The sequence below is a fragment of the Hirundo rustica genome, chromosome 3 (assembly GCF_015227805.2).
Source record: "Hirundo rustica isolate bHirRus1 chromosome 3, bHirRus1.pri.v3, whole genome shotgun sequence".
Lineage (NCBI taxonomy): Eukaryota > Metazoa > Chordata > Aves > Passeriformes > Hirundinidae > Hirundo > Hirundo rustica.
Genome location: NC_053452.1, coordinates 96,864,212 through 97,008,390, shown reverse-complemented (window position 1 = coordinate 97,008,390; position 144,179 = coordinate 96,864,212). Strand labels below are relative to the sequence as shown.

The 144,179-nt window shown below is 39.0% G+C and overlaps 3 protein-coding genes across 9 annotated transcripts; 2 read left to right on the top strand and 1 right to left on the bottom strand.

Annotated features, from left to right (window-relative positions):
• Positions 1 to 38,876: 38,876 nt before the first annotated feature.
• On the top strand, positions 38,877 to 50,940 carry ALKAL2 (ALK and LTK ligand 2). Its single transcript, XM_040057720.2, has 6 exons — positions 38,877 to 38,937; positions 39,774 to 40,105; positions 42,480 to 42,533; positions 42,646 to 42,726; positions 45,103 to 45,169; positions 49,955 to 50,940. Exons 2-5 carry the CDS (start codon positions 39,823 to 39,825, stop codon positions 45,165 to 45,167), a joined length of 483 nt encoding a protein of 160 aa, XP_039913654.1. The 5' UTR covers positions 38,877 to 38,937; positions 39,774 to 39,822; the 3' UTR covers positions 45,168 to 45,169; positions 49,955 to 50,940.
• Positions 50,941 to 54,068: 3,128 nt separating this feature from the next.
• On the bottom strand, positions 54,069 to 73,598 carry ACP1 (acid phosphatase 1). 6 transcript variants are annotated; one of them, XM_040057715.2, is made up of 6 exons: positions 73,461 to 73,598; positions 63,260 to 63,333; positions 63,043 to 63,156; positions 58,384 to 58,445; positions 56,060 to 56,165; positions 54,069 to 55,175 (listed from the first exon to the last, which is right to left on the bottom strand). In XM_040057715.2, exons 1-6 carry the CDS (start codon positions 73,501 to 73,503, stop codon positions 55,098 to 55,100), a joined length of 477 nt encoding a protein of 158 aa, XP_039913649.1. In that variant the 5' UTR covers positions 73,504 to 73,598; the 3' UTR covers positions 54,069 to 55,097. The 6 variants fall into 6 exon arrangements, with proteins under 6 accessions (XP_039913649.1, XP_039913650.1, XP_039913648.1 ...); XM_040057716.2 differs by lacking the exon at positions 63,043 to 63,156 and adding an exon at positions 62,886 to 62,999; XM_040057714.2 differs by lacking the exons at positions 63,043 to 63,156; positions 73,461 to 73,598 and adding exons at positions 62,886 to 62,999; positions 72,444 to 72,518.
• A 185-nt stretch (positions 73,599 to 73,783) lies between these two features.
• On the top strand, positions 73,784 to 127,554 carry SH3YL1 (SH3 and SYLF domain containing 1). 2 transcript variants are annotated; one of them, XM_040057711.1, is made up of 10 exons: positions 73,784 to 73,868; positions 88,059 to 88,169; positions 89,165 to 89,278; positions 89,783 to 89,847; positions 92,427 to 92,539; positions 95,685 to 95,813; positions 96,527 to 96,671; positions 97,275 to 97,347; positions 98,059 to 98,115; positions 127,070 to 127,554. In XM_040057711.1, coding segments are annotated over exons 1-10 (1,008 nt in total). In that variant the 5' UTR covers positions 73,784 to 73,867; the 3' UTR covers positions 127,270 to 127,554. The 2 variants fall into 2 exon arrangements, with proteins under 2 accessions (XP_039913645.1, XP_039913646.1); XM_040057712.2 differs by lacking the exon at positions 127,070 to 127,554 and adding an exon at positions 99,048 to 99,210.
• Positions 127,555 to 144,179: the final 16,625 nt, after the last annotated feature.

Genomic DNA, 144,179 nt, shown 5'->3' with positions numbered 1-144,179 from the left:
AAATTTCTCTGTTACATTGTGAGTAAACTGCTAATATTGCTAGCAGTGACTGAAAAATAAAATGGGGACATTCACTGATTGTTTTAATTTCTTTTCTCAATTTTCTGTAGACCATTTTCAAAAGGAAAGAGGTAATAGGTGTTGGCTTCTCAATTGAAAAATAATCTGATGAAGTGCTGCTTTCCTAACATGTATTTTTGGTTGCTCAGAACAGTCAGACTAGGGGGGGAAAAGTCTTTGAAAGCAAAATGACTTATAATGATGAATCACAGCTAAGAAAGGGGATATACCAAATCAACTTCTTGGCTGTATTGATTTCAGTGTACAGACAGCTCAATCTCTGATGTAATGGGAAGTGCTGTCCATGGCTCTTCCCTAAGGACTAAGAGGCTTTATGCTATTACATGAATGTCTCCTAAATGAGGATGAGGATTAATTTTCAGAACTCTGAAACAAAAACTTTAAGTAAGTTTTGCTCTCTCACACTCAGTTGGATCTGTTACAGTAACTCCCACTGCTTCATTCTCCAAATTGCAGTAAATTGGCCCTGACTTTTTGAGAGTTGGCCTTATCTCATGCAACCCACGGATAAACTGTTTTATTTTGTATTGTTTTTCTAAATTAAAAGAACAAATTATATAAATTAAAGTCCCCCCAAAGTGTTCTGTTGAAATATGCACCTAGACATGCTGAGTTGGGAAAAATATGAACTCTTGATCCTTTTCTCAAAATCTGACATAGAGACCTGAAGTCAACAAATGTTGTTTTTAAGATATATAGGGTTTCGGACTGTGTCTTTACTGTTGGAAAGTCATTGACTAAATTAAATACAACAGAAATTGAGGTCTAGTCAAATCAAGCACAATGCTTTTCCACAAAAAAATTCTGAGTCCACTATTTCCTTAATGATGTTCGTGTTCAAATATATACATACCATGAATAGCACCTTCATGCTGAAATTCACAATACCTACTTCCTGACTTTGTCTTTCTTCTTATTCGTATATAGTTCAGGAAGTGGAATATAATAATATGATCTCTTGAGAGCACCGAATCTCCAAATAAAATATTTCAAGCAGTATGGTTCTTATTGTCTCAGCACTACTAAACTCTGACTTGGATACCCATACAAATGCAGGCTTTTAAATTATAGGTTCATGTTTGATATTACTAATGGAAATATATTTTTATGTACACACATGGAACAATGGCACACGGAACAAAAGCCATATTCTACTTAGATTAAGACTTTACCTGAGTTAAAATCACGTTATCCTGAAACTTGATAATTTTTCTTTTGACTGAAATATGGAATTTTTTCTCATTGTTGAATGTTTTTGGTAGGTGTCTTGTTAGAGAAACTGACAAGGCATACTCACACAGAGTAAATTAAAAACAAAGAGCAGTTTTCATTTTACAAACACAGATATTTTTAAAATGAGATACCAACACTGAGTACTCTGAGTCTTTCATTAATAGCATGTGAGTTGTCTTTCAGTATTACAGCAAATACAGCTGAAATTAATTCAATGTGCAACAACAGCCTGATGCTTCTACCACTCCACAGGAACCATGGTACAGTTTCAGAATTGCATACAGCTTCATATAATTATGTTGCTGAATAATTCTTTTAAGACAGAAGTTTAATCTTCATAGCTATCTTTGTGTTTAATCAGGCTGGTAAACAAAAATGAATGTTCTTTGGAGTACAGCTGAAGAATGCACTCAGAAATCCCAGGTGAGTTTCTGATCATGCATGAGATACTGCATGACTGACAGGCTTGTTCTTCCTTCATGTATGATGCATATAAAAGATCATATTGGGTGACTTCAAACAGTAGGCAAAACTTAGGAGACAGATCTGTAAGAGTTTCTGTATTTATGGCACTATAATAAGACCACAATTAGCCATGCTTGGTATAGGCATGGAATTTATATTCTGATTAAAAATATATCAGAAAGAAACCATTTAGAAAATATATCTTAGTAAAGTTATGGACTGGTAAACACCTGACAGTTACCATTTAAACCTTAAATTATATCTGCCCGCAACTGTCTCCTTGCATTCATATCACACATGATGGAGACATAGTGACATTCCTGTCTACTACTGTTTCAAAATTGTCTAACAAAATTCATCTTGAAATATGGCATGGAAGGCCAGATATTTACAGTTGCATGAGACCTTTTCTCTCCACATGCAGTGCGTTATGCACTCGTACTCAGAGACAGTCAAAAGTGCTTGCAAGGAAGTTGCCTCTTACATAAATTTTCTTAGAAAATTTAGGATGGTTAAAAAAAGAAAGGGATTCTATAGTGATTTTACATTAGTTTCACCTTCATTTGAAGGCCACAGGAATCCAGTATTACTACTTAGATTGCTTAGTCTTTTAGGAATTTTTTCTTCTGCACCATCACAAAGACTCAGACTGAATAAGAAAACTTATTAAGACTGAATGAGAAAACTTTGGGAGAAAAGACCTTGTTAAGTATCTTTATCCAGATACAATTAATAGTACTACTACAATATTTTGGCCTTGCCTATTCACTCACTTGGGTTCTTCAACATTTTAACTGTCTTTTTTGTAACTCAGATCCCTGAAACCGTGATTTCCAGTCCTTGCAGTAAAAAGCAGGTAATAATTATAATACTTTCTCTAAGATGCTGTTAAATATTCAGCTTTTCCATCTCAGAAAACCTCCAGTTTCTAAAGGAAGAAACCAGTGTTTTAAAATTCCCAAGAAATAACTTCCACATGGACTGTGTTGAACTTTTAAATATCTGCCTTTTATTTCATGATATTAATGATGAATTTGGAATACTTCAGCTTCCAAAACTGGCTTGACCTGAACATAGGACTTTGCGAGTGGATAAGATTGTGGTAGAGAAAAAGAACAGGGTAGGGTGAAAGAACAAGTGTGGAAAGATGGTTAGGGGTTAATTAGAGGACACTGAGAAGTTATATTTGCATCCTAACAGAAGTTATAATGGTACAGAAATTTTAGGGTGTAATACAGTTGCTGCTCGCTGTCTGGAATGCTATTGGCCTGCTCAAAACCTATTCCACAGTGATTCCCTGAACACACACACACCTGCTAAGGGAATGGAACAGAGGGTGGAGCAGAGTGGAGACACTGTGGCCAGGCTCTGTTGAAATCCTTGAAGGGAAAGGAACCTGATAGTACTCTGCAGCTGATAAAGCACGTAACACCCGCCAGCCAGGACAGATAGGGGAGGAAGTCTCCTGCTGCTGAGCCTAAAATTGTGGTGAAATCTCTCTCCTCAGATGAACTTGGTTCATTTTACCCCAACTGTAATATTAACACACACCTCCATCCCAGAGTGACTCATCTCTGATGAGGTTGCCAGAGAAATTCCCTGAGCTAGCCCTCACTCCCCAGTCCGTGCCAGGAGTGGCTGCCCTCAGGTCCAGCTTTGACCCGAGTGGCGGTGTGTTGGAGTCCAGGGCATTCCTTTGGTTGTCCTGGAGGGTCAGGGACCTGGGCAGGGGGGTCTGGGACCCCAGCCCAGAGCTCAGAGAGACACTGGCTTTGATTTCAGTCCATGGGAGAGGCTTCTTGCACTGCAAGAGGGTTTACAGGCCACAAAAGTGTGAAAAATAGTAGTTTAGAATGTCACAGGGTGAAAAAACAGTGGGTTTGGGATTTTTGGCATTGAAGTGAATGGGGCAAGATGGAGAATTTAGGGCGTTGTCTCTTTCTTCTTCCTTCTTGTTCCCTCACTCCATTTCTGCAGTGACGTTGGCACAAAGTAGTTAGTGAGGATTGGGTCAGAGTAAAGATGACCTTTTTAGTAATAGTGATAGACATTGGTAAGAAATAGTAAATAAAGAATACGTAGCAATTAGTATAAAAGATAAGGACAGCCCTAAGATGAGAGGAGTCGTCAGATGTCCGAGCCACAGCAAACATCTTGCTGGACACTGAGAAAATTGTAAGATAAGAAACAATAAACACGAAGCATGCAACCTTGAAGACTCCGTCTCTTTCATCCGTTTGGCTCAGAGCTTTGCAGAGGGCAAAAAAGACTCTAAAACCACCTAAATGCCGGGGAAAGCCCCGACAGTGGTGCAGAGCAGGGCTGTCTCTGCTCTCAGTGGCAGCCGGTGGGACAGAGTCTGGGATCAGGGGGAAGAACAGGGAGGAGCCTTTCATGTGCTTCTCAAGGGAGCTTATCACCTGATGGGGGCAGAGACAAAAAACCCACGAAAATCAGCATTGGGCACAGTCTTTTAAACAGGGGAGGTACGGGGGGGGGGGTACAATTCTTCAACAAATCAGGGATACAACAGGGAGGAGATTAAGGAGGGGCTCAAAATATGACAACCTACAGGAGAGGCAATGGGAGTGGAAAGGGTCACATGGACCAACGGGGCTCGGTGGAATAGGAGAATTCCCAGGAGGAGTTTAGGCAGGGAGCTGGGACAACGAGGACTGACAGGGAACTTTCTAGAACAAAGAGTAGGGATTAGGGAGGATTGACATTTATGTAGATGGGGTAAAAGGTGGGTCTAGGGAGTGAATGACAACTGGGCGAGGGAGGAGAAAACTTTGGGTAAAACCATCCACCTGAGGGGAGAAATAGGAACAAACCATTCAAAAGAGTTTACAAAAATATTTTTAAAAACACACCGCCACACATCTCTATGGTACAGCCTCCCCTTACTGGGCATGCACTCTTTTTGACTATCTTTAAAAGCACAGCAAGAAAATTTTACACCAATCAGTAACAAAAACATGTATGACTAGAGTCATTCAAGCTCCACCTAAACATAGATAAATAGTGTAAAATCAAGCTGAGAATGGGGGAATATTAGGGAAGACTCCATTTTAACTGCTGGGTTCAGTTGGTCCCTGTACCTGTGTTCTCTGTAGGGGTGCCTATTGGGTAAGAATCACACTCTGTGTGCACTGAACATATTATTGGGGATTAGAGCTTGTCCATGTATTGCTTTGAATACATTTTTGCAGTCAGATACTATCACCAGCAATCCTTGCACTTTAAGCTGTCACAATTTTCTATTAATTAAGAGTGATATTCCATAAACTGTTGGTATGAGAACTTCACATGGGCTGGCAGCCCCCAGCAGCAGAGTGTAAAGAGGAACACCAGCTGAGGGTGTTCCTTTTGCTGCTGGTGCATTTCCCTGTAAAAGTCAGTCCTGCCCTCCCATCCAGCAGGACTGCTCACTGGAGGGTCCCCATAACAGGACACTGACAGACTGGTCAGGCACAAGGGTCTCAGCTTTCCTGGGGTGCTGGCAGACAAACACTAAGGGTCGAGGAAATTTCCCCTTTTTACATCCATGACCAGGGATTTCTTTTTGGAACTCCAGATTTAGATATGATGCTTTTGTTGCCTTTTACCCAACTTGAATCATAAAAGTAAATGTCAAACAGAAGTGGGACCAGTATCAATCTGTGGGGTATACTCCTAGTAACTGGTGTCCAGCCCAGCTTTGCATTGCTGAGCCCTTTGAGTCCAGCAATGCAGTTTTCAGTCCTCCTCACTGTCTATATCTTTAGCCTATGTCTCATCAATTTTTCTGTTAGGATGTGACAGATATAGTGTCAACATCCTCATAAAGTCAAGATAGGCAACAGTCACTGCCCTGATCTACTGAGACAGACATTTCACTGTGGAAGACTATGAGGTTGTAAAGGTATTATTTCCCCCTACTACTCCAAATTATTTATGCTTCACATATTTGGGAATGGTTTCCAGGAGGGTTAACTCTATCACCTTCTGAGACACTGAAGAGAAACTGCCTGTCCTGTAATTCTGTGGATACTCACTCTTGCCCTTCTTGAAGATAGGAGTGTTATTTGCTGACCTTCAGTTTTCATGAGCCTCCCCCATTTATCATGACCCTTTAAAGATAATTAATATTGGCATACACGGGCATTTGACAGCTCTTTTGACACTTGCAGGAATATGCCATCAGATTGTGTGGACTTGTGCATTTCCCATTTTTTGGAAAGCTGGGAGTAGACACAGCCTGGAGAGCTGACCCCAACTGACCAAAGGGATATCCCACAACCATATGGCATCATGCTCAATATATAAAGCTGGGAGAACAAGGAAGAAGGGGGGTACATTTGGAATTATGTTGTTTCCCGAGTCACCACTATGCATGAAGTCTGGCTTTCCGGGGGATTGCTGAACACCCACTGGCTGATGGGAAGTGGTAAATTAGTTCTTCATTTTGCTTAACCTGTGTGTGCAGCTTTTGCTTTCTCTATTAAACTCTTTGTCTCAACCCATGAGTTTTCTAGCTTTTACTCTTCCAGTTCTCTTCCGATTCCACTGGTGCAGGACTGAGTGATCAGCTGTGTGGTGCCTGTTCGCCAGCTGGGGTTAAACCAAGATAGTGCTACTGCAATTATGTATCTTTTCCTTTGACCATTTGGAGGTAGAATTTCTAGTGACTTCTTCCCACAAAGGCTATAAATATTACATCTCAAGCCCCCTGAAGAAAACTGAGGAAGTAAAAAACACTGTGTGGGTACTGAGTAATTAATATTTCCTCATTTGTAAAAATGTGTTCTTGTGTTTGAATGAGCAAAATAACTAATCTCTCTGTATAACTGCTAGAATATTTCCTAATTCTGTTTTGTAGTCTATGATGGAAAAGTCCAGCTGCTGGAAAGTTTTATCTCTTGCCCCAGTCATGGTGTTACCACCACCATCACCACTTTACTGCTGTACTTACTTACACCTCTGCCCATTTTTTTCCAGCAAAATGCAGCAGGGTTTCCTTGTAGAGGAACCTGAGGGGCTTGAGTAAATTCTTAACATGACAGGGAAAAGAATTTGGGGTTTCTTTCACATTTTCTCAACTTTAGTCTTTTAAAACTTGATCCTGTCACAGGCTGCAGCATTTATGGGCTACAAAAACAACTGGAAGAACTTCTAAAAAAAGGCAGAAACTAATAAACCCAACTCAGAAACTGTCCTGAAATCAGCTCCAACTGGGTAAAAGGAAATTCTGGCAAGGGGAGATCTGCAACCACTGACTCAGGGGCCACTGACACAAGAAACCCACTGACCCAAAAGAAGAGAAACACTGAGCATGGGAACTAATTAGCATGAGAGGCGAGAGAATCATTAACCAACAGAAGACAGAATACTAATTAATAAGAGAACTATGTAACTTGTAGCCAATGAACACTAATTCCTTTGTTTGATAAAATGTATAAATAGTAAAAAGTGTTGATAATTGGTGTACTTGATTTGAGGAATTCCACAAGCACCCAGGCTTGCACCACTCTGAAATGAATAATCAATGTCTCACATAAGTGTGAATTATTGGCTTGTTTCTCACCAGGTAACAAATCCAGTTCTTGCAGACAGCACATGAACTGAGATCTCTTGCCACAGGTTTACAATCTGAATAAAAACTGAAAACTTATTGGAATTTTAAAAATGCCTCAAATACTTACATAACTTGCTTGCAGCTGGGGATTAGCAGTTACCTTTTCTTGCCAGCAGATGCTGGCAGAACACTTTTTCCCTGGCGAGGTTTCTCTCCATCTGCAATTTTAAATAACTTTGGATTCCTCTTTTGATCCATTTATCAACAAAGGTCAAACCCAAACTTTTTGTTTAATGTTTCAAACCAGCATTCTAGTAGGCAAAAGCGACATTACACCGGGCAGTAAATATGTGTGCTTACATATCCTTACTGGGTTTTTTTATACTATTATTTGTTGCTTTTGTCCAGTCATTGGCACAACTACTGGAAGAATGGATAATGTTCTTACACCTGCTCAGTCTTATGGCTGGTCAAATAGGATATTCTACATGGAAACCGAAGTAAGATATTAAAAATGCTGGGAAGAACAGCAAGTAAGTTATTCAAATTCTGAAAGTGTGCACATACCTCTAAATCCTCAAGTAACCTTTAGCCTAGGAAGTCTTGTGCCATGCTCATAAGTAACACATGAATGTATCTCTTCTCCTCATTGAGCATCTTCCTGAAAGTCAAATGCTAGCACTGTGAGTTCTGTGTTGGACTCTGGGCTGGGGATACTAAATGTGTATTTTTTTACTCTTGTGGAGCTAAAGACAGCCAGCCCTAGAGGATGGTTCAGTTTTGTCAAGATAGGACAAGCAAGAACACTACTGTAAAATTGTTCTTCATTATACCTTTTACCTGCCCACTACTCCCTCATCTAGAGGCATTGCAAATTTCTGATAAACCTCAAGGTAAAGTTAGAGCTCTGGCATCTGCTAAATCATTTACATATATACACTACAAGGTCAGCTATGTGTGTGCTTGTGATGATTGATTCTGTGCTTATAACATTCCAGCTGACAGATAATACAGTTGAATATTGGAAAGATATTGTGCCCTTAACTGTCTGGCTTCTGTGATACATTAGATAAATGACATATTATGTTTTGCATCGATGTCTCAGCACAGTTTTATATTTTCAGTATTACCATTAGGAAAGCAGCCTTCACAGTATGCCATTATTTACACTCATGCAGTATCTTTGAGGGCAGCATCCAAGAGCAGTTGTCAGACATTCTAGCCCTGCAAAAAAAGCCTCCAGCATATAATAAACATATAAAAGGAAATGTTCTTAAGAAGGCTGTCAGGTCCCTGCCTATCTGAAGCCTATGAGCCACATAGCACCCAGTGGAGTCAATGGAAATCTTTCCATTAACTTCAGTGAACTTTGGATTGGTACTTTCTGTTTCTGTAGTAGTTCTGATCAGCCACTATACAAATGTTAATGAGATAAACTGAACAATGCCCTTAGAAGCTGCAAAGTCAGAAGATACTGCTTCTGCTCTCTGTTTCTGACAAGGGTGAACTGCCATGATGGAGGAATATAAAGAGATACCATACAGTGTCTCAACACAGGAAATTAAATTGCTCATTATACTCTTTAAAAATCCCAAGGAATTTACATGGATGAGTTTCTATTGGCTCCCCAATAATTCCTCTTAAGGATAAATCCATAAGAGGAATTAGAATGGTGATAATGACTGAGGTTGATATACATTTGCTGAAATTTCTTTCCTATTAGGAGCATGCCTATATGCTTTTGAACATTTTAGTACCACTCCTGAAGTGGAAAATCACAAATGAATACTTGGAAGTAAGTAAAGTGATCACAGATGATCACTTTGAATTCTAAAAATCCCTTATTTTCTCACAATGCTAACTCAATGTTACAGGAAATTCTGGATAATAAAGAAATAAAAATTAGTTCAAATTTCTGGTGTATTTTTGGAAGAAATGTTCTTCTAACAGTTGCCTTCTGAAATTTCTATGAAAAATGTTCATGTCAGGTCATACTTAGGAATACTATTTCCTAAGCACCCACTCTTGGCCTCTGTCACAGAGTGGCTTACAAAAAGTGGATGTTTTGATTTTCAGTGCAAACCCTGAACTATCTCCTACTGGGTCAAACAGCACGTCTTAAATGTAGTGATTTTTCAGGCAGAAAGAGAGAGAATAAGGAAGATAGTGCAAAGACATTCAAAGACATATACAGAACAGTTCTGCATTAGGTGGAAGTGTCTCACTGACATACACAGTTCATGTCACTCTTTTGCAACAGAAAACACCATGAAAACATAGCAAAAAACCAGCATACTTAAAGCAATAAAACTTGACTAGAATTAACATTAAGCTTGAGGTAAACAGTCCCATATGTCTATACTTGGTAAGGTTTTGTCCATTAGGTTGTCATTTGCCAAGATCATATGTCTTGAAATATAGATATTGTTTATATCTTGGAAAGCTTACAAATTGCTACGTCCCTCCTTCAAGCAGGAAAGCCTCAGTGGAAGAATTTCTCACTGTTCTCATGTTAAAACTTCCTTTGTAAAAATAGAATGATACCTATTTTGTGAGCCCTCAAATCATTTCCTAACATGAAAAGAGAGGATATTTCTCTGACTATTATAACATGAAGTTTTGGTGATATCATGTTTATTTATTTATTGATTTAATGTTTATCTGTACACTTCTGAACTGATTTTCTTCCAATATGTAGTATATTTTTTAATATAAAAACAATTAATCTATCTTTGTCAAAATTGTGAAAAAGTGAAAAAATACATTTCATTTGAGAGCAATATATGATTAAAAAACCTTTAACACAAGAATGACTGGATGCAATTCTGATATAATTCCACTGAATACCAGACTGAATTAATTCTGTAATTTTGTTGGAATATGATAATTTGGAAATTTTAAATATACAGAGATTGACATGCCCTGTTGAAAGAATTAATAAAGTCACATGAAAAGATTAAAAGAATTGTTTGAGTATCAACTACTCCCTTCATTCCTTGACAACCAGAAAGAAAAGAAATTCCTACTAAATGGAAAACTGCTAGCTGTGATGTAGCCAGAATCACACTGTATCCACATTGCAAGCCCATAAGTGAAATTTTTTCACAAGAAGTTAGTATCAGCACTGAAATACATATTTTTCAAATAAATTTAATTAATAAACATATTTTTCTCCATAATAATTTATTGCCCATCTTAATAAGCTTATGACCATAATTAAAAACATAAGAGCTTGATAATGATGTCAGCATTTCATTTGATCTTTTATCTCTTTATGTATTAATCTTGCCTTGCTCTGTGACTTAGAGCATCAAGGGTTTTGCCATAATTTCAAATGGAATAATTTTTAGAGCCATATAATTTGCTATTGGTCTTCTAGTGAGCTTCAGAATAAATCATCCTTTATGTTACTGATACCAAGTCTGACATCTCTTTGGAATGCTGTCTTTAAGCATCTAATCAGAGTTTCTGGTGGTGATTTGTTTACTTATTTCACTCAGAACAGCAAGAGGAAATTTATTTTAATACTGAAGTGCTGCGACCTGTTGGTCATCTGTCCATGGATGATAGCTAAGTCAGCATAATCATATCACAGGACTGTGTCTTCTCTATTCCACAACCTTCTGTTCATCTACCTATGACAGACAGCAAAGCCTGAAAAGAAACCCTGTCTTAACTCAAGACAGGAATTCTTCCTTAGGAATGATCTTCCTTTTAAAAACTGGAAACAACAGCAACATATCAATGCAATCAGTGCAACAGTAAAATAAAAATGGTATTTTTCTTATATATAACACATACGGTTATTTTGGAATTTTATAGGAAGCTAAGTTTTGGAAATAAGTAATTTGTCCTATGTGGGCATCCCTGCTGTGACTGCTATGTGGACAACTTTGTTTCTATGTATATCTTGCAGGAAGACAAGACTGTGGCATTTTGACTTTGGCCAGCAGAGAGATCCCCCCCAGCTGCCCACTCATTCTCCCTCCTCAACAGCATGAGAGGAAAACATAAAGTGGAAAACTCATGGATCAAAGGAAGGAGATTGAAATCATTTAACAATTAACATCACAGGCAAAAGAGACCCAGCGTTGGCATAATTAATTTAATTTACTGCAAATTCAAAATATAGTGGGAAGGTGAAAAACAAAGACCTCACCACACTCTCCCTTTTGCCTGGCTCAGTTTCACTGCTTCATTCCTGACTCCTTTATGTCCTTCTTCCAACCCCAAGTGACACAGGGGAATGGAGAATGGGCACTGTAATCTGCCCATATGAGCTCCTTTCTGTTGCTCCTTCCCTCTCCCATTTTTTCTCTTCGCCAGTCTTTCAGGGTAAACATGCTCCATCATGGTGTCCCAACTGGCTGCAGCTCCAGCGTGGAGCAGCATTTATCCATGGCTACAGCTTCCTTCAGAACACATGCACCTGTTCCCTGTGGTGTCCTCCATGGACAGACAGCATGGTCCCTCCATGGGCTGCAGGGGTACCACCTGTGTCACAGCAGGCTCCTCCATGGGCTGCGGGGGAATCTCTGCTCCAGGGCCTGGAGCAGCTCCTCCACCTCCCTCAGTTCTCAGCTTGGTGTTCACAAGGTTGTCTGTCTCATCTGTTTTTTCCTCACCACCTTTTGTGCGGCATTTTTGCCCTTCCTTACGCACGCAGTCCCCGCAGTGCCCCCGCCCCAGCCGTGGCCCAGCCGCACCCTGCGGTGGGCAGTTGGATCCAGCTGGAACTGACTGTGTCCGGCTGGAACTTGCTGTGTCCGGATGGAACCGGCTGTGTCCAGTTGGGGCAGCCCTGGCCTCCTCTCCCAGAGCCACTGCAGCTCCCACTGCTGCCAAGGCCTCGGTGTGGGAACTCTGGAGAGCACCTCTGGAGAACATGGAACCAGCAGCTCTGAGCACAGACACCTTCTTCAAACTGGCAAAAGCCATTTCCTTGACTAGTGGAGATTCTTTAAGGTATGCCTTTGAGGCTTACATATCTTCTAGACACCTTAATGAATTTCTGTCACTATGGACACAGCCTGCCTACAACTCAGTGTGGATACAGTGTGCCCGGAGAAGTGAGGCTCTGTAGTATAAATAAGGACAATTATTTTTAACTGCACTGCCCACTGTATGATGGGGCCTGGAACCCAGGAAAGATGTTGTCAGGAAACTGTCATGGCTTGTCCAGACCTCCGACTGTCGCTAGACGGACACTAAAAGGACAACACTCACGCAGTGGGGTTGTCAGAGCAAAAAAGCGTGTTTATTTCCCAACCTCGATTTATATAGATTCTGGACAATGACCAGGGATTGGAGAATTAGGTTGCCACCTCTCCAACACCACTGGTCAAACTAGAAGTCCATCAATTGTCCCGCCTCAGAGGGGAATGCAAAAACAATCACTTTGTTTATGTTACAATCCGTGAGAAACTCCACTACAAAAATGCAAACATCAGAAGGCTGAAAATATCAGAGAAACACTCAGACTGTTCCCCTGATTGCTCCATTGGTATGGACATGCTGGTCAGTAATGACATTACGTGAGAACGCCTGGAGTGTACCAAGCTTGACTACAAGACTTTTGTGTCAATGGTCAAGGGCATGATGGCCCAGAGTTCTTTCTCTGTAATCCTCCTGGGTGAGAGGGAAGAGCTTAAAGATGATTGGAAGGTTCCTGTGGGTAAACAACTGTTTGCAGACCTGGTATCATCATCAGGGATTAAGCTTTCATGACTATTTTTGAGGATTTGAGGACTCCTAGGAAGACAGAGGACCACCTGAGCAAGTGGGGCAAAACTGTCTTTGCCAGCTGGCTGGCCAACCTGCTGAGGAGAGCTTCCAGCTAGTAAAGATGGAGAAAGGAGGTGATGATCAACTATCAGATGAGGGAATCAGAGATGGGTGGCAAGCAAAGGATGCAGGGTGATGTGGTCAGGAGAGATATGGTAATCAAATCAAAATCATCAGGGTCATCATGATGGTTATCATTGAAACAGGGCTGAAGACACTATTTATGATGCCAAAAATAAGGAAATGATGAGAGGGCTGCATTACGGGAGAAGATGTCACACTTCTAGGAAATCAGCACAGCTATAGGCTGTACACTAATTCATGTGGCATGGGGAACAAGCAGGAGGAATTTGAGGACCTTGTGCAGTCTCTAGGCCTCTACAATGCCCATTAAAAGAAAGCACTCATTCAGATGATTCATATGTACTCTATAACTTTGTCTCATCCACAATACTGTTGTTTTGAAGATACATCAATGAAGTAGTGCTAAACTGAACTGTTGCAACTTCTTAGACTCTGATGTAGTTTCTTTTGTTCTCTGATGTTTTGAATGAGACTTCTCTGTGGCTACAGCTAAGGTTGAGTTGTATGAGTGTTGTTGAGTTGGGTGGGAAAAAGAGATAGTGGAAAGAACAGATGTCCTTAGAGACAACACCCCTTTAAAGTTAGGAAGACAATAACTGACACAGTAGAAAAGGTTTAAGTCAAGAACCTCAGATTTAAACTAGAATCCTTAATCAAAATGACCTCATCCCATTTACACTGTCAAATATTACTAAAGATACACAAAGTTCAGTTTTAAAGACAGAGATCACATCTATAATAAATAGGACTTTTGCATATTAGTCCAGATTTTGAGGCAGCTCCTTTTAAATTAAGTTCATTCTTTACCAGTGTGTTGGATGTGACTGAGGTGGAGCTCATTTTCACCAACCTCACAGTGCTGTGCTTTGTATTGGTATCTAGAAAGGTTTTGATTACACACCAGTGTTTTGGCTACTGAGCAATGCTGGCACAGAATCAGTACTACGTCTCCAGGTGGGCAAGATCTTGGGAGAGGAAACAACCAGGACAGCAGGACTAAACTGTCCAAAGGGACATTTCATACCATATGATGTCTATTCAGAAGCAAAAGCATTCATCATTACAATGCTTGTCTTCCAGAGCAACTGCTACGTGTATTCAAGGCCTGCTTCCCAGGAAGTGATTGGGGGAAGCAGAGAATAAAGCTTTTTGTTTTACTTTGCTTCTGTGCCCAGCCATTGCTTCTACTAAACTGCCTTTATCTTTATCCGTGAGGTTTTTCCACCTTAATGCTTGGCACCATGGATAAGAGCCTGGATCCATCCTCTGACACCTCCTTTCAGATACCAACAGACATTGACAAGGTGCCCTCTCAGCTGTCTTGTCTCAAATTTGAGCAGGCCCAGCCATTCTTTGTAAGAGAGATGCTCTGGTCCTTCAGTTCTCTTTGCAGGCCTCCACTGGACCTGCTCCAGGGGCTTCTGGACCTTCTTGTACTGAGGAGCCCAGAACTGGATACTCCAGATGCAGCCTTACTAAGGCTGGGTAGAGGGGCAGGATCACCTCCTTTGAGCTGAGAGAAAAACTATGAGGAAAATGTTTTTATGAACATCTCTATAGCCTAAATTGTCCCTGATGGGCTTATTTCCATTCCAACAAAGAGCTAAGAGGGATTTAATGTCTTATTCTGGAGAAATACTAAGAATGCAATCTGTCTTTTCCTGATTACTGCAGACATGTGCATACACATCTCTTGTGAAGTGTGGACTTTGTTCCTCAGTTTAAATGGGCCTCATAAGGCACACACACACATACCTTAGAGTGACTCAGGCAGTTCTCTAAGAGTTGTCATTTTGCAAGAGGAGAGGTCACTCTTCATATCTCCTGCAGATGTTTTCTACCTTGAAGGATTTAAGAATCATCCATGATTTCAAATTTCTGAAAAAAGAAAGATTTCACCCAAGAAATAAACACATAATATTGACACCAGACGGCTAGGACAATCTTCTGGAAATGAGGAGGATTGTTTATCAAACTGATAACTATCTAATATAAAATGTAGATGGTGAACAAGGAGCAGAATTGCAATGGATTTGCCTTCTCAGCAGTGATGCCTGGTCACTAAACTATGAAAGCCCAGTCCATCCTCTGGTCTTCCTCTCTTAATCTTGAACCATTTCTATAATGGAAAAACAGCTTCTGTAATGATACAGAATACCTGGTCAACACCACCCAAAGCAGCCTTAAAATAATATTGTCATGGGAATGTAATCTCCTGGACCACAAAATTCCCTTGAATAGCACATGGCATACAATTCAGGTTCTCTCTTTCTTGATGGGAGCTGTAACTATACAGAGGGGAAGAGGGATTGGACTGAGCTTGGTTAAGCTTGGCACAAAATCGTGCTCATCTTTGCAAAGGCTTCTGTTTATGCAGGGCACTTTGCACAAGCTCAGCATCCACCTAAATTACACAACGGAACACAAGTAAAAGTTCATGCTCAGAGTTCTCTAAATTAATCTAAATGTTTTAAGCATGTACAAAATGGGAAAAGTGCAGGTAAAGGAAGACTGCATGTTAATTAAGCATTTAAGCTGGTAAATTTTGTATTCCTAAATGAAGAAATATATGAATGCATGAAAATATTTGAAAAAAACGTAAAAAACAAAAATGGCACCAGACTACTGAATGTGAAAATAGGGGCAGATGTGACTTTAAATACAAAACAGTTGACAGGGTCAATCTGAGAAGTAAAATTGTCTACATAGAGGTTGGGCAGTTGGTAGAGCTAATACAAGTATTTTACATGTAAGGACTAATTATGATAGTTGTTACTGCTAGTAGAGAGCTCTGCACATATAGACTGTGATGATTTTAATTACTTCAACTCATCTGCATTAAAAAAGCACACGTATTTACTGAAACAAGTATGGAAGAAATAAAAATAAGCATTTTTATGCTTATATTTTTAAAGAAAACTCTCAGGTCTAGTGGGATTTTGAAGGTTACAGGGAATTTTTTAATAATCTTTGAAAGGAAAAGGGCATTTTTATCTTGTGAGGTCTACAGCTCTTACTAAATGCGCTCAAATCCAGAGTTTGTAGGTAAGGGACAATTTAAAAGACCTCGACTATTATTAAATTTCATCATGCTCAGAGGCTATTAAATTTCATCATGCTCAGAGGCAAAAAGACATAAAGAAACACTCACTGTGCTTCAGGGGCATAAAGTAAATATTAAAACAGAACTCAGATCTCCCCAAGATGAATCCTTATGTTTTTATTGAAATATTCAGAAAGACCTAATACAAATTAATGACTTATTTTCAGATACCTAAAAAGAGCAACAGAAAAAATAACTCTACTTTGGTTTCAAAGTCACACAATCAAAAACTTGGAAATATCTACATTAAGGTTTCCTGAGCTCTCTCAATTTATTCTTTATGTTCATTATATGGTATTTTTTTTTCCTAAATTTATTCAGTTGTAAGCAAAGCACACAATGATACATGCAGCTATTTTTAAGTACATATATTTGTACTAATATTTATTTGTTTATTGACAATGAAATTGTGGGTGGAATAGCAGTCTTAAGAAGACTTTCTTTTCAGCACCTAATAGTATGCTAGGACTGAGCTCATATATTAAATAGGTCATTCTTAGAACTGGGTACTTTGTAGGGAAGGCAGGTGGAGAAACACTAAAAATGAAATCATAATAAATAAAAACAAAAAAGACAAAGAAAATTAAATGTTAATAAAGTCTTGTAATATTTCATAAGATATACAAGCAGCTTTGTATTTAGTTCAACACACCAGTAATTTTATTATATATAAATGGTGATAAACATACATTGGTAACATAAATTAAGATCTTAGGATCTAAAGCTCTAGTTCTCAATTATTTAAAAAACAATGAGCTTTTTGGACTGTCAGATAATAAATCCAAAATTGGTTAAGTTACATGATCTAGGGTAATGAAGGAAGTATTTTAAAACTTATTATTTTGTCATAGCACATTATGTATTTATATTTACCATAGTGAAGTGAAAGGTAACATTTCGTCTTGACATTTTATCTAGTAAGCATTTTCACAATGTTCACCCTGAAAAAAAAAAAAAAAGGAAAAAAACCTCATACCCACACCTTTATTTTGTCCTGTAATTCTGAGATTAAGTGGGGGTTTTTTTGTTTTGTTTTTAATAAGCAAGCAAAAGAATGTCAGTATTTTTAGTAATCATCAGTTCTATATTCTGAAGTCTCTTGGGCATGTTATGTTATTTAATAACTCATGAACAGGAAATACAAAAAAGCATCCCTGAAAAAAAACAACTCTGATATAGAAAACATAACACAGTTTTAATTAAGTTTGGCAACTGAGTACTGAATTTTTATTTTAAAGGTGAGCAGCAACCTTGTTTAAACAGTGAATTGGGCAGGCAAAGTCCATTATTTAATGCACGTGAGAAGTTTTGACTTCAGAACATGGAATATTTTAAAACAATCTTATTACTAGGAAAAGGAGATTTGTGTATTTTGTAATGAGGATATATACACATCTATGATAAGGATGTAAATATAAGATAACCCCTGCTTCACACATTTTTTTTTTAAATCGACTCCAACTGGGAGGGAACCTCATGATGCACGTCAGAAGTAAACTTACCATAGATCACAAATCAGGCAAGTCCTGTGGCTGAGAACAGAAATGAGGCTTAGCTCATACTCCAAGGTCCCTGGAGTAGGACTGGAGTAGCACTGGCAAACTCCTGACACTGATGCCAGGTTTTCTACCAGCAGAGATTTATGCTATCACCAAAAATGCTTAAAGTACATTCAAAATAAATTTTTCATTAGACATTAAAAATCTTTAGTATTACACATTTCCAGATTCTAGAGAGAAGAATTTGAAAAGCTAATTTATTTGTATTTGCAAGGCCTATAACGTTGGTATGACAGTGAAGGCCAACAATAATTCTAGCTAGTTCCTTATCTTTTTGAGATATTTGCCTAAATTTACAGTTACAGTTATAGTTGGACTCAAGATCTACTTTTATTTTTGGATTCTGAATGCAGATACCAGAGAACATGAGAAAATAGCATTAAATGAATTAGGGAAGGGAATTCAGCCTCTTGGTAAGGCTAAGGCTGGATTAGAAATAGATTTAGCACCTCAGAAGAGAAGGCTGAAGATCTAGGTTGATTTCTGGATTCTTCAGTGCCTAGAGAGCTAATCCAGGGGTATATAAACAGACAATGGCTTCTGTTAACTTTGGAGGCAGATGTGAACTACTTTAAGAAAAGCTGTAAGATCACCCCAGGAGGGATGAAGGAGCAAAGTGTTATTGGCAGCACTTGAAAAGCACAAAGGGCTGTGAAAGACTGGGTGCTGGAGCAGCAAATTGGTTTTAGTGAATTGTCTAGATGTTATTGGGTTCTGGGTTCAGTTATCAAGAGGATAAAATTTAGCTCTGATAATATGAGAATTCACCAGCACGTGAAGGGTTTACCAGCAATGCTATGTACGACAAGTATGAATTAAGTATATCTGAAGAAAGTTTTGATTTAACATTGAGAACATGAAGAAGTAAAAAAGATCCTTTTTTTCAGGTTCCTGCAGCTCTGCACTCTGGAATGCACAATATCAGAGGCTTGAAGTGAATCAAATTCACAATATAGTATAATACACAACTGCAGACTACAAATAAAATTTATATTTTGTGTGGCAGTTTAACTTTGAAAGCAGGAACTAATTTTTTCTTTTTGTTATGTGTGATTTACAGGTCTAGGATGATATGTTTAGCAGAGTCAAATAGGTCCAAATGAGATGGACCTGGCTAACAAGTCTATTGTTTGGTTTATATTTCATTTCAGTTCTGAGATTCAGACCAAGATATACTGAAAATGGGGGCTATGTGTAATCCCTAATACTCACAGAGCTAAGGGACAGAAAGGGTTAAATTGGCAAGACTATTTTTGGAGGAAGCACAAAGACAGAGAACAAGATCTGAAAATTTCTTTTAGTTGACCTCCTGTCTTAAAAAATCCTAACTGAAATAAATAACCTCCATTTACCAACAATCAGTTCCCACATCAGTATTAGACAGGCTTTCCAAGGCCATTCCTCATCTTGTTTTAGAAGATCCTGAGCTATATTGTTACCAGTTTAGCTCTAGAGCTCTTGCTTTTTAGCACCACAGAACAAGCAGAAATATAGCTTTAAATAAGATATACAACCTAAATATGCTTCAAGCCTAAAGAAAACTCACTCACACCTATTGCTAAACATTTACTCCAGATCCGTTAGACTTGTAGTTCCAGTATAAACATATTTTGGGGGATCATATCTTCTAGTTCCTGAGACATTCACCCTTAGTCTAGCCTTAAACACAGTTTCCTTTAAACACCAGATGTTTTAGTCTATACAGACTGGGCTAATTAACATTTTTCAGCTATTGATGAACTCTTTTACACCCATCCTAAATTTATGTGAAGCATATTTGAACAAGAAATAAAGCCATTTATCCAGTCCACTTGTGGGATCAGCCTAGAATTAAACACACAAATTCCCAAAAATTTTCAGCACCTATTGCACAGAATCTACATTTCCTCAGCTATGCTTTAAGGACCCATAAACGTCTTTACAGAACCTCTTGCTCCTGTGTGCTCTGCGCAATCTCACAAGAGACTTAATTTCTTTCTCTGATCCCCTCGCCTCTTCCTAAACCTTAGAACAGTAAATTCTCCAACACAATCATCATAAAGACTCAAAAGAAGTAATCCACAACATTCACCCTCGTTCTGCCTCTTCAATTTGCATCTTAAAAAACTTCAGTCCCTACTGTTCTTAGTACTACCCCATACCATAAAACTAGCCCTAGACTTTACCTTTTACAGGGAACTTCCCTTGCAGAACTAAACTTCTCGTTCAGACCAAACTCAGCTATAATTCGTCTGGTCCTACAAATTTCTCAGAAAAGATAAAGCCATTATTCCAACTCTGTAGTCATTGTTACTATAATCCTTCTTCTTATTTTTAAACTTGTTAATAGCAGTGTTCCACAGAAAGGAGTCTCTAAAGAGTACCTTCTGGTAGATAGCTCTATGGCTATCCCAGCCGGCTACTATGCAGTTAAGACAAAGGAAAAGATTGTGGTTATACCAAAATCCATTATATTGTCAAGGAACGCTACTTGTCAAACTGGGACTTGGGCTGGAACTGGCAAGGTCTTGTATCTTACATTTAATTCCTAGGTTATTGTAGGCTGATGGTAAGTCTAAGATTTGACTTTGGTGTCGGTAGTACTACTGGGGAGAGGAGATCATAGGAATTTCAGGATATAGACACAGTGCTTTTACCTGCTCTCCTGGTACTTCCGTGTGTCCCGTCCCCCCACTCCCCCTCCCAGTTTTGAGATTATATTTAAGAATAGGGGTGATTGATTTCTTGAGGTTATTGTTGGATCTTGATAAACATACAAAAATTTGATGAAGGCTAGGTCTGGAATTACTGTATTCTTTTTCTTCCTAACCTGATTATCAAGGCATATTTAACCAAAAACAAAAAATAAAGTGCTTCAACTCATCTTAGGTCTGCATGGCTTGCAAGATGTCTTCAGTATCAAGTTCTTCAGTATCTCTGCCGCCCGCATTAATTGCATCACTGTTCCTAATCTTTAGTCTCACTTTGCATCTATTAGTCATAACTCTCAGAGAATGAGCCATGACACCCCCACTCCACCAAGACTATAAGCCTTTTTTCCAATACTGTGTTATTAACTATTTGGTCCCACTTTATAACACTTCATAATGTGGTGGGCACTATTATCATTCCTCCCTAAGGTTTTAGGGAGGAACAAAATCTCCTTGCTAAGTGTCTATGCTTTTGGGAAAGGTGTGAGATTCTCAAATAAGACACAGTAAAAACTTAACTTTTCCTGAGCTCTCAAGGGCCAAAAAAGCAAAATTTGAAATTACAGAGGTGGGTAGGTTCCATTTAGTAATTTCCAGTCTGTAATTCCCACCTATTGAATTCTCAGTGTTATTGATTTATTGAAAAAACTGTTTATGGTTTTAGTAAAGGTTCTAGTTAAAAGCATAATGGATATAAATTCAAAATGAGATGTTCTCGATGTGATACACATAAATGTTTTAGAGCTGTTTATCTACCTACTAGAAGTATCCTTTGGTGCAGTAAAGAGATAAGGGTCTGATAAAGACCAGGGACAAGGGCCTGAACTGGAATTCAGCTCCTAAGCCAGCTGAGGCCTCCAACACAGCTTCTCGCAGCTCTTTCACAAACCCTTTCACAGCAATCTGATCCCAGGTTCCACAGCTGCACTGTATCAAAGCTGGTCTTGACCACAGGTGATCAAACGTCTCGCAGAGGGGAAAGGAATGAAGGGACTGCTGTTGGCACTCAAGGCCCTGTCAATAAGAGTGGGTGGGGAACACCTATTCAATTTTTTAGCAATAAACTCTTACTTTAAGAGCTGAATGAATGAAATGAATGCTAACAGAAAATAGGCACCTGAGAAAGCAGATCAGCCTCACAACTCATTTCTCAGTTGTTATTTGCTGTCAGCATTGTCAAAGTCCATGCAAAAGAGGAACTCCCAGGTTAGCCTGCTGATACTTCATCTAAGATAAAGACATCAAAAAGTTCCAACATACACAAAAGAAAATTCTGGCACAGTCAATACACAGTCAGATGTCCTGACACATTTTGTAAGTAATATGGTTGATCTGATCTATTCCAGATCTCTTTCATGTTCTTAACACCCATCTTTTGCTATTCTTTTACTCTATGCTGCAGGCTATCTAAATTCATAAGTTCTGCAACACCTGTATAGAAGTGTCCAAAAACATGCATATCCTTAATCACGAAACAAATGTCTCTGAAAACTTCCGAGGCAGCTGCTTATTTTTTCTCTTTCCCAAGGACAGAATCTTCATGTCTGTTGCTGTGCCTTATTCCTGAAAATCAGGTGCCAGTTAAAGCATCAACAACTTCCTAACCGTAACAGATCCAGGCCCTATATATTATAGTCATCCTTTACAATATGCCACAGAATTCCATGAAGGTCAACAACTTAATCTCTCTTAAAGAAGTAAAATACAGTGCTGATCCATGGATATTCTAATATCTCCTGAGAATGCTTTTCATGTTCAGATCAAGTAACTAGTAAGATCTAGCCTTCACTTTTAGTCAATGCCAGACCACATTTGACATGTGACCTTACATTGCCTGCATGAATTTCTGCAGCAGATCTGGAATTTTCCAAACTGTCTTCCCCAAACTGGATAGTGTGACAACCTGAAGGTGTCTGGATCACATTAAGCCACTTGAAAGCCCTACAAATATTTCCAAGTTACCTCAGGCTGATGTTACAGGGAGACATCCATTCCCTGTGAGTTTCAACATCATTGTACTTACCCTGTGTGCTGGTTTCCTTTTTATTGTGGTCTACTGATCAGAGCAACAGCTTTTAATCCTTTTCCTTAGTTCTGGAGCCTCTTTTTTTAATGTTCCTCCTGTAGCAACTGCTCTTACTGTGCTGTAAGTTCTTGCAAGTGTTCACAGGTTCTCAAAGCTTCTACCAGGTCTGCTGCTGCCACCTTTAACTGCACCTGTAGGTACATTTGCTGCAACTGTCACTAGTGGTGTGCTGCTGCCTCCTGGTTTTCTTACCGAGGAACTCTGAATCTGCATTTTCTACTGGCAACAGTCTTGCTGCAGACATTCTTCCTCTGCCATGGTCTGCCTTTGCCTATGGTCATCACAGGATCACTGGTATCACTCCACTGAACAACTCTTGATCAGTATTTCAACACAAAGCAAATGCAGCAAGGCTACTCAGGGAACAACAACAACAACAAAGTCCTTCTTCCTTGAGCAGACATTGTTTTTTCACTTATTACAGAAGAATCAGGACACACACAATGGAAGTCCCACATTTTAAAATCCACGAATACTTGAAAAATTGGTATGCAAGCTCTTCGTCTCCTTCACTGGAGTAGGAATTGACAGGCATGTGTGTATCATTTTATTATCGAATACAGTCAATTTGCTAGATTCAAAAAAAAAAAACCTCTCATGAACTCCATTTCAGGGAACTAACAAAATTAGTTCTTGTGAGTCATCACTTTATTGCTGGTAAAGTGAAAGTATTCAGAACAGGAAGAATGGATTGATTGAACTTGAACTCTGCAAAGCTCGCATAGCTAAGATAAAACCAGGAACCAGTAGGCATAATATGGGTTTTATTTTATTTTCTATTAAGTATTGGTAGGTGGTTTATAAGGCTGCCAGAGCTGAAGAGCAAAGCATAGTCATCTACAAGAATATAATGAAGGTCAGAGACCATAATTGTTATGGGACTTCAATCTAGAGTAGAGCTAGTTATGCTTCCAGTTAAGGTTTCTCAAGAGAAAAAGATGAATGTGGCTGTGCCCCTCCACGCCGGGCAGGCACGGGCCCCTGGCTGGCTCAGATCTGCACAGTGGCCAAAGCGTTTCGGTCCGGGTATGCAAGCAGGCTTCCTTTACCTGCTGGACTCGGCTTCTCACCAGCGGCTGGCACAAATTGTGTTGTGACTGCGGCGGCAGATAAAAGGTCGGCTCTCAGCTGAGCAGGTTTAAAGACGGTTTATTCAGGCCCGAGCGGCAGGAGCTCCGCAGCTTGTCCAAACTGCCAGCCAGAGAGACCCTTTGAATTTCCCACCCTGAACTTATAAGCGGGGGAGGATTTTGGGGAGGTAACAACTGGACAGCAAATCAGGGAATTCGGGGGGTAACAGGGGGTGTCCACTTCTAAGCCTCTGACCACTGACAAAGGGGGAAAAGGGGATTTCCCCGGGCACCAGCCTATCACTCGACGACCCTCTGGGAATTTCCCAAGCCTGGGGAGAGGTCCCGAAGTGACAGACAGGATGCCCCAGAGCGGGGGGGAGAGGGGATTGACAATGATAGGTGGGGGGTGGGATGATTGACATGAAACACCTTGCTATACAGAAAACACAAAGGGGAGGAACCGTTACAGAACTTGGGGCACAGTGGAATGAACCATAACATAAAACTTCATATAAAAACTTGATAAAACAATTCTTGCACCACCACAGATGAATGTTTTTTAAGAGGGATTTTCAAAATCTCCAGGGAAGCCTGTAGGTGTGGAGCTATGATGCCTATTTCTGAAGCAAGTATGATCATATAAGAAATATAGTTTGTTTTCAACAACTCAAAGTAGATTATAGTGCATGTGATGGCATCCTGGATTACTATTAAGCAAATGGTTTTGTATGGAAATGGGCTTGGGTTCATGACTGTAAAGATCTGGGACAAGTGCTGTACAATTCAAATATTTGGTTGAGCAGGGTGAAAGCTGGATTTAACAAGCATGGGGTTTTGGTCTTTTTTGGTGACCACTGTGAGGCAGCAGCCACCGGTTTAAGGATTTCCACATGGAAAAATTGCCCTTGTCTATTGATTGTCCTTTCCAATGAAGGACCCACCACCTGTAATCACCTCATGGTGAAAATAGATCTCCATCACCTGTCAGAAGTCCCTGGGTCCCCCAGGAAAGACAGAGACCAGAAGAGAGCAGAGACCAAGGAACTACCTGGTGCAAGGAAGCAGGAGTTGAAAAGGAAATACACAGACACTCCTGAGGAGTCCCTTTGAAAGAGGGAGAGAGAAGGAGAAAATAATAGAAAATTAAACCAGAAAAAGAATCAAAATCATTACAGTCTTCAGCTAACAGACTCCAATAAAATGAAATCATCTAAAACTTCATTTGAAACCCAGAAAAAAAAACCTAATGCTCCTGCCACTGTCACATATGTCTACTGCAGTCTGCACCAAAATCAGCCAAGATGGCCCAAAAAGAGACACATAACTGAGACTGACAAGCTTCCTCCCATGGATAACACTGCCAGGAACAAGAACAACCACAAGGATCCTTTGTTCACCACGCAGAGGAAAATGAAAAGAAATCACACAGAACTGTCAAAGGGTGTCAAAGGATCTCCAGGAGGTATCACAAATAATTTCCCAGTGCTTTCTCTACCAAATGGAACCTTCAAGTCAAGGAAGCCTCTAATCAATTCTGAAAGACAGAATTCAAAAAAATACTACTTAGAAAAGACCAAGAGGCTGAAGCACAAAGCTGATGCAATGATGGACAAGGCTGGAAATACCTTTCTGTACCTGGCAGAGGCGGCCCTTTTATTCCCCAAATATGGCATTGCCTTGAAACTGGATGCGCTAGAGCCAAAATCAGTTTACAGCATATTTAGCAACACCATAGTTCTCATCAAATTCATTATGACATTGAAACCATTTGCAGACTCCTCAGTATCTTCACATGGAAAAATCTTTGCCATGTTATGAATGTGCTGCCAGTCCATTTTGCAAATGGCTATGTTTGGTTACATTATTCCAAGCTCCTGGATGACCACTTCAAGAGTCAATAATTCCACAGTCAAACCTTCACGAGATACTGCAAGAACAGACTTGCCTTCTCCTCGTTATTCAATACTCTGTCCTGCTGGTTTTGTGAGTTCTGAGCAAATATCAGCAACAGCGTTGGCAAGAATGGTATTGTCTAGAACATCTTCACTTCTGAATATATTTAAACTCTTACTATTTGGATTATTTTGTGTCAAGGTGTTTTGCAGATGACCACAGGTTAAGAAACAGTTCTTATCACCTGTTTTGAATCTAAGGCCCCCAAATCTTTCATTGAAAGGCACAAGCATTCCCTATTTACTACTCTACCAATAGCACTCTTGATTTCATATGCCTTTACCACATGCCATCAATCATAATTTCCATGTTGAAAGTCCTAATGCACTTTAGCTGCTCCCTGTATAGAAGCTATTTCAAGTATCTAATCACCTCTGTCAAACTTTTCAGAACCTCATCCAGTGCTAATATATCTCTGCAGTGGGTAGGGAGGTGGAAACACAGCTGCAGACAGATCACCATGGTCTGTGGAGAAGGAAGGAGTGTTTTCACCACGTTTGTCTGTTCTTTTTTTAAATACTTCTTAATATTGACTTGATTTTGAGCAACAGGATGGCATTTTTAACAGAACAATCGATTTTACTTCAGACAACATTCAGAATAGTAATAAATTCAATCTCCTTCCCCTGTAAAATCTGTATTATTTTCCCCATATATTTTGCTGAACATCAGTTCTATCTGTACTGAGTTTCACCTGCCATTGCAGTGACCATGCAGTCTTATATGGCTCTTTCCTACTTTCTCCATGGTCAGGCTTTCCTGAATACCTTAATATCAGTAAACACTGTCACATAACCCAAGAAATGGCTCGTTTATGAATATGCTGGAAATTATCTATCTTAGCACAGATTCCTGAAGGGCTTTACTGGTAATTTTACAGAATCACAGAAGTAACTAGGTTGGAAAAGACCTCGGAGATCATCAAGTCCAGTGTATGATCCTAACACCATCTTATCAACTAAACCATGGCACTAAGTGCCATATCCCATTTTTTAAACACCTCCAGGGATGGAGACTCCACCACCTTCCTGGGCAGTCCGTTTCAATGCCCAACCACTCCTTCTGTAAAGAATTTTTTTCTAATGTCTAGTGTAAACTTCCCCTGGCACAGCTTAAGACTCTGTCCTCTCATCCTGTTGCTGGTCATCTGGGAGAAGAGATCAACTCCCACCTGGCTACAACCCCCTTTCAGAGAGTGAAAATTTACTGCTTACTCCAGTTTCCATTTTCTGTTGTCTACACATCTACATGTGTCACAACTTTTCTTCTTATTCAGTGGATGCTTTATTTATGTAGGAGGCTTTTGGGATGGCTTGTTGACGATATCAGTCAGAATTCCCTGCTGTGTGCTTATTTCTCAAACAAAAGCATGGCAGGTATTATGTAATTGTAAGGTATGACTTTCCTTTGCAATTTTTGTGTTAATAATATTGCAACACAAACCCCACCTGAACTAAAACCACCTGGACCACAGGAAAGCTAACAACAATGGAAAAAAAAATCCATCTGCAGCACAGCTAAGAGTGAAGAATTCTAATGCACTGAAAAAGAAATGAATCACAGCAATGAAACGGCCTTTTAACTAGACATGGATTGTTAAATTATTAATAGTGTAGAAAAGGAACATTTCAATTAATACTTTTGTTTTGTCTTTAAAAGAAAGCCAGATAAGATGCATGGGTCACGTAGGAATAAAGGAAAGATTCTTAATTCACTTACAACTGAGAAAGATATTAGACAACATTACAACCAAATAAGCATCTTACAGGTGCACAAGATGCTTCCAGTAACACTTAATTGTTTGCTGAGGAAATATCTGCCCTCCTAATTTTAATTTTATTTATTTATTACAGTGACCATAAAACTGCCGAAGACTGAAAACACTGATTTTTTTTTTTTTTTTTTGTCACCATTCCAGATGAGGAAATGGAGTGTTAATTGATTAGTCTGATTCCAGTCAGAAGTAAATTAATCAAAAATTATTTCAGAATCAATAAATAATTAAAAGACAGAATTCTAGTTAATGTCAGTCAACAATTTTTTTTAAAAAAATACATTATTTCAAACAAGATGGGATGAATTTTTAAAATAATGTAGATCTATAGATAATATTTATAATTTAAAGAATATATATATTTTAGATAATATTTTAGATAGTATATTTTTGTTTACAAAAGTCTGTTAACCAGACACTGTATCATTAAGGAATTAAATATGTGCTATTAACATAATAACTCAATGTCATCCTGTAGCAAAATGACTGAATGAATTCCCACTTCAGTTTACTAACAAGAGATACACAACTGGAAACCCAGCAGTGGTGAGACTGTTTACTGTCATACTATGACCTCTTGATGTTTCCTTTTACAAAAGATTGTAGGGGAAAACATGGAAGACCCACAAAAGAGGGGACATAAAAATAATTAAAGGGTTGTAGAAAGTGTGAGAAGAAACATTCTACATAAATTGGAACATGAGTCAGGTGTCTTGCCTCAAATAAAATGAAAATCTGTGAAAATATGCAAATTTATCTCTGTAATCTTCCATCAATCCAGGATTAAATCACTGATGTTTGAATAGTTTATTGGGCTGGCTTCATTAGGAGCTTTTCTGGAGTCATAAAGTATATGGATGTTTCATCAACTCAGAGAATTAGTATCCAGGTTAATGTGGTTTTATTGAATTAAATATCACCTGAATTTGATTTTCTCTATGCATTCCTTTGGGTAAGATAAGAAGGAATCACTCAACTTCACTCTCATGGAAACAAAAATGTACCTGTTTTCTGTATTAACTGGAGCAACTAATCAAAGCATCCATCTGTTCCAGACACATATATTATCAATATTGGGGTAATGTTTCTTTTCCAAAGTATGCTATATAAAACTGCTTGCCATTCTTGTGGGATATACTGGGGTGACAGGGTGACAGGGTCACCTCACCTTGAATATAGATTAATTAAGTTTATTATTAATTAAGAATAATAAAATGAAAATACTGATTTTTTTTTTTTTAATGAATGTAAGACCCCAGAACTTTTTCTGATTTTTCTTCATACCTTTGTGTTCAATACGTATCTGCTTGCCTACACAAGGACTTGCTTGTTCAATACAGTGAGTTTTATCTTGTCTGCAGAACAACAAAAAATGCCCAAACAAGTAAACAGTGGCAATATTTAGTGTTCTGCTACTAAGAAATACCCTAAATGCATCATGCTCATTTAATTTTTTCCCTTTACCCAGTTTCTCAGACTGAGAATTTCCTAGTACCTGAAGAGAGATCGTAAGAAATTTTCAAATGTGTCAATATTTCATTCGAGGAACACTTCTTTGTTAAAGTGCTGAAGAAATATTTTGCTTTCTATCAACCTCTGACGAATCACAAATGCTGCTTCCTAGTAGGCTGCACTACAGATTGCTTCAGAGTCCGGCAGCTGGGCACTTAACAGATGGAAGAGCCAATCTCAAGTTTCCTGGCACAGTCAGGAGTTGCAGAACATTATGCAGTCAAGAACACAGCAGCCTTGGAAAATCTATATTAAAGCTTTAAAGAACCTGGAAACATCTTCAAGGCATCCTGTTCCACATGTTCGTTGTGCTAGTCCTAATTCTGAGGAATTCCCAAGAATGCTCCCATCTTCTGAATGAAATGTGTGCACTGTTTAGTTTTGGAAAAATCATAAGATATTCTGACTTCCTGAAATTATTTTAATATTTCTTTTCCACTGTAAATATCGTTGAAGGTTTTTTACTTGTTTGTGAGATTGTCTCATATCAAAACTAAAATATTTTGAAATGTTGGACTTTTTCATACAATGGAAGTTCCATGTTTTATCTAATGTCTAATCATTATTATTGTGGTCATGATCCTTTTCCATTGAGAATTGCCCTCTTGCTCCTCTAATGTGTGAGGAATGAACAAAGAAAAGGTGATAAATAGCTCCATCTGAAACAAGTTTTATTTTCTTTATTGTGAATCTCATGTTTTCAAATAGAATAATTGCAGAGCTCACAGCTGCATTGGGCAACACTGCCCAGGGAACATTCTCATTCTATGAGCCTCCAACAGAAACATCTGCTTGCAATTTGTTACTTAACTGACACTACCTAAGTGGTATTTCTACTAAACTAGCACTGCAGAGTAAGAAGATGGGCATAACTCTTGATATCTAGGTGCAGTACCTGATGGCTGTGACTGAAGTCCATCTGCATTGCTTTAATCACAGAGACAAATTCTTTTGTATATCGGAAGAACATTTTACAAAATTTGCATATAAAAGAATTAATATCTTAACCAGAAATTAACATTTTAAGACAGAAACCCTTCTCTTGTGGTATTTGCCACTAAATCTTTTTTAAAAATGGTGAAGACTTCCCCAGATGAGTGTGCCAACCGGAAAAGGGGAAAACTATTGTGCTGCTTCTGTTATTCAGGCTGAGCTCAATGTAAAATTTAAATCAATGACATAAAACAGTGAATCATCAATTCAATTTTTATCTTCTGTGTTAACTATATAGGTAATAATTCAGCAATACAAGATCTCATATCTCTGTATGGTTGTTGTTCTTTGCTAAATAGACTGAACATTTTGGAAAATACTTTTATAATGTGATTTTTTGAATATGACACTGCAATACCAACTATAAAATAATCCATAAAGATTGGTCCCATTTTGATATGAATGTTTGATCCAAGTACATTCCCAGTTTCAGAACCATTTGGCATTAATGTTCTGAGACAAACTGGAACACACCTGACCTTTCAGCTTAGAATAAGACAAAACCAGAAGTGAATACTACTACTACTATTACTATTACTACTACTACTACTATTACTATTACTATTACTACTACTACTACTACTGCTACTAAATGACCACTCAAATGAATCAAATGTTTTGACTGGCCTCAAAATGGTATTATTCTTTTATGTGTGAAAATTTCTCCATTAAAGAATATATGACTAATTTTGGTGGGGACTGGGGAAGGGAAGAGGTCAGGAGAGAGGCTGAAAGATCAGTCATCATAGCAAAACATTCAGCAAGTATGTGTCATGGTTTGACACTGGCCCAACACCAGGCACCCAGGAAAGCTGCTCACTTACCCTCCCCTGCCACAGCTGAGCAGAGTGAAAAAAAAATTAATGAAGGGTTCACGAGCTAAGGACTGGGAGAAAACTCTTCAAGGGAAAAACAGGCTCAACTAAAAGTTGCAAAGTGAATTTATTACTAACAGAATCAGAGGGGGATAATGAAAAGTAAAATAAGCCCTAACAAATAACTTTTTCCCCCCATGCCCTCTCTCATCCCACTGACAGCACAGGGAGACAGGGCGTGGGGGTTTGGTCAGTTCATCACCGAGGTTTTCTTCCACTGCTCCGGTAAAGGAGTCCTTGCTGCACCGTGGGGTCCCTCCCACAGGTGACAGCTCTCCTTGAACTTCTCCAGTGTGGCTCCACTCTCATGAGCAGCAGTCCTGCCAAAACTGTTGCAACGTGAATTCTCCCCTCAGGTGCACAATCCCAAAACTGCTGTGACGTGGGTCACTTTTCCATGAGGTCAGTCCTCCAAGGACAGGCTGCTCCAGCCTGGGAGCAGGGGCCCCCTCTCTCCACCAGGTCTTCCACTGGATCACAGCCTCCTCCAGGCATCCACCCGGACCAGCAGGGGCACCTCCCCACGGGCTGTGGGTGAATCTCTGCATCCCCCATGGATCCCCACGGGCTGTGATGAATCTCTGTATCCCCTGTGGATCCCCAAGGGCTGTGGGTGGATCTCTGCATCCCTGTGGATCCTCCTGGGCTGTGGGTGGATCTCTGCATCCCCTGTGGATCCCCACAGACTGTGGGACGATCTCTGCACTCCCCATGGGCTGCAGAGGCACAGCTGCTTCACCATGGTCTCACCACGGCCTGCAGAGGAATCTCGGCTCCAGCACATGGAGCACTTCCTCCCCCTCTTCTCTACTGACCTCAGTGTCTCCATGTTGTTTTCCCTCACATGTTGTCATCTTCTTCTCCTCTTGGGGTAGAAAAAACTGTGTAACTTTGTTTTGATTTTTTTTACTATGGCATCACAGAGGCATTACCAGCCTCTCTCATTGGCCCAGTTTTGTCCAGCAGCACGTCCATCTTCAGAGACAGCAGGGATTGGCTCTGCTGGACATGGTGGAAGCTTCCAGCAGCTTCTCACAAAAGCTACCTCCATGGCCCCCCAAATATGAAGAACTAGACCGTGCAAAACCTATACAGTACGTTATAGCTGTTTAAAAACAATGTAATGTGAGACAAAGTAATTTTCTGTCTTAGGCGGAAGACTAGATTGTAATAGTCACATAATTTTTTAATTATTATTCTTTTCCTTTGGACTAAAACTAAAGATATTGATAATTCTGGCCCACTACCATACAAGATCTAAAAGATCTTGCATTTATAAACATTATGGACTTGAGGGGAAAAGAAAAAAGGGACCTTTTTATTAAGTTCTGCAACTAAGTTGATTTCACTGTGGTTCTGCCCAACTTGCATTGATTCTTTGCTGCCTTCAGTGAAAGCTGTGTACAGCTGCTTCCACAAAGGCATGGAACTGTTGTTTTGTTTTTTTTTTTAAAGTGATTTCGAGTCTTGAGGCTGCTTTTTGAAGCTGCTGCAGTTCCCAGATTCTGATGTTTATTTTATTCCCATTTAGGACATGATGCAAAAAAGCTCATGTCAGTTCTACCAACTGGTAAGAGTCCCCAAAGTTTCTGCCTCTACCCCTTGCAACACAGGTGGGACCTACAGGTTGTGACTATACCAGAAGACAAATGTGAAAACTGCCAGGGAGGTTTCCTGGCACTGGAACACAGCCGTCAATACTCTTAAATAGGGCAGTCCCTGGAATGTGGTTAGTCTGACAACTCTCCTGATCGATCCCTGTGTACTGTTGGGAAGCAAGGCTGCCCAGGAAGTGTTCCTAATGAGTAGTTTGCGTAAGGCTGTCCTATTGCTGGCAGTAAGAAGGATGGACAGAATGGATGGGGTCTATCCTGTGCCAGCTGGCTTAAGTGCCACAGACTTTATCAGTGCTCTTGAGCGCATTATATTTATTCCTGCAGATGTATCCTGTGTATTCCAGGTCCTTGGCTTCCCGCAGTTGAGCTGAACCAGGATGTTTTCTCTCCTCTAAAGGACAGCAAATTTCCATACAAGAAGAGACAACATTCCCAACCCTCGGCCTGTGGATGTACAATAAAGTATAATGAAAATATAGTCTGCACTTTAATATCTTTGCATCACTTCAAGTGCAGAATCAAGAAAAGCTACAAGTTGGACTCTGAAATCTAGAGAAAGCTCTTCATAGTCTTCTGCTGCTGTTGAATATACTTTCTGCCTTTACTGTGGAGCCAGCTTAATCCCATTATGAAGCTGGTCACAAGGAGGCTGGCTGGGTACAGGTTTGGGACTGCAGTGCTGGTTTCTGGAAGATAAAAACCTCTGGTCACCAGTGAATATATGTAGGGGGCTCAGTGCTGCACAGGAGTTGTAGATGTTTACGGACTGAAAAATAGCTGCCTAGAAGGGGATTAACCCTGCTTCCTTCCTCAGCAGCTTTTGTAGGCACATGATCTTCCAAAGGCTGTGCTTGCCTACAAGAAGTCTCTGGAATACAGTCCAGCTAACGAGCCTGCTCGACATCTGATCTGTAAAAATTCATCCAGCTCTCCGCTGGATAGTCATGAGGCCTGCTCACTAAACCAGCAGTGTGCCTGCCTACTGATGACCTGCAGAAGGAAACAAGTACCTCAGCTTTTTATAGTTCTCAATGTTTGTGCTTAGCATTCATATGCTGATGGTGAGTCATATGGGATATCCTTATGTTGCCTGAGATGGCATTGTTTTCCAGCATAATTTTTTTAAGAAGTGGCGCAAAGACAATGTAAGATAAAATTCTCAGATTTAGAGTACACTATCAAAACATGTCATCATTTATCCGCCATGGCTCTAAAAAACACATGTGATCCACTTGTCTCTTCGAGCTAAGAACCATGGCTGTGATAAAAGATGAAGCTACTCTGCTTCTAAAATTACTAAGTTCTTATGTACATGGAAGTGATCCTCTTTCCTTTGGCACAGAAAGACCAGAGTAGGCCAGAAAATGTAATGCACTCTATCAGTTATGAGACATCGGGGCTTTTACGTGTAATCTTAATTTGATGCAGAAAGAGTTTCTGTGGCTGCAGCTACATAACTCTAAGTGAACAGACAGGAGTCCACAGTGAAGTGAACCCACATGCAGCAGGCTCAGAGCTGCACAGTAGCTACAGAAAGTAGTTTCATAGAATGGCATTAGCCCCTACTCTCACTTACCTGCTTAGAAGTTTGGGATATGGTCTATGTCAGTGTATTCCTGTAGGCAATAGTCTACAGTTGGAGAGGTTTGCTCCTTGCTTCACTGGGGCATTTATCTTTACTGTGTAAAACAAAGTATCTCTGAAAACCTAAATACAGAATAATTCAGAAGGATGGTCTCTGGTAATTTCAGGGGGTACCCTGAAGACCACAAAAAATCATCTAAAAAAGTGAGACTATCCTTTCAAGACTTAAATTTCCTCCTGCTGGTTCAGTAGGATTCCTAAAGGATCTTTGTGTTGGTGCAGCACTGTTGCCCTGCTGCCGCACTGCAAAGCTGATTGAACATAACTTTAAAACTGGCTCAATAACTGATGCATTTGCCAACTCAGAGCTGTCTTCAGCCTTGAATTTACAGGCAGCAAAAAGTTCTAGCCAAAAAACTGGTTGGGATTTTTTTGTTGTGGTTCCTTTTTTTAACTTACCGCCAAACATCAAGCCGGCTCTGGCTGCAGTTCTGATGAAACATTTGGGAACTGTATTGAAGTTCTTCAGTTTTGGTTGCAGTGATGATTAATGGGATTTTAAACTTATTGGCATTTGCATCAGGTAGGAAGTGGGGAAAGCCCTTAAAATGCTCAATTGGCTTTAATACCCCTAACATCTGTTCCAGTTTTTGTTCTAGTTATATATGTTCTCTGGCTGATTTCAGTGCTATAGGAGTTCTTACTGCCTCATCTTTAGTCTCCCCAGCAGCTGTCATTGGGCATTGCTTCTGAGAGTTGGAGGCTCACAGAGATGACTGAGCCAGGTGCATAAATATTATTTTATACTTACATACAATACATTATATTGAAAACATTCTGCATTTTCCTTAACTTGGAACAGAGATTTTGGAAAGTATCATCTGTTGGATGCAGCGTATGCATTTTTCTCTACAGATTTTAAAAGTAACTATCACACATTCAGATTCCATGCGTGTGGTCAACATTTTCTGAGTTCAATTGCCGTGTCAACTCAACCCAGCAGAACTACCAGCCCCATCTCATTCCATAATACTAACCTCTAGGGGGATTGGTGCATAACCTGAAGATTGAATACTGCTTTTCTTTTGTGAGAAGTGAAAAGTCTGTTTTTTAAACCAAGAGTTCTATAAGTTGATGTGATGTTTAAGAGAAAAAATATATTTCAAAATATTTTTTGAGGTCCTGAGGTCGATAAAGAGCAATGCAAGAAGCATTTCTTTAACCTAGTCATATGAATGTCCATTGGAATTTTCTTCTAAGCATACACTCAGTTCATGTATTGGTTGTGAGCCTGATTTAGACAATCAGCTCTGCTCTGCAATCACTTCAGAAAATGTTGCACTTGCTTGTATTAAATATAGATAGGAGCCCTTATGTCTGTTATAATCAGCTGAAAAAAGAGCATGCTTAAAACTGTAGAGCTCTTAGCATGAAAATTTCACCAGTCTTAGACAACAGAACCAAAGAGAACACATTTTTCTTCTTTTCATGTACACCACGTAAGTAAAGGAAACCAAGATATCTCTCCTTTTCTGTCAAAACATGGCATACTAGAATGGAATACTAGAATGGAATGCTAGAATGGAATTGGTGAAAACAGTGACTAATGTGTGTTATTTAACAAAACTAGAAATTCTGCCTGGCATATGTTCCGAATCCCAAATGTAGTGCCTTTGTTTCATGACCAAGGGGACAGGGAAGAACACACTGCCTAAAACTATCCACCAAATGCTGCATTTGATCTCATTTGTGTATGCTTACCTCATGAGGTCCTTATCCTGAGGATCACAGTGTTTAGTTTAAAGATAGTGCATTTTTAATAACATTGTAGATCAATCAATCAATGCATAGATTTTGACTGTGGAATAGTTAACTAACTTGATGTGTTAGTTAACTCCACACCATCACTTTTAAATTAAAACCACTCCTCCAGGACAAGCCAAAAAAACTAATTGCATAACATCAACTCTAGGGATCTGCTCTCCTAGGTACATGTTGCTTTTTAAGACTGAGTTTCATATGTCCCTCTCCACCTTCTTTCAAGGAAAGCAAGCAGGTTTTTGTTCTGGCAGGGAAGGTGTGTTCATCTTTCATCTCTGCCTGATGGGATTAAAACTTACATCTTGTAATTCCTGGAAGAATCCTTTCTTCACCATCCCAGATGTTTAGTGTTGACAAGAGTCAGGCGCTTCCTGGCATCCAGGGAAGAAATCCAAGAACCTGTGAACAGCCATGGCAAACAGTGCACCTACTCACTTTAGAAGCCTCAGGAGTCACACTGATGGTGGATGGAAGGCTTGGGGATAGTAGTTTTGACAATACATATGCCGAGTGAGAGCTTGGTAGCATATAAGCAGTTATCATCTAGATGACTAGCTTAGATGGAGCCCTAAGAAAATACACTTGAGAAAATATAACCCGTTGGAATATTAAACTACTATCCTAAACCTATCAGTGGGAATTTGAATTTAATTCTATTGAAGTCATGGAAGCTATTATATATCTTTGGCTAATTCAATGTAAACAATTAGAATAGCCCCTTGCCTCAGAGTCTGCATGCACAGAAAGACAACAAACTCTTCATCTGCCTCATATCTCAACTAATACCTTCATTGTACTTTGAGTCTATGTTTATATTAGTAAATTTAAAAGGCCTATTCCTGAGCATTGGAATTCAATTGTGTATGACATTAACTTGTCCTTGGTGCGTCTTAGCGCAGTTCCAGCTATCCCATTCTCAGAGTCATGGTAGAGTCATAAGAAGGATTAATGCAGTTTCTGCTTATGTCCACTGTCTTTTCAAAAGGAAAACAACTACATAAACCATATTATTCAACAATTTGCTGGTTGCTCCTTGACAGCTGGCCTCCATACCAGACATAACAGGCATGTCTGGGTACATCTAAGATGCTAGAAAAGATGCAGTCTAGCATTCCTGACTTGGTGTGTACTCAAAACACAGGCTGCTCCTTCCTTATACAATGGTGACCAAAAGCAACATGGAAATTGTAGCTGTAAGGAAGGAGAGAATCCATCCAGGTGTTTAGCTGAAATCCTCCTTCCGTTTTGCAATTGTATCTACCTTTTCCCAAAGAGATTATTCTGGTGAAGGAATACTTGAAGTGTAATCTTAGGAACAGGATACCAGGCTGTATTCTGCCTGCCTCGTTTTCCATCTTCCCTGTCTCCAATTGGTGACCTCAATGTGTCAATATTTGGAATGACTAACATGTAAATACAGCCATACCAAGTTATGTCATGCAAAGGGACATTCTTCTCACTGTTGAACTGATTGTTCAATTTCTTTTTTTTCCCCAGAGTCTTAAGGTGACTGGAAACAAACCATGAAGCCAAGAGGAGGAAGGATTCTGGAAACCTGACAAAGCAGTCTTGCTTGGTCTTGCCTCTGGGTTTCTTTCTTCATGTAGTGGGTTGGGTTTTTTTCAATGTTTTTGTACCTTCGCTGTGACAGCACAGGCCGAGATTTTTGTAGTTAGAGACACGTGCCATTCACATACTGGTTTCGAAGACAAATCGATTAAGATGATAAAGCAGTTGTGGAACCCGACTGCAGACACCACGGAGGAAGCCGGAGGCCAGCTCGCGGCCGCCGCGCCCGCGGTGTCGGTGCAGGCCCGGCCGGCCCACGGCGCTCGGGGGCGCGGGGCGCTCAGCGCCGCCTGGCGGCGGCAGTGCCGGGCGCACGCGGGGCGGCGGCCGCTGGGGGTCGCTGTTCCCGCGGCGCGCGGCCCCCGGGGAGGCGCCCCCGGCACGCGGGGCGGCTTCGTCCACACAGGACGGGCAACACCGAGAGCTCCGCCGGATCGGGTTTCAGCCTCCCCCCGCCGCGCCCCGAGGGGCTACGCGGAGGGCGGCAGCCTGTGTGCGCTCTGGGGAAGGGCTCTCGTGGGAGGGGGCTCGGCGCTCTCCGTAGACCGCCCCGAGATTCCAGTGCTCTTCGCTCAGGCTGTCATATCTGCTGTGGGGCCGGCAGCTGCGGGAGCGGACAGGGTGCTCCCGGCGATGGCACTGCCTTCGTCGTCGTCGTCCTCTTCCTCCTCCTCCTCTCCCGGCCCCGCTGGGAGCGCTTCCAGGCAGCGCCGCGCCGGGAACCCAGGAAGCCGCCTCGCCACCCGGGACCGCCGGTGCCAAGAATCGGCGAAAGAGGCGGCACGCCTGCTCCCTCCCTCTACCCAGACCCGCTCCAGCCCCTTCTTCGCGAGCTTCCCGGCCGGCGGGAGCAGAAATAGCCTTTCCCTTCCCCGGCAGCTCGCCCCCGCCCCAACACCTCCCCTTCCCCGCCGCAGCCGGGCCCGGAGTTCCCGGTAAACAGGCGGCTTCCCCGCCCGCCCCCCACGGGGCTGCGGCCGCGGGCCGGGGACCCGCCTGACGAGAGCTGCGCCAGGGACATCAATATTTCAGTGGCTCCTCAGCGCGGTTCTAATTAAAGGTTCGGGCGATGCGCTCCCCGCCTCGTCCCCATCTTCCCGCCGCCGCCCCCTCCCACTCCAAACACACACACTTGGGACCGTCTCCTTACGTCGGAGAGCAGCGAAGGAGTGACTGAGCTCTGCCCGGGAGAACCGAGCAGGGGGAGGGACGGGGGAGACCGGGGCGGGAGGGGAGAGAGGGCGGGAAGGGGGGGGCTTGTGCAAGCAGCGACGCTCCCGAGGTTGCCAAGTGGACTTTTATTGTTTTCCACCCACTTCTAAGTCGATACTATCTGCCGTCTCATGTCCATCCTATAGCCTATATAAGCGGCTGCGCTGGGGCTGGCGGCGATGGAGTAGTTTGTGGATGCGGGAGGGGAGCGGGCGGGCCAGCCGCGGAATACTCGGACTCCCTTCGCGGGCTGCTGCCGTCCGGGGAGCGGCTCCCGGGGGAAGAGACCTCGGCTTCTGGGACGGAGATACAGGTAAAGCGGCCGGCGAGCGCCAGCAACCTCCTTCCTCTCTGCGTCCCTCCCCACGCCTCCGACCCTCCCGCCCCGCCGGCCGAAGCGCTGCGTGCGGCGGGACGGGTGACAGCCCGCGGGCGGGAGCGGCCGCCGCCGGACCCCGCCGGAGTTGGCAGGGCAGAGCGGCCGTGCGTGACGGGCGGTCAGTCGTCCGAAGGCGAGCGGCTCCGGGCACGATGCTGGCCGCCGCTCCGGGCTGCTCCTGCGGGGGAGCGGGGAGAGGGACAGAAAAAGGGGAGACTGGCGGTGCCGTTCCCTGCCCCGGCCGGTTGCCCCCCAGCCGCGCACCTCCCGTCCCGCCGCTCCTGCCCGCAGCCCGGGCGCGGAGCCCCGCGGCGAGGGTGGGGGACGGCTGCCGCGGCTCTCCGGCAGAAACTTCGGGGAAAGTTGTCGCCTCTCGCCCGTGCTTCTCCGCTCCGCGGCGGGGCGGGGAGAGGCGGGGCGGAACGCCCGTCCCGGCTGGGGATCTGCTCCGCCGGCGCACCCCCAGCCCGGCCTCGCTCCGGGGCTGCGCGCCCGCCCTCCCGCGGGGCCCGGCGCCGGCTGCGGGGAGGCCGTGCGGGCGCTGCCCCGGCGCTGGGGCGGCTCTGCCCGCGGGGCGGGCGCTGTGGAGCGCGGGGGCAGCGGCGGAACTCCGCGGACCCCCCGCTCCGTCAGCCCCGCAGCCCGGAGCGGTCTGTGCCCCCGCCTTGTGTAACCTGCCAAGCGGTCGCCGCTGTTTCCTCCGCTAATGTTTCCGATTTCACCTCTACGAGACTCCCCACCTTCGACCCACCCCTAATTTTCTCTTCCAGTGAAACAGGAGAGCGCACATAGCAGCGGATCCTTCCTCTTTATCCTCTCATGCGCTGTTCAGGTCGGACTGCAATGAGTGGACTGAAGTCTTCTGGGCTGCTGGGGCTGGTACTCTTAATGCTTTCAGCAGGATACTGCAAAGAAAAAACGGACTCCACAGATTTGAAGGACAAGCAAAGTCTCTTAAATCTCATCATGGAGATCATTCAAGAACTGAAAAGGTATCACCTGGAGAAGGACAATGGGATGCAGTACTTCTCCAAGCATGACTATAACTTGGATCGAAGGGAAGTGGCTGACTACGGGGGCTACCAGGACGAGCAGAGAGTTGGTAAGTCACAGTCCGTTTTTTGTTTTGGTTTTTTGGGGTTTTTTTTTGTGTTTTTTTTTGTTGTTGTTGTTGTTGTTGTTGTTGTTGTTTTCCCCCTGGGGTGCCTCGGTGAAGGAGATAGTGCATCAGGTTACTAATTTTGTATTAAGAATTCACCACTCAAAATACCTGCAGATTCCCTTTGGTATCAGAAATAGACACAGATGGCAAATTTGGAATAGAAAACCTCCATTCACAGAGTGTTTTACTCTCTGGATAATGTACTCAACTGAAAGTCCAACTTCCTGTGGCTTTGAACAAAACCTAATAATAAGGGGAAAGAGTGAAATGGGCCGAGATCAAAGAAACAAGGGATGAAAATGCCTTTTCCTGGAAGGTTACCACTTACTATCATGTGCTTGGTTTAAGTGTTTCTTGGAAATGACCCTAGCAAGAATTCTCCAGCAGGACTACAGTATGTCCTTAAAGACCTTACCTATAGAAGTCTTCCCTTCAGCTCAGCTTCACTGAACTGTTCACTGCTTGTTAGTTCCTTTTATACTCCAGAGGTAGCACCTTTGAAATACTGGGGAACTGAGACACTACTCTGTCACTGTGCAGGCTGTGACCAGTTTGGGACACTCCTGTGGTCACCCTTCTGCTCATTTGGCTTTTCTCCAACCTGCTTAGTTTGGGGATGTACTTCTGTGCAGTCAGTTGAAAACTGATTTTGTTTCTCCTGCTGCCATATCTAACTTCATGTTCCCTGTCACTCCCAAGCCCCTGCATGCTGCTCATCTGACCCCTCCAACTAAAAGTGACTCTCTGAATATTTTCTAGCAAATATTTACCCACCTTTTCCCAAACTGGCTTTCATTTTCATAGTACGCTATTTATTTTGTCTTTATTGATCCCATAAAGCGTCATTGTACCTTTTTGTCATTCTCCTTCATACTCAAATATCCTCATAATTTGCATTTATTGGTTGTTGTCATGAAGATGTTGTTCACCATTTGGATGATTAATGAATGCACAGAGGAAGACAGTTTTGTTCTACTTAAGGTCAACACAGGAGAGACATTTTGTTTTACAAATGATCAAGAGTCAAAGAGGCCAGACTAAGCAGGGAACCATGATCGGCACAACTCTAAATCTCATCTTGGAACGTGGGCATGGTTTTTGGTCACTCTGTTGGTACGAAACATTTGCCGTGTGTGGAAGTTATGTACAAAAGTCACAATCCTGCTTCAGAGCAAATTAGTTGGTAGTGGTGTTACTGATTCCAAAGCAGGATTTTTCATTCTGTTACTATAATGGAGTTTTCCCCAGCAACTCTGAAAAGGAACTACTAGTTAGAGTCTTTCATTTCAGTTTTGGCATCACTTTCCTAGTGAGCTTGTCCCATGGGAAATTTCTGAGTGAAGCATGTGCGTTTTTAATGCTCTTCATGACATAATTAGGTCAAATAAGATAAGGTCAATTTTACTTACACTGACTAAAGTTAGAAGTAAATGAAGAATGACTTTCGAGAAGTGTCTAAATTCACAAGTGAATGAGATCTGGATGGAAATGCTCTTTGCTTTATATCTGATAAGAGGTGCCAGGGGAATGAAAAAGGCTGCTCAGGCATTCATGGTCAAGTAAATAAAGCACCATACAGTGTATCATACACAATCAGCACTAAGCTATCAGCATAGAGTTTGTAACGGAAAGCAATCAAAGATAGCTGTAAATCAGGAAGTCACAAGCAGGGGTTAGGGCTAAAATGGATTTCAGTAAACCAGTTTCATTTTGCCATCTGCTGAACACAAAACACAAGGCGGTAAACCACAAACATAGGGAGCCAGAAGAGAGCAATTTGCTTGGAATCATTTCCTGTGAATTTTATTTACTGCTGAGGGGAGGGAGGGAAGATTCCTGTAAGTAGATCAATCCAGTTTCATGATTACAGTAGAGCAGTGCTTCTACAGACATACCTGGGACAGAATAGTGGTTATATTTGCATAAGAGAATTAGAAGACACAACCCCAAACTCAAATATAATTTTGGGTCCTTACTACTCATGCAATATGAAAGAATTTAAATCTAGGTAAACTTGATAATGTAGTTCATAGCTAAAATCCGATTCTTAGTTAATAACCATCGTCATTAATGATTTCTCACCTAAAAAACATTGTTCCGTCAGTACTGTGTTTCACAGAGCCTTTTACAAGTCTCCCTGTGTAAAGTGAATGCTTGCAATTTGGCCTACTGTATGCAAAGGACTTTTGCCCTCCGTGCACCTGTCAAGACAGAGTGGTGATGTTGCTGGACAGAGTATTCCCTGTCCTTGTACTATGCTTGGCAAGCATAGGTCCAGTGCAGCAGAGTAACTATTCTTTTTTCTGTCCAACAGAAATAGTTCCCAGGGATCTGAGGATGAAAGATAAGTTCTTGAAGCATTTAACAGGTATATGTTTTAATTGTGCATTGGCATCCATATTTCACATACATACTCTAAGCTACACTGCTCTACCTGTGAATTGTGCTGATTCATAACTTATTTTTTCTTTACATTTCAGGTCCACTCTACTTTAGCCCAAAATGTAGCAAACACTTTCATCGGCTTTATCACAATACAAGGGACTGCACCATCCCAGCATGTAAGTAACAAAAGCAGACACTCCTCTAAAGCAAGAGGAAACTCTAAAATTAATTAGCTCTATCAGGTATCAGTAGTAACACAATGTCAGAATGCATCCCTGAAAATAAAAATTTGGACTGCTGTAAAATGTACTAAGTATCCTCTACATCATTGCTAGAACAGCATCAGCATTATAGAGAAGAAAGTGGAAATAAAACTTTCTCATTGCAAATACACTATGTAGAATGTAAACACTGCATCCTTAGGTACTGATATATTTGCCTCATGAGTTCCGAACCAAGTGTGTGCTTTTCATAGGAACATGACTCCTCTCACAAATATCTCATATTTAATTTCTAGTGCCGTAAATTCAAGATAGGATCACAAATCCAGGTGGTGTTATTTACTTTTCATTGATTATTTATGTAAGACACATTTTATAGATATTGGCAGTGATGTTGACAATGAATCTTTGCAACACTTGATTTTATAATTCAGTGAATTATGAAAGTGTAACTTCTTAGCTTAGAAAAAAAATAAAAGTGCTGATGGACACAACTAAGCCAGCTTATGATACTTCATCACTTGGCAGCACAGAGAATTAGATAAAAATCAAACACTGACATTTATCAGTCAGTAGATGTGACTCCAGATTCATACTGAGGTGGACCTATTGGGTAAGCAGATGCTATTTTAGTACAGCCTTTTCAGAATGGAAGCACACTTTATTTTACTTGTCTGAGGTCAATCACTTGGGTCAGTAGCAGAGCTGGGAATAGAAACAAGAGTTACAGATTCCAAGTTTCAAGTATTAATAAATATTTCAGCCCAGTCCATTTTAAAGGCATATTTGGTAAGAATTGTGGACATTTTCTCTATTTGTGAGGCTTCAGATTAGGAATTCCTTGGAAAGACAAGGATTTCTAGATGACAGGTAACCAGATCATACTCTGTTTACATGGGTGGAGATGTAAGTTGTTCATAACTTGTCTGTTCTGAACAAGCAACGGTCAGATTACATTTTCCATAAGAATCACAGCACAAATGTCATTTGGCTCAGCATTAATGAGTACTCCAAGCTGTGAAGCTAAAAACTAGTTGGCCTTAAAAGCTCTAAATTAGCCTTTTCCTCCTGACAGGTGACATATCCACCAACATAATGTCTGGATAACAGAGGATAATTTGTATGAGTGGCAATTATACCACAGCTATGCTGTGAGTTGGGAATTGTTAACATTTCATCTCCAGAAAACATTAGATGTAGTTACTCATTAATGAAATAATGCTTAACAAAGGTGAACATCACTTACTGGGCTGGATTGACTAGCATCCCTTTAAAGTACCTTTCTTCTAGGAAAATGAAATGAACAGCCTGCTTTAATTCTTCATGCACAGAAAGATGTTACTTTTTGATAATATCCTAACTTCAGCTTATACTCTTCCTTTCTGTGTAGAAATCTGAAGGCCAAACAGCAAAGAAACTAAGTGTCTCTGATGCTGCAGTGTGATGGTAGCCAGTACAAAAGCATTTTGTTGACATACTCTCTAGTGCTTTGCATTGTGTAGTAGCATTGGTACCTGAAAATTAATTTACTTTTCTGTCTGTCCATAACCAATTTTCACAATATTTGCTTTCAGCTTCTCATGTAAATGAAAAAAAAAAAACCCTTTTGAATAATTTCTTTAGTTTTGCACTGGTTCCATGTCTTACTATGAATGCATCAAAAAGTTAAAGATACCTAAAATACGAACAACTAACAATGGAACTACTGTGGAAAAAAACAATTTTACTAGTTTTAAGATTAAAGTCCATACTCTTATGAATGTTTATGATGTGGTCATCTACTTGGGCTGGACTTAAGATTTGTATGACTAGAAGATGTTATTTGTCAAATTTAACAGCTTTCCCAGGAAGAAAATCTATTGGAGAGTGGCTTTACTTAATATTAAGTTGACAGACTTAGTCATTGAGGGCTGGATTTCAAAGGTGGATAAGCACTACTTATTCTTTCTCTAATATGGAAATACTACAGTCACATGTTTAGATCCCACACGGAAGCACAGGCACAGATGTATAAATTTTTATACATACATACACACACTTGGAGAGCCTCCAAGCACATTCATGCTGTTTGTTTACAGCTAGAACATGTGCAGAAGTCAGTTGCATAGTTGCACGTGCCATTAGACATGGCTTTTAGTTATTGCCCAAGTTTTACACATTGCTTTTTTAAGTCAAATGAGTTGTTTTTTATTCTGTGGCAAACTAAGGTATTCACTGAACTTCACTATGACACTGATTTACACACTGAAAACAATTTCGATTTTTTAAGACAAATTTGATTACTTTGGTAATCTAGTCACGCTTTTTTTTTTATTTTTTTTTAATATACAGATTATAAAAGATGCGCCAGGCTTCTTACTCGATTGGCAGTAAGCCCTATGTGCATGGAAGGATAAAGGTAAGCTTTTTCTTAGCAGAAATCCACTGCATAGCAAAGTAATGGATGTTGTGCTTTATACATGAAAATTCATGGGAGTATAATAACAACTGTCCTTTTGATAAGGTATTCCCCTCCCAGAGGATTTGAAGTAACTGGCTTAATCTGGCAAATTTTGGCATTAAGGAAAGGGTACCCCCTACTGGAAGTCATTACATAAATGTCCATGTGCATCATCTGTGAATTATTTATAGCAGCATACAGTTAGCAGATAGTGAATTTGTTGTTACAGAACAAAACACAACAGCTGTGGCTTATTTTCCAAGAGTTTACTCAGTACACAATTGCCTGTATTGGCAGCAGCAGCCACCCTTTTATGTGTGCAGCTGTAGATCTGTGCTGTACTCAGTAGTATGAGTTAATATATACATAGCTATCCACATCGAAGCTTTATAAATGCAGCTAAGTTGCAGGTGCCATTATAGTAATTCAGTTAAAATGTATTGATAGTAGCATTGATAAACTAACTTCAAGCTATTTGGATTTTTTAGGATTTCCTTCTGTGTATCTCTCATGTCTAGAGGTTAATTCCCTCTTTCTTTGCCTAGATGGGCCTCTATTTCTCACAAATACTTGGGGAATTTCATCATGCATCAAAATAAAAACAAAATCCAATCAATCAAACAAACAACTACTCCCAAACTATCTGTATTTTAGAGAACTGTAACATAAGAATACAGGACTAATTTACATTCTGTCCTCAAACTTCACCTGAGACAAAATGTGATCTTGAATAAAGGGATAAATAATAACCATGTTGATTTGTCAATAACAAATGCTTTCAAGCCAAGATGCTTTAAATCTGTGACAAAATACACATCTTGTGGAAGGAATCAGCGAAAAAAGTAATAAATATTAAGCATTTTATTTTATTTTAAGCATTGACACTGCTTTGCACTTCACTCTCACAAGCAAGCTGGGGAAATAGGATCAAGATAAATGTAAAAATGACTGGAAAAATATACATAAGTAGGTTGTTAGTGCTTCATTGTCAAAACTGGAAAAATGTACTGACCAGTGTCACACAGCTTCATTATGGGTTTGATATTGTTCATAATTTTCAATAACTTGGGTGATAGAATACTGTATTTATATATTTCAGTATTATAGGACAAGCAACCATGATATAGTACAATCTTGAAATTAAAAATAATCTTGGAAAATAAAATAAACCAAATAGTCTAAAACCAGGATAACAGATAAAGAGCAGAATTATGAAGGAAATTATTGTAGGATTATTCAACTGCAGAAATATATGGAATTTGGTGGATAGTTAGTGCTGTCAAAAACAGAGGTTGTCATGGACTGCAAACTAAGTAAGTCAGCAGTTACACTTGAAGAAAGTCAAACAGTACTGGAATTTATAAATAGAAACATTGTTAATGAAACTCCTGACATAATTACTGTTACTGGAATACCATATTTAATTAAGGGCACCACACTTGAAGACATATGGGTTTTTCTTGTTAAGAGTCTAAAGAAGAGCAGTGTGGATGACCATAGGCCTAGAAAATTCAGTACACAAGAACAGTTACTGGAATTAGAATTATTTAATCTAAAGAAAACGTGACTGCAGGAAAACATGATGGAGCTATGCAGTTTCAGGAAAGGTTTCTACAAATCATTCTCTCTATCCCCTCTGGATAAATGAGACATAATTTGTTTAACTTTGCAAATAGGTAAATAATATTATAACCAATACCAATAACCAGATACATCATAGCGTGAAATTCTTTCCTCCCTTTCTTTAGAAAATTTTATCTGTATCTTAACAACCTGTAATGTAAACATGAACTTGTAATATGCAGAAATAGCAACTAAAGTAGTTCGTACCTCAAGCTGGGAGTCTATTCAAAAATGTCCATCTCTCAAACAACCTTTGCTCAACATGTTTCAACGTCAGCAACTGCTGTCCACTTCTTTTATTCACACAGACACAAATCAGTAGTGGTAGACTCCTTAAGCAGCCTCAATAATCACAAAGGAAGACTGTCCTCTACCACATACCTCTGGAGATGCACAGGTGTCTGTAAGATGTAGCCTCTTTTCTCCTCAAGGCTTTTCCACTGCATCAGTTCAATTAGTGTGAAACAAATTAAGTTTCCTGTTTTGTTCAGTATCTGATTTTTGTTTCATTGCAGGTTTATAAGTGGGCTGGGCTATAGATGGACTATTACTTTGGTAAACTGGTAGTTTTGTTGGATTTTTCAGGTCTGTGGACTTCTATCCATGTTTAGAGATCAATTTGGAGAGAAGAAAAAACATATTTTTATTTGTACTTAAAGTGCATTTTGGATTAGCACAACTTTAAAGCTCACAAGATGTTGAAACTCAGAGCTAAGGTCAAAGAAAATAATATGTGAAAACAGGAGTTAACTGCGTTACTGTCACAACACATACCTATGTGGGCACGTGTGTCAATGGTACAACATGTCTGTGGCTAGCACCAGATGGAACAATAAAAACTTCATAATCTTCAATGCATGGATCTCTGTGATCACATTACAGCAGAATTCCACCTGGGTGTGCACACTTGGGAAAATAATTTTTTTATGTAAGCAGGGGGAGATTCTGCTACAAAATCCTACTGGCACAGTATTTCAATATTTAAACCACTAAATTCTTTTCATACACATTAGCTTTTCCTTACAGAGTTTATCATGATGCATAGGTAGTAACCAGAATCACATTTGGAAAGCTGTAATATGCCTTTACAATAGCTTTTATTTGTGTTTTTAAAAGTTAGCACAATTGGCTGGAAGGCTGTATAGTTACTTATGTTCTCAACAGAAGCTGTAGTCAAATTGCATTCAGGATCTCCACTAAGATACCATCCTTCAGCAAAGCTTCAGTCGAATATATCCTAGACTGATGCATATAACAGACTATATGAAATTTAAAAAAAAATCAAAAAAGTAGAACAGATTTATCAATGCTAAAAAATCTGGGGTCTATTAATGGGTTTCTGAAAACGCCAGGACTTTAGAAAACTGTGAGTTAGCTGATACAAAATTATTGCTACCCATACAAAAGCAGGTGTAGATGAGATGACAAATAAGCCTCCTAAACCACTGTTTTTCACCCCTAGTGAGCTGCATATTCCCATTAATAATGAAAAAAGGTTTTATTAAATTTTCAGTGTTTAACTTGTAGACTATACCACACAACTGATCAAACCAAAAGCATGTTAATTTCTTCTAAACATCACTTTTTAACATCATAGCTTAAATAGGGTACAGTAGGAGCATACATACAGAAAATAAGCTGGATGAAAATGCAAGACAAAGAAAATTTACATCCGTTTCCCCCTCTAAGAAAGGATACTAAAAAAAAAAAAAGTAATTGTCCTATCTGCAAAGCCAGAAAAAAACCCTAGATTACATTAAGATTTTCTGTAACGTTATTACATTTCCTAACAGCTTTCAAAAATTGCAAGCTAAATGTCTAAATACTACTAACAAGTATTTCTGTATGCACCAATAGCTTGATTTTCAATGGATTATGTCAGGTCCAACTGACTTTGCATACAGATCATTCCATTACAAATTATACTTCAGTAGAAAATGTAGAGAAGCTCAGAACATCAGAGAAGTCACACTGATCATGGGGAAGACAGTTACCTGTGTTCAGACAAACAATATGAAAGTTTTAACTGTGAAAAATATCATCAGCAGAATTCTAGTATTAGATTACCAGTGGTTTTTATCTCCTCCATGAATTTTTGATGGCTGCAAGACAACAAAGCTTCATCTGGGTCTGTCTGCATTAAGAGTCTTTCAGCTGTGTAGTTCCTGCTGACTGAAGAGATATTGTACATTTTTTACTTCCACATAACGAGGCATAGAAACACATGAAACTGGGTGGACAGACTTGCAGCATTCAGCACTCACCTGTCTAGAAGAGGACAGACTTCTAGATATGTGTATATGCAGTTACACTACATTTTCTTACAAGCTTTAAAGGTGTGGGGGAATGGGGTTGTGAAAACCATCACTGCTCAACCTTTGAATCAGCAATTCTAGAATAGAGACAAAATACACAGGCAATGTGGAAACCTGTAATTTTGTATTGGTGATTTTGGTATCAGTGTCATAGGCATGGTTGTGATTTTACTCCAAGAAACTCTTCTGGAAGACTTACAGGCAGCAAATTAAACCACTGCAGCTCCTGCTTAGTTTGTGTGGGCTCAGTATTGGCATGTTCCAGGCTATGGTTATACAAACAACTCTAAAAAAGCTACTTCTATTTGTTTCTTGTTTATATGAATCCATGTTTCTTAACAAATGGGCACAATGAATCATCAAATCCTTCCTAGACCCTTCAAACTGGACACCCCATCAACAGCTCCTGACACCAAGGCATTTAGACAGCATTTTGCAATCTGTTAATGCTATTCCTGAGGTTTATTCACTTTCTGACTTCACAGATGCAGTCACTGGAACAGATTAACTATGAGCACATTTTTGACAGGTAGAACTGGTTTCCCCTAGAGTGTCTACCAAAAATGAACCATCAAAAAAAGCAATGCTTTCCAGAATTGTAACCTTTATTAACAAAGAAAGCATTAATGTAAGTCAGTGATATGAACTGAGCTAAATCTGAAATTCACTACTGATCTTTCCAAAGTTATTACTGAATTCACCGGTTTTATTTGCTATTTTCACTATGATAAACACATTCTCAGAAACATGTATGTGAGTATAAAAATGATGAAAGACAATTTTCTTCTTTATTTTAATCCACCAGATGTTATTATCATGACAAGAAACACCAAGAACCAAGAGAAGTGCCTTGGAAACCAACAGGGAAATAGAACTTACTACCTTTTAGCTAATTCCATTGTGAACAAGAGATTTATTTTTGCAGATTGACAGACTACTTCCCATAATTCTTTTAACATGCATTTTGTATGTCATCAACAGTTTGCAGATTGACATTCTCTACAGTAGTGTAACTGCCAGTAGTACTTGATGCTCCCTACTTAAAAACACTACAATTGATGTGTAATGCTGCCAAAAATTACTTAAACACAAATATTTCACCAAGAAAATTCATGTTCTATTGCTTAATTATACAATTTTAAGGAATGTTTGTTTGTATATCTAGAACTACTAAAGATCTGCTCCACAGTAGTTGTGGTCACTTGGTATCCTTGATGCTTATACAATTTTTTAAAAGTTTGGTTAAAACAGACTTGCATTGGGGTCACATTGTACCCTGGAGTACAAACTGCATGACAAACAGGAACGTAATTCTAAGTAGAGATACTTTTTGGGACAGTGGAGCATGGATTTTGTACACAAACACAAGCTGCCATTAATTTACTTTATATAATAAATGTGTAAAACATTCCAGCAACGTGCAATATGTAAATACTGTAAATAACAAGCATAAGTAATAAAGTGTTTGGTATTAAGTTGTTCTCAGTTTGCTTTCTGTTCACTGAATCTGGGTAAACAAACTACCTTCTGGTAGCTACTATAATGTATCCACCCTTACACTTCTTTCCACAAAGAGTAAGAAGGAAAGGTGTACTCACTTCAGAGTTCAGTAACCTAGACACCCTAGATTTATGAGGATGGACAGATCTGTGTGCTTCAAACCTACCGAATGCCCAGACTACAAGGCTGCACAAATTCTCTACAGCATAACAAAATGGAGTATTTTTTAAGACTAACAGATATTCTGAGGTTTTTGTTTGGGGTTTGGGGAGGAGCTTTTTGTTTGTTTTTTAATAACGTGCAGTCTGTTCACGATACTGCAAGGCAATCTAATCAGAAAATATCCTGTAAATCATTTTATTATTGTAGAATTTTTAAGGAGTTAGTGTCACTCCAAAAAACTTGACACACATTTCCTTTTTTTCCTTAAATCAGATATTAAATCCACTTGTCACAGTAAAATTATTCAAACAGGAAGAAAATTTTTATGTGCAATCTATAAATCCATGTATTGAGTTTGCACGACCAGGTTTTGGTAGTTGAGGGGCCGCAGGAGTGGCTTCTGGAGCAGCTGCCAGCAGGATGGATGTGCTGGGCCAATCAGAAATGGTGGTAACACCTATGGGATAACGCAGTTGAGAAGGGAAAAGTTATTGCACAGTTGTAATTGCAGCCAGAGAAGAGCAGGATGAGAACATGAGAGGAACAGCCCTGCAGACACCAAGGTCAGGGCAGAAGGAGGGGCAGGAGGTGCTCCAGGCACCAGAGATGAGACTCCCCTGCAGCCCATGGAGGAGACCCACACTGGAGCAGGTGGATGGCTGAGAGGAGGCTGTGACCCTGTGGGAGGCCTGTGCTGGAGCAGGGTCCTGGCAGACACCTGCAGACCCACGGACAGAGGAGCCCACGCTGGAGCAGGTTTGCTGGTGGGACTTGTGACCCCATGGGGGAGCCAGGCTGGAACAGGCTGTGCCTGAGGGACTGCACCCCGTGGCAGAGTGACCCACCTTGCAGCAGTTTGGGCAGGAGTGATGCTGTGGGATGGACTCACGTTGGAGAAGTTCATCAACAGCCATTTCTGGTAGGAGTGACCCCAAGCCAGAGCAGGGGAAGGACTCCTCTCCCTGAGCAGCAGCAGAAACCACCTGTGATGAAGTGACCATAACCCCCATTCCCATCTCCCTGTACTGCCAGGGGAGGAGGTAGAGCTGGGAAGGAGGGAGTGGGGGAAAGGTGTTTTTAAGGTCTTATTTTACTTTTCATCATCCTGCTCTGAATTTGTTAGTAATTAAATAATTAATAATTTCAGTTAAAATCCCCAGATTGAGTCTGTTTTGCCCATGACACTAATTTGGTGAGTAACCTCTCCCAGTTCTTCTCTCAACCAATGAACCCTTCTTTTTTTTTTTTTGTCTCCCCTGTCCAGTTGTAGAGGGCAGCAAGAGAGAAGCTCCGGTGGGCACCTGGCATCCAGCCAGGGCCAACCTACTACAGTGAACCACAGGTGCTTTTATCTTAATACTGGCATTTAGTATTTCCATTCTATCCTCACTCTGAACCACAAAATGTAAAAGCAAAAACCAAACACAACCCTCCCCACCCTGAGAACAGTAGGATCTGAGATTCTGGAAACTGGCACTTCAGAGCTTTCACCATCCAAGTCTTAAAAAGAAAAAAATAGCAGAAGTACAAAATCTCATCCTGGAATATGGCTGTATTTAGCAGGGGAGAAGTACATATTTTTATTTGCTTTCAGTGATGACTAAATGCTAAGTTTCATGTCTCAATGTAATACAAGCTTGCAGAAAATCTGGTTGTTAAAGTAGTCAACTTATACAGGATTCACTAAAGCTGCTCATCTACAGTAAACGTGGTGGAACTATGCTTCATTGAGGTTCCACTTACTTCCACAGGCTAATACTTCAGATGGGAGTTTAAAATATTATTAACCTTTCTTCTTCTAGTAGGACACCCAAAATCTAAACAAAAACCTTCTAGTAAATATCCTTGTAAAAGGGAAATAGTGACTTATTTCATTATTTAATCAATTAATATAAATGAATTAATCCTGTAGAAATTTTCTCAAGGTTTAGCAGAAATCAAAGTGCTCTGACAGAAAACACACCTGTATTATAGCAGACTTTTTTTTTAGTCTTAACATTACCACTTAAAATACAGCAAGCTGTGTGGGAGGGGAGGGAGAAATAGGAGTCAGTTCTGTATTTTTGCATTCACAATTACATTTTTCAGGAGTGGTATTTCGGATGTGTGAGTGCTTAGTCATCTGTATGATACTTGATTTGTGTCTTAATCCTGTGTTCAGTTTCTCTTTGACCCCAAATAATGCTGCTGTGCAACTGTCCTTCCTGAAGGCAATCCCTGTTCTGTATTCTGGGCTTCTACAAATTTATATAAAATTTATGCTCCTTCCCCTCTGCTATAAAAAAACCTACTAATTATAAAAATAAATCAACCAGCTTATTCCTCCTAGTAGCAGCAGTCAATCATTAAGTCACTTGATTGCTGGATGAAAATCTGTCTCAAGGCTGAGACTTCTAAAATGTGAATTTAAGATGGGTTTTGACTTATTATCACTTTACAGGAAGATTCCTAAGCCTAGTGAAGGTAAACAACCATATCCTATTTCCTTCGTTACCCCAGCAACTCAGAGATAAAGATTTAAGACTTTTCAGTCTTAGCCTTAATATGCAGGAAACTATAGGCTGAACTCCTACATAGCCACGAATGGGAAAGCACAAACCATCATGTTCTCAATCTTATGAGTTATATTACTTTCACTGGAATATTTGAAATGGTCATTCAGGCACGGAATAACATTAGATTATGCCTAAATGCTTCCACCTTTGAGGTTAGTGCATCAAACTACATTGGGATGTTTTGTCCTAAACTGTCCATCATTTTCCCCCATTTACTTTGGCAAAAGATTAATAAAAGAAATCAAAAATAATTTTTCCAGAGTCAGTACTTAATTGGATCTGAAATAGCATATTACTCTTTGTCCCTGAAAAGTGAAACAGCTATTAGCTTGCAATTCCCAGCTTGTTTTTAAGAAGTCAAAACTGATGGTAATGCAATAATGCACAAAGATTCTGATTTCTGTATTTAAATATTCCTTCTACTGTCTGCCTTTTCTAAGCAGGTTCTGAAGCTGTATGTCTGATTGAAATTTTAGCACAAAACAGAAACCTCATTAACACAAACACATCTATCCTACAGCAAAAGCCCCAAGAAAATCCCCACTGTGAAATCTACAACACACAAAGAGTGACACCAGCATTCCAACATCCCCAAAAATAACAGGATCTTCTGATGAAATCCATCTCTCTCCCAGAAGGTTGAGCAGGTGACAAGTACAGAGACTACAAGTTCTGAAAGGCAGCAAGAGACAAAACCAAGACTACATAAGAAAAAAAAATTTATAGATCCAGTTTTACAGATAATGTGGTAATGCTAATTCATACCAATGCTGAGAATATTCAAAACAAGAAAATCATTATGGTATCACTTATATTACTGATCTCAGTACATTTATGTCTAAGGCAGACAGGAAGGGTAATGTTAAGAAAAGTAGGCATAGACTTTTGCAGAGCATTCAAATTCTGTCCAAGAGCAGAACTGTCTACTTACTGGCCTTCTGCTAACCTAGTACTGTTTTACAGATGGACTGTCTTTACACTGAACTATACTCTCAAATATGTTTGACAGGCTGTACGTTCTCCTGAGTAAATCTGGAAATACTGTCTGATCCTCATGTAGGAACTGAGATTATAGCAAATTTCTCATCCATTGTATTGCATGGACTTCAGTATTTTACTACTGTGAGATCCAAAATGTGATTTCACATTTCAGCTTTTAAGCTGGGATGTTTTCTCCTTAAGGTAAATGCTGTGTTATGTGTGCTTGTGTCACTGTCCACTAGGAACTGACCAGATGACCAAAGGATGACTTAGCCAGTTCTATCAGGCAGCACATCTTTTACAGCTTCCATCCAAAGGCTGCCTAATGATACTGGGATGACACACCTAAGTGACACATCATTTATTATCTCACAGACTACCACTGAAATTGACTGAAATCATCTCACCGAGGACAGAATGACAAGACCTCAGTTCAGTTAGCATTACATATAAGGAAGCAAGGTGTTACTTTTGCAGTGCTTGTGAGAAAGCACTGGAAAACTTTACAGAAAATTTTATCCTGAATTATATACTTTATAACTACATTGATGTGTGACAAAATGGTTGATCATGTAATCCAATTAAAACTTTTCTGTATTTTCATTAGATGACAGAACAGCTAAAATACAAAATTAAACCAAGTATTGAATGTAGAGGCATAATTTTACAATTTAAATACATCAGTCAAGTAAACTTTACATATTTCAGGAGATGCTAATTATTTTCTTTTAGAAATTATATGATAAAGCATTAATGATACTTCTCCAAAAATGCTTTACAGCATCTAAGACACTGCTCGTAAACAGTTTCAAAGTCCTTTTCGTTCCCCTAGAAAAGAAGAGAGGAAAACAACTGTAAGAATAACAGTAAAGATCAAATGCAAATTGCAGACTGGTTTCTCCACTAACAATAATGGGAAACAGAAATTAGGAAAAAATAAAAGCAGTGCAAATAATTGATGAGAGCTTTAGCAAATTTCTCTCTAATCTGAACTCACGAATTTCCACAGACAAACTCTGTGACTTCGTATTCAACAGTCTTGCATGACTTTCCTTCAGGTATTTCTTCCATTTCTTCCACGTTTGAGCCTTTTAAGTCTTTTTTGGTTTTATATTCACACTAACCTGTCATATTGAGCTTCACAGTTTAATGAAGCACTGTGTGGAAACAAAAAACCCGAAACAAACCCCTTTTTTGTTATGAACCTGCTTCTCACTAATACCATTTGATATTCTCTACTTCCTGGGTAATGAATAGCAATTCCTTATTCAGCTTTCTCCATGATATCAAGATTTTATAGAACTCTACTGCATTTTCATCCCTTCTGTTTCCTAAACTGAAGAGTATTAGTCTAATATTTTTGCTCTTGGCTGATATTATCCAACATTTTTGACCATCTGTGTCAATGACTTTGTCTCAAACTTCCCTGAATCACATCCTCTTTGCAAGGAGGCTGATCAAACAGGGTTCCACCCAATATTAAAATCATAGGTGCACTAGATTATTTAAATTCAAATAACTGTTAAAGCATAATAACATTTTCCTTTCCTGTCCAGTAATATATAGTTTTCTTAAGTCATTAAAAAAAATTTACACTTCACTTTGTGTAACATCAGGTTATGTATCACATGCCAACTGTGACATCTGGGAAGATTATATACTACACACACACAATTTTTAATTAAGCCACCCAAAGAATTTCTTATACATACATAGTATGGATCTTCAATGATAAGCTGTTTCTGTGGATCATAAGTTCCAAGTAGCTCAATTTTGGCCTTGCAGTCTTTAACTTGGTTGCTTTTCCTGTTCAGATCTCTGCAAAAGAAAAAATAAAATTTTCCCCTGAATTTTCCTTCAGAATTTTGGCATCAGTACGAGATGTTCATGACTATTTCTAGATAACGCAGGCAAATAACATGTCTGGACTCCGTCAATCTTATGTTCCTTGTTTTTGTTTTTCTTGTTATGTGGGGTCTTTTTTAATTGAATATGGAAGACAAACTGAATTCAGAGCATAAACAAGCAGTCAGGCAATTGACTCATAGATTAAAAAAACTTTGCAATAGTAAATTCATCAAGTTCTTCCTCAAATCAATCATTTGTACTTTCAACACTCACCCTTTCCTTGTATTGAATGAAAAACTATGGAAATTATCCAGGTATTTTTCCAGAAGTATGAGTAAGATTCTCTTATCTGCTCAAACCCACTGTTTCAGATTGGTATGCTCTAGTTCATGTGAAATTCTACCACATTCAGTTAACAGAAAATGGTAAATCAGTGAGCTACACCTGTTTTCCTTTTGATATACTGTAGCATTTCACCAGTTGCCACATCCTCTTCATTCTATATTGCCTCTCATTGATAAACATTCTGGTTTTGAGATGGCATTTTCCCTATTTGCTTAAAAATAGTCATCTATTATCCCAAAGCCACTTAAAATGCACCTCTCATCATCTTCAGATTAAAGGCAGCTCAGTACTATCATCTTCACAATGTACTCCTGGAGCATACTGAATTATTTTAATATTACACATCTCCATAGAAAATCATCATTTTACTTACTCACCATTAAAAAAGGCAAAGAAACCCTTTGTGAATACTTAGTCAAAACCATATCAGTTTTAAGAAATTAAATTCTAATTACGAATTCTGATTAAGAAATTAATTTCAGATATGTTAGAAATAGCAATGAGACCACAGTACTGGTTTTGCTTGAAGAAAAATCAGAGATCCTTTATCAAGTTATTGCTTGAATTTATAGATTTTTTCAATGAATTCTCTAGTCTTTTATTATTAAAAAAAAAAAAAAAAAAGTCAGACCATCTTCTTAAAGGCTTTTGGCATACTACTTAATGAACAGGACAGGGTCAGATAGCTCTGGTACTAAAAAAAAGACACATCCCAAATCTTCCTTTTCTGAAATGATAGGCATTCCATCAATACCTGGAGTCAGCTTGCCCTCCTAGAGCTACAGATAAGCATTCCAAGGCAAACTGACGGAACTCGGTGCAAGATAAAGGCAAAACTTAAGCACAGCAGCAGCAATATCCCTGTTATAGTTCCGACATTTCTTCTGCTCTAGAGCTTGTATCATATAAATTGTTAATTCAAATTTCTGTTTAAGAATTCAAGTGAAAATAGAAGGAAGCCTTGTCACGTCATTGCCTGAGACACTGCAATCAAGCCAAGTGTTACATATCCTTCATTCATAAAGGCTGTGGAAGAGAGGTTATTCAAGACATTTGAGAAAATTCAACAAAATCATACTTATTTCAGTTAAGTGGTGCTGCTTCTAGAAGATTTTACGTGTTACTAACAGGGTCTTTATTGAGGTTTTGTTGTTGGTTGTGGTGATTTGGCTTGGGCCCTTTTAAACTAACTTGACAATAGCCCTTTTACAAGCACTTTGACACTTGCAGTTTATTAAATTCAGCTGCTTAATCCTCAGTAGGTATGGAACTGAGTAGGAATTTTGCTAGTAATATCCCAATTTTTACTCTAGGCAGCTACTTAACCAGATCTTTCTAAAGTGCGCTTAACTAGAGCACAGCTAACCATAAAACAAGACTTCCCCAAGCTAACACCTTTGCTTGTTTCCAAGTTCCCTCTCTTTCTATAAAAAATTTAAAAAACCTGGACCATATTTAATACCTTCTAAGTTCCCAGTTTGTCTTTAAACTGTCATGCAATTACAAAAATTGATCACTTCAATCAAGACAGTAAGTATATCCTCATTCTTAATTATACAGGCATCAGCTGTATATAGCACAAAGTAACTAAATCACCATGTCCTTAATCTTTGAGAGGCACGTTTCACACAAATAAACCATTGAGTTCTGGCTCATTAAACTTATTAGAAGTGAAGAATCCATCCATTAGCACATCATTCACATACATGTAAAAAAAAAAAACCCAAACAAAGAAACCTCAACACAAGCTAAGCAGTAAAATGTGACATCTGTCTTCAAAGTGACTTATGAGACACCATCACAAGTAATCCATATAAATTTGTTCCATTTCTTTATACATTACCTTAGATTGCTCTCATCCATACAAAGTATATGATCAAAGGTCTGGAAATCCTCTTTAGTAATCTAGAAGTAAAAATATGTGCTTTAACCTACAAACTGCATTTGATTAATAAAAAGCGTTTTCATATTCTGTAGCTCTGATTTATTAAAAAAGACACAGGTGGAAAGAATAGAACTGCACCTTCATCAAATTTTACAGTAACTTACAACATTTTAAATATACTCTATCATGATTATTTATCAATTTCTGCAAATATTCCACCAAAAAAAAATACAAAAAACCCACCACCCAAGACAGCTATTTAATCAACCTTTTCTATTTTTTTTTCTTTTATATTTATGCATCAACTTAGAACATTAATAAAAGCAACATTTCTAATACTTTTCAACGACTGAAACTAAAGCAATTTCCAATCTTGGGAACCATGCAATAAAAATGGTTAAGAATAAAATAGAAAAATTACTTTCTTGATAGGACAATAAAAATATACATAACCTGGAATCAGTTGCAGTACTTACAATCTAGAAATCTGTCACTGCACAATAAAAGACACCATGTGAAACTTAAAGCTGAAGAATGATGGTATGAGTTACAATCTCTTAAAAACAAATGCATCCACAGTATTTTAGATCATGTAAATTCACAAAATTTGTAGTATGACGTGAAAAAATCTGGGATCTACTGTATGTCTTCCTACCATCATTTCATCAGTTCTTTTTCTTTCTTGTAATTTATTGACTCCTACACATGAATATCAATTAAACTCAGAGATCTGAGTTCACAGTCATGTAGGCAAACACAGCAGATAAACCACTGACTTAAATACTTATGTCATCTTGTTGTTATAAGGATGACTGCAGATGTTTGCCAGTTGTCATTTTATTTCAGTTTACATATAGTTTAGGGAAAATCTTATACATATATTTTATACGTATATTTTATTACATATATACATATAGTTTAGGGTAAAATCTTCCCAGACCATGCCCACAATGCTGGTATAAGACATCTGAACCAGGTGTCCATAATGAGGATGAAGACATGGAATAAAATCTTTAATATTAGAGTTCACTTTAAGACTGCCTTCCATGCATGGTCCTGTGTGAAGCATCACAACCAATAAACTTGGAAAGGTCATTCAGAACAGGTTTTTCTGGCAGACATCCCTACAAAGGATGGGCTAGAGAAGTGAGTAAGCAAGTAAACAGCCAACAGTAAACACATTATCCTACAAGCCAGAGTTTTAACTTGTAAAAAATATTCATGTATTAAAAAAAAGGTTTAGATGGCAAAACAGCCACTATTTTTTCTTTTGCGCAAACAGCAAATAGATACTGATGAAGCTCCCATAACAGGGAGTAAGAAAATACAGACAGAAATTATCAGTGGAATAAAGCCATAAATGAAACATTACACACCAAGAGAATTGAAGAGGTAACGTATGTCAGGAGTGCAAGTGAAAAGAAAGGATTAATGATTAAAACTAATGCAGACATTTATTTTCACTGTAAAAATATTTGCTGTATTCATACAGTGCCTCTGACCTATGAAAACATTTTTGCAGTGGAAACAACTCTGTTTTCCTGGCAAATCTAATCAGGACTTCTACAAGCTGCTTCTGATGGCTCGACACAGCCGAACACCTGCCCCTGTGAAAACATGAGGGCACAGATTTCTTTGTTGTACAGACAAATGGAAGAATTAACTAGGAACACTTGACAATGTGACAGCTATTACACTATGACCAGCACTAATACAGTGCAAATGCAACCCTAAAACCAAGGCTACAATTTGGCTTGTGCTTTTAAGCCCTAACACAGAGTCAGATTAAAAAAAAAAAAAAAAAAAGTGCCTGAATTGAGCAAACTCCAGTGAACTGAAGGTACTCCTCAAAACTACTAAAACTAGTACTTTGGGGGATGAAATTGAGGATTCAAAAGTTTAGGAACATTCTGAGAAATGTAGTGGAGAGTTCAAGTAGTCAACTTTGGAAGAAACTACACAGATAATAACTTCACATTTAAAATTGCATATAACAATTATTAGTGAAACATTTCCCTTGATTTACAGAAGGGAAATCTCATTTTCTCTGTCTGAAACCAACAGAGAGGGAGTAATCCTTACATTTTTCCAGTTGTGAAACAGTATTTAATACAACCTTCTTCTAATCTCAATTTCATATTTAAGGCAAATGCATGGTATGAGTCATACCAAAATCAATTTTTGCCTCAGCATGAATAAAAGTGAAAATAATTAAAACCTCTCTGGTTTGTGCATGAAGAATAAGAGCTTAGAGAATTTCATACAGCAAGCTACCATTAACTAAAATTATAACAACTATATTTTATATATAAATCTATACATTTATTTTTATACTTCACTTTTAACTTAGAATATCACTGTATATGATGGTAGGACTTTTAATTTAATATTTTCTTTTACATAAACCATTACTGTAGTACTGAATTAAAAAAAAAAAAAAGCTAAAATCCATTATTATCATAATTATGCAAAAAATTACATGAGGGAATGTGCTTTTCACTGGGTGGGTAACAGTTTTCCACAGGACCGAAGAGGATAATTGTACAAGGTACTTATGACAGTACTTTGAAGGCAACAGAAGATAAATCCCTACTCTCTATTTCTGCAGTTTCTGTATTAAATCTTCCTTAATCTGTTCTGAAACAAGTGTCACACAAATTTCTATCCTTAAGTTTGTCTCTAATAGTGAAACAAATACACTTCCACTTGTACTAACCTGACCACTCTGAAAAGTCCTATTCTACACTGTCAAGTACCTCTTTTTTCAGAAGTACCACAAGACCGCCGTCTATCCTCCACGACAGGTCTGCAGTTCAGAGAATCAACAGAATCAGCAGAGACCATGTGACAGAAGTTTAGGAAAAAAATAAATTTGGAGTTACATTATTAACATCAGTGTGAAATAAACAGCTATAGAAGTTCAGGGAGCTGAAGATTTTCTTTACAAAAGAAACTGTGTGCACTGGAATTATTTAGACAAATTTTCATCCTGTTAGTCTTTTATTTTATTAACCCATTTTTTAATTTTCTCTCCCTGTATATGTAACATTTTAAGGTCTTCTGATTGAAAAATCTCTTCAATTGCCAGAATGTATAAGTAATGTCTGCACTGAAGTCTTTTCATTCCTTCTCCGCCAAAGGAGGATACAAAGATTTGCTTCAAGACAGAGGATCAATTTGGTTTGGGTCTTTTGCTTCAATTTAACTGCTCATAAGCCACTCTAGGAATACGTAGAAGAACAGTTCTCAAGTTTCCAAGGCGTATCTTCTAAGACAAACATGGCACACTACTGTTATGACTGAACCACTGACTGAAAAACTGCAGTACCATTTAGCTTGTATATTGACAAACAATTATGTTTGTAAGCACTGATAAACAGTAGATCCAGATGTTGTAACAGGAAAAGATCATAATGGACTTTTTTAGTAATTATTCTAATAGTAAATTATTGGAAAATCTGAAACTGTGCTGTGCTTAATTCTGTTTCATATAAACAGAGATTAACATCAGGAGAGGTCAGCAGAGGGCAACTGACTAATTGAGAGAATTTATTTTTGAAAGTCAAAAAACTAAACATATAGTCTTTGAAAAGTGAATAAAGTAAATATGACCTCAGTGAGGTCTAGAAAAATTCTGAAGGGAACAGAAATGTAAGATAATGACAAGACTACTTGATCTTTTTGTCAATACAAAAACCAGTGGCGTAAACTCAAACTAAGTAAAGGTCAAGCCCTAAAGGAATATCTTATATCCAGAGAACAGTTAACTGAGGTAAATCATGTGCATTTATATGAGTGTCTGAATGATTTAAACAGATGCAGACACGTTTACTTCCAATCTCTTTGGAATGCAGTATGGAAATACAGGTTCTTTTGTTAATGAAAACAGATACGAGTTTAGGTAAAACTTAGAGGATTTCACTAAGTGGCAAACCTGCCTTTGACTTAAGAATGCTTCAAGGGTATGTTTTCCTCTGAAGTTGCCACCAACTGTGCTACTAATCTTGGATTTGAGTGCTTTCGTTCTAATTTAGCACTCCAGATATTTTTAGAAGATCTACATGCAAGCGCAGAAGCTTTTTGTGATGAAGAGGTATTCTACTTCTTTTTGGACCTGCTAAATAAATATCCAATTCCTTGCTTAAGGATGCATCACCAATTACTAGAATAAGTCCATTTTTAAAAAGTATTTAAAAAATGCTCAAAGTACTAAACATTTGGAGGCAGTTTTCTGTAACGCAGAAACTGGTTCAATGCTTTCCAGTTATTCTTCCAATGAACCTTAATAACAAAAAACTCATTAAGCTCAACTAGAAGAGTTAAGCCACTTTGGAGTCCTTTAAAAAACTGCTCAGAGTATTTACTACTTAACACTCAACCATGCATTGGTCAAATTACTTCTGTGATTGCAATGGTTAGGGCATGGGTATGAGTAAGGAAGAAAATATACTCTCTTCTACCTGTCGTGCTTTATGTGCTGTCTCAATGCCATGATGTCTTAGACAACCTAAAGCCCTTGAGTCTGGGAAGCGCCCCACGTTCCAGTCTGAAACAGCGGCACTGTCTGTCCTCCACTGTAACAACAAAACAGATTTTAAGAAAATTAAGATACAGTACCTGCCTGGCTATATGATTCATGGTAATGCCATGCTTCTTCATGCAATTCTGTCCTCGATAGTCAGGAGGGCTTCCTATTTCATAGGCAGATGTCGCTGCACTGTCTATCCTCCACTACAGAAAAACAGATTAATATTTTTATGTTTCTTTCCTCACTGTTTATATATATTACTGGCTATGAGACAGTTATTTCTTGGAACAGAAATCAGTAGCTTACCTTATGTTCAAGCTTTTCATCAGTTACAAGTTTTCTGAAAACTGCTTCAGCTATTGGAGAACGACAGATGTTTCCTATAGAAACAAGAGATTCAAGTGAATTTTCAGACTACTGAAAACAAAATCCAGTTAATTGTGTGGATTTTTCAGCCCAGGTAAGATGAAAGATTTTTATTTACTCATATAGAATGCAAATTGTGCATGTGAGAAGCCAGAGTCCTGTACCTGCACTGGGGCAATCTCCAGTATCAGTACAGACTGTGGCATGAAGGGATTGAGAGGAGCCCGGTGGAGGACTCGGGGACACTGGTGGGTGAAAAGTTGAGTATGAGCCATCAGAGTGCACCTGCAGCCCAGAAAGCCAGTCATATCCTTGGCTGTATCACAAGCAGCGTGGCCAGCAGGTTGAGGGAAGGGATTCTGCCCCTCTACTCTCATGAGACCCCTTCTGGACTAAGGCATCCAGTTCTGGGGCACCCAGCACAAGAAGACATGGAGCTGTTGGAGTGGGTCCAAAGGAGAGCCACAAAGATATCAAAGGACTGAGCACCTCTGAGTGAGAACTGAAGTCTGAAGAAAAGGACTGGAGAGATCAGATCTTACTGCAACCTTTCTATATTTAAAGGGGGGTGCAGTGACAATGGTTTTAAACAGAAATGGAAAACACCTGTATTGGACATAAACAAGAATTTTTTTTTACAGCGAGGGTTCTGAGACATTGGAACAGGTTGCCCAGAGAAATTGTGGTGTTCCATCCCTGGAAATGTTCAAGACCAGGCTGGATGGGGCTTTGAGCAACCTGGTCTAGTGGAAGGCATCTCTTCTTATGGCAGGACATTGCAACTAGATGAGATGATCTAGCTGATGGTCCCCTCCCACCCACATTCTACTAGGACTCTACACTATCCACCAGTCTCTTGAGTAAGTCCAATACACAGCTACCACCATTATGAAAATATAGCGAAATGCCCGAACAACCTGTAGTAAAAATGCTCTTGGTCACTGCAGTCAAGTCACTACAGGTCATCAAGAGCAGCATCCAGAAACCAATTCTAACCCCCCCCAACTGAATTCAATTGCACAAGCTCTGAAAACATCACAGGAAAAAAAAAAAAAAAATCTGAACTTTTTTTGCCCAAAATAAGGAGGTTCAGGAACAAAACCTAACACATAGCAAAGCTTAAGGGCTGTCAATCAGCCAACAAACAATTATTTATACAAATACATAAACAATCTTCCCTTCTAATGGCCTCCAATTGCCCTAGCCATTTGATCTGACCTTATTTTCAAAAAGAACCTATTTCAACAATGCATTACAGCCCCTTTAAAAACTAAAAATAATGGATCTACAGCATATTTGTTCTGAAACTGTACCTACAACTGCAATAATCTATGACAGACCTCTTAAAAATGCATGCAGAAATTCGTATTTGAAAAGAATGAAGAGTCTCAACAAAAAGTCTATTCAATTATTACTTTAGCTCTTTCTACCTTTTCATCCATCCGAAGTTTTCAGTAACTAGATGGATATTCATAATACTTGATACACCATGCAGATGGCAGTAACTCAAACACACAAATCTCCAGATCCCATCAAACAAATGTGTAACTTTGCTCATCTCTGATAAGTGAGCAGATAAGTATAAAATACCAAAAATGGCAAAACTCACCTCGTACCCTTAAATAAATCACTCGGCTTTCCAAATCTTAAACCATAAAAAGAAAAAAATGCCAATGAAGAAAGCTATATTTCCATCAGCAAAAAGGAATTTTCACATGAAGCACTTAATCTCTTTTTCAAACAAAACACCAAGGTAGATACTTCACTGCTAAAGAGAGAAGATTCTGTGACCTGGGCATTTAATAATGTGCTGTCACACATCAACTATAAAAATCACAAAGGGAGACGTGAAGGTCTGAAGCAACATACATTGATTGTCAAAGATTTTGGGAACATCAAATCAACTAAATGGCAGAAGGAACAGGCTAACCATTGAAAAACTGATCTTGCCAAAACATTAAGTGAGTTCTGATATTAGTAGATCTTCTTCTGGGAGAAAACATCCTAATTCCTAAAAATCTTAATTGTTTGAATCAGTTCATTTTATGCACAGAAATTAAATCAGTCTTGGAAGAAAAACAAAGCAGGAAAATTTTGAGGCTCCCTATGTGGTTAAGCAAGAAAAGAAGTTAGGAAAAGTTTGTTCTGGTTTGTTTTTTAAATAAAAAAGTGTGTAACAGGTACTCAGTGTTTTTGAAAATAACCTGAGAACTTCTACAATCACCTTTGACTCATTCACAAGTATCAAATTTATGATTATAACCCCCTATTCCTAATTTATCCATTCCCTCTTTCTTTGTTACTTCAGATAGGTGATCTTTAAGTATTCTTTTCTAAACTATTATTCTGTTTCCTTTACACCAGCTGTTGAGGCCATCCATTTCTTCCTGAACAAAATTTTTTCTCTGTATGAATGATCCCACACAACTCTGCATGAACAGTAACTTTCATTACTACACTCAACGTTTCAGTAATAAACAATGATTAATATTCTTGGACCTAGTAACTCATTAACTAGCCCCCAGAATTTCAAAATGGTGGTTTTGAAACAGATCCCTCATGGCTTTTTCCATTTGTTTAGCCTTCTGCTTTACATGGATTGAATTTGTTCCAAATTTTCACTCTTCTACAGCTTGCCCACTTCTTAAAATAAATGCCATAAATATAATCTTTAATGATATCATATAAAATACCATAATGAACAGCACCATGACCACCCTTGATTAAACATATTAACTACCACTTCTAGCAGTAACTAGAACCTTCAGTTGTATAATTTTTGAAACCCACACTTAACCCAGTTTGTGACTTAAAAATTAATGTCTTCCCTGATTACACGTTCCAGATATTAGCAGAGGTATTAACACTGTTAGGGAACTTCAATCAGCATTCAAATCTGTTCTTGGGAACTACAGACAGGATCACAGAACTGACTTAAAAGAAGGTCTTTTCCCCACATACTCTGCAATATTATTTTCATCCTAAACAACTTTTACCCATGCTACTCCTTGCAACTGTTATCATTAATCTCAAGATTGATGTAAAGGCCTATCTTATCCCACTAACATATGCAAACTTAATCCTTGTTTTCCAATCACTTTTCTCACTAATTTCTACCCATTTCAGATACAGTTTTACATCCCACATTGGTCTTTCCAAGCTTTGCTGAGGTTCCTCACACATATACAGTATTTCCTAAGTTATGGACTGACAGACGTGTTTGGAGAGTGAATGGGAAAATTCTACAAACAGAATCTTAGGGCAACTACCTTCCTCCTTGGACTAGAACCATTCTTTTCCTTAAATGTTATCTACACTTTATCTTCACTACCTATTATCTTCTGGTGTTCCTTTCTTTGTTGTATTTCCAACTGATCTGATCATGCTGGCTTTATGTAGAAGGTAGCAGTATTCAAGTTCTCAAAATCTCCATCCTTTTTCTTCATTTTTTTGCATATCAAGTTCTTTAAGTTGTAATGACATTTTCAATCACAGAAAACTAGTGCCCCAGGCACCTAGAGTCCACCTACTGAAATTAATCCTATAAACATCTCCAAATATGATGATTCAAGAGATTTTAATCACAGAATTAGTACTGGAACAATTTGTCAATCACTTTTAAGAAGTCATGTTTTCTCATTAATTTTCTAAGCACAAGGCCTCCAGTGACAGAGACCTAAGCCAACACCTAATTCTCTGAGCTCTTACTCTGGTCTCTGCACTAAGCTTTGGCCCACTCCCAGACAGAAATGGAAGCTCTGCTTCTATTGGCAGGAGATATAACTTGAATCTATTTCCTGCTGAGCTCCACTGCCCATCTCTGAGTATGCTGACCCAACCATTTATTCTCTCAATTGGTTTTGTATCTTAATTGCTCCTTATTCAGCTCCCTACTTCTTTCAGAGCTTCCCCAAACACAAACAGTGCTTTTCTCTTGTTCCTTTCTGTCTGTTAGTAATGAAAGTTTTACCAGTTTTCATTCTCTCACATGCAAAATCCTGATTTTTATTTTACTTATGTTTCCATGAATGGTCACTTCATCTGAGTGACTGGAATAATGCTTCCCAGCATCCCTTGCATCATTCATCAGGTCCCCTTCACAAGTATTTAAAACTGACCAGTGATTATTTTCCATTCTGTCCTCAAATTTCTGTGAGAACTTCATCACAAGTCCTAGTTCATTCCATCTTGTCACACTCAGCATTCAATTACTTTTGTGAGGAACCATTCAAGGCACAGATTTTAGTTCAGATTCCCTGGTGCATTTGTGTGTGTCTCAAAAAACTTTCCCTGCAGCAAGAATAATTATCCTGAATTATTCAACTGCTGGTATATCATGCTTTTCTAATAAACCTAGAGGTTCATCAGGAAAACGTAAGTTTTCAACATATAAAGACCTAACCACAACAATCAGACCCTTAATATGCTTTAAGCATAGATCTTCTTTTTCAATTCCAAGATTACTTTTACAACCATGCTTTCAACTCTCTACTACTTCTGCATCATTTTGAAACAGATTAAATAATACACTGTACTCTTACAGCTATATTACCAATACTGCATAAAAGAAAGGTAATTTTCCTAACATTTATCTAACATTCTCTTTTTATTAAAAAAAAAGAGATAATTTTTTTTTTTTCTCAACTTGACAAGAATCCTCATTACAGCAACTGTTTTTCATTACTTCCTCAATGCCTTACCCAACCTGGTGCTTTCCCATTATGCTATGCATAGCATTATAAATAACTATAAACAGCATTTTGTCCCATGAAACATAGTATTTGGCTATATCTAAATGTGCACAATTTATTGTGACAACTGAACAAGGAAACTCAAATCTCCCTGTAACAGTCATCTAATGTCCTCATACCCACTAAGTTAGATGCCATTTCAGAAATTATTTTATGCTGTCTAGATCCCTGAGGACAATACTCGTACTCAGTGATTCACAACAAGCATTAAACTTCTGAAGACTTAGTCAAACCCACTTTGCTCAACAGTACACCCATCTTACAACTGCTCCTCCATCTCTGAGATCAGAAAGTCAGTGCCTGGTCTAAGATGCCCCATCAGCTTGTGTTACAGTGGAGAAGTCATCAGAGAAAGAGGCAGACTTATATAATGCAGCATCATACTAAGCCCGTTTCTGGAGCTTAACTATTAATTACATGAGCTACGCAAGAGTAAAATGAGAAAAATGCATTTCGATTCACCTCCACTTTTAATTATTTCTTTGCTTGTATGAAAAAAAATGTTTTCTGGTGCCTTTTCATATGCTGTAATTACATATGTTGCTGGGTATTTCAATTATTTCTCAGTGATGAGGAACCCTTATCATTAATGCAATTATGCACATTAACTAGATTGTATTTTGTTGTGTAATGACTATCTGCTTATTTCATTACAAACAACACAATCAATAGATATTTCAGTAATAGTTTTCTTTCCAAAACAATGCAGAAAGAAAATGTAATTTTTTCATGAAGAAGTGTCCTTTCTGGAACCTGCTCTAACCAGATGTGGCAAACTTTAGAATTAATGTACTATATTAACCAGCAAAGAACACTACAGTTAAATGCAGTTCTAGAAATCTGCTTAGTACTCTTTTCAGAAATAATTTCAGCTATTGTTCCTAGTAAAATTTACGAGGAGAAAGGTATCACTCTTGAAAAATAACAAAAAAAAAAAAAAAAAAAAAAAAAAAAAAAAAGCAGCAAACTTAAAGCAGGAACAAGAAACAAGTTGCCTCCAAAATTTACCTGAGAAGAATGTCTATTTCACTGGGAAAAAAAAAAGTGCTTATCATGTCAACTAGCTTTTCACACTGCATATCACTGAGGGGTTTTTTTTCATAACCCAGTAACACAGAAAAGGAAATTTAAAAGCTATTTACAACAGTTGATTAAAACAATCCATCCTATTAACACTGGTATTGATTGGTACTTGTCCACCCTTTCTTCAGGCCTAATAATTAATTAATATAAAGGATTATATTATGTTACACTAAAAAGAGCTCCTGCATTAGTCTCGTTATAGTGCAAATCACCATTGTGGGCTTACAAACCCACACATATGAGCTGTTTCACAAAATCACAGAACAGTTTAGACTGGAAAAGACCCTGAAGATAACATCCAACTATTAAGCCAGAACTGCCAACTCCACCACTAACCTATGTCCTTGAGCACCATGTCTACACGTCTGTTAAATACCTATGGAGCCTCAACTATTTCTCTGGGAAGCCCCTTCCAATGCTTGACAACCCCTTTGTGATGAAATTTTTCCTAATACCCAATTTAAACTTTCCCTGGTGCAACTTAGAGCCGTTTCCTCTCATCTTGTCTCTGTTAACTTATTTCAGGTGTTGTGGTAAGGTTCTTCCTGAACCTCCTCTCCAGGCTAAACAACCTCAGCTCCCATAGCCACCCCTCATCAGCCCTTCAGCAGCTTTGCTGCCCTTCTCTGAATACACTTTAGCACTTCAATGTCTTTCTTGATTGAGGGGCTCAGAACTGGACACAGCACTTGAGATGCAGCCTCACCAGTGCCAAGTACCAGGGTCAATCACTGCCTTGGTCCTGCTTGGCCACACTATTGCTGATTCAGGCCAGGTGCCATTGGCCTTCCTGGCCACCTGGCCACACTCTGGCTCATGTTCAGCTGTGGTCAGCGAGCACCCCCAGGTCCTTTTCCTCTGGGCACCTTTTCAGCTACTCTGTGCCCAGCCTGTAGAACTGCAGGGGTTGTTGTGATTCAAGCACAGGACTTAGAACTTGGTCTTGTTGAACTTCGTATTGTTGGATTCAACCCAGCCTGTCCAGCTCTGCCTACACAGTCTTTCTATCCAGCAGATCAACACTCCCACCCAACTTGGTGATGTCTGTGACTGGACTACAGCAGCCCTCAATCCCCTTGTCCAGATTACTGATTAAGATATTAAACAGGACTGATCCCAATACTGAGCCCCGGGGAACCACGACTCACAACCAGCTGTCAGCTGAGTGTAAATCCATTCACCACTACTTTGGGCCCACATATCCAGTTTTTTACCCAGGAAACAGTGCACCCATCCAACCCTCTAAGTAGCCAGTTTTTCCAGGAGAATACTGTGGGAAATGGTGTTAAAGGTTATAGTGAAGTCCAGGTAGACAACATGCCTCTTTTTCTCATTCACCAGACAGGTCACCTGGTCACAGAAGATCAGGTCAATCAAGCAAGACCTGCCTTTCCTAAACCCATCCTGGCTGGGCCTGATGCCCTGCTTGTCCCATCCCCCCTGATGATCTGCTCTATGACTTTCCCTGGAATCAACATCAAGCTGGCAGGCCTGCAGTTCCCCAGGTCATTCTTTCAAACCTTCTTGCAGGTGAGTCGCATTTGCCAACCTCCAGTCAACCAGGACCTCCCCAGCTGACCAGGACTGATGGTAAATGATTGAAAGTGTCTCAGTGAGCCCTTCCAGCACCACCCTCAGTGCAGGAAACATGGCTGGAAAGCAGCCTGACAGAAAAGGACATGGAGGTGCTGTTTGACACCCAGCTGACAGCAGCGTGCCCATGTCGCCAAGCAGGCCTGCAACATCCTGGCTGTATCAGCAATAGTATGGCCAGCAAGACCAGGGCAGTGATTGTCCCCCTGTACTCCGTACTGCTGAGGCCACACCTTGAATCTTACATTCAGTTCTGGCCCCCACTACAAGACCTTGAGGTGCTGGAGTGTATCCAGAGAAGGGCACCAAGGCTGGTGAAGGGTCTGGAACACAAGTCCTGTGAGAAGCAGCTGAGGGATGTGAGGTTGTTTAAGCTAGAAGAAAGGAGGTTTGGGAAGACCTTATCACTCCCTACAGTACCTGAAAGGAGACAGCAGACAGGTGGGAGTTGGTCTCTTCCCAGGACACTAGTAATAGGAGAAGAGGAAATAGACTCAAGCTGCACTGCAGAGGGGGGTGGTCAAATTGGAAAGCAGAAGGAAACTTTTCATTGAAAGGGTGCTTAAAAATTGAAAGCTGCCCAGCAGGGTGAGGGAGTCCTTGTCCCTGAAGTGCTCAAGAACTAACTGATGCGGCACTTAGTGCTACAGTTTAGTTGACAGATTGGTGTTTGGTCAAAGGCTGGACTTGATGATTGTGGAAGTCTTTTCCAACCTTACTGAAGCTGTGATTTTATTCTATGAATCTGTGATGCTACTCCCCACCCCTGTTTTCCAGTTCAGGGGGCTGGCACACAGAGACGAAATGGTCTTAGTGCTCAAGACTGAAGCAAAGAAGGCATTAAACGCCTCAGCCTTTTCCTCATCCTTTGTCACTGTTTCTCCCTGTATCCAATAAAGATGGAGATTCTACTTAGTCCTTTTTGTTGCTGCTGAGGTGTTTATACCAATATTTTCTTTTGTCTTTTATGGCAATAAACACTTTATGTTCTAGCTAGGTTTTGGACCTTCTGATTTTTCTCCCTGCATAACCTCTTGACATCCTTTAGTCCCCGAGTTGCCTGCCCCTTCTTCCAAAGGTCATACGTCATCTCTCTTCCTTCAGTTCCAGCCAGAATTCTCTGTTCAGCCAGGTCAGTCTTCTTCATCACTGGCTCACCCTTCAGCATACAGGGAAGGTGATTAACACTGCCTTTAGAACATCGTGTTTGGGAGGGAGGATTCATATTAATTAAGAAGTTTTTATACAAAACCATTTGTATTGACCACTAGCTTCTAAACACACAGCAACTGATAATCCCTTACTAAAGAAGGTTTTCCCTGGAATATTATTTGGGGTTGATTTTACTCTATCAGAATATATTTCACAAAACTAAACTCTTATTTTGCTATTCAGCTAATCTGCGTGTGTCCTATTACAACAACAAAAAACAACCAGATAGTGAAAAGCCCAAACATTAACTAATGGTTTTGCAACAAACTTGGCAAAATGCCAGGGATTCATAGCACATAGGGAAGATCATATGGGCTTGAAAGCTGATAATGTTAACAGCCTTCCGAGATCAGAGCAGAGAGCCATCCAGCTTGTTACACCCTGAAGAAAGCAGAAGGTTAGAGAAAGCATGTACAAAATGGGGCATGGCTCTGTAATCTGTGCAGTCAGGTTAGCTATTTGCTGGTTGTGATTATCTTGCTTACCAGTAATTGACTGTCCTAAACTCCAGAAAAGCATTGAGGTGATTTCTGCTTCCATCCACACTTCTGTTTTCTGGGACTTTGCATGACAAGATTTACAACTTAAACATACAAAATATCAGAAAATTTCCTATTTCTTCATTTTGGTAGCCTTTCAAAAAAGTTCTAATTCTTTTCACTCCTTTTCACACCAGATCAAGAATTTCATTATTAGATCATAATAGATCAGCCTCCACCAAGTTCATTTTCTTACTTAAAGTTCTACCCTTCTTTCCCTCTTTTTACAGCAGCTTTTACTTCAGTGGTTCTTGTTGAGATTTTCTCTCCCTTTCCCATGTCAGGTGCTGGTCCCAACAGCAAGCCTGCGGGCAGGCCCCCCCTTCCCATCCCGCTGCTCCAGGCGCCAAGTGACGCACACCCACCTCAGAAAGCTGTTCAAAGCCATCTCTCCGTGCTGCCCCCAAGCAGCAGCCTTAGGTCAGAGCTGGTTTGTGCCTATTTAAGTGTTGCGCTTCCCCACACACAACCTTCGCGTCTATCAACACTGCATTTTACTTCCTTCCCTATTTCCTACTGATTTCACAGAATCACAGAACTATTAGGACCGGAAGGGACCTCTGGACATTATCTAGTCCAATCCCCCTGTCGAGGCAGGGTCACCTAGAGCAGGTTACACAGGAAAGCGTCCAGGTGGGTTTGGAATATCTCCAGAGAGGGAGACTCCACAGCCACCCTCAACGCTAAGCCCTTCCTCGTTGTTCCTATCACAAAAAGGGCGCAGTTGTATTCAGCCTTCTGCCTCCCTTCCTGACTACTACTCCGGCCCTCCCCGACAAGTCAAACTCGCGGAACCGTCCGAGGGCGGGACGCCTGCGGTACCGCGGCGGGCCTGCCGCACTTCCCCCGGTCCCGGCCCTCGCCTCACCGCGCTCCCGCCCCACCCCGCCGGTGCCCCGGGCCGAGGAGCGGCGGGCGCTGAGCGGGAGCGGCACGGGAGCGGCCGCCCCTCGCCCCGCTCACCCAGGCACACGAACAGCACCGACTTCGCCTCCCCCGTCGCCATCTTCGCTCAGAGGACCTCGCGGCTGTCGCGCCGCCCGCGCCTCGCTTTACGGCACCGGCTGTTTTAGGCGGCTTGGGACTTGCCTGTTTTCGGGGGAGGAAAGGAGCGAAGTGTGGAACTTGCCCGGGACAGAGGGAAGGGAGGGACGGAACGGGCAGGACAGTACAGTACAGTGCCGGTGCCGCCGAGGAGCCGCTGGCGGGAAGGGGAGCGGGCGCATCACAATCTCCCCGGCCCCGCCCGCCTCACCTGCGGCAGGTGCGCGGCTCGGCGGGGCCGCCCCGGCGCCGCCCAGTGAGGCTGCGGCGGCAGCGGCGGCAGGAGAGGAAGCGAGGGGGAGCGGGGGCACCCCGGCCCGGGCAGGAGTGAGTATCCCGCGGGGGCAGGAGTGAGGGTCCCGCGGGACCAGGTGGGCTCCCCAGCGGGGCAGCCGCGGCGGGCACGGAGCCGCCCCCGCACCCCCGCGGGCGGAGCGAATGCGCTCGTACACCGCGGGCAGGGCTGCGCTGGCACGTTCTCGCCCGGGGTCGCAGGATGTGCTGCGTCCTCCACGTAAAAATTTAAGAAGTGTCGAATGCGGGTTTGGCCTCGCTAGGCTGCTGGTGAAATTGAGCACACGGGCGCTTCGCTTTCCAGGGCAGCTCCAGTGTCTGATTTTTGGTTTGTTTTATTTACTTGTATTTTATATCTATGTATAGTATAGGTTATATATACTTGCTGTGTATTGCTATATATATATATATATATATATGCAACTTTCTTTTCTTTTGTATGTATTTATTTTTTTCTGCTGGGCTATCTTGTGCGCTAGATCTCTGTACCTGGCTGGGTTTTGTAACACCGGCAGACACAGCCCCACCACGGCAGGGTGTGGCCGGGACTGGATTCCTCTGCTACTTTTTAAGGACTTGCTTGGCTGGTCTTCTGGTCAAAATGCCACACTTTGGAGGTTAAATAAAAAATGCTAGCTTCTTAATTTTGTGCCAGATATGTGACTTGCAAATGAAACCTGAGAGCTTATATAATATTTGATGTGGAATGGAACAAACTGCACATTTCCTTTTATGTACTTCAAAATGCTGTCCTGCATACACCGCTTCTTTTGTAAATACAGTCGTACAACCACATTTTTAAAATGATCTAGTTATTTGAGTTTGCAGTGGAAGTGATTGGTAATCAGCAACGTGGTTTCTGTCCCCCGTGCCTGCAGCATCCTGATGTTGTCAGGCCAGCTCAGAGGTGTCGGGAGTGTGAGGTGGTGGAACCAGGCAGGGGCCAGGGCTCTGCCCCCTTGTCAGAGGTGGCCTTGGCGAAGGAGGGCGGGATGAGTGAGTTGTGGCATTCTCACGTGTGGCTCTGCCATATTATATAACTGAGCAGTACAGAGTGCCTTTGCTCCTGCTCTCTGTCATGTGAAGTCCCCTGCTTTGTGGACATTGGAAGCAGATTCCGCGCCCCCCCCACCCCCCCCCCATACTCCTGTTCTTGTGTTTGTATGTTGGGAAGGTGAGGGTCTATATAGAAGTGAGTGCTTTGAAAGGCCATCCTGGAGTTCCTACAAAACCTGGTGTTTGTAGCCATCTATGTCACGTGTAGGCACACGCCTAGCTGTAATTTTGAGACAAACTCTTTCAAGTTTCCCTGTCTTTGGGAGGGGACTGGGGAGGATCCTTATCTTAAGTGTTACCCCGCATTCTTAGTTGAAGGGATTGTGAAGCATTGGAACAGCATGCCCAAGGAGGTGGTGGAGTCATCATCCCTGAAGGTGTTCGAGGAACAACTGGACATGACCCTTAGTGCTGTGGTCTAGTTGACAAAGTGGAGTTTGATCAAAGGTTGGACTTGATGATCTCAGAGGTGTTTTCTAGCCTAAATGATTCTGTCATTTTCAGCCCTCAGCAGTAGAAGAGAGACACATTTTTTGTCTTCTTCAGCTAATGGCAACTTCATACCTTTGGAATGGACTGTGACAATTCACTGTTGTCCTTTGCATTGTGTCATGGTTTCTCACCATTAAGAATTACTCTTTCTGATGCAATAAGCTCTCCATATTTTGGGGCTTTTGAAACAGTTATTGTGAGTCGTTGAAAACCGATATAGTCATGGACAAAGACCCTCTAACTAGTTAAAGTTGGAAAGTGGTATGTTTATTCACCAGCAGGCAGCACGGGAGTCATCTCCATAAGGCGTGGCCGCCCCGAACAAGGCTCTTTGCTCTCTATTTATTTTCCAAGATCTTACATACAATACATATGCATAACCCCAGCACCTCCCATCCCTGCTCTATTAAAATAAGGCTATCAGTCCTTCATGCGTGCACAGTTCTTCTCTTGATTTGGGTCGGTGGTCTCAAATTGGGTCAGTGGTCTCCAAGCTCATAATATAACAATTAGCTCTAGCTTAGGCATCTAATAATCATTAACCTACCATTTACTAATCTAACTTATCTTAATCAATACAAATTGCTTCTAACTCTTAGCTAAAATCTTAACTCTTTAAAATCATGTTTCAATTGGATTATTGTAAAAGAGCTTGTAATGCAGGGCTGTTATGAGGGATAAACCTGCATGACTTATTGGAGAAGAAACACTCTTGTGAACAAGATAATTTAAGAACTTAGGCAGAACTAGGGATTTTCTAATTCTTAATTAATAAATATCAAGCACCTTCACTTTTTAAATGTTTATTCCTTTTAGCTTGAAGAAATGTTTCTTGTGTGATTAATTGTAGGAATTAAGTAGCTGTGGGAATTGGTGACTTCTTAGATTTCATTCACGCACATAGTGAATTGGGACATCTGTGAAGTGTAGAAATGAGAGAATCAGAATGACGGTGACAGCTTTCTTGACAAAAGTGTTAAGTATTTTCATTGGGAAATAAGCAGAGTATTTTGTTTAGGTAGTTAGTATTATTTCATAGTAGCATAGAGGGCTCTTGTATCGTGTATATCTGGGTTTCTATGAGTTATGGGTTTTGTCTTACGTTTTTATTCTCTCTGTACTTCTAGCCTTGGTGAGAAGATAAACAAGATGTTTGTTTAGGATTTTTGTATAAAAACAGCCTTGTTTTAGTTAAAGCTTTCATGTGCAAAGGGTAATAATGTTAATCTGCTTGGGTTGCCTTGAAGTTTATTCTTCACGATTAAAATACAGCGAATCAAAATTAGGATTCCCTTTGGGATTTTCCCCTTACCCTCCTGTCTAAATTTCATATATCATACCAACTCCTGTCCTGTATTAAGATGACACGAGACAGGTAGAACTGTACTTGTAGCTCTGACTTAGCTTCAGTCATGCTACTTATCTTAGTTAGAGGCTAGGACCCCTTTGGTGCCAATTGTTTATGCATCCAACATATTATAATAAGTGTATATGAAAGACTTGCTAAAAGGGTTTCAAGTGGACAACATCCTGGGGCATGGGTGTAGGGTCTATAGGTGTGGTGGCATGTTTCAAGCCAAAGACTGCAATTCTTGTAGTGCAAATTCTTGCTAGAGTTCACATGTGAGTCTCAGACAAGCCCCAGCACAACTCTGCCTTTTGTGCATGTTTTAGAGCACATCACTCTCTTTATTCTTGAAAACTATATTTTATGATTCTTTTTGCACAAATGGAGTGTTTTCTTCCTCCTGCCACTTGCGTTTATCCTTTCTTCTATGCAAAGGCTACAACTTGGTTGTAGAACTGTGGAGTTGGGATTTTAGTATTCTTGCAATTGCTAAAAGTTATAAGAATTTTTGAACACTTTTAGCTACAGATAACCACTACTCTGACTCCTGTGCAGCAGAACGGATTTTGGAACAAATCCTCTGTGCCTCAGGCAGGTATCAACTGTCTTGACATGCTACAGTTCCTTAGAAATAAGGAGCATCACCTAGTTTAAATGTCTCGCATCTACAAGGGGAACACATTTTTCTTTAAAGTACGTTGCTCAGCTTTGTCACTATCATTTTACCCTCCTGTATTCCAGCTTTCATCAGAAAAGGAGATGAGAGGAAATTCTGCATCCCTAATTAGAATTTTCTCCAAGCTGACTTCAGTACAAAAACTGCTGGGAATCCAACTCGTCAAATGCTTTTGATAACACAAGGGACTCTGTGTAACAGGGCTTTTTTTTTCCTTGACTTTTCTCAAGGAAATAGTTAATTCAATGTGGGACTGAGGTCTGATACCACATAAAATTACAAAGTGATCAACTTTGTGTTTGAATTAGTTCTTTCCTCTCTGTGGAGAAAATGTATAAAAATTATGCCACAATAAAATGTGGCATGGGGTTTTTGCATGTTATAGGATTATTTTAGCCTTAACAAAATGAGTATTTCATGTGAAAAATATTGAGCTCCCATGGTATAGTGCATACATAATTGGTTGCAAAATTGAAAAGGCAGCTTGTAAACACTAGAGCTGACCAAAATCTTTTATGCTTTTGTCATGCTGTACATGACAATAGTCACACTGATACAGCTAACAAGCATTATTACTTTTATCACATTTCATACCATTTAATTTATATCAGATAGCCTGTGCAGAACCTAAGCTTATTTTGGATGTGTTATTTTATATAATTATGGCATTTCAAATATGTTTTGCTTTGCTTTGCTTTCCAGAAGGTCATCAGCTTACATCTCAATTTCTATCTCTGTAAGCCCGAGTTTACAAAATACCTTTGCTTAGGGGACAACACCCTAAAAACTTGACCATGAAGTTTACTTACTCCTTTAAAAATGTCAGAGCAGAAAACTTTAAACCTACATTCAGTCCCTATCCTCAGCAGCTTTGCTGATGACATGAAGCTGAGCAGTGCCATCGATACAACAGAAGGAAGGGATGCTATCGAGAGGGACCTGGACAAGCTTGAGAAGTGGTACTGTGAGAGCTTCATGAAGTTCAACGAGTCTGAGTACAAGATGCTGCTGCAGCTGGGGCAAGGCAATTCCAGGTACAGGTACAGACTGGGAGAGGAACTAATTGAGAGCAGCACTGCTGAGAAGGACTTGGAGGTTCTGGCAGACAAAAGCTGGACATGGGTTGGCAATGTGGCAATGTGCTCCTGCAGCCCAGAAAACCCAGCTACACCCTGGACAGCATCCAAGGCAGCATGGGCAGCATGGCAAGGGATGGGATTCTGCCCCTCTACTCTGCTCTCATGAGACCCCACCTGAAGTACTGTATCCAGTTCTGGAGTTCTTAGCGCAAGACAAATGTGGACCTATTGGAGCAAATTCAGAGGAGGACAACAAAGATGATCAAAAGGATGAAGCACCTCTCCTATGGAGACAGGCTGAGTTTGTTTGGTGTAGAGAAGAGACAATTCCAGAGAGAGAGGTGATGCCTAAAGGTGATTTTTTATAGACAGTGATAGAATAAGGGGTAGCATTTTTAAACTAAAAGAGAGGAGATTTCAATTAGATGTTAGGAATACATTCTTTACTGTGAGGGTGGTGAGGCACTGGAACAGGTTGCCGAGAGGAGCTGTGGATGCCTTGTTTGTGGAACTGATCATGGCCACATTGGGTGGGACTTTGAGCAGTCTGGTTAAGGAAAAGGTGTCCCTGCCCATTACAGTGGGCTGGAACTGAATGATCTTTCAGGTCCCTTCCAACAGAAACAATGATTCTCTATTAAAGACTGTGTAGAGTTACTCATCTTAGAGTACCAGCTAATGGTAGACATAGTGCACATGCAGGTTGGGGTGAGGCAGCTTGCCTCTCCAAGGCAGCTTGCCTCTCCAGGTTTAGCATTACCACATTTACGTGCCTCTGATAATTCTGGCTCCCTCTGAGTTATCTTTAGAAGTATTTTAATTTCCATAACTCAGGAAGAAATCTGCTCATCTATCTCCATTACTTCATTTCTGTCAATGAAAGGCCTCCTGTGTTTGAAATGGTTCTTTTTTCACTAAAGACTTGTGATTCCTTGTATTTTGGGTTGATTTCATACTGTATATTTGCATGCCAAAGTCCGAATGCCTGTGTTACTTCTCATTGTCTGACCTCTTAGCTGTCTTGCAATAACCATACAGATGTAATGCAAGTTTTGCATAAAGGTTTTCGGAAGTATTAATGGCATTTATTATTCCTCCCTCCACACAAATTGCTGTGATTTAAATGTATAAATACATGTAATCATGGAAATACAGGTTTCACAAATTCTATTATCGTTTCTTATTATAATGTTCTCCATTAAAAAAATTCTTCAAAATACTGTCAATATCTCGTCTTTCTACATTGATAATAATGTCTGTGGGATTCTTCTTTTGAAAAATAGAATTGTCAGGCTGTTTTCCTTTTTGAGAGGGTGCTATCTTCCATTACGTGTCATTCCTTTTGCATATTTGAGTTCTTGAAGGGTGAATTTAGTTGTAACTTCAGTATGCTTCTGAGGCTCTTCCTGGGCACAGGCTGTCATCGACAGATAACTTTAGCAGATTATTGCAGATAAAACAAGGAAAAACAGGCTGGTTTTAACATGGATAAGAGTGGGCTGTTTTCTTTTTTTCTTTTTCAGCCTTATTTTTATCACTTTTTTACTTCTTCTCACTGGATTGTTTGGACAGAATATATTTCCATCTGTCTTACGTAAACTTAAAAATACTTCCAACTCCTTGATTTCTGTATACTGTCAGTTGCAGGTTCTGCAGACCTTTCTGGTCTGTTCTGACTCTCTCACCACTACCAGCATCAGCTTAATGCAATGCCATTCAGTAAACAACTTTTAATCCAGGGTGGGGAAGGAGGAAAGTATAGTTACATTAATTCACAGTATAAAAACCATTAGGGTTGTGAAAACACACATTAGAGTCTTCCAGTGTGGCTCAGCTGATAGTCTGCAAGGCCGTCTAAGTGCTTGCTATAGTACTTGTCCCCTGCCATAACTTGTACCGTCACTGACAGATCACTGATTTCTCACACCAGTTTTGATGAACAGTGAAGCATAGAAGCTGGTGAAACTTTAAGAATCTAAGTGATAAAGATCATGGTAGAAATACATGAGCATAGTGCAAAACTCCACTGTACAGAGACCCTATTTTCTACTTTTCAGCTCTGCTTCCATTGCCTTACACTGATGCATTCATTATCTGTTGTTTCCTGTCTCCCTTGCTGTTCTCAAGGGGCCTATGTCAGAATTGCACAACCTAGCTAACCAGCATGTCAGTAATGTTTTCTCATTCCCTGCTACTGTTTTAGTAAACATCTTGCCTATACCATAAGCAGGATGTTCTAAGTGTACATTCTGAGCCTCTCCTTGTTCATGGTCCTTGGAATCTGGAGGGAACAGTATTTGCATGTTGCTGTTGGTTCCCAACCAGGACTTAGGAGCTCGGGCTCTGACAATAGTAGTCTGCTGGATTTCAACTAAAGAGGTTTGTTATTGGCTTTATTTTTTAACATCCTTTCCCTGTAGGTTCCTTTTCAACTTATTCTACTATTTCCTTGAACTCCACAGATCTTTTCTTGAAATTTTGTTAATTCTGGATTCTTTGCTTTCAATCATTGGTTTCAAGTGTTGGAAATCATAAATGGAGAGAGATTCACGGAGGCATGTTTAGCATAGGCTGCTGCTTGTCATCCACATCTCTGTATTGCATCACTTTTTCTTGGGCTGGGCAAAATCCTTACGATGCACATCTGGCATGCTGTTCAAGCAATTCCAAGTGCCAGGTGAATCCCAAGGCTGGAGCTGGCTACCACAGTATCATGTTGTTACACATTTGTGAAACCAAAATTGCATTAATGTCTTTAATTGTAGTGCCAAATTAAAATTTCTTGTTTAGGCCCTTTTCCAGTGCTGCACAGTCTTGTTTTTCAGGTTTCTCCTTCCCACTAGAATGTTGTTCTTTAACTTTTCTTGAATATTTGAGTTTTCATGTTTATGAATGTTCATAATTTTGAATGTTCTCTGTTCATATAAGCCTTTTAGCATTGATGTTCCTGATGTAACCATGAGTATTTGCAAATCAGCTATGCTTTAATCTATTCTTGTGCTTCTTGGGTTTTGTTCCAAGATTCAGGTGGTTTTAGAGTCTTTCTGCCTTCTGCGAAACCTTGAGCCAGGCGCAACAAAGAGACAGAGTCTTCAAGTTCTGATTTTTCAAGGTTGCATGCTTTGTTTATTGTTTCTTATCTTACAATTTTCTCAGTGCCCAACTAAGGTCTGTGCAGCTGCTCGGGCATCTGGCGACTCCTCCTGCACTGGGCTGTCGCTCTCTTTTATACTAATTTGTTACGTGTTCTTTATTTGTCATTATTTGCCAATACCTATCACTTATACTAAACAGGTCATCTCTACTTTGACCCAATCTCTTTAAACTACTTTGTGCCACTGCCACTGCAGAAAATGGAGTGAGGGAAGAAGAAAGAAGAAGCAGGAGACAACGACCCAAATCCTCCATCTTGCTCCCATTCACTTCCATACTAAAAACCCAAACCTACTGTTTTTTCACCCTGTGATAAGCTAAACTACTATCTTTCACACTCTTGTGGCTTGCTATCCTTCCCGCAGTGCAGGAAGCCTTTCCCATGGACTGGGATCAAAGCCAATGTCCCTCTGGGCTCTGTGCCAGGGTCCCAGACCCCCCTGTCCAGGTCTCTGACCCTCCAGGGCAGCCAAAGGAACGCCCTGGACTCCAACATGTGCTGTTTCTGAACTTTTTACTGGATTGAAAGCAAGGACTGAATTACTCTATGGGGCTCATAGAGGTATTTGTCATTGCTTTTTCTTCTTTTTGTAGCCAAAAAACCCCACAAAACCACTTTTCACCAAATACTTGAAAGCTCAAACATACATGGGCAACATACGTGTGAAATCTGCATGCAAGAGTTTGTCTCCCCTTTGTCATCCATTCTTTGAAACTACTACTTTTGATGTTTGGGTTCTTGTAATGCTACTAGGCTTTATTTAATCTGTTCATATTCAGCATAATTTTGATTGTATCAGAATTAGTTATAGCTTTTAAGTAAAAAGGCTTTATTTATTCTTTAATGCACCTTGCTCAGATAATTTCACCAAATGTTCAGCCAGCAAATTATTACTGGTATTCAGAATGTAAATTAGAGGCTGACGCACTTGCCTCATCAGCTTACAAATTAAGCAGTTAATCAATTTTGGTGTGATATTCTCCCATGGGGATTGTGTTGCTGACTCACATATGCTCAATATCTTCTCCTTTCAACAACAAGCAGGAGTGCAAATGAAGCTTGCTCCCAGCTGAGCATTCACTGGTCACGGCATTCCAAATCCATCAGTCAGTGTATCCTCCTGATAGATGTTATTATCTTATTGCTCCTGGTTACCTCTTTCCTGAGCAGTGCTTGAATACAAAACAGACAATTAGATATGCATACTTAAAAGCTAATAGGGAGGACAGTGCTACAGGGTTATTACATATGTTATTGATGGGGTAAACTGAACATGGAAATTCTGCTTATGTCTAAATATTTCATATAGTATTTTTGTTAAAAAGCAGATACGTCTATATGATTTTTTCAATAGACTTGCAATATTAAATGAGCTTCTAAGGAACTAATTTTGCAATCCAAATCCTAAGGCATGCTTGAGGGAGAAGAGGATAATTTGAAAGATGAACAGAAGTTGAAATAATTTTTGCGGTCACAGAAATCCCAGTTACAGTTTGGTGTGTTTATGGAGTGATTAAAATAAATAGAAGCAAGAATTTACTTCTCTGACTTCACTATATTATTTATTTTATTTCTATGGCATTTTGGGACAGATGTCATCATTTCATAGTGCAAACCTCCATGTCCTCTTTTTAAAAGTGAAAAGTTTTGAATTGTCTGACATATTTGTGCTATTTGTAATTTACTAGGATTTTGGTTCTTTTGCTAAGAAACCAATTTGCTTTGCCTTTGGACAAAGTTTTATGAAATTGATTGATCTAAAATTAAATTGTAAGAGTCAGGCTTCAGCTGTATCATATATACACTATATAGCAAACCATTAAACTTTGCCTTTTTAGTGTTGATGGTTGACTCTGTCCTTATATAATCCTGAACTCTGTCAACAAATTCCTGAGTGTGGCATAGCCCAAAAGGGAGAGCCAAGCTTCCCTCTTTCCTCATTAATAAAAATCCTATATTTCTTCTGCCATGGTTCTAGCATTCACCAAAATGGGAGTCCAGCCAGGCCTTATCAGGCATCCTATTATACATAATTGAGGTCATAATCAAAGGTGTGGATTTGTTTGGGTTTTTTTTTTTTTTAAACCAGTCATCAGTTCCTCAAGTCTCCTGTAGGCATCTCACCAGTTCCTTAGTATCTACACAACGCTATGGAAGTAAATAAAGGGACTCAAAGTGAGCCACTAGGGAAAGAATCATATGGTTACCAGTTTGAGTAACTGTGTTGGTTTGCAGCATGAAAGTGTTTAATCGGGTGGCTTATTCACCCTGCCTGTTGATAAAACATCTCTGTGCCATGTTTGCTGGCTAATTAATGTCACTTTAATTTTCATACCTGCTACTGTCTAAATTACGATCTTACCTGCAGCCCTTCTCTAAATGTGTAGCTTTGAGCTCTTTGGTTGGTAGCATGTTCAACCTCTTTCATTTTTTTCTTCTCTTTTCCCCTCTCTGTACTTCTGTTGTGCTTTAGAAATATCACCCATTTCTTAGCTTCTGAAAGTGCGCAAGTCTAGCCACATGCAAAGTAACTGGCAGGATGCTGTTGTCAAATCCATCTGCTGTATCTTAGTCCAGAAAAAGAATCCTCCATTACTTTAGTCTGTGGCAGGAAGGGAGAAAGCAAGGAATAATGGAGGAGTGAATTCCTGTAACTACCTAAGGAATGCAGAAGAAATAATGATGCAGGAAACAAGTGTTACAGTGCAGAAGTGAAGTTCTGATGTTGGTTTGAGGATGGGAAGTTAAGCTTTCCTGTGCTTGCTGTTGTAGTGTACAGCTAGATGAATGTCTCTCCAGTTTCTCCACCCCCTGGTGACAAAGGTACCCCACACTATGTGGCACCAAAGAAAAAAACCAACCAAACAAAAAAAACCCACCACCACTAACCTTTTTAGAAAGGTTAGAGTGAAACTATCCAATTCTAAATTTGCTTAACTAATGCTATTTTTCTGTGCAAAGTTTGTATTTTAAAATACAGTTTTTGGAATCATAGTGCAGGAAAGTCATAGAATGGTTTGGGCTGGAAGGAAAAAGGACATTGTAATCCAACCCCTCTTGCAATAGGCAGTGACACCCATGCCTAGAGCAGGTTGCTCAGAGCAGCCAGTTATGTATTGAGAGCTGAAGGAACAGTGAGGTAGTAATAGTATTACTTTTCCTGTCTCCTGAAGTTCAGCTCTAAGTTGTATTCAATTACAGTACCTCCTATGTGCACAGTGGCATGCACACAGGATTTTCTGATAACCATCAAATCTTTCTGAAGCAATTCTGAATCTGAAATCTGAAAAAGCTTACAAAAACTGTAATGTGATTTTGTATTTTTTCCCCATTCTATTCTTCCTGTTTGCAGACTTTCAAGTCTGAAAACACCTACTTTCTCAATGGATTTACCTAAGGGTTTTCTCTTCTAATATGTATGAAATACAAGCTGCTTTTTTTTTTCTTTCTTTTTTTTACTTTTTAGTAGTAGGAAGAATAATTGGAGATGTTTCTCCAAATTCTGAGATTAGCCAAAGAGAAGCAAAGGGGAGGAAGAAATGCATGAGTAAACAAGGAAGAGTTTGTGAAGAGCACAGAAGTTTATTTTATTTCTCTAATCTAGAAGCTGGATAATGCTTTTGTTCAGTAATGTTTTTTTACCTCCCCAGTGTTTTCATCTCCACAATGTTTTGTTTTTTTCTTTTTTTTTTTTATCTCCAGTGTGCAGGTCTTATTTTCATTGTCTTGATCTCTTTGCTAGAAATCTGCATGGTCAGGCACATAACTGTCCATTTTACCACAGTTTAATCTTACTGAACCAGGAGAAAAATTAAGTACCATGAAATGTTTAATTTGGGTAGACCCTTCCCAAACTCGAGACCTCTAGACTTGCAAAGTGAAAACTTACATATAGAATTGTTCACCTGATTTTGCAAATGGACATGCACTGTGTGTTACAATGATAATTATTAGTTACAAATTATAATATGCTAGGTTTATGCTTTGTGCCTTCTTGAGAAAAATGAGGTTGCAACATGCTTTTTTGGACTGCCTCAATTTATCTCCATACAAAAGCAGAAATCTTATTTTTCTCTTACTACCCGCTGGTCATATTTGCCCTCTGACCTTGAAAATGCAGTGTGAAGTACAAGCAACAGAAGTAACGGTGACATTTGCTTCACCCCAGTTTGTTAATCTACCAAAAGCAATTGTGGGTTCATGTTTTATTTGAGCTACACTGGCCTCTCCTCTTGTCATGTAGCCAGGTTCCAGCCTGGGAAAGCCTTCCAGCCACAGAAGAATAGCATGTTCAAAACTCCTGCAATTTTAGTACCATAACAGAGAAATTTCACATGCCAAGAGCTTTTCAGAATATCCTGAGCTCTTAGAGCTTCACCTTCTCCTATCCTTCCACACTCAGGGACTTTACTATCATCTTAATTTTCTGAAAAGAGAAGGGATTATTTTTACCTAGGAGATAGAATTCATATTTCTTCTCTGATAACTGCAGTGTGGTTTAGAGTCTGTTGCATTCTACACATTTCTTTTTGTTCCCAGAGGGGCTGATACTGCTGCACAGCCTTCTGATGACTGATGTCACTTCAAACTTTCCAAGGTTCTACCTGCTGCATCTTCACCAAAGCCAAATGTTGCTGCAAGCTGTCTCAGGGGATAGATATTCAGATATTCAGCTTTCAGACTCTCTCTTGTTCTTGGAATCTTCCTTCTTACCTGGACAACATACTAGAGGAGTATTCTTCTCTTTGAAAAATGGGGGTGTATCATATTCTAGTCAATGGAGCCTGGACAGAAACCTGGCTGATTTGCTGCTATGCGCTTCACTTGGTCTGAGCTGAATTGCTCTCTAAGCTTCATTGATGTAACTTCAAAATGGTTTTGGGTGGGAATGTTGCCTAGAGTGAAGAGATGGATGAATGTTCAGGGAATGCCAGTTGAAAAAATAAGTCCACTTTTGACTGAATGTCATTTCTTTATGCACAGTCCTTTTTATAAGTTTGTGAATTTAGAAACAGTAGAATTTTATGGAAAAGCTGTCACTAGTTTTTTTCAGAGATGTGATGTGAGACTAGATGCATCTTTGGTCTGGTAATATATTTCTGTGTTAGCTGAATGGTTTGGTTCTGGTAAACATGGAAATAGTGAGTGTTGTTATATCCAGACAGGAAAACAAGAGTAATTTAAGTAGCTCTGAGGGGTTTTGGTAGATGTATTAATCAAGACTAACTTCTGTCTCTTTAATTGCACTAAGGCTTCTTTTTGCAAACCTACAGGTGAAACGTTACTATTCATACATAAAATGGTATTTATAATGTTGCAGAATACTAATAGTTTATAATACTTGATTCTGTCTAGTCGTTGACTGGTGACAGCAGATCTGGTGGATCAAAATGGAATAAATACACTTCTGAAGACTATGATTTTGTCAGTTTGGAGGGTAGATTTTAAGATTTTGTGTGTTTGCTACTGTACTCGGCAGCTTTATAAAGTAAACATAATTTATCTCTAATCTGGGCTTTTTCCTCAGTTGAAATACACGAGGGGCTTATGTTAGATCACATTGGAAAGAAAATATTGATAAGACCTTCAGCAGGAAGTAGACCTCTAAAATAATTTCTTGGTCTGAAACAGAATTTTGTTCACTTTCTGAACATGCCACATGTTTAGCTCTCAAAGAGAAGTGTCCTGAAGAAGTGTGAAACTTTTAGTGTTTGTGAGTCAGCAGCTGGAAGTTGCTCTGCTGTTTGAAGGACAGCAGAGTTGATTGTGGCATAGAGAAGAGCAATTAGAGTGGTCAGTGATGAAGCAGCTACCCTGAGAAGAGACTAAGAAAGCTGAGACTTCTGAAGGAGTGGAGAAGGCTGCAGGCTTTGACTATTTGTAAAAGCATGAAGGTAGTAGATAAGTTGAATGCATTAGGTATTCACCAGAACTTGTGAGACTTGAGCTAGCAGACATTTACTGTAACTAGAAGATTAATTTAAAATAGAGCATGTATTTCTTTAAGTAGGAGGTGAACTGCTGCTGCAGGAATTCTGATGGCAGAGTATCCACGGATTTGAAAAGGCATTATGCAAAATTCATATGCAATAAACCTGTGAAAAATTGTGACAGGAACAACTAAGGATGTGTCTCAAACACCCTTGCTGTTACCAGTGTGGATTCTGAACACCTGCAAGAGAAAGAGATTGCATAAAAGAATCAGGCTTGTATGTTTTATTAAGTGGTGTCTTAATTGCAACTGTCAGAAACAAAATGTGGATCTGATGCAGAAGATAGCTTATTATATTTGCTTGTTCTGTATTTGTTTGATTTACACTTTATTTGTAAAGAACCACTTTTCCCATACAAATGATACTGGCCTTTTCATATGAGATATCCTAAACTGACCATAATTTATTTCTTTCACATTTTGCAGTGAACAACCCTATACCTTCCAACCTTAAGTCAGAAGCTAAAAAGGCAGCTAAAATACTACGAGAATTTACAGAAATAACTTCCAGAAATGGACCAGATAAAATCATACCACGTGAGTAAAGAAAACACCTTGATTCAGCTAAAACCTTCAGCACTCCCTGTGTTGCAGTCATGCTGTCTTTACCAATTCCCTGTTTTCACTGACCACAGCTTAGAGATGAATGAAAATATTGGGCGCCATAACTTCTTTGAAAATATTTCAGAAACTTTGAAAATACGAAGTAAAGGGTTTCAGTTTGCTGTATTCTTGGCAGTTGTTACTTACTAGGAGAGATCTTTTAAATGTTTACTGCTACAAGGTACCTGCATTGGAAGGTTTCCCTCTGGTATGGATGGACTGTCTTGTGGTCACCTCTGTAAATGTATGTTCTTAAGAGAGAACCTGGAATAGTAGCTCTAGCTCTTGAATATCTGTATTGATTAGAATTACCTACATGAAAATAAGTTGAAGCAAAGAAATCAGGGTGATTTTCCTTTTGATACTGGTTTTATTTGTTGCTGTCGTCTTTTTGGTTTTTTGCAGTTGTTACTGTGTTTCTCCTAGTGTCTTCCTCCACCTGGTGTTGCTGGTTGTGGTTTTGAATCCTTGACTGTTATGTTCATCAGTATTTACCACAAACACTGTCTAATTACACAAGCTTGTTAGGATGCTCTATGTTGCTCTGACTTAGATTTGGACTCTTCAAAAATTTGTGGAGACATGGTTATCAGCTATTCACTGCCTGTTTTCTGTTTATCTTGCCAAGGGTACTCACACACAAAATGTGTGGCACTAAACAACCTAATTCTATGCAAGCTAATCAGGACAGGTGAAGCAGTTGTGACAATGTATAGATTTTCACAGGCTAATGTGACCTGCAGCTAGGTTTGTGGTTCTCTTGTGGTGGAGGTGTCATTATCAGTTCAACTTTTTTTTGCAGTTCTTTTTCAGCTTTTGCTTTGATTATTTGACTCTTGTGTTCGTATTTGTTAAATGTTGAGATTTGTTTTCCCCTTCTCTTAGAACTTCTCTTACAGGGTCTTGAATAAATTATTTTGTTGTTTCAGCTCATGTAATAGCTAAAGCCAAAGGCCTTGCAGTTTTGTCTGTTATCAAAGCTGGATTTTTGGTGACTGCTCGAGGTGGAAGTGGAATTGTATTAGCTCGTCTTCCTAATGGAAGTAAGTGGATATTTTCCTTTTGTTCTTCATGAGAGAATTGAAAGAGATAATTTTTTTATTATAATTATTCTTTTCACAGCATAAAACAGGAGATGTGTGATGAGTCAGAGAAGCAGGTGACAGGTGACAACGTTTGGTGTGAATGCTGTTTTTAAATCTTTGTGCCTTTGTTTGACCAAATGTAAAAGCTTTCAGTATCTTTGTGGAAAACAATGAAATATAAATGTACATAGTATAAAATTCATTAGAAAAATTGATTATTTCTGATTATGAAGAAGTGTATGATAAATAATTTGTAACAAGGAATTGTTTAGATCATGAGGGTTTGTATTTCTTAAATCCTTTCCTGAAACATGAAGCATTATAGTTGTAATTCTATTGTAGTGGTTTTGAATATAGTTTTAAATAGATAATTTGTTACCATTTTTAAACTGTAATAATAAAACGAGTATTTCTTTTAATAGATGGTAAAATTCTGTAAATTTATCTTGTTTTACACAACAGCCTGGTCTGCTCCCTCTGCAATAGGTATTGCTGGTCTTGGTGGTGGATTTGAAATTGGAATTGAGGTATGGTTTTGCATTTGAAATACTTGTTGGTAACTTTTTTTGCAAGAAATTAAAATACATTGACAAAGATCTAAATGTTAGTGAGATAGAATCTACTTTTATGTACAAAAATATTATGAAAGCCATTTAGGCAAGACAAACAAAAGAGGGGTTTTGATTCCATCAGTCAAATTGTTAGAGGACATTTAGATAAAAAGAAGTGACATGACACTAATTTTCTTGATTTCTCACTTCTAGCAGACTGAATTTTTCACATACAGAGAGCTTCCTGTCAGTGTTCACATATAAGACAATTGTAGTTAATTGAAAAAGCATCCTATATTTAATACTGTGTTAAATGCTTTACTAAAGGGCACAGGGACTCCATCTGTCAAGAAACAGTGTAAAAAACTGAATTTGAAGTAAAATGGACTCCACTTAATGTTACTGTACTTCACACATTTCCCGCTTATATTTGTGGCTACTGACATGACCCTTCAGTTTGAAAGCACCAAAACTGGTGATGCCTCTTCTGAAGGAGTACTATAGAAAAGAAGCCAGCAGTTCCTGCCAGCAGAAGTGCTTAAGTAAAGGACTCCCAACATATTCAGAGAAACCCTGGTGAGCTGAGCCCTGACAGTGCTCTTCCTCTGCTTTCCATTTCTTCTTCCTGACAGTTCCTTCACACTTGTATGTTTTCATCTTTCCTCTGCTTCCTCACCCTAGCCTCCAGACTGGTCCTTCTCTTTGTTTAGCTTCTGTTCTGCTGGTTCCCAAAGAAAATCAGAGTAACAATACACTACCAGCAGGATCTCTTGCAATGGGCATTATACTCTTCAGAATTCATGTCTAGCTGATCTGGGTGATCCATGCCAGGCCGCAGTACATCTACAGATGGCCAGCTGTCCCTGTCCTGGCAGCCAGTCAGCCAGCACTCACATACTGAGCAACAGATCAATATTTTATTCTCTCCTCATTGTTCACTCTGTGATCTTAGGCATTATTGCATGCACTTTTTAAAGGATGATGTGAATACAAAATCATTATTTTTTATAAAGGATTTTCATTGGATTTCATGACTACAGGATCTGAATGCCTTATAATGTGTTCAGTTTGAGCCCCAGAATTTGTTTTGTTGTGGGGTTTGTTTGTTTCTTTCCTTTTAAGCCTCTTCATGTGTTTTGATTAATCTACGTAAATTTTCTTTTAATCATCCTCATCTGATATTTTAGATAACATAGACATTTCCTGTTGATACTGAGTCAAATCATTTCAATACAGAAGCTATTTGTGAAAGGAGTTTTTCTCTGAGTAATACTGTGTAATACTGATTATTTGAACTAAACCCTTCATTTGAAATTTTAGTCAGCTTACAAAATGCTATTTCCTTGCTGACATTATTATAACACAATCTTTTTTATTTCTTCTAGAAAATATGTGTTCAGAAATACCTGGGTGACTCAGGAGCCCAGAGCCCCATTTCAGCATTCTTCTAGTCCTTTGTAAACCTAGATATTTTGGAAACTAGGTGAAATTTATTCCTGTAGGAGAGATGATAGTTGACATAGTCATAGCGATACTTATGAATGATTTTAAATAACAAGAAGGAGATCACAAGCTTCAAAAGTCAGATGACTTGGTACCTCAAATTAAAGACAAATTTTAAAATTCATATAAATGCTTTCCTTAGGATTTGCTTATCTTTAACAATGGATTCATCCTCTTAATGGTTAAGAGGAGGAAGCATTATCCTGAAAGACATTCTTCCTCCATCCCTGGATGATTCACAAACTGTTCCTGTAGCCATCTTTTGTTGGGGATGGGGTGGAGGTTACCAGGGGGCTAATAACAAAGACCTCTCTTATGCTGTGTGTAACACTTCTAGGACAGCCTTGTTTTGCAAATAATCTGGTATTTCCTCTTGTATTCCCTGCTGTCACTGTTTGGAATTTGGGGTAAGTTGAAAGTTATTTTTTGAACCTGGCTTTCAGTCAAGTCCATCAGATGAAAGATCAGGTGAAGTTATCCTTGGGTATATTGCTACCTCTTCAATTATTAGGTTTAATAGGTTCTTGAAGCAACTACATCTCATATTCAAGTCTTAAAAAGTTAATTAATAATTCATATACACACACAGAGATATATAAAACTCCTATCATGGAAATAAAGTTTTATCAATAGCACCTGTATATTTTTGCTTTTTATTCTTTGAACAGGAATTTTTGTTTAGTAAGTTCTGTCTTGCGTTTATTAGTTTAATTATTGAAGGATCAAAATTATTCACATCTGAAAATGTGCCTTCATAATTGTTTGTATAAGCCACAGAAAATAAGAAATTGTCAATTAGGAATTTTGAATTAACATAAAGTTTCATAGCTGTTGTTTATCACATAGTGACCATATCAGCACTTTGAAAAAAATCAGTCAAATTTGATTTAAAAAGTAGTTGAAAGGATTTTTTATTCAAAATACCTTGCAGAAAAAGAATCAACTTTGTCATGAAAGCTGCTTCAAAATAACCCTTTACAAGAAAGGAAGATGGTCTCCTGTGCTGTTCTTTCTTCTTAAAAAGTATAGTACTTCTATTTGATATTTTATAGGTCTCAGACTTAGTGATAATACTGAATCATGAAAGAGCGGTAGAAGCTTTTGCCAAAGGAGGGAATCTTACACTTGGAGGAAATCTAACTGTGGCAATTGGACCTCTGGGGAGGTGGGTAATTAATATGTTTTCCTAATAAGTCATATATGGAAGATAATTTTCAAAAGCCACATTGATGTGGCATATTTTTATATGTTACAGAACAACCTGGGCAACCTGTATGCTGACTGGACCATATTGTTCTTGACAGTGACTTTTTTATTTCTTTTTTTCGTCTTTCCTGGTCTTAATCCTAACTGATTAAGTCATTTGTTGACAGAAGGAAAATGTTCTGAGATTTGCTCTTTTTGCCGGAGACTGCTTGGCTAGTCAATGAAGAGCACAAGTGCTTCTGTGCCTGTTAGAGATAGGAATTTAGTAACATATGGGTCTGTTTTTTCCGTCACCACAGATTTGCCCAACGTTAAATAAAAACTACACCAAATAATTTCTTTTAAACCTTTAAGTGGTTAAGCCTGTTTACCTTGAAGGATGAGGTGAAGTACTCACTGAATAATTTTACTTGGAAATGGGCCTTGCAAGACTACGACTCCAACCTCCTCCCCAAAGCAAGGTCTGTTACAACCTCAGATCAGGTTGCTCAGTCCTTTTTTCCAGTTGGATCTTGAAAATCCCCAATTAGGGAGATTGCTTTGTTCTCTGGGCAACCTGTACTACTCTTTAGCTCTCCTGCCTTACATCCAGTCAAAATATTTCTTCTTTCTATTTATGTCAATAGTATTTTATTCTTCCTCCACACACTATAAAGAGTCTGGCTTCATATTCTTGATTACCTCTCCGTAGATACTTGAAGCCTGCTGTTAGGTTTGCCCCAAGACTTTTCTATTTTCCAGGCTTACCAGGAACCACCTAACTCAGACTCTGCTTATAGAATATGTCCCTCCTTATGGCTATTATTTATAATGATGAAGAAGTTTTTACTGCTGTTTTTTAATCTTTTCTAACAAAATAAAAGGATGATACTTACTGCACAGAAGAGAGAGAGATCTGTGGATCAGGGAAAGGCAGTGAATGTCATCTGCCTTACAAAGGCATTTAGTACACTCTTCTGCAACATTTCTGTTTCCAAGCTGGGACTTAGGTGTCAGGACGGGGAGACAAGCAAACACATGATGAACCAGATCACCAGGTTAGAAGAGCAGTGGTAAATAGTTCACACTGAAGTCTGAAGCCATATTTCTTTTGAATTCCTCAGGAGACTTGTATAGGACCTCTTCTGCTTGGTATTTTTATCAGTGACCTAGAGGAGCAGTTGCAAAATATCCTCTTCAAGTTTGTGGATGACACCAAACCAGGGGATGCAGTCAGTGCACTTCAGGGTACTGCCACCATTCAGAGAAATGGACCTACAGAGTGTAGAGGAAAGATCCAACATGAAACCTCATGAAATTAAACAAGGACAAGCGCAAAGTTCTGCACTCCTAGTTGGATAAGCACTATACCAGACTGAGCAGCTTACCTATAGAGAAGGTGCTGGGATCCTGGTGGGCAGTGAGGCTAAGCCAGCAGTTGATTCCTGACAGAAAAGGCAGTGAAGAGTGTAGGGGGTATATCAACAGGACTGTAACCAGTAGATATGGGAAGTGATTGTTCTCCTTTACTTTACATTTCATAAACAGTTCCTAGAATATTGTATTGAGTTTTAGCCCTGCAGAAAGCTGTTTAAAAACCTGGGTGTATGCAGTGAACCACTACCTAAATGGCCAGGGAAATGCAGTGTGTGAACGACGAGGCTGGGGGAGCTCAACTTACTGAACCTGAATGAGAGAAGACCTTCTGAGTCTCTATTCCCAAAAGGGCATCACCAAGAAGACAGACCCCAGTTCTTTACAGAGGTGAATGGCAAGACAATGAGAAGTAGTAGTCATATATCAAAACAAGGAAGGTTCTGACTGGATGTGAGAAAAAAAAAATGTCATGAATACAACTGAGTGCGGATACAGGTTGCTCAGAGTGTCTGTGGAATTATATCCTTAGGTTTCTTCAAAAACTGGCTGGACAAATTCCAGAGTAACCTGCTTTCAATTTAATGTTATATCAATTTTGAGATGACTGTCTTTAAACCTAAAACATTATATGGACAACGCTTCTAATCTTACAAATCTTTTGAGGTCTAGTAAGGCCTTACTTGAAGTGTTTTGTGCTGACCGAAGTCTAGGAGGATTTGGAAATATTGAGTAGAGTTTCAGTCCCCAGTCCAAACATAATCAGATCATTTTAAAATGCAATTAAAGTGTGGCTTAGCCATTTTCAAAGGAGGCTGTTAAGATCCAGTTATTAAAATTATTACAGAGATGCCTCTGCCCAAATAAGATGCAAGTGAGACCATGTGCTGAAGTCAATAGTATAGATTTTATTTAACAGTAAATGTGAGTGGGGGAGAGAGAGAAAAAGAAATAGAAAAAGAGGGAGGGGAGAGAGAGAGAGAAAGATTGAGTAGAAAATACTACCTCTCTGTGGATCCTGACAGTATCCTGTTGATCCTCTTCTTCTGGTCTTTTCAGTGGTGAAGGTTCCACGAAGCTTAGAGTTCAATGGATATATGTCCAATGGATATGTTCAGGCTAGTTGGGAACACCCAGGTACCTCCTGTTTGGGAAGTTTGGCACTGTCTCTGGCTACAGGCTCTGATCTGTTGCATCCCTTTGCATCACATTCAGTCCATTGGTGCAAGGCCTCAGGAATCAGTCTGAGGCTACTTTGGGGGTCTTTCATGATTTATGTTCCTTTCTCAGACATGACATCTGCCTCTCTTGTCAATGCATTGAGTCAGTTATGCCTCATCAGACCTTCCCTGGGGGAGGGATTGGGACTTGTATGAAGGAGAACAATTACCATGATAAAAGGTGCTACCCACCTTGCAGGATTTGCCTCACCAGCCTGAAAGCCTAGCTTTCAGCCTCCCCCTCTGTCTTGTGTGAATCTCACTGCACACCCAAACCCACCTCCCCTCAAAGGATGCAAACCTGGCCTCAGCAAATTACCCAGGAGCCTCCTTGATTGTTTTGAGTCGTAAACCATGAGGAGTCTGGTCTTTCAGAGACCTAATAGGGAGCATTCATATGAGGCAGTGTTGTTCTGTGCTTCTGTCTGAAAATAGGGTAAAAATAAAATGAAGGATTAAAAGAAAAAGACAATTGCTGTTCATGCTACAAAACTGTATTGAAGAATATCAACCAAAACTTTTTCCTTCTAGAAACTTAGAAGGGGATGTAGCCCTGAGAAGCTCTGCTGCTGTCTATACATACTGCAAATCTCGAGGACTGTTTGCAGGTGTATCTCTGGAAGGAACCTGTTTAATTGAAAGGAAAGAAACAAATCGCAAGTAAGCTCTCTTAATATCTAAAAGGTTCAAGGGAAGCATAGTGACAATTAAATAGGACACATTCACTTTGGAAAAAGAGGTTTTTGTGAAAACATACTATGTTCAGTTTAGAATTTCTTGAGGCACAAGGGTTTCTTCACTTTAGACATCTTTTGCAATGGGTATTGAGATAATGGTAAATGTTTAGGGATTATTTATCTGTGGCAGGTTGACCTTAGCTAGCCACCACATGCCAGACTGGTTGCTTTGTCACTCCCCAACAGGATGAGAGGAGAAAAAGTATGATGACAAACTCAGAAGTTGAGATAAAGGCAGTGAGATCACTTACCAATTGCTGTTTCAGTCAAAAAACTCCAACTTCATCAAGGGGAAATTAGTTTAATTTATTTTCAGTTAATATGAGAATAAGATAATGAGAAATAAGAACAAATCTAGAATGCAACACCTGTCCCCCACACACCTTCTATCTTACTGGACTCCAATCACAGCTTCTCTACCGCCTCCTCCCAAGTGGTGCAGGAAAATGGAGGCTGCGGTCAGTTTTCCAAATTTAGAGCTTTGAAATAGCTCTGTCATTTCTCAGTATATGATCAGTAGAAAGAATGCAGGGCTAGGGATGGAGATAGGGAGCATTTGCACGAAGTGAATTTATCTAGAAGTTGAAATGGAATAATAATCAAATACCTGCAATCTTTTTTTTTTTTTTGTATCAGGTTTTATGGGCAGGACATTCGTGCTAGTGCCATCTTGCTTGGTGATGTACCTTTCCCTGCTCAAGCAGATGACCTTTATGAAACCTTAGCATCCTTCACTGAAGTATATGAAAATGAAGAGCAAAAAAATAATCCAGGAAAATCTGTAAGGGAACAAAGAAGGGTTTGTGCACTTACTTTTCACGTAGGCTTTCCCTATTCCTGAGCTGTTCCTAGTCTGTGTTACTGCTGTTGTTCATGTGTCATTTTTAACTTCTCTACTGGATGACTGAAGGCGTAGCTCATGTTAGTTACTGCATGTGGAGCATTTCCCTGCTAGGCTGTTGTGGGCAAGAATATTTCTGGGTTTGCTTTGCATCTTCCAGAATAACAAAGTGTGTCCTTGTTTTGCAATTGTGTTTGATCAAGTATTTTTAGTCAAGTTAATTGGATACACTTAGTTTTTCTATTTTTTCTGTCTTCCATTCAAACAATCACATTTATAACATAATACTGGGACTGTAGAAGATATTTTCTTACAGATGTTGATGTTACTGATAGACAAGCATTTGTTAAACCCATGATGATTTACTTCAGTGTCATGTGTATGTCACTAGTGTTTAGTATGCTTCTTGAATTCCTACAAGATTAGTGGAGAAAGAGTAATTTTAAATTTTTTTTCACTGTAACTTGACATACTTCTAGGCTCTGAATTGACAGTCTATGTCCAGATGTAGTGCTATATTTTTTAAAAAATTATGTACTTTAGGTAAATGACCGACCTGCTAGACCATCATCCAGACCAGAGCCACCTAAACCTGCTGTTAGACCTACACCACCAGGTGAAAATTTTTAATAATAGCTAACTAATTCTCTTCATAAAATTAGAACATTAAAGCTAATTAATACTATGCCGTTATCATAGCAGCTGCCTCTATAAAAATGTTTCTTAAATAGTCTTCCTTGGACAAACACTGAAAGCATGTTGATGTAGTGCCATGAGTGATAAAGACTAAAGGATTTGTTTGTTTGGTATTAACAAACCTTTTCTCTCTGACAGATTTGCTATAGAAAGAGTATTTTTATAGTTACAGAATCATGTAATAATTCAAAGGAAATATTCATGTTACTGGATACATAGAAGCCCCATAGTACAATGAAACTTCTTAGTAAAAAGAGCAGTCCTACTAGAAACTGCTGGTCATAGTTCTAGGAACTTATGGTTTCTAGAAATCATAGTTTCTCTTTAGGTTGTTATTATCTTTTCATCAACAGAGATTTTACAGTAGAGCAGAAGAGAAATAATTTTGGCTCTTTAACAGTTTGTCCTAACAAAGTGCTTCCATTCAGTGTGGGGTTTTACTGTGCAGCTCCTCTTGTTAATTCTCTGGTTAAGGATATGAGACAAGGTCTGTATTGCTTTCTTCTGCACTGCTCCTTAGTTAACTGTAATCAATTAATAACTGTTGAACTTGTATTATAAGAGCAGTATACGAAATATAACAATATATGTTAGCATGTTTTATAAGTTGCTACTTTATTTTCTCTTTCAGCTAAAAAGAATACAAACAAACTTTATCCTGAACTTCCCAATGATTATGCATCTATGGGTAAGTACTTAACCTTATTTTATTAATACAGTGTAGAATCTGAGAAGTCCTAAAAGTGCTTTGAAAGATATGTAAAAATACTGGCCATTGATATTTTTCTATATTTTCCATGCGTTAAAAAGAGATTCAGATCTTGTATGTTCTCCTGAAAATATTTCATAAACATTAATCTTATTCCCTGGCTTTACATTCTAATAATGATGTTCTTTTTCTGAGAAGCTCAAGTTCTTTTGTTTTATTCTGTGAGCTTGAAAAATGTGCTTGAAGTAATAAAATTATTTTATGTTACCACCTAATTGAAAAGAAAAAGGAAGCTGATATAACAAGCTTCTGTCCAAGTCCTTATGCAATGTACAACAATTCCTGTTTTAATTTTAAAAGTGCTTCCACAGATGATATCTAATTATGCTGGCATAAACACAGATTTATATTTCTTCTTCAGGTTTTTATACTGGAAAAAGTCTGTATTACTCTAAAGATACTACTTTTTTTGCTGTTCTATTGGTTCTCTTATGTTTAAATCACTTTCAGCTCTTACCAGGAGAATGTTACTGTGCAGTATTTGCATTCCATATTCCATATTCCATATATATATGTATATATGTACTTATATTTTAACGTATTGCATGCTCACTTGAAAATAAAATTAAATGAAATATCTCTTTTTTTACTTCTGCAAATAGAGTTCTAAAACTGAGCTTGATAATAACAATGAAAAGTCTGTTTCAGGCAAAAAGTAATTAGAGCTTTTCACTAAAACTTGAGATAAATTATGTGTCTTTACATTCTTTTTCATATCTTCTCTTCATACATGTTCTTGATAAGTGTGTCTGTTGAAGGGGCCAACATAGGAGTATCCTAAGCTGAGCTGTCGATGTAACTTCTGCAGATCAGAGACTTCCCGAGAATCACGATTTGTTTTTGTGTTGTAGGACTTTTTTGAGGAAAAGGAGGATGACACTAGTGGTCTGTACTCAATAGCTGTCATCTAAGAGAGGAGAACTGGTCTTCTGCCTATTAAAACTAAGCTTTCCCAGTCTTACCAAAGCCAACTGAGAACAGGTTTCTAAAGCTTGCACACGTTTGCTATATTGAAGGGAGTGTTCTTCTATTCAGGTGCAAGTGACAAGGTAAAAATATTCCAGAGCCATCTGCTGAATGGCTTTCAAGATTCTTTGAAATCAAAATATAGACTCAGTCTGCTACTGGAGATTTCTAACAATTACTCGAAATATACAAGTTTATCTTAGAGGAATGCAAGGGGCAGTAGGATCTTGTCTAAATGATGGCATGGTATATTTGGCTTTCTGTTGCAGACTACATTTCCATAGGTAACAATTGAAATGCTTTCTAAATCCACAGAAATACTCAATGTTTCTAAAGGCTAAAGGTTTTTTTCTTATTGCAGAGAGCAATCAAGGTTGAAGTCAAGAGTCATAGTCCCTTTCACCGAGGGTGTGTTAATGCTGGGGGTGAAATAGAAAGAGCCATAAGGCCATACCTCCTGTCAGCAATCTGTATCTGCCTATTTATAATCAAAATTATTTCAACAGAGCTACCTAGCAGCTATAGCACAAATGTGTCAATCTTTACTGCAGGAGTAGTTACTGCAAGAGATGTTCTTCTACAGTGATCTGTAAAAGACATATTCAAAACTTTTTGTGTCTTTCTAATTTAAAAAATACATATAGATAACCAATAGAAGAGTGAATGAATCTTATCTTTAGGAAGCTATGTTTTAGGTATAATGGCTAGTGAGGAGGTTGGTTTTGATGTTGAGCAGCAAGCTGGTGGGTTGCAAGTAATAAAGACTTGACTTTGGTTGGGGAAGGGGCAAAATGGCATTGTGTTACCAGCATTTGGTTTTGCAACAGTTACACAAGTAGTAGAAAGGTTGAAATATTAACTCTTCTCATTAAATGAAATAAGAGGTAGACTTGAAGATAAAACATTTTTAATTATTTTCTGTGTACTTGAATTTTATAGATAAGTAATGTAATATAATCCATTTCAAATGCAAGAGGAACGATAAATAAAAAACATGGTTTTATAGACTGATAATATGATACTTGAACTCAGATGCAAGGAGAGTGTTTTCATGGAACTGAATAATGCTTAAGGTAATCCATTTAGTTGTAAAATGAGCTTTAGTAGTGTTTTAAATGTTTTCAGAAACATGGGAATACCACACATTTTATTTAGAGGCAATTTAAAAATTGCACAGACCTTTTACAGTTTTGGGAAATAAAACCCTAAAGCAACCACAACAAACTAACAGCTGATACAGTTATTGTGATTCAGTGAAGAAGTTTCTACAAGAGTAGACGTTTTTCTGAAGATCAGTAAATAAAGAAATTTGATTTGCTTATGAGTAAGAAAGTTCATGTCTTCTCCTTTACTAGCATTAGGCATTTGCATCTTCATTTTTCTACTTGTCCCCTCTTTGTTGTAAAATCATCTAAAAGGGCTGACTTGGCCCTTCTAAGATTTGTTACCTCAACCTAGCTTTTCTTTTTCTGGACAGATGATTCTTTGGACTTCTGTACATCTATAATACAAACAAGCCACGATTCTTTAGTGACTACTTGGACATTGTAGACTCAGGAGTTTATTTCATTGGGACAATTTTTTTAGATACTTTAGGTTCATAGTTTGTCACTCCTGTAATATCTGATCCTAGATATTAGATTTTCATTAATGTTATGATTTGCAGTTTTTTCTGCTTGGGGTTCTGCCATGGAGCAGCAAGTAACCAAAAATTTAGCTAAAGGGTTACTTACCTGCCTATCATCCTAACAGTTTGCTGAATAGTATGCAATTCTGAAAATGTTACAGCCATGTGGTTTCCCAGCTGAACTGGTAGCAGCAGGAGTAGTGATATGCTAGTAAAAGTTGGACCTGGCTTGAGGTGGATTGTTGGTGAGAACTGAATCAATAACAGGAAGTTTGTTCAAATCAGAAGTCAGATATTTTTCACTTTTTCTTCAGATCAGCTAATCAGAAAAGGACTGTTTCACATGTTTGGAAAAGAATCACTTGGAATTGCCAAGATGCTGAAACAATCAGGAAACAGACTTGAGACAGGAGTAGGGATGAATATGGGAAGAAGCTTCTTCCTTCCAAGCAGTGTTCTTTCACTATTCATTCACAATTATCAAATCTCACCATTAAATTCTTACAATACTGTAAGACAAAATACTCATATTAAACATGAAAGTGGTTCTTTTGATAACAGTGTAAGTATTTTATGATTATTTGGAGAAAGTAATGATACTGTCTGCATTTTTTAAGGAGTCATGATATGATTTGCTCAAGAAACCCACAGGAAATTATGTCTGTGAAGCCTGAATATTTAAGGATTTTTTTTAGATTGCTCTCAGAAATACTGTCTTTCTTACCTTCCACAATTATTAAACAAAATATTTAAAAATTTTATCTTAAGAAAAATATTTGCTCTCTTCTTTGTATTTTTGAATGCAATAAATTACCTGCAGCCATTGAACTTTTTAACTATTTTGCATAAAATCAACACACCCCCCAACCTGATTACAGTAGAACTAAAAAAAAAAAACCCTCAAAGTATGAATTTTGACTAGTTTTTTTTTTTTTCAGCAGAAACCTTTCACTTTGAAAATAAAATAAAATATTAACAGATTTTTACAGTCCCAATAGGTATATATTTATATTCTTGCATACTGAAAGAAGTGCTATATCAACCCCACTGATGAGGATATGGAGGCAGATGAGAAACTTGTCGCTGTTTTTAAGAAGCTAAAAATACCCCTTCTTCCTTCAATGATGATTTGAGTGATTCGTCAACCTCATTATTAAAAATTCATGTCTTCCTACATGAATTAGTATGCAGCTTTTAGACAATATTTGTTGTGGCTTTCTTCACTATATTAAAGAGCCCTTTGCTACACAGAGAGGTTTTTTTGTTCCCCTCTTGTTCTCTTTGAGACACTTGTGCTGTAATCAAATCACTTTTAGGTCCTTCTTCATCTTTCTTTTGTTTGCCAAACAGAATGGTGAACTCTTTGTCAAAAGTAATTTTTTCTTTCCTCTCAAATTTTAAGTAATAATACAAATACAAAATTCTGAGCTGTGAGCTCACTGAGATCAGTAAGAATTGGGCTCCTAAAAGCTCTAATGAATTTGCACTAAACTCCAGTCCTTATATTTTCTATTATTTATTTGTTTATTTTAACCTTCTTGAGTGTTCTTTGTCTATGTTTAAAACAATTGAGGCAATGTGAACCCTTTTTGATTAGGTGGTACCATGGTAAATTCAGTTTGTGTTAACTAAATGCATCAGAGATGCTGCTTTTCATTGTTACAGTTCTCCCGGAATCAGGCCTGGCCCACTTCTCTGTAATTTCAGAGACGATCTCAGTGTTTCTCTCGGTAATCTATGAATGCCAGATGGTTCAGTAGATCTGTGAAAAATCTGTTCCCAAGAGAATTCCGAGACAGATTTTCATGCCTCCTGAAGTGTATTTTGTCAAGTAAAATTGAGGTTCTGTATGTGATTTTGCCTTTGTAAGTACACTATGGATTTTTTTTGTGGCCAGTTAAAAATGTGTTAACTAAGCCAGTGTAATTGTATGGATTAAGAATTCATAGACCTCTTCTGAGGTAAAAACCTCTAAAAATTTTTTTTTGCTCGTGATTTCACCTCCTGTTTCACTTATTTTACTTGCATACCCATTCTGCAGTTTAGTTTAGATCTGACTTATCTTGTTATTTTGAAAGGTACTACTCTCTTAGATAGTATGATCAAACTTGGAAAAGAAAATATAAGCTGGAACATGGACACCATTCTAGCAGTCTCTGCATTAATTAGTGCCTCTACTTATGTGTGGTACTGAGCTTTTCTAACACAGTATAATGAAAAATGGAATTTTTAGTTAGAACTGCTGAAAGAGAGTATCACTTCATGTGCTTGCAACTTGAAAATACGCTTGCTTTGGTAAATATGTATTGAAGCAATCACTTTATTTTTTAATATATGTATTTCTCAACTTAGGTTTAACAAAACCAGAACTATTTTGGAACAATTCAGATTTAACTGGACATCTAACATGCAACTATTTATACTCACTGTGCAGTTCCATGTTTAGAAATGCCCACGGACAAAAAAATTCTGATAAATGTGCTGCAAGAGAAATTTAAGTGTGCCCAAATCTCCTCTTGATGAGTGACTTTTGACTTGGGCATTTTTATTTTCATTAAGACTAAGCACCACAGCAGGAAAGTAAAAATATTCCTTGAGTTTTGAAACAAACAAAATCAGCTACCACTGTGGTCTCAGACTAACTTTTTCTCAGTATAATACCTGAATTTCTGCTTTTCCTTTGTTGTTAGAAAGCATATACTTTGAGACTGTCTTTCTAGGATATTGTCAGTATTTCATTATTTACTTCTTTCTGTCTGTTCTGTATCAAGATGATTTTAAATGGTTTCATCATTCTGAAGTTTCCTTTGCCAGCTTGAATTGTAGTAAAATTAATCAAAAGCATTTAATTTTTAGTTAAGTAAGATTAGAAAATGTTTTTTGTACCTGATATCTGCACAGACCTGGAATGGAGAAGGAGTCCAGAACCTCTTGTTTGTAAGGATGGAGGAAGACTGGTTCACAGTGAGGGAGAAAATGCATATTCCTTTTGAACTGGAAATTAAATCATCCATGAAAATACTATAAAATCAGATGTGTACATACTCCTTTAGGTGTTATGGATATGTGCTGTGTATCTGAGACTGGAAAAAAAAAAGCCACTTTTTATTCTTCAGTTTATGAATTACTCCTTTTCCAAGAAAAGAAGAGATTTGCTGTAGGATCAAGTAGAACTATAGTAAGGAAGAACCCTCATCAAGCTGTGCAGTAATCTTTTCCTTCAATACTATAATTTGATGAGAAACTCTTAGCAGATTAAAAACTATAAAATAAGACAGCTCAGTGAGACAAATAGGTATTTGTTTTAGAAAAATTTTACAAAGTAAGACATAGAATGTTTCTGCCGTAATCCTTCATGACATTGTCTACTAATTTGGTAAACTAAAGTATGGGAGTTTTTGTTTTGTTTTAAGAGTTTTATCTGAGCTTGGTCTATTTTTCTGTTTTTTGTGGCAAGACTTGTGAGATGTTTATATTTAGTTACTAGAAAAATAAAACATCCATCTGGTGGTCCCCCACAGTATTAATTTTCTTGCTATTATGAGCTCTTTCTTAATACGAACCAAACCCAGGAAATCCCAGGAAATTATTTTTGAGACTATTTTTATCCCTGATTCACTTTTACTAGGATCGTACTATTACTATCATGAATGTGATAAGTCAGATAATCAAGCTGCTTATGGCTTATGTTGTGGCAAGCTGAGGAAAATATGCAGCATGCAGGCATTCACTAGTCATAGTGAAACAACTTGATGCATATAATCAGCTAACTCAGAATACAAGGCACAGAGAGATTGAGGTCAGACATACTAGAATGAAATTGGTGTCTTTCTGATGTATGTGTACATGTGTGGGCAGAGAACGGTTGTACTAAGTATGAACGAGCTACTCTGGCATGGGTAACAGTATTTTTTCTTGATATTTTTTAATGGTTTGGAATAAAAATTAGGAAATGAGAGCTAAAGTACAGAAAAATTTCAGTGCAATCTATGTGTATTTTTTATGTGTAAAGCACCACTAGGGTGATAATTCTGATTCACAGAATTAAAACCTGAAATTGTTCACAAGAGCATATAAATGTTAAATGGTATAGATTGAAGTCTTGTCTGAAGCCATTGTAACACATACAGATTAATGCATTAGCATCTGGAATACATGCTTTAAATATTGTTTCTGTGTAATAAATAATAAAGCTGTGTACTGCTTTAGAAGCATTTTCTTCTGTATTATTCGAGCAGTAGGACTAAAGCAGGCTTAAATTGCTTTTCTGTTATCCAGAGAACCCTTTGGGAGTATTGGAGTTTCTGTTTCATTTATAGTTCTTGAAGCCAAACAGAAATTTTTACTACCTCAAAGAAGGGATAGATATACAGGATTTCTCTCCAGAGTGCATTGAAATGCCCTGTGCTTGACCGACTTGAGACAAAAGCTAACACTATTGTAAGAAATGTAGGTCTTTGTGCAGTAATGGTGGGCTGATGCTTTACTGATCCATCCTTACAACAGGGTGAGAACATCTACTTTTGAATACTAAGGGAAGACTTTCTTTTCTCTGGGAAATTCTTATTTTTCACCCTGATGGAACACCTGCTTTAAGGGCATGAGCAGTAAAATGAGGTGCCACAGTTCCCCAAAAAGTGGATTCTTCAGTCATGGACAGTAATTCTCTGTCATGGAGGGTCCTGGAGTCTTGCATCTACCTTGGCTGTGCTGGTTCAGTGTCATATCATGCAGGTCAGTCAGCTGGATATTGCTGATTGAACTAAGAAGGCCATTCACCTTTTGTGGAAACACAGTCAGCCCCTGAACAAAAAATAGGCGCCCATGGAAAAAAAAAAAAAAAAAATAAACGAGGCACTAATATAAGCTAAACTAGTACGACACATAACTGTTCTAGAAATGGTGTAATAATGCTTTTCACTTCTACAAAAAGACAAGGTTTCAAGAAACTTACCTTCTCATGGAGAGGTCTGTCAAGGTTTGCATTGAGACTTAATTTGGTTTGTCTTTCTCATTAACAATATTTTTGGCATATTACATAACCTTCAATTTTTTTTCTTGAAGAAGCTCAGATAGAAGTGCCCATACTCTTGTGGAAAGGAAGTGTTACTTTTTTCATATACAGTGAGACTTGCACCCCTCTTTTCTCCCTTTTCTCTCAGTGGTGAATGTTTATATTTTTAGCAGCTCCTTTGCTATGTAGCAAGGAAAGTGTCAAAAGAAGATTAAAAATAGGAAAATAGAAAATTCCTCTGTAAGGAAAAAATATAATGGGAAAACTTACTCTGGTCAACAATTTCAAGTATTGGTCTCTGCCATAGGATTTAGACTGTGTCTTCTCTACTCCTGACATTTCTGCCTTTTATCAGCAGCTACAGAAGGATGAGACAGAATTTGAGGTTGAGACAACAGAGTAAGTTTGGAGATACTGTTGAGGGGAAAATCTGCCTTCACATTTTTTTCACATTGGACAAATTTGAGACAGTGGTTGAATCCCATCTGCAAGCCTGAATTTCCTCATGTTTGAACCAAGGGATGTGATTACTGTTAGTTTTTTCTTTTTAAAGAGCATCTATACAGCCAAATTTCACTTGACTTAAAAGCATATGCATGAAGAATACTGTAAACACCATTCTTAAATTTCAGCTGAAAATTGTGATACTGTTTGCTTTTTCAAGAACTTTATCATAATTGACTGCAAAGTTTGGTTGTGCTTAGCTAGGAAGTGTAATATCAGCACACCATGGGCGATAACGGCTGTCAAAGGTGCTTCATCCATGTGATGGTGGCTCTTGCAGGTAGCAGAGTTGCACTGATCAGATTAGGCTCTAGTTTATGGTTCTGTGCCACTTCGCGCTCTTGCTGAAACTGTTCCGTAATGAATAGGGGCTGTCTACCTTTCTCCTACCAGTTTAAACTGTCGTCAAATGGTTACAGGATTGTGCCATAGGATACTATAAGTGGAAGTACAATTGAGTACTTGAATCACCATTTAGGGGAGGGGAACATTGATTGAATACATTTTGAAATGATAAGTTGATGGATCCTGGTGTAGGTAGAATTAATAACGGCTATACTGCTGCTGAAGGAACGTAAAAGCAACGAGAATTAGTAATTGTGGCAAGAATAAATCCTAGCATAGATTTCAACAGGCCCTATGTCCCTTAGTGCAGCTAAAGTTAACAAGAGTTTTCTACATATTGCAGGAGTTCAAATAATATAAATGTTGTCATGAAAGTGCTAGACTTTGTATTAAAACAGGAGATACGCACTTGTTCCTTTTACGGAAAACAGTTTCTGAATCTTTCACAATGACTTGAAACTCTTGCTCCTTTTCATCTATATTTTTTCCTATCAAGATTAATTATTCTTTTCTCATGCTTTCTAGTTCTCTAGCAAAAATACTTTTCTGTCTGATTCCTTTGCATGGTAGTAGTAACATCTGTGTTTTACTTTGTGAAGCTCATTTTCATTTTACCTTGAAAACAGGCTTTGTGTTCTTGCTCTGCTATTGTTTCAACCAGTTTTAAATGTTGATGATAAGGACTGTGAACAGACCTTCAAATGAGGCCTTGTACAGTATTATTATTTAGTATGTTTCCATATGAGATACCCTTTGTCTCATATAATTTTTTGACCATTTTTCTAGCTAGTGCAGAGAAGTATTTCTCCATGCAAAGAAAAAAAAAATCAATCAGCATTTCACAAAGCATTACCCTAAGAAACTGGCAGAAACTATATAGAATTGTTGCATTTACTACTCTTTGGTTTTTTCTTGAGGCTGTAGATTGTTCCCCAGACCATTTTAAAAGCTAAGACTTCAATCAAGTGAACCAGTTTATGTGCTAGTAAGACACTTGGCAGAAATTTTGAAGCTGACCATACAGAGATTTGAGAATCAAAATGCAGAGACAGCGTGTGTAGATGAAACATGGAGAAGCTTGTCAACATAAAAGAGCCCCAGATCATTCCTAGATCATCAGTTTGACCTGAATAAAACAGAGCTCAGTTCTTATCACTGTACTTTGCTTTTCAGATCATGAAGGCTATGCTATGCTTAGCATTGCATTTCAGCTTTTGCAGTATGATTTCAGCACAGGCATTATTTGCATTGATGAAGTCTTGAGCACGATAAAGCCCTTGACATTGATATGGTTTGTTTGACCTTTTAACTTTGAATGAAAATATAATTGTTTTTTGAAAAGGCAGAAAAATCCAAAAAGTAATCAGCAAAAGTACTGTTATGGAATTGACTCTTGCAAGCAGGAGGTAGGGGTTTTTTATATCCTAAATATCAAATACATCCACAGATGCTTAACAAAAAAGGCACTTTAATGCAAAAGCTGAGTGTGCTGAAATAAAGATAGAAAGCATTCCATCAGCAGATGAAGATGATGAGCCGGCATGTTCCCTAGTAGGCCAGAAACTCAAAACCAGCGAAATACGTTTCATACTGAATGAGCTAAATTTGCATAGTGACTTAAACTTTAAATATAATCAGGTCTGTTTCAATCACCAGTTTTGTTTGCTAGACATGACACTGTTCAGTATCAACACGAGTTGCTAACATGGAATCTGCTTTGAAATTATCCATTTCTAGCTTATCTAGAAGAGGTCAAAAATACATAAGCCTTTTCCTGAGTTTTGTAAGTCTCTTAGAAAAGTGTGTATAATATCTTCATTCCGTGCATACGGATTTGCAGCTGATGGTGAACTTTTTATCTGTTGAGGCTTTGCTGCAAAATTGAGGGTCTTGTACCTTATATGGAACATTGGTGGCTAACTTTGCCTTGAATAGTTCTTTTGGCCACCATTTCTTTGTTTATGGAGAGTGTAGTTATTAAGTTATTCTGAAAATCAACTGGAGGGCTTTGTAACACTGGAAACCTGGACAAAGTACTCAGATAAAGTAATATATAACATCTAGCACTGCAACTAAATCTAAAAATAGAGTTTGCTGAAGCAATTCTCATGGAAATGGAAGAGAGCTTAGCATCTGGTTTTGCTTTCCTTTCAAGAACTTGGGTGTACATTTAGTACTGAAACATATTAAAGGGGGTAGTTCCTGGAATGATGCAGGCTTTCCTTGATATTTCAATGTACCTTGAATACATTTTCCAGGTGACTGAAAAAAGGAAAACATTGTACACCTCTTTGAAAAAGGTGGAAAGGAGAGCCCCAGGAACTACACACCTGTCAGATTCACCTCTGTGCCTGGGAAGGTCATGGAACAGATCCTCCTACAGTCTATACCAAATTACAGGGAGTCAGGAAGGTGATTTGAGACAGCCAGCATGGCTTCACCAAGGGCAAGTCCTGACTGACCAGCCCAATCAACTTCTGTGATGCAGTGACTGTGATGGAGTGGACAAGGAAAGGGCCACAGATAACATTTTTCTGGATTTCAGGGCCTTCCAAGCCAAGCCATTCTTTGATTTTGAAATTGCTTTAAATCTACAGCTGCTGTAACAAAACAGCCTTCAGGTGTTCTAGGTATAGAACAATTCTTTGTCCATAAGTGAATGTGGAATAGAGGTAATGCAAAACAGCCTTCTCTCCCTTCACAGAGCAGGTTTGTTTAACTAAGCACAAATAGGCATTCGTGGGGCATTTAAAGAGTACAGTTTTATCCCAATGACAGTGAAGCTCACTTAATGCAAAAAGTCCACCCTCATTTTCTTAATCATGAAGAACTGATTATTTGCAGACTTCATTATTGGATTTAAACACTTGGGTGTCTTAAGAAGCTTTTATTCAGAACATAGAGAAAGACAGGTGATTTTGTTTCCTTGCCCAAAACAAGCCATAATTATTGGCAAAGAAACAGCTAAGCAAGAGTTATTTGTTCTGAGTGTGATTTGCTGAATATCATGTCTCCTGACCTTTGATCAGATGAGCATTATTGGAGATTAGTTGGATCAATGGTGGCATATGACATACTTCAAGTATCTGTACAGAATATATCTGATTATAGCATATTAGTACCTGTAGATGTAAAATGTCAAATCTACTGTGCATATTTAGGCCTTTCTAAACATCTGTTCAGTGAGATCTGAGATTGTTGTTTTGTGTATGAAGAAGGTTTTTTGAAGTGATTCTACATTTATAAAACAAAATTTGAAAGGCCATTAAGGAAATTAGTAGAGTAATGTGAATAGGACATTTGAGATTTCACTTATAAGGCTTGGTTGAACAAACACTCAGTTTGTTAGTTGTCCGGAAACAAGTAAAATTAAATTTATAAGTAATTATACATCTGTTCTCCTCTTGAAGCTGAAATAAATCCCTTTTTTTCTTAAGCTAAAGCTGAGAGGTGAGAGCTAAGAATATGGAAAATGAGCACATTGGGTCAAGAAGAGAGCTTATCTGTATAGTGTGATTCAAGAAGTGAAATTATTTTCATGACTTTTAGTATTTAGGATACAGCTAGGGTACTCTTTTTCTTTCTAAATGGGAGGTGCTTGAAGATTTTTTCTAAGTAGTCATTAGAATGTGTAATATTTTTTTTGCCATATAGGAGTTGAAAAGTTAATTTCTGCAGAGTCATGGTGTATAATACACTACAATAATGTTCTTCTTTACTCTGTTTTCCCCGGTCCTCACTGGCTGATGTTTTGTCTTGTCACGAGAGAAGAAAGCCATGAAATCTTTTAATGTACTGACCTCTTATTCTCTGTGTAGTAATTCATATTGCACTTTCTTTCATCCTTTCTCTGACTTTCCTTACGTCATTTCCTTCATAAGTTTTTAAACAGATGTCCTGGTTTGGGGACAAATTTGGGAGAAAACCCCTGAATAGGATCCCTCTGGGAAGCAAACCCCAGTGGCCCCTCCCTCCAACCGGTCCGGTAAAAAAAAAAAAGAAACTCCTTGGAGAAAAGTGGAAAAAACTATTTTACTAAACAAATGAAATGCATACAAGTATAAAAAATGAATAATATGAAACAATAAAATCTGTCCTTCTGGAGCGAGGTGGCAAATTGAGAAAGTCCTTGCCGTGGGTGTAGCTCGGCTCTCTCTCAGTCTCTCCTCTGTCCCAGTCTCTCCGGCGCTGCTGGAAAATGCCGAGGTCCAGGCCCCGGTGGGCCGCAGGTGCAGCCCCCAGTGCTCCCCTGGGTTTTCAGTCCAGAGCAGGTTTAAACAGTTCCAAGAAAAAGGAAAAAAAACAGTCCAGGGAACTTCTCTGCCCTAGCTAGCTGAAACTAACTAAAAGCAAAATAAATCTCTGTCCTGCAGTCTCTCCAAGCCTCCGCCGAACACGCTGTCCGCAGCAGAATGTGGAGTAGTCAGGCAGTTTTCTCAAAACAAACTCCGCGCTTCTCCTTGCTCTTAGAACCAGTCTTAAAGGCACAGGACTCAATATACAGCACAAACAGAACAGACGATTGGGGATACAAACATCATAAAGTTACCCTAGGACAACAGATCATTTGCCACTTTCCCAAGATGCTGCTCTTCTAGGCCTATTCAGGCCTTTAAATGTAGTGAATGGTAAAGCCTGAAAATGAACATTGCCCCATAAGGACCCAGTAAGTGAATCTCAGCATTATAAAGTGTTTTATTTCTGCTTATCATGACATTGTAACTTAGATAACTCAGTAATTTGATTTAATTTTTGTGCATCCTAGCTGTGAATATGAATTCAACATCACCTTTGCGGCTCTGAGCTGCAACTTTGAGCCAAAGCTGACATTACCTAAGTTTGTTAGAAACCACTTACAAATGGTAAAGCCTTGAAATTCAGACATCATCAGAACATGGATTATTATTTGCATAGTTTCTTCATCCATAAAATATTAAAAAGTCTACATATTCAGTGAACTATACTTAATGACATCTTAATCTCCAAGACGCCAATTTTTGAAAAGTCATATGGAATGAGACACTGCTTCTGCCATGTTCTCATTATTGTGTGTGGTCATAAAGAGCACATTTTGAGGTAGTGTTGTTTAAATATTTCATTACTTTGGAATTTTTCTTTCTTTACTTACATTCCAGGAAGTAAATGACCCAGTCCTTTTTCATAAAAGTATTACATAACATAGTGTACATAGCAAGAGAGTTTTAAATTTGAGAAGATATTCAAAATGGTAGTCACACCCATTGCAAGCCATGTATTTTCTATTTAAATAACAGAATACTGGTTTTAGTTGCAGTTTTCATCATTTTGATTGTTTTCTAAAGACAAGAGTGGAAAAATGAGTTGTAAAAAGTATTATTTTTTTTTATATGTGCATGTAGTAATAAATGTACAATTCTGTACTTTTTAAACTCTATTTCTTTACATATGAGATTATTTTTTCCATGTTTTCAGAATTGTTCTGTGAAAATTTGACTTATTACATAAATGGTTTCCATTGCTTTGTTTCTAAGGAGACAAGTTTAATTGCATACATGTATTCTTTCAGATGCTGACACAACTTTGCTTTTAGGTTATCAGCAGATGTAGATTGGGTTTAGAATATCAAAAAAGTTTCTTCAATTTTTTCTTTGTTAAAACTCAGAGTGCAACTTATCAGACTTACTATGATCAAGACTATTACAACTCACATATTTTGAACTTAAACTAGTATTCTTTCCTGTTTTAAAACTTTTAAAGCAATTGCAAAATATAACAGTGAGAAAAGGTGTGAGATCCTTAGCATTAAGGGACTGAACAGCTTTCAGGAATCTTGAATGTCGGAATAATTAGTGGTTTACTCAAAAACCCAGCACCAAACCTTACATCTTTCTGCCACACCTACTCACTTTCCTTCCAAAGTTTCTTTGACTGTCCCTGATGCAATTCACCTAAGAAATCAAATCTCTTTCTTAGCTGCTCTTCTATGTAATAGTTCAGAGATAGACTTAAAATATAAAGAAAACCATGAGAGTAAGTTTAGATATTGTAAAAGGTAGATACTCCCCAGTAGGACTGATCATACATAACCAAGATGTTGGATTTGTCTTACTGTTGAAGAAGATACTGTCTCATTGAGGTTTTGGTTGTTTCGGCTTCATAATTCTTTGGAGAAAAGAGCAATGCAGAATTGTTCTCTCTGTATACCAGTGGTCTGGTACATAATTAATGCTTTGACTTCAACCTGATTAATGCTGTTCTTAAGTATTTTCTAAATTAATATCAACAGGTCAGTTTTAGACTTGTTTCCTTAGTCTCTTTGAAACAGCAGCACCATTTACCTCATGTACTAGTATTTTTTATGGTAAGGGAAAAGATCAAGGCACTAATCACAAAGACATCTGTATCTTCCCTCTTAACTTTTCATCCCTCTAGTCTTCTGTTTGCTAGCTTTTTTTTTTTTTTTTTTTTTTTTTTTTTTTTTTTTTTTTTTTTTTTCTTTTTGTAACCTTAAAGTAGGTTCCATTATTGTACACATAGACTTCTCCTCTTTGAAAGCCTACTAATATTAAAGCAGTTAATGGAACAAATGACTTTTTGTTGGATTAATGATTGTCAAACTAATGAATAATACCAGTATTCAGTACTGTATTATGTTGAATTCTTATTTGACTCTGGGTTTAGATTTCTGGGATTATGGAATACCGCCATTATTTTTAAAAACCTCTGTCTCTCTATATCTAAATTTCTTTAAATCGTGTACACATTCCCTTATTTTCTTGATCTTTATTATTAGTTTCTGTAAAATCATTGAGATTCTTCTAAATGGATTTGACCCTTTATCTCTGTGTTGTCTAGCTTTATCACATATTTTACATTTAGCTCAGCCTTCAGCTACAAGAGTGGCTCTGCTACATCACTAATATTTCTGTTCTTGTACTTCACCTTTCAGTGGCTTCCAGTTCCTACAGTGTTCTCTGCTCTCCTTTCACTTCCATTTTGCATTTGCTGATTTCTTCATTCATGGTTTTTGCCTCATTAAAAAAACCTGTTCTGACAGTCTCATGTGGTGATTCATCAATTTTTTTTTTTTAATTACAATTTTCACAATCATATATAAATGCATGATCTCCACAAAGTAAGTTCTCTGTTCCTTCTATTCCTTCACCCTTCCACTTAAACAACTCTTCATTTAATGGTAATGTGAAAGGTCAGTTACTACAGCCCTTTTACCTAATGGTAATATTCTGTTTACTCATTTGCAAGAAAAAAAATAGGTTAATCTTAAGAGATGTGGAAAAGTTCAATGAGTGAATGAGTGGAGTAAGGAGTCCCTGAGATGATGTGGTAGCTATCTTATTTTCAGTGTAACAGTCTGAAGGTGTGAAAAAATGGGTTTTGACTATAAAAGCATGAGTCAAGTGTATCTTTGTCAAGAAAGCAAGGTGTCAAGCAAACCCCAATGTTGGCAAACAAAAAGAAAAAAGAAAAAAAAGAAAAAAAAGAAAAAAAAAAAAAAAAAAAAAAAAAAAAAAAAAAAAAAAAAAAAAAGCCAGTACTGAATTACTTGGAGCTAGACATTAAGAAAGTTATCTTAGCAACCAGGGGAATACAGCTGTGAAATAACCTTCCCAGCTGATTAATGGGGGTAAAAAGAAAAGTGGTAAAAATGGTGGTTTATTGTCTGGCAGCACAGCAGACTCTGACCTAGGTCTCAGAGGATGTGCTTCATTTAGTAATGAGCCACTGGTCCCACCTGTATGGAGGCCTTGCATGACTAGATCATGCTTCAGCTCCTAGCCAGTGTCTGTCCCCTCTTACCCGTTCATGCTGTTTATCTTTCAGAATACTGATGCAGATATGATGGCTTTACTCGTTCTCAGTTCATATCTTCTCTAAACTTGAGAGCTTTCACCGGTGCAGAAGATTCTCATTGTTTTATCTCCCCCCTCTCTCTCTGTCCCAGGTATCTATCTGATCTAGTTTCTTCTATTTAATGCTCCAATTCATAGTATCTCTTTGCAGTATTATCATCTCATCCTTCATCTTATGAAATCCAAGGCTGATCATATTGCTGTTACCTAATCTTCTTTAATCTTGTTTTGGAGTTCTTCAGTACTGTGCTTTAAAGCAGTTTCTCTTGCTCCCATTGGCTCTGTCTATGCCGGTAAATTAGTCTTTGCTAATTTATCAGCATCAGTAATGCCAACGTGATTGGGCACTGGATCCTGGACTCTGGTTTGAAGACATCAAGTTCAATAACATGGATAGGAGCCATTCACTGATGTAAATGTAACTTACTTCCAGGTCTCTGCTGACCTGTGTATAACTGCACATTAGAAATTGCATTCCATCCCTCTGTATGTAACCTGATAGATTAATATTTATCTTCCATTTTCTTTGGTAATACTGGTGATCCCTGAAGTCTATTGCTGGGCTATGTCTGTAATCACCTTTACATCTATATTTTAGGTGTCTCACTGAGAAGTCTTCCTTATTCAGCCCTCTATTTTTCTGCTAAGTTTTCGCAGCTAGCTATCCTTTGTTGCTTTTAATTTGCTAGATAACATTTTCTGCAAAGAGCTATTTCTATTTCTCCTTTACTCAGGTATTCTTCTGTTAACTAATCAAGAATTCAAGATAAAAATTGTCAAATAGAATCTGAAACTTCCTGTTGCTGATCACTGCAGAGCTCATGTTGTTGAACTTGGATTTCTTTAGAAGTTCTTACTTTCACTATAGGAGCAATGAGGCCTATAGATGTTCTCTGAGTACCATTTTAAAGATGCAGCCTTTTCTCTCTGTCTCCACTTTTGTCCATGCTTTTGTCCTGTTAAGATTCAATTGTTGCAACAGCCTTCTCTGTGACCTTTGGAAATTCAATATTTCTTTACTCTCATCTAGATTCAGTTCTTGCTTCAAAGTTAGTTTCTTGCCCTATCATTTTGTCCATCTTTTACATTCCCCCTCTGGTTCTTATGTTAAGTATGTCTTTGAGTTCAGACAGAACCTAAAGCACACCCTGACAGTTCTAGCTTTCATCTCAGTCTTGTTAGTATCACAGCTTTAACTTACCTACTTCAAAGTGGAACTTTAACCACTTCTCTGCCTGCCTTTAGGCATCATCATGGCCCAATGCTACTGCATTTCTCAAGTCAGAAATTCAGATCTTTAGTTCCTCCCATCACGAACCCTAACACTCCTTCAGAAAGCTATCTTTGTCATTAGTAGCTACCCTTATGCCTTCAGAATTTACCATTTCCTTTGCCTACCTCTTACCTTTCATATTCTAATGTATAATATGCTGTGTCCAGCATAGAATGTATCTCTCTGGGTTTTGTAGTTCCTACCCAAATCCTACCTGGAGTAAAACTTGAGCTTGTTGAGCTCAAACAGAACCAAAAGCACTCCCTGACAGATCCACCCTTCATTTCAAGGTTTATTGAAGTCTTTATAAAGGAGGACAGGACTGTAAGACCTCTAGAAACAGCTGAGTGCAGAAGCTGAGTAACCGTTATTTTCTGGATTCCATACTATGATTTTAGTTCTTCCCTTAAAGCTGGCTTTGACTGTAATGCAATAACTCACATGGCTCGGAATAAGCCATAAAACACATTTTTCTCCTTTCTGTCCTTCACTTTTCCTGCAAGGAGCCAGTGTTACCTTTTAGTTTTTAGATCTTGTTCTATCTGTTGAGGAACACAGCAAATGCTGACATACCTGTAAGAAAATACACTTGCCATTTACTGCCTCATCTCATTTCTGGTATTTCTTGTCCAATTAATCTTTCTTTTCAGCCCCATGTTTTACTGAGCTCTGACCTAAGAGTTGCTCTGTCAGTCCTAAGCTAAACTGATTTTTTGTGTGCTGGTGCAACTCCCTACAACACGCTGATCCATATGTTTACAAGGAGGCACTGCCAGGAGGTCACATCCTCAGAGACATGTGGGTCCCTATTAGGTGTGCTCCATGCTGGCACTCCCATAGCTGGATACAGGCTAGTCAGTGTCTGACAGGAAGTCTGCTCTGTCTGGCCTGACCATCAGATGATGTTGACAGTGGGAGTTCCATTAGCCTCAAACTGGGTTTTGATTACAGCTGTTCCAGTCCAAACTCCCTACAATTACAATTTTCCTGCTGCTTTTATACTTTCAGGTAACTTTATTTCAAAAGTCTCTTTTAAGTTTTTCACCAAATTACAGAACGGCTGAGGTTGAAAAGATATCATCTTTTCAGATGGGTATCATCTGGTCCAGCCCCCTTGCTCAAGCAAGACTAGGTCTATATAGCTTTTGAATACCTCCAAAGATGAAACTCCATTACCTCTCTGGGAAACCTATTCAGTAAAAAAGTGTTTCTTGATGTTCAGTCAGCACCTCCTGTGTTTCAGTATGTGCCCATTGCCTGTGTCACTGGGCATCACTGTCAGGAGCCTGGCTCCACCCTATTTTTACTGTCCCTTCAGACATCTATAGATACTGATAAGCTTTTTCTTCCCTAGTCTTTCTCAGCCTTTCCGCATAGGAGAGGTGCTCCAGTGGCAGCTTCCACATGACCCTTTGCTGGATTGTCTCCTGCATGTCCACGTTTCTGTTGTACTGAGAAGCTCAGAAATGGACTGCACTCCAGGTGTGGCCATGCCAGTACTGTGTAAAGGAGATCAGCTCCCTCGACCTATTGTCAATACTTCGCCTAATGCAGCCCAAGATACAGTTTTCCCTCTTTGCATAGGCTCAGCTATAGCTGTTGCATTAAGCTAATGATTGCCTTCCTCTTTAGCATGTTTGTTTGGGGCCTGATAATAGTCTTCCTTTTTGATATGACCATTTGGGGCAAACATCCTTCAGGCATTTTAGTGTAACCAATAAATGTATACACACGGTATTGACACTCACGGAGGTGTCTTAGCCGGTGGTGGTGTCCAGACCATTTTCTAAGATTGGCATTAAAATTTCCTGTCAAATCTTCATTGTTGAACGGGGCACCAAATATCATTTTTTACTCAGATTTGCAATGGGCCAAGTAATTGACCTAGTTCTTTAACCTACTTTAGATTCTTTGCTGAACTCTGGTTATAAACTCAATACTAACCTTTTTCAAACAAAAGCCCGTAATGGGTAAAGAACCAATATTTGTCTGTTCACTGTTGGTTACATCTCTCATACTAAACCTATGAGCAATACCTGATCCCTTCAATGCCTCTGAACAGTGTACTAGTATACTAAACCTTTCTGATGCTTGATATGTTTGTTTTTGAATTTGCCTAATCTGTTAGTTGTTTTCCATCATTTGGTCTGTTTGTTGGTTTTACCTTCTGTAAAAACAGGGTGGTTGCTTAGTTTTCTAGGTCTCCATTTAAGCAATGAGAATTCTATTACAGCTTGGAGAGCTGACCCCAACTGGGTAAAGGTATATCCCACAGAGTCATGCTCAGTGTATAAACCTGGGGAAAAGCTGCCTGGGGGCCACTGCTTGGGAACAGGCTGAACATCATTTGGCTTATGGTGAGCAATTGCTGTTCATTTGCATTGTCTGCTTTTCTTGGGTTTTATTTCTCTCTTGTTATTTTCCTTTTCATTACATTTAAAAAATATTTTATTTAAATTATTTTAATATTCTTATCTCAACCCATGAGTCCATTAGTTTTCTTACTTTCAGCCCTCCAGTTCTCTCACATCCCACTGTGGGGGTGGAGAGTGGGGTGTGAGCGGCGCTTAGTTGCCATTTGGCATCAAACCATTACATCAGTACACAGATGACCCACAAAATCAAATTATCTCTAAAATTACTGACAATTAGCAAAATTTGCAAACTGGATGTTTAGCAATCTCAACACCAACCTCAAGCACATGAAACTTATTTTGGTTTTATTGCTGTGTCCATGGCCAAAAGCAGCACATCTTCTGCAAGATGTTCAGCATTAGGCATTTGATGGCTGGGGGATATGTACATCTATGCCAGTAAAATTAAATTTGGAGCCCACAGCTGAACTATGTTCCAACTATTTTGTGTTCCAACTTAGAACTGGGTTTTGAAAGTATCATAAGCTCAAGCCAAAATGATTACAAATGCCTGTTCTTCTTTAAGAACTAGTCTTAGAAACAGCCTATGGCTTTACTAATATTTTATGAGCTCACATTAGAATGTGACAGACACTATGGTGTCCTTTGTGATGCTTGTATCCCCAATCATCTGTTCTGTTTGTGTGGTATATTGTGTTCTGTACCTTTAAGACTGGTTCTGAGAGCAAAGCAAGGAGACTGAGAAATGCTGAGTTTGTTTTGAGAAAAACTGCCTGACTTCTGCACATTCCTTCTCCGGACTGTGTTCATCTGAAGCACGGACAGCAGCAGGACAGAGATCTCCTGTGCTTTTAGTTAGTTTCACTAGCTGAGGCAGAGAAGCTCCCTGGACTGTTTTTGTTTTGTTTTGTTTGCTTTTTCTTGGGACTGTTTAAACCTGCTCTGGACTGAAAACCCAGAGGAGCACCAAGAGCTCAGCGCCTGCAGCCCACCGGGGACTGGACCTCCAGAGAGACTGATAAGGGACTGAGCGAGCTGAGCTACCCACTGCAAGGACTTTCTGAATTTACCATCTCACTTCAGAGCAATGAGAGGTTTTATTGTTTCATATTATTCATTTTTTATGCTTGTGGGTACTTTGTTTGTTAAATAGTTTTTTCCACTTTTCTCTGAGGGAGTTCTTTCCCAGACAAGTTGGGGAAGGGGCCGTTTGGGTTTGCTTCCCAGAGGGAACCCAGTAAGGGGTTGGTTTCCTCCCAAATTTGCCCTAAACCAGGACACTACTATATCTACTAGAAAATTAAACTGTGTGAAGGCATGGGCCCAAGCACGGTAACTCATTTCCTTATGTACTTGTGTTGTTAGGAAATGCCTTGGCATTGTTCTCACCTTGCACTTTCCCAAATAATTCCAAGATGTGATTTAGTGTTACGGTGTGTTAATTTGGTTTATATTGTGTTTCATTTTTATATTGGGAGTTGTAATGTTTTCTTCCCCGTTCCCCTTGGAAACTGTATCACGTGGTTCGTCCCTGCTCGGCCGCGCCCATCTCCCACACTGGAATGTAACCCAACTCTGTTCCACTCCCACCTTGTCCCTGCCTGGGCAGCGGCTTGTCCCTGCCTCTGGGCCCTGCCCCCTGGGAAAAAGCCCCGGGATGGGTGGGGCCTTGGTCTCTCCGGTGCCGGCGGGGACGGGGAAGGAGCTAAAGGAGCTCTGGACCAAATAAAGCTATAATTCCCCCCCGGACAAAGAGCAAGCTCATGCCTTTAGCCATCGACGGTCGTCTGGGTCTCTCTAAAGAACCACCACATCTGGCACCTAAACATGTGGCTCGAAGCCACAAGGGGCTCCCAGAAAGCTCGAAGAACCACGCATGGAGCACTTGAGTCCTGAAATGCAGACCATCCACGCAGAGACAGACCCGTCAGGCTTGGCATTCGCTGTGGAGTCTCTGCAACACAGGATTCCACAGGCCAGGGCTGTAGTTTTTTCCTTTGGACTTAAAAGACCCATCGGAGTGCTGCAAAGAAGCCTCCCGAACGGCAGGCTGCTCCCAGAGAAGGTGACCACATGTTCGTGGAAAGCCGACCCTGGGAACCGAGACTGGAAGCTCTTTTTGCACCAAAAGGGTCAGTCTCAGGCAAAAGGGAAAGGAAGGAAAGATTCGTCTGAACGCTGGATTTTTGTTAAGTATTACCACTTTGGGATATCTAAGGAAAAATCTAATTCAGAGGCAGTGTTCCTCAGGGAAAAGGGGTTTTTCCTTTTGGGAAGGTTTTTGCTTTCAGAGTAAACCTTCAGGGTGCTTTAATAGCATATTCCTTTCGGCTCAGTGGAGGGGTGGAAAAGGTAACTGTTTCCCCTTCGGCTTTTTTTTTCTCTCCAGCGGGGTTTCTTTAACTTTCGGTTTCCCAGTCACAGTTAAAGGGGACACAGAAACTTAAAATCTGAGCCAAAACTGGGTGCTAGGCTGTCTGTGTCTCAAAAAAGAGTCTATTATCAGATTTTAAGTGCCTTGGATAATGGGTTGACCCATTGTTCAAAGAAACAATTGAAAAAATTAATTCAGTGATTGTTTTCTCAGTTTCCAGATGTATTGTTAGAGCAAATAAGCTCCCCAGAATTTTGGGAAGCTGTTGCAAAAAAAAGTTGTCTCAATCAAGCTCCCCTAATGATAAGGAAAAAGCAAATTTTCCTCTTTGAAATTTGCAGATTTTATTTGCAATGCAAAAACAAAATTAAAAGAAAAAAAAGCCAGTTCTTTGTGGATTTTCCCCAGTTTCCTCAGTTTCTCCCTATCCCAACCCCAAAATCCCTTCCCCATAATCGGATATTCCTCGAGAACCCCCTAAGCTTTCCCCAAAACTCCCGTCTTCGCTAGTTTGTAAACCCAGGGTTCGGTTTACTTTTGCAGGCAGTTGGAGTGCACAAAAACCCCATCTTAGTGATTCCCAGGCTAGTCTTAGTTCAGAAGGGGGGGTCACAAGATGGAGGGGACTCCTTTGTTCCCCAAAATGGCTGAAGCCATGTGCTCTTGAGTCAGGAGGAGCCTCTCTCTGTCCCTCCTTCCTGCAATCCTTTTCGCAATCCCTTCCTCTCCCCAGACCCCTCCTTCTCTTCAGTGCTGCCCCCGGCACTGCCCTCTCCTCTGACTCTGCCCGTACCCTCAAACCTCTGCCTGGCGACTCCTCCCCATGTGACTCAAGCCTCCAGCCCCTCCCTGCCCCTGGTTCCCACAGTTTCCCCACCCACAGTCCCAATTCCCATGCCCCAGAGCAGGCCGGGGGGGGGTGCAGCCGGGAACCCGGAAGCAGGAAGCAATCCCAGCTTTTCTGCCACCCCTGTCACATATCGATGGTCAAAAAGGGGGGGTGCTGTCCACAGTAATTGGGACCCCTTCCCCCAACAAGCAAGTCAGGAATTATGCAAAGCTCAAGCCAAATTTGGACGCTAAAGTGAATACTTTCACAGCCTTTTAAAAGCAGGGAATCCTGCTGTTCCCTTTGACCTCCAGCAGCTTTTTTCTTCACTCCTTTCGTCCACACAGTTTAGGCTTTGGGACTCTACATGGAAAAAAAGATTAAGAGATTTATTTCTGGAGCTTTGGCAAAATCCTGAAACTGCTGTCGATAATAATAATTTGTCAATTTGATTATAACATCTATGTGGCGATGGTGAATGGGTCTCAGCCCTCAAGCAGGCTCAGGAAATTCCTTTAGCTGTTTTGGAGCGCATTAAAGATGTTGCTTTCAAAGCATTCTTTTCAATCCAACCCGATGGGTCCTTCCAGCCTTACAGTAAAATAAAGCAGCTTCCATCAGAACCTTTTGTAGCATTTGTGGAGCGATTAACCCAAGCTATCGAGTTACAGGTTAAGAATGAAAGAGCCCAGGAACAGGTCCTGGAGGAGATGGCGCTCACCAATGCGAACGAACATTGCAAGGCAGCCATCCTCAGTCTGTCTATAGAACCAGCTTCAACTTTACATGACATGCTCATGTGTACCAAGAAGGTTCCATTCATGACAGTTCCAGAGGTCCACCGCAAAGAGCTGCCGCAGCAGACACCATGCCCCCGTGCCTGTGCCACGGCCACCGCCCAAGAGAAGAATGATATGTCTCCTGTGTGATCAGGATGGACATTGGGCATCTCAATGCCCTTTAAAGAAGCAATTTCTGGACTTTCAGGACAATGGGGCCAGGGGGTCTCAGGGGCCCAAAAAGAATTTTTCAAAAAAGTAAAAGCTGAGCGCCAGCTTGCCCAGCGTGCTGACATAAATGGGGCAAGACTGAGGAAGGGGGAGAAAAAACTGGAAAATGTAAATGTTGAATTAACTAATCCTGCTTTAACCAGTTCTGCCTTTCAGCAAAAGTCACTGGATGTGATAGTAAAGGATCCAGTGACCAGAGAAACAAAAAGTCCTCATGATCAGGTCACCTAGGGTCGTGGGTACGCCTGTGTGTCCACTGCCCCAGGTCTCAAGTGGGTGCCAGCCAAGTGGGTGAAACCTTTCATCTCTAAAACTGCAAAGCCACCTGCAGAGGCCCCACAAGTGGCCAGTGCTGCCTGGAGGAGGAGAAAACACCGAACCCTCTCCTAATTATCCTTTAACAGTATTCTCCTGGACAGTTTGTTTGCACTCAAGGTCATTTTTTTCTTCTGCAACTTTAAAGGTACTCAAGGTCCGAACTCTGAACATCTCCCAGGGACTGAGCCTTCCTCCTTCGCAATTGAATAAGAAAGAGGGAGATGTTACAGTGTGTTAATTTGGTTTATATTGTGTTTCATTTTTATTTTGGGATCTGTAATGTTTTCTCCCCAGTTCCCCTTGGAAACTGTATCACGTGGTTCGTCCCTGCTCGGCCACGCCCATCTCCCACACTGGAATGTAACCCAACTCTGTTCCACTCCCACCTTGTCCCTGCCTGGGCAGCGGCTTGTCCCTGCCTCTGGGCCCTGCCCCCTGGGAAAAAGCCCCGGGATGGGCAGGGGCTCGGTCTCTCCGGCACTGGCGGAGATGAGGAAGGAGCTAAAGGAGCTCTGGACCAAATAAAGCTATAATTCCCCCCCCGGACAAAGAGCAGGCTCTTGCGTTTTGCCATCGACGGTCATCTGGGTCTCTCTAAAGAACCACCACAGTTTAGTTGTTACTCCAGTTTAGGAACCAGTAGGCAGTTTGCATGTGGCTTATCTCTCTGGTCAGTGTTTACTGGTATGCATGTGGCCAGTCTGTGCCAGCTGGCCCTGTACTCAGAGATTGGCACTCTTAACTGAATCACAGAAGTGTAGACAGTGTATTTGTTCCACAGCAACTTTATAGAAAATGCTTTCATTATGCGATAAATGTGCCATAATTAAAAATAGTTTTATTACTCTTTCATTCACTCTGGGGCTGTATTGCAGCACACCCAAGAGGCCATATATTCACTCTAGTTTACACCCCACCAAGTCTTTTATCTGTAGCAGTCCTTCACAGAATCTTCAAATCATTATGGTATGTAAAGATGAATAAAATGGAAGTGGTCAGAGAAGTTGGTCATTAAGCACATGCCATACCTGTGTATGCTGGAGCATTGAATGTATATTCTGGCTACTATACTAATTTGTCTTCAACCAAAATTTCTATATTTCTGTTTTGACCACTGTGTTTGTGAAAGAGTGTATTCAAATAAGGATTTGCCACAATGTAGTTTGGGGTTTTTTTGCAGTGTGCATACTCATGAATCTCAATGATTTTAATATCTTATGCAGTATGTAGCACTGTAGCACCATCTTGTGTAAGCTGCAAATGTCATTTCTGTATATGCAGTCAGTGATCTTCATGTGGAATATAACAATTTTGTTTAAAACCCTTCTATGTAAAACTGAAATTGAGAAATGAACACAAAATACATCCTCTTTATAATCTATGTGGTAGATTTCCTAACAGTGCATTCATTTAAGGTACCTCATTGTTAGGATGATACATATAAATATGAAGCATGGGATGCTGAGCTCTGGAGGCAAGAAATATGCATTCTGTCTGCATTGTGCTACAAATCCACAGAATCAAAGCAGAAAAATGGGAATCTTTATGAGAAATAAAGTGAAACAATACTATAGTATGGCAAAAGGCTGCTAGGGAAAATTAAGTAGAAATGGCTATGAAAGAGCTGACAGGAATAAAGCTGAAATATGCTTTTAAATGAGACAAATGCAAATGAGACAAGGACACAGAACTGAGCGTTCATATTCAGCTGTAGTGCTTTGAGTTTTCTCTATGTTTGGAAAGATGCAAATGTATAGAGACAAAAAATGGGAAGAGAAACACAGAAAACAATTTTGTTCATATGTCAGAGCAAACAATAATTGAAGGCATGGTTATGGTGCACTGAATACATTCCTACCCTTTCATATCTCACATATGGATCTTTTTTCCACCTTTTCATACTTTAATTTGTGTTGTGTTTCCTTTCAGTTTTCTTCCTACTTTTACAGAGTCCAATTTCAGAATACTCAGCAGTTTGTGTAAGAGGAATTATAGTCTTGATGCGAGTTCAGCCATGGAGGTAGTAACTATTAGTTACTTACCACTGCTATGAGTCCAGCATATCATAGTAGTCTTGATGGCTCTTCTTTTGAATGTAATGGAAAGAAGCTCTGACATCACTTTTAGCACTTTCAGTCTTTCCTTTTGCTCTGTCAAATATCTTACTTTTTTCATACATATTTTAGGCAGTTTTAAATACATAGTAACTATAATTCTCTTAGAGTGATTATTCATTTACGTGATGGAAACACATAGATTCAAGAACTCAAAGCATCGGAAAGTTTTGCCTTCACTGTAGCATATAAATGCACTTAACCATGTGTGCTTCCTGAATGTAGCACAGGGGTAAAACACACCCCTTCTTCCTTTTTACATGGAACTGAGTCATAACTGTTTTCATGCCATAGCACCTAAAGAGTCCTGGGCCACAGTATTTTCGGACTATTCCGTTAATACTAGGAGTAAAATGTTGATACTTTACTTCTGTGGTTTTTTCTAAGATTTCCTCAATCAAAATATCTAGCCTCAAATCACACTACATGAGAGCACATCATCCCAACTGCATCAAATGCTTGAATTCTTTGAGGAAAATCATGTAATTGCTGAATATTCAGTCTGTCAGGGTTTCAGATGTGACAGTAAAAGAGCTATTTAGAAAAGCTACAGTGCTGCCTTATTGGTAGGAGTAACTGGTGGAGATATGGACCTGATAAATTTGGTTTTATTTTCACAGTAAAATAAATAGTATTGTTTGACTTTAGATCATGACAAGAGATATCAGGAGAGAGATATTGTGTGATCAAGAAAGATGGCATTTGACTTCTCTGCGATCAAATCTCTCCCAGCTCACGGCCAAATAGTTTTCGATTAGTCTTTGGTGATTGCTAAAAATGCAGATCGTGAAGAGAAAGAACTGACCTGTAGAATGAACACATATATTGACAGGTGCTGGGGAAAAAAATCCTGTGCTCTTTATCCACACATTTGTGGTCCAGGTTCTTCTCTGTCCTCTTTGGCTACAGTTTGTGTTTGTGAGCCTTAGGGAAAAGAGTTTTTCCTCTTTCTTTTGAAATTATAAAAGCAACCAGAAGAAAAAAATCTATGGGTATCAGTTGCGGAAGACAGACTGCAAAAGAACAAAACAAATAAACAAAAAAAGTTGTATCAATGCTTCTCTCACCACACTTTGTAGCTCTCTGCTTGCAATGTGTAGGCTAGTGAGACATTAGGTTTCCCTTTTTGCAACAGTTTTGACAGCAATAAGGTGCAGCTGATTCTAAAAGCCTTTAATCTAGCGTGCTTGAGCATTTATGCAGCCATCATGTCCATATGAGCAATACATCCTGAAATCTACCTGACTGTGTAAAGATTATTTCCTCTTTACTAATTTTCCATTGCATCTTCCATTTTTCACTTTTATATTCACTCATGTGAGGAATTTAACTGTTTTCTAAGTCAACATTAATCTAATGCAACTCCTTCCTATAGCTCAGACAGTAAAAGGGATTGAGAGAAAACATAATTATTGTTAAATTGAAGATAGTTCAATTAAAAATTCAGTGGTAATAAACATTGGCTAAATAATAAATATTGGCTAAAATTTTCTACAGGAATGGAGGATAGATAATAGTATCCAAGATTTTGACAGTTTTAAAACTAGCTTAGAAGCCTCATGGTATGATTCTGACCCCAGCTGAGGACTGAAAGAGTTATTTAAGAGATTGGTGTAAAGAGAATAAAAGTCATTTGGATATGTGGTCAAAAATACCACTATACAAACCAAGTCACTTCCAGTACATCAAACCATAATCAATTCTTTCCACTGGCACATTTTGTGTGTTCTGTTTAACGTCTGAGATACACCAAAATCCCAGGCACTGCAAAACCTGTGGAAGAAGAAAGGAAGTGCTGTGGTTATTTTGTATTTTGCCATCCTATATCCTGAGTTTTGATTAAAAAATCAAATTTTCTCCTTTGAGTTTTATGGTTTCCATGAAGAAGCTGTCACAGAAAACACAAACCAAAACTCAAACCTGAGCAGCAGCTCTTATAGCAGTCATTCAGGAAACTCATGCTTTCCTCAACACACCACTTTGTTTCCACTGTCTCTGACTGTATGAGGCATACAGAACAATGGCTGATCTTTATTTGTATAGAGTATTATTTTATTAAATAGACTGTGCTGAGAGGCTGGAATTCAAATTTCACTTATGTAAGAGTATAGTGGAAATTAAGGGGATTTTTCATCAGTGGTTTATATGCTCATATAGATTATTTTAGTGTCTTTGTCACCCTTTTTAACTGTCATTTAAGAGTATTCTATTTAAGAACTTAGTGTATGTGCTGACACTAGTAATTTCCTTTTTATTTAATTTCTTTAATTTCAGATAACTCTTTGAGCGATCCAGTGGAAGTGACAGCACTTTATTCATTTGAAGGACAACAGCCAGGTGACTTGACTTTCAAAGCCGGAGACAAAATCACAGTGACAACTAAAACAAATTCCCAGTTTGATTGGTGGGAAGGAAGAATAGGAGGAAAAACTGGCATCTTTCCAGCCAATTATGTTGCCATAAGTAACAATTAAATTTGTACAGAAAAAAATATGGAGGCAGCAATGTATTTACTCTGAAAAATATATTTTAACTTTTCAGATTTTATCAAAATGAGATTTTTGATCAATACTATTCTAACAAAAAAAAAAAATTAACTGCTTTGAATGACCATAACTTACCACTAAATTTATTTCTTAAGTAAACAGCAAGTGATAATCAATTTATGAGTTTTATTTTTGAGCTAATTGTCTGATAAAAAGTAACCCAATTTGTGTATAGTTTCAATTCTGTCTTGCTGTATGAATTAATTTTTTACATGAGGGAAAATATGAAACAGTTTAGAATTGGTTATGTTGAAAAAAAAAAAGTTTAACTTCTATTAAATTGTAAATTATGGTCTTTTTCTTTAATAAATGCTCTTAAATTTGCTTCAAACCATGTCTGAATCATAGTTCTTTACTTAGTAAATACGGATGTCTTTTCACAGGTATGGCAGATAAAAGCATCTTCATACTTGACTTTTTTAAAAATCACTCTAGAAATTGTAGTTTTTAGTAACTACTTTAGGTCTGGTCTGTAGTGTTTCTCATTGTTAGGCATACCAGGACCTTTTTTAAAGCAAATCTGTGACAGTTAAGCAGTTCAGCTTCTCTGATAGCTTGTCTTATATTTCCCTCACCTTTGGAGAATTCAAGCACTTCTGAAAGTTTGTTTAGTAAAATGCATGAACAGTCTTTCAAAAAACATATTGCTTATCCCTGATTTCTGTAGGAACTTGTTCCACAGATCTCTCTATCCACATGATAGAGAAATTTCTGTTTTACAAGTGAACTTGAATTCTTCCTGTTTCTTCCCATTTAAATTTTTTGGATTGTTTAATCTTTAAGAAAAGAGCAACATAAAGTAAACTGCAGAGTAAAGAGAGTATATTTACAACAGTAAGATAGGGAAGATGTTTCTGTAGGACAGATGTGATAGTAATGTATAGCAGTAACATTCTCAAATTTCAGCTTCGAATATATTTGTAAATCAACTTCATTTTACAGATACAGATGCTGCCTTTAAAGTTGATGTGACAAATCAGAGCAGAGGTCTGAATGAAGCTTTCTGTTTTTTAGAACCAGTTTAGTTCCCTTCTCAATGCTGAATATGCTAAATTTGCCTCTTATATGGAGTTAATGCCACGATAATAATAATGCTCCATCAGTCTCAGCTTTTCCCCACTTGAAAATATATTAAGTCCTTGTTTCTTCTATTAGGACAGAAATTTAGTATGTGTGATCTTTCCAGGGACCAAGTTATGATCCACTAATCTATCAGGTAACCTTTAGCTTTAAGTTATCCCATCAGAATGGTAAGGCTAAGCCTAGTGTAGATGAAGACTTAGCATTAGGAAGTTATTCAGTTCTACCCATTGGCAAATGTTTCTGGATTTTTTTCAGACTGGGCCAAAATACATTTTGATAAACAAACTGAAATTGAGACAGAAGAGGCTGAAACCATAGTCAAATGCATTTACAACCTTTCAGTGCAAATCTTTCACGTGCTTCGCCTCATAATTTAGACAGATACCTGTCTTAAAATAGATACCACCACCAAACAGATCCATACTGCTTCCATGTGTTTTTTTAGTAAATGTTTTTCAGCTAGTGGGGAAGAGTTATACAGCCTCATGTAGCTGCAGTGGAAATGCTAATATATGCCTTTAGAAGGATTGTAGCATCTGCCAATTTGAGGTGAGAAGGCAGGTTCTGTGCTTATTTATCTTTGACAGACTGTACCTATTTCTTCCTAAGCTGGAAAACACCAAATAAGCCACCATCAGGACTCAGTGAACAGGATTTATAATAGTGTGATAGTCCCAGAAGCTAGGTATTGTCACATATTCACAAAGAATAACTCCTGCATTTATGATAGCCTGTTGCTGCACTATTGTTACACAGTATAAGCTGAAGCATCCACTAGCAGAATTCTGCTGTAATACTTCATTAGTCATTTCCAGAATGGTGGTTGCTTTTTCAGCCAGTGTACTTGCCTTTATGTAAGTTGTTAAAGCTTCTTAACTCATCTCAACTGTCTTCTTCCATGAAATCTTCATAATTTATGAACTTGCACAGTAAAATCTTTTTATTGTTTATGTAAATTCAGTTTCTTGGATTGCCTTAGCTGAATTTGGGGGAAAATGAGGATTGTCTAATCTGAGTGTTCATGATAGTCTGTAGACTCTGCAGGATATCAGTGATTAATTACTAAATCCAAGCTGCATTTTGAGGGGGAAATGCTAAATGGAAAGGATATCTTATTACTGGAATGTGTCTTACTTCATTTAAATGTAATATAGGAAAGAGAAGATTCAGTAAATTAGCCTAATGCAAGAAAAGTCATTGGTTGTCAAAAACAAACCTTGAAACACTACAGAACTCTACTGCCTGATTCCAAATGTCGTTGACGCAGGCTGGATCAGCTCACATCAGTGGGCTTAGGCTAATTCCAAAAGTGTTTTTGCAGTGAAAACACTTTACAGTAAAAGGCACTCAGCACATTTCAGTAAACTAAGAGCTCTTTAAGGAACAGTGTTTGTATCTCAGGTTCTCTGCAGTAGGTCTAGGAACAAAAACCTAGAGATGCACAGAGTCACCCATGAGAGACATGTTCTGGTAAGGGAGGTTTTCCATCAATGAATATCCATGTATGTGTTCCTTTGCTGCAGGATGCCTGACTGATGCAGAAGAAAGGTACTGACGAAGATGGTGCCTCTTGCACAAAATATTTGATGAGTTGTGAGGTACCTGGTATCCAGCTGTTAGTGGGCGTTGGGAGGATAGATGTCTGAAGCATCAAATCAGCAGGAATCTGTACTGAAAGACAAAAAATGAGTTCTGGAGCCATGGGATTCTCTCAAGGGGCTACTTAGTAAAGGGTACAGAGATTACAAGTGAAGTACTTCTCCTGTGTGTTGTGCAGGTTCAATTCATCATCCTGCTTTTATAAGCAGTTACCTTCAACATAAAAAACAACTATTTTTATTGTTCTCATTAACTGAAATACAGTTAATGAGAAAACACTAATTTCTATACATGCAGTGGAGGTAATTCCCATATTTATTTTTGTGATTATATTTATATATGAGAGCTCAGTTTCCTGTCAGTTCTTGTAGGCTTTATTTTGAGCAAGGTGATTCCTGAAGGGTCATAGTTAGGACTATGTGTTCTGTGTTCAACACAAAAATGTGGAACTATTGTTAAAAGATCTTTCTTCCACATCCATTTTAATTAATGCATCCACTTCAATTAACTATTTAAAATAGTATCTGTGGTTTCAGAGATCTAAAATCTTGTTTTGAAAATCTTTTTTGGTTTATTGAAAACTGGCTAGTCAGCAGATCCCAAAAGGCCGTAATGAGTGGCATGGGGTATAGTTGGAGGCCTGGCACTAGTGGTGTGCCCCAAGGTTCAATACTGGGCTCAGTATTTTTTAATTTACCAAAACTTATTTCTTCCTGACTTGGATAAGGGGCAGATGCAAATAGCAATATTGCAAAAAATTGCAATAGCAAATTCACTGGCAACACAAATCTGTGAGGAGTGGCTGGTACCCCAGAGGGCTTTGCAGCCCTTCGGAAGGACCTTAATGTGTTGGAGAGATGAGCAGAGAACTGTGAAATTCAACAAAGGCAAGTTCAGGGTCCTGCAGCTCGGGAGGAACAACCCCATGCACCAGCACAAGCTTGGGCCTGATCTGCTGGGAAGCAGCTCCATGGAGAAGGACCTGGGGGTCCTGGTGGACAACAAGATGCTTATGGGCCAGCAGCGTGTCCTTGTGGCCATGAAGGCCAAAGGTATCCTGGGGTGCATTTGGGAAGATCATTGCCAGCAGGTCACAGGAGGTGATCCTGTCCTACTCTGCCCTGGTGAGGAATATCTGGAGTGCTGTGTCCAATTCTGGGCTCCTCAGGACAAGAGAGATGTGGAGCACCTGGAGCGGGTCCAATGGAGCGCTACAAAGATAATAGAGGGACTGGAACATCTCTCTCATGAGGAAAGGCTGAGGGAGCTGGGCCTTTCAGCCTCCAGAAGAGATGGCTGAGAGGAGACCTCATCAATGTCTGTCAGTATATGAAGGGAGGTGTCAGACAATGTTTCCAGGCTCTGCTTTGTGGTGCCAAGCAATAGGACAAGAAATGGGTAGAAACCAATGTGTAGAATGTTCCACCTGAGCACAAGGAAGAACTTTTTTACTTTCTAGGTGACTGAGGTCTAGATCAGATTGCCCAGAGAGGCTGTGGAATCCTGTGTAGTATGCTCTAGAATGACCATGCTTGAGTGGGAACTTGGACCGGATCACAGAATCAGCTTAGTTGAAAGGGACTGACAAAGATCATCAAGTCCAGCTCCTGTCCATGCACAGCACTGTTCCCAAGAATGCCTGAATGTCCAAATGTTTCTTGAATGCTGTCAGGGTTGGTACTGTGACCACTTCCCTGGGGAACGGTTCCCGTGCCCAGACACCCTCTGGGTGAAGAAACTTTTCTTGATACCTGACCTAAAACCTCCCCTGACACAACTTAGGCCATTCCAGAACCCAGGTCCTGTCACTGGTCACCACAGAGAAGAGATCAGAATCTGCCCCTTCTCTTCCCCTTAGGAAATCATAGACTTCAATGAGGTCTCCCCTCACTCTGCTGTTTTCCAGGCTGAACAGAGGGCCCACTGCAGTTCCTTCCAACCTGACCCAGACTGTGATTCTGTGATTCCTAACATCTTTGGCAGCTTACATAATTTTGTCCCTTTATGTTTGTTTGTGATACTTTAAATATATGACCAAAACCATAATTAGTGTTCAGATTCTATTCTTCATGATACATTAAAAAAGAAAAAAAAAAATCTTCCTTTACTAGTATTTTAGCTTTAACTCATGATTTTAAAAGTTACTTTGGTAATAAGTATAATTGGAAACATTTTCACCTCCGTTTGGTTGTTTGTTTGTTTTTTTTCTTTCAGGCCATTGTAGACCAAAAAATATTTCTGTTATGTGCAGGTGTAACATTCCATCATGGCTAATATCTCCTGGTCTTCAGCATCAAGTAAACATGTAATCCCACACTCCCTTCTCGTATCCTCGTATCAGGCCAAACACTCCTGATTATTGAACCTTTCACAAAATCTTCTCAGGCCGATCTTTCTTGATTAATTGTTCTGTTTCACTCTTTCTCTATGCATACACCCACATACACATACACATACACATACACAGGGTGGTTATTTTGGAACTATGTTAAATTTTGAAGCCAGATTTTTATAGATCAAATCAAATTTTAGAGACTTAAATCCATTCTGCATACATTGCTGTCAATTCTATACATAACCTATGCCTAGGATCATAAGAAAGACAACAGTTGTTCATGTTTGCAATTTATCTTTAGAAGAATTGTCTGATATGAAGGGAGCTAAACATCACCTATTCATGTTGATTTACTGAGGGTACTTAGATGCAGAGGACTTTTGAAATTTATACCTTTCTTCTGTATTACCTAAAAACATAGACACAGCATCCTACCTATAAGCATCCATTTCTAAAAAAACTTGGCCAGAACATTTTGAAATCAAATTAGTTTTTATTGGGAATCTAAATTTATCCAACACTTCAGTCTCAAAGTTCATGGGAAACCATATGACTTTTTAATTGGTTCTTGCTCTTAATTGAATTAGAAATACTACAAAGAAAACCTCTTGGGCTTTTCCCATGCCATAACTAATGTAAGAAAAATAAGTAAAAAGAAATGGTACGTTTCATTCTTTGGAAAAGATTGTTATGTAATTTCATCTAATATTAAGCACAAATGGTTCCTTAAATGTCAGGAGTGTAAAAACTAATGCATGCTAATCCTTGTGCTAGATTGATATCCATATTCTATATCTGCTTTCCATTCTGTAATTCTTTACCTACATCTGCTTTTTGACAGTAAAAATAAAAATTCTGATAATTGCAGACTGCAGAATTCTGCTATCTGCATTGCTAAGATGGGCCTTTGCATCTGCCTTTATAAAGCTTATAGGTAGCACCACTTTGGAGATCCCTTCAACGATTCTTGAGCTTTTTACCTGGGAAGATTCACATTCCATTTGACATTCTGAGAGGCAAATGCTCCTAATGTGCTTATATGCTTATTCCTAGCCTTTGGCTTGAGAATTTGTTCTATACAGGAGTGTCTCTTACAAGCAGAGAAAACAGCCTGGGCAGGGCCTGGAGGAGCTGAATGCCACATGGAAGATCTGCCTCGCTGAAGACTGAGGAGCTGCTTTGCTTTTCCAGCATGAGGACATTTTCTGTAGTGGTAATATGAGCCTGAAGGATATTCTAGCTATATGAAGTGTTTCCAAGGACTCCTTGAATACAATTTATTCCGTTCACAAAAGCAATAATCATAGTTAAAGTAATTTTATGGTTTAAGATGCTTTGAAGCGAAGAGTTTCTTTTCCACCTCTGTATCCTTCTCCAGTCTTGTGTTATTCCTGTGCTATGTGTGGCCGGTTAGTATCTGACCTGTTGAATGCCTGAGGACTATGTTTGACAGTGTCCAAGGCAATTATAATGAAATCTAACCTTACTGTGGCCTCCTTCTAAGCATCTGAGTAATGCTAACAACTGTACCACAGTTAGTTTGGGAGGGGGGAAAAAAAGGGAAAAAAAAAAAGAAAAGAAAAAAAAAAAAAAAAAGGACTAGTTACCTGGTTTTAGCAGCCTAAATTCTCATGTCATTCTAAATGAAAACTAAATGAAAACTGTTGTTCTGTCACACCACATATATGGTCTCACAACAAACATTATTAGACTTCTGAGCTTCTCAACATTCTGTTTTCACATTATTGCAGTGCCTTTTCTGCTTTCAGACATTTTAATTTTATTTTCCAAATGCAAATGCTAATCAAATCCTTTTCTCCAAGAGTTTTAAATCTTTTTAGATTCTAATTTCATGCCAACTAAATGTGAGTTTATGCCTCACAATAATTTAGATCATGCTCTTGAGGGAGATAAATAAAGCACCTGGATGCAAAAATATTGTCACAGATTGACAGTTCCAGATGCTTGGGAGACATGTTTGATTATTAAAGTATCAAGTCACTTAAATAGGTGCCAGTCTGTAATATTTTATCAACTGCAGAAATTTTGGTCAATATGAACTATTTTAAAGCAGAGGTGATGTCTGTTAAAATACTGGGTCTAATTTGTCTCAAACATTCTGTGGTACTCATTTTTTGTAGAAGCTAGAGCTGCCCATTACCTTCTAAAACCTATCTCAGGCGATTACTGCTCTCAGCCTTGTATTCCCTTTACTATGTCTTGTATTTTAATTTTTACCATTTCCCTCTGTCATATCTAATGTTAAAATTAAGGCCACAGTTAAGCCAGAAATTCAAAACATCAGTCTCTTACTGTAATTGGTTTCATGTCAGCCATCAGATTCTTACAAATGTGAACCAGGACAAGCTGTTTTAAGATTTTGCAGCTGAAGATTGTATTTGATGTGTTTTGGATCACTCCTTCTGCATATTTGATTTCATGCTTTTCAGACTAACCCCTTACTTCCTTCTGGGAATGCTGAAAATACTTGGGCCTGTTCCAGCTGATTTTACATCAGTGGGATTCTTTTGGTAGTTTGAGGTATACCAAAAGTTAAATGGTGCTACATTTACTTAAAATCTACATTACTCTCCTGACTTTACTAGGAGTCATACTGCTGATCAAATTATAGTGTAAAACAGATTATTGATGTATTTATAAGCCTCTGAAAACAATCCAATCAGTATTTGCTCTGTGGCCATCACACTCTCAAGCAATACATTCTCTTAATGTAGGTTCCCAGAATCTCACATTCTTACCAGAAAGGATACTTGCTTTGCATCAGTCCATGCTAAGAATTTTTTTGCTATGTACCATCTATGTGTTTTTCTGGTCAGTTACTTCTGTCCTTTAAAAAGCCATCTCACATATTTAAACCCTGTTATAACCTAACCTCTGAAATAGCCCTGAGCTTGGCAAATTACTGTGCAGAGTGGCAGCATCTTTTGCCTTACAGTCTGGTCATGATTATGGCAGCCAAAGGAAACAATTTCTTTTTCAAGATTCCTAGTCACAATTGTTCTTTTGATTGCGTTAAAAAAATATTTTAGTACATAAGAAGTAAAATTCTACAGCTACCTCCTCATTTGCCTTCTTAAAGTTTGGAACCTTAGCACAAATTGGAGTATTTCATGACACAAAGAATTTCCTCTTGTCGCAGGGCTTTACCTTCTGATGCACAAAGGTGCCCTTCTATAGTGTAGCATTCATTGAACAGATGATAAATGCTAAAAAACAAAAGTGGAATCATAGAATCACAGAATGGCTTGGGTTGGAATGGACCTTAAAGATCATCTAGTTGCAAACCCCTGCCATAGGCAGAGATACCGTGCACTAGACCAGATTGCTCAAGGCTCCATCCAATCTGTCTTCAAACACTTTCAGGGACAGGGCAGCCAAACTCCTCTGGGCAACCCATTCCAGTGCCTCACCACCCTCACAGTGAAGAATGTATTGCTAATACCTAATTTAAGCCTACTCTCCTTCAGCTTAAGGCCATTCCCCTTTGTTCTGCCACTGTATGCCGTTGTAAAAAAGCTCTCCAGTTCCCTTGCAGGTCCCCTTTAGGTACTGGAAGGTGCTCCAAGATCTCCCTGGAGCCTTCTCCAGGCTGAACAACTCCAACTCTCTCAAAGATCTGTCTTTTTTTCTAGGAGAGATTCTCCAGCCCTGATCATTTTATTGGCTCCCCTTTGGACTTACTCCAGCAGGTCCATGTATTTCATATGTTGGGGCCCTAGAGCTGCACACAGAATTCCAGGTGGGAAGAGCGGAGGAAAGGAATAGAACCACCTCTCAAAAATTGCTGTCCATGCTGCTTTTGATGCATCTCAGGACACCTGTGTCTCCTGGGCAGCAAGTGGCATTTCTTGGTCACATTGAGCTTTTTTATCCAAAACCCCCAAATCCTTCTCCCCATGGCTGCTCTCAAGGCATTTTTTTGCCCAACCTGCACCTGTGCTTGGGATTTCCCTGATCCAAGCGCAGGATCTTGCACTTGGCCTTGAAGTGGAGGGAAAGCATATTCATCATCAACCAACACATCATTCAAAGAGCATTTTTATCTTTGAACATCCACCTAGATTTGTGCCATTGACTTCTAGGTACCTGTTCATAAATGTTTAGGAGTCCTCCCAGGTTGGATGTCTGTTTTTCCAAAGCGGTTAGTTAAAAGAGGTAGGTTGCATGAAGTGCTTTCTAGAATGCAGGAGAGAACATTAACTTGTTTCGTGAGACTGCCATCCTAATGTCCTTTTGTAGTGAATCCCTGAGGATGAACTCTGTTTATAAATCCTTTATACTTGCATTTTAAAAATAAGTACAATTTTTCTTCATGACTTGCTAAATTAAGGAAGGAGACGCAATTTCATATCCTATTAACGAATGTTTGCAAACTGGAATGTGAACTGAAGTTATGGATCTCTGCCACTGGGAATGAAGAATGAAAAATCTAAGAAAGAGAAAGATTTAATTTACAGCAATATAAGTTCATATCTACTTTGGTAATAGGAATTAATGTGGGATATTAATCTTATTTGTTAATTTTGGCACCCTGAAGATATCTGCTTATTTCATCATTGCCTTTTTAGGTACTAAGACAAATGCTGGTTAAAAGTAGGTATCTATCTAACTTTGTATTCAGAGAACTGGATTAGATTAATTTAACACCCTTCAATTTATTCTTCTTTGATCAGTTTTGAAATATTCTTGGCAAAACAAAGAGCTGGAAAGAGAACTTCCTGAACTGAAGAAAATACACATCTCATGAAAAGTTGTTATTTATCAAAACTTTTAAATCATATATTGCTAAATGGGTTGTCTTATGAAAAAAACATTATTTGTTGATGATATCTAAAAAGAGTGTACATTCCAAGCCTAAGAAACTCAGGTAATCAGGAATATCTTTCTTTCTACATGTTATAATATTAAAAAATATATTTATATACTTTTCCTGAGGAGGATGTTATAATAAAAAGACTAATTTATTTACATTTTAAAAATGCCAGTTTTCTTGAACATGAAGAGTTTGCTCTTAACAACTAGGCTCCAAAATCCAAATGAACAAATTGTTTAACAGCAGTTCCACATTAACAGATCCTGGCTGACAGTATGAAACTGGGACATTATTGATTACAGTTCCAATGAGATGTACTAGCTTTAATAAAGCCTACAAGCAACATGTGCAGACAAGCCAGATACAAAACTGAAACATTATCTAAACAGAGTTGATTTCAAATGTTTCAAATGTAAATAACCCACCGGGTGGTCCTTGAGACTGTCAGCAGTCATTATTTTTTGTAGCGTAAACAGGGCTGTCAGCTGGGATTTCTGTCACAGAGATAAAAAAGTCATTCCTCCTTTTTCAAATCCCAGGCTGTTTTTGAAGCAAGTCATGCACCTCCAAGATAGATGGAGAGCTCCTTCCTGGATTTTAGCGAAAGTATCTTATAAATTGCCTTGAGAACCAGCATAGGGGTCTGAACTGTGTACTCTATGAGGTAAGTAAAGGTTAATGGAGTAAGCAGAGTAATAAGCCTTGAATTTCTGAAATGTCTAAAGAAATGCATAATTTCCATAGATTCTGCATATTTGTTTTTCAAAGTTTTCTGCAGGTAGCAAAAGCTAAACTGAAAATCATAGATGTTAATAGATGACAAACGTAACCTTGGATGAAAAAGTCATTGTATGTTAGAGGCTACTGCTTCAATTAAACATAGAAACATGATCAGTTTAAGCAATCTAAAATATTAGTTGATCACAAGGATTTATATAATGGCTTTAAGATTTACGTCTACTAATCTGATTCAGATATTTCAGAAGAGTGCTACTGCACTGTCTGCCTCTACTTAGTTCAGTGGCAGCTGAACAATTAAAACATCTTAACAAATGTAGTCTGACATGTCTTAGCACAAAATTAATCATGTAGTACTATCTTATGTGTCAACAGTCACACCTTTATCTGATAGCCACTAAAATCCACAAGAGCATTGCCATTGGCTTCAATGGAAAGATCATTTTGGACAGTGCAACACATCAGAATTTATTTCCAAAATAGATGAAGATTTTTCCAACTGGTTTCCTGGAAAACAGTAAAATTTCCATGTCCTTCTCAGGACCATTTTCACACTTCCTCAGTTCGTCAGCTGCCCATTCTTGCTTTTTGTAATGGTGCTGTGCACTGCTCAAAAACTAGAGAACTTCACTCTTTACTGAACCACAAAGATCTTTTCTTATTATGGAACTATTTTCTTTGTGCCTGGGAACCTGAATATAGACCCTACCTTCCATGATAGAATCATTATTTGTGGCCCTTATTTATACTTGCTTACATGGTACAATAAGTAGAATCAACAGAAAGCAAGTAATACCTCCTGGTGCCTTAGCTTCTCAATATATATTACATCTTTTAGTAATTTTTGGAAGAAGGAAAGAAAAGGGAATTCTTCCCCTGGAGTGTTACTTGAAACCTAAAAATCTAAGGGAACAATGCATGATAAATGAAAGCTTTTGAGAGCAACCAGGGTTACAAGGTGAATCTGAACCCTCATGCTTTTCTAGAAAAGAATATCATCACATTTTAATCTGAATGAATGAACTGAATCCCATTGTTGCACTTTGTTGCTTCCAGATGACTTGGCAAGATAAACTCAGATGTATTTTACACGGAAAAAAAAATCCCTTCATCTAAGAACCTATGACCAGTCATGCAAAATTGACTTTCTTCAAGTGTCTTACCAGAGATACATGCAGAGAAGGGTTAAAATATCAATAAATATTTATTCCCCTCTCCTACCTAAATCTTTATTCTTTGCTTGTATGTCCTGCAAAGTCTGTGTGTAGTGCTGTCTGTGTGCTTGTCAGATTGCCCGGCTACAGTTTTTTTGTTTTTATTTTTCCTTTCTCCTTTCTCCTTTCTTTCAGTGCACTCTCCATGTCCTCTCAAGCAGCCACCAAGTATTCACTTCAACCTTCCCAAGGGGATTTTGTAGAGTCCTCTTGATCCTTGTGTTCTTATCTTGGAGAAACACCTGTATAACGCGGCTGGCATCCTGAAAAAAAGCATCTTCCCTTTAGAACCTAGTACTTGTACTTAATTCTCTAAAGTTGTCTATAGTTGTCTTTATCTTTTTCTCACTACAAAACCTTTCAATTTGCATAACTGTGTAAAATACTGTGAGCATCCCACTACTTTCTACTGCTAAGAGGAATTTGATGGCCAACTCACTCTGAGATCAATGAATTATATAAACATAAAATATTATGGGAATATTACCTATTTTTCTTTTGGGTCAGAATTAACTTTATTTGAAATTACGGTAAATTTGAAACAGATTTTTAGTTCAGCAGGTGAGGTCAGCAGATACCCTAAGTACCTGAGCTAGATGTGTCTTCATCCCACACATGCTTCAGGAGGTACAAAACTTTCCCCATGTGACATTTTAATAAGAACACCCCAGAAAAACAGCTGTCACGTACCAAGTGGAGACCTACATAAATGAAATTATGACAGCAAGGGACTGTCCTTGCGTAAGTATTGAGAAGTATATGGATGCCAATGTCCCAGTTTCTGGATGCTGAAAGGGAAATGTGCTCTTCTTGATATGTGGTATCCTCTGCTTCTTTAAATCAGAGCTGTGGATTTTGGTTTTGCCAAAAGTCATTTTCTCAACAGAACAAAATTTTCCACAAAACACTCCTTTCCAGAAGAATTACCCATTTTTAAATCTTTGAAATAGCAACTATTTGGATCAACAAAAACAATTTTTCCTTCAAGTGTTTTTCAGGTGTTCCCATCCCCTATGACTTTTCCTCTACGGTTCCCCATAGTTCTTCACCTTGCAGTGTATCTGTAATTTTCATACATATTGCCCTTAGGTTTGTGTTTGTCCATTCCATGGCCTTTCACAGAAAAGAAACTTAACTACTGAAATAAAAAGGGATAGAAATTCCTGCAGTATAATTGTGCATTAGAGATCCCGTAAGCTGTAAATGGGTGCTATAGTCATAATACTTCCTTTTTTCTTCACCTTGCATTATTTTTCTTACACTAACAATACATCAGTCTAGTAATTGTCTGTAAAGACAATTTAGTAAAGTAAAGAAAATGCATTGACATGTCAGATTTGAATGTTGAAGGAAAACACACGGAAGCCACTTGATACTGTGGTTGCAGAGAAAGAAGATTCTTTTGAATCTTGTTCTTGATTATCCTTTTATAAATACTCATTGCCATTGCATTTTTCTTTTAGGTTAATATCGAAAGGCTTTGCTGTGTCAGTCACTAATAAAGTGGAGGTTCTGGGTAAGCTAGGGGTAGATTCTGTGTAGAGGTTCAGTGAGTGCCTCTGCACGTGTGTGTATCCATATGTGGTCTTTGGTGAAGAAGTAATGCCAAAGTGAACCTCTTTGATTGGATTATATTGTGACTTGCCCTTTCCATCATTATTATATTATTAGCTGGTGCTTATTTTCATAACTGTGCTTTTACTACAGCTGTAAAAAAAAAATTTAAAAAGCCTTCTTTGAAGTTCAGGATTATATTGTGCTGGGAATATTACTTAAAAATTGGCTAAAATACAGCAATGGAGGGAGGGGGCTGAGCATGGGAATTTTAAGGCTGACTGGAGCAAAAGCCATAGAAGTTCTGAAGCCATGGTCTCGTGACCTTTAATAACATAGCTTTGTTGCTCTTCCACTCCAAAAACAGCACTGCTGATTTACTTGCATGAATAAGATTTAAAGGATCAAAACTATACTTGACACTGGTGGACTTATAGGCAGAGTTTGGTTTAATCTACCATGAGATCTAATTTTGCTCTAATTCAGAAGAGAAAAATTCGAAGAACAAACTCCCTACATAGTCACTGGAGAGAGGTAAGTGCTTCCAGGGGGGGCACTTAGGCAGTGTCAGTAGAACTGCTCAAGCAGACAGCACAGATAACATGCTTCTGAAATATAATGGTACCATGTGGTTCTTGGAAAGCGAGACAGAGACTTGGGTGCATGTTAAGATTAGTCAAAGAAAGATAAATTTATGGTGGAGTTCTTGCTACTTTCATTTGGAATGTTAATAGCTCAAATTAAACAGTGTAGAGTACTCCAAATACCAGAGCAATGAAAAAGTTTACAGCAATGATATCAACATTTGGAGGGTCCGTATTTTTTCATGGTCTGTTCACTTCCCATGACTTTTAACATATTTGTACATTGCCAAATATAACTCAGGGTACAGATATGATGTAGGCCTGACTTAACTTGAGTGCCTGGGTATAATTCCTTCACCAGTGTTACCCCATGAAACCAAAACAGAACCAAACCAAGCAGTGTTGCTTTCTACAGTAAAAGAATATTTTGTCTGCATATATGAAACAAACTTCCAGATTTGTGCACTCAGAAATGAACCAGCAGATTAAAATTCTTCCTGTGCATAAGAATATAGTGATTTTCTAGGGTCAGTGCAGAAATGTAAGTAACCTCTGCTAAAATTATGCCTTCTCTAGGCAAACGGAGGTAAGTTTGTTCTCAAAGTATGAAAACCTTGTCTTTTATAATCTTGAATTCAGATGTTTTAGCAGCTTTCACATTAGAGTTACGACATGGAATCAAGCACCATCTCATTAAAAAGGAAGATGAAGTTTTGTTCTCATATTTTTGCAAACAAATTGTCAAGGACCAGGATGCCAGGCTGGGAAAATGGCAAAGCAACAAACAGAAAGAAAAGAAGCTGAGATTCTGTGTCCATCCAGCTCCCCAGTCTGCCACTTGAGGGATGCAATTTCCTGGTTGAGCCAGCCTTGCCACTTACTTTTCCCCATGTGCAAGGTGAGGAACACGCTGTGTTCAAAACACTGCAAGGACTAATAAATGGAAGGAACCGAACATGGGCATGTTTGAGAAGAAAGCCTATTTCCAAACCACTCCTGTTAGATTCTCTGTTGGTACCTTGGCAGCCTGTTCAACTTACTGCTTCTGAACAGAGGGCTTGGGCTTTTCCTTTACTTAAAGGGACAGCAGGGTGAGCTGGCTGTGGTCTCCATGGTGTTAAAGAAAGTCAAAGAAAATTGTTTGTAATATTGGTATGTGCCCACACAATATCTGTATCCTAAAGAAGCTGTATCCTAAAGCCTTGCTGTGTTGGATGAACCCCAGCTGTCCTGGGCATCTGTCACTCCAAAAGCAAACCCTTGACCCCTTTATATTTTCATAATTACATGTATGTTATCAAAAAGCAGTAAGAACGTGGGAATGGGGGAAAAAAAAGGTTAAAAATAAGCATCCTTACTGTGGGAATATGGTGGGGCGAAGAATGGTAAATGCAGAAGCTCTCCCTCATATCAGAGCAGAATTCTGTGCAAGGTTCTGTTGCCTTCATGCCATTTTTTTCCTGAAAGGCACTGCTGCCTAAGCACCTGCCTAACTTACACTAAAGCAAACAGACAGCAAATGGGTTTCTCCTAGAGGCATAAAAAACGGCCACAGTTTGTTCTTAGTAGGTCCAAAGCCAACAAGAGGCCAGGCCAAGCAAATGCAACTTCTGGTTTGGCAAGTTTGGGTGCTGCCTGTTTGCTGGTGAGAGTACAGAGATGCTACATATCCTATCTAATTTGAAACATCTGTGGAAAGAAGTATCACATGAATGAAAAATACAGAATCAAAGGTTCTTGTTGCCAATAGAAAAAAAAAAAAAAAAAAAAAAAAAAAAAGGCAAGAAAAAAAGGCTCATTTTGCTGCTTTTCCACTGCTGTACTTTAGTAAATACTATAATGAAAACAAACCAAAAAGGAACTTCATTAAACTACCATATACGCTAAAAAGGTTTGATCCAATTGCTCTTGGAATCAGTAGGAAGTAACTTTAGAGGGCTTTATATTGAATGCCTAAGGACATTCTTCTTTTAAGAAATTGGCTGCTTCATTGAACATATTTGAAGAGTTTAGGATAAAGTGAATCGCATTTGAATTACAGAGCTACTGGCTAATGTGTCAACAGCCATAGGGTTACAGCAGCCACAGCCCCAAGAAAATCACAGATTAAAAGAAACCATTGATATCAGCAAGAACATCAAGGGGCTCTGTATTAGCTCAAGAGTTTACCATCCTCTTACAGTTGGGGTTTTTTTTCCTAAAACTTTGTATGTTCCAAATTAAATTAATGTCCTTGGGACAGCATGAGAAGCTGACCAAGGCTTCTTCCTAAGTGTTTGTGAGACATACAAGACATTACTTCCCAGATAGTTTCTCATGCACATAGAGCAGGAAGAGCCAAAACCCAAGTCTTGTCTGACACAAAGAAAGGAGTAAGGGATAGGTCACTCCTGGAAGATCTTGTGATTACAGAAAAATATAGAGGGTTAATAATATCTAACAAGTTAACATGGTCCCGTCAGTCTGCTTCAGTAAAGAGGAACTGCCAGACAACACTGGAATTTGTGAGAAAATGAGAGGTCAGACAAGTTAAGGGAAGGCATGAACTTGGGAAGAAGCCGTAGAATAGAGGGTGAAAAAATGTTTATGTCACGAGAGTGGCACCACTAATTAATTAATGGAAATGTTTTGTGGTTCATACGTCAGCCTCATTTTATTTTGGGAGTCAGCTTTAGCAAATTTGGAGGAAGATGGCAGAAGAACTGAACAATCCATTTGCTCTCATAAACTAAGGATTAATGGAAGAGATGTCTGTTGCTCTTTTGAGTTCCAAATTATATTAAACATCCTTTTATTTCTCCTTATGCTCTTCCCATAAAGCCAAAAGCCTAAAATTGGCACAGCACAAATATTGGCAAGGCCCCCCACACAAGGGTTGCACAGAAAACTGCGGTGTT

Bases quoted from the DNA above. Each gene is read 5' to 3' on its own strand.
- ALKAL2 (XM_040057720.2), top strand. From the start codon at position 39,823: ATGCGCTGTTCAGGTCGGACTGCAATGAGTGGACTGAAGTCTTCTGGG. The intron at 40,106-42,479 runs GTAAGTCACAGT...TCTGTCCAACAG, and splicing joins CCAGGACGAGCAGAGAGTTG to AAATAGTTCCCAGGGATCTG. The intron at 42,727-45,102 runs GTAAGTAACAAA...TTTAATATACAG, and splicing joins GGACTGCACCATCCCAGCAT to ATTATAAAAGATGCGCCAGG.
- ACP1 (XM_040057714.2), bottom strand. From the start codon at position 72,498: ATGGAAGCAGAAATCACCTCAATGCTTTTCTGGAGTTTAGGACAGTCA. The intron at 63,000-63,259 runs GTAAGCTACTGA...TTGTTGTTACAG, and splicing joins ATGAAAAGCTTGAACATAAG to TGGAGGACAGACAGTGCCGC. The intron at 58,446-62,885 runs GTAGAAGAGAGT...TTTTACTTCTAG, and splicing joins CAGCACATAAAGCACGACAG to ATTACTAAAGAGGATTTCCA.
- SH3YL1 (XM_040057711.1), top strand. The intron at 89,279-89,782 runs GTAAGTGGATAT...TTTACACAACAG, and splicing joins AGCTCGTCTTCCTAATGGAA to CCTGGTCTGCTCCCTCTGCA. The intron at 95,814-96,526 runs GTAAGCTCTCTT...TTTTTGTATCAG, and splicing joins AGGAAAGAAACAAATCGCAA to GTTTTATGGGCAGGACATTC.